The 144,179-nt window shown below is 43.5% G+C and overlaps 1 protein-coding gene across 3 annotated transcripts; it reads right to left on the bottom strand.

Moving 5' to 3' along the window:
• Window positions 1-54,319: 54,319 nt before the first annotated feature.
• On the bottom strand, window positions 54,320-143,205 carry panx1a (pannexin 1a). 3 transcript variants are annotated; one of them, XM_060826555.1, is made up of 5 exons: window positions 142,755-143,205; window positions 102,755-102,891; window positions 60,855-61,072; window positions 58,043-58,719; window positions 54,320-54,505 (listed from the first exon to the last, which is right to left on the bottom strand). In XM_060826555.1, the coding sequence occupies exons 1-5, from the start codon at window positions 142,933-142,935 to the stop codon at window positions 54,387-54,389; spliced, it is 1,332 nt and encodes a 443-aa protein (XP_060682538.1). In that variant the 5' UTR covers window positions 142,936-143,205; the 3' UTR covers window positions 54,320-54,386. The 3 variants fall into 3 exon arrangements, with proteins under 3 accessions (XP_060682538.1, XP_060682539.1, XP_060682540.1); XM_060826556.1 differs by lacking the exons at window positions 54,320-54,505; window positions 60,855-61,072 and adding an exon at window positions 70,444-70,564 and having other exon boundaries at window positions 58,580-58,719; XM_060826557.1 differs by lacking the exons at window positions 54,320-54,505; window positions 58,043-58,719; window positions 60,855-61,072 and adding exons at window positions 67,647-67,724; window positions 70,444-70,564.
• Window positions 143,206-144,179: the final 974 nt, after the last annotated feature.

The following is a 144,179-nucleotide window of genomic DNA, read 5'->3' as shown; positions in this document are numbered from 1 at the left end:
AGAAACTTGACACCATTCAGGACAAAGATGCCATGTTGCTTGGCACCACATCCACAAGCATCCACTCCCTCCATCATTGAAGCTCATTAGCAGCAGTGCTTATGATCTGCAGGATGCACTTCAGAAATTCACACAAGATCCTTAGGCAATGCTTTCGAACCCACACTCATTTCCATCTAGAAGGACAAGGACAGCAGATGCATGGAAGTACCACCACTGCAAGTTCCCCTCTAAGCCATTGGCCATCTTTCCTTTATAGGTCAGAACATTGAGTATAGGAGTTGGGAGATCATGTTGCAGCTGTACAGGACATTGGTTAGGCCACTTTTGGAATGTTGTGTACAATTCTGGTTTCCTTCCTGTCAGAAAGATGTTGTGATACTTGAAAGGTTCACAAGGTTTTCCCAAGGTTGGAGTATTTGAGCTATAGGGAGAGGCTGAATAGGCTGGGGTGTTTTCCCTAGAGTGTTGGAGGCTAAGGGGTGACCTTGTAGAGGTTTATAAAATCATGAGGTGCATGGATAGGGTAAATAGACAAGGTCTTTTTCCTGGGGTAGGGGAGTCCAGAACTAGGGGGCATAGGTTTGGGGTGAGAGGGGAAAGATATAAAAGGGACTTGAGGGGCACCATTTTCATGTGGAGGATGGTGTGTGTATGGCATGAGCTGCCAGAGGAAGTGGTGGAGGCTGGTACAATTACAACATTTAGAAGGCATTTGCATGGTTATATGAATTGGAAGGGTTTATAGGGATATGGGCCAATTGCTGGCAAATGAGACTAGGTTAGGATATGTGGCCGGCATGGATGAGTTGGACCGAAGAGTCTGTTTCCGTGCTGTACATCTCTGACTCTATAACTCTATCTTGACTTGAAAATATATTGTTATCCCTTCATCGTCGCTGGTTTAAAATCCTGGAATTCCATCCTTCGTGGTGTTGCGAATCTATCTGCAACATATGGACTGCAGCAGTTCAGGAAGGTTCACCGCCAGGTTCTTAAAGGTAAATAGGGATGGGCAATAAATACTGAGCAGCCAATGACAACTACATCCCATGACCAAATCAAAATAAAAGCTGACCTTTTACTTCAGTAGAATTCTGGTATATTTTGATAGGAGAGGAGTCGGAAGTGTCTCAGTCTTCCAAGGTCAAGTTATTTTTTATAATTTAGATGAGATCTTGCGGATTATCCCTCCAGGAATGAGAGAATCATTTGATATGTATGGTGTCTGTAGTGTGGCAGGTAACAAAAATTGATATGTTGCTCCCAGTTTTTTTTAAAAATGCTTTTAACTATTCAACCAACCACCCTGCAGTATTATAGAATTATAGAGTATAAAAGAGGCTCTAAACTCATCAAAGGAACAGGAAATTCGACGTTTCGGGCCAGAGCCCTTCATCAGGATGCTGCCTGACCTGCTGTGCTTTAACCAGCAACACATTTTCAGCTCTGATCTCCAGCATCTGCAGCCCTCACTTTTTACTCTAAACTCATCAAGTCTGCATCGATAAAATAACTACTCTAAATTTACACATGTCCCATTTCTTGCACATAGCCCATAGTTCTGAATGTCATGTCATTTCAAGTGTTCATCCAAGTACTTCTTAAGTATTGACGTTTCCTGCCTCAACTCCCCTTCCAGGTAATGCACTCTTGATTCCTACCAGATTCTGGGTCAAATTTCTTTTCCTCAAATCATCTTTTGCTTTTTACGTTAAAATTTTTCCCCTTTATTATTGACCATTCAACTAAGGGGAACAGCTGTTTTATATGCATCCTGTGGAAGTCCCTCATAATCTTATGCACCTGCATCAGATTCCCTCTCAGCCTTCTCTCTGCACCAGTCCAAACTTATCCAGCCTCTCTTCATAGCTAAATTACTCTATTCCAGGAACATCCTGGTGAATTTCCTCTGCATCCCTTTCAGTGCAATCACATCCTTCTTATAAAAAAAGGGTGAGTTTTCATTTGCAGAGGCATTTTATTTTGTTCAAAAAACACACAATCTGTACTCAGTCAGTCCATGTAACATTTTATGAAATTCTACTTTGCAAATAGAACCAGTCTGACTCAAGATTAGGATACAGACATACTCTAACCTCATACCTTTAATGCATTGTCTGAGCCAAGATGTCACCTTTCTTCTATAAAACCTTAAGCTATCTCAGGAATGTGACTTGAAAGGAGTTCTGGGATTTACATATTAATGGATCAAAACCTGCAACCTATTCTAAGTAATTAGTAACTAAACAGCAATCTAGGTTTGTTCAATACATCAGATCAGTTGTATGACACTTTGATCCTGTACTATAAATTCTGTGTCCTATGTCCTGCCCCAACAGTTACTTGACAAAGGAGCAGTGCTCTGAAAGCTTGAATAACCAGGTCATAGAGTCATAGAGTCAGGGAGATGTACAGCATGGAAACAAACCCTTTGGTCCAACTTGCCCATGACGACCAGATATCCCAACCTAATCTAGTTCCATCTACCAGCACCTGGCCCATATCCTTCCAAACCCTTCCTATCCATCCACATGCCTTTTAAATGTTGCAATTGTACCAGCATCCACCTCGTCCTCTGGCAGCTGATTCCATACATGTACCACCCTCTGCGTGAAAACGTTGGCCCTTAGGTCTCTTTTATATCTTTCCCCTCTGACCCTAAACTTATGCCCTCCAGTTTTGGACTCCCCAACGCAGGGAAAATACTTTGTCTATTTATCCTTTCCATGCCCCTCATAATTTTGTAGACCTCTATAAGGTGACCCCTCAGCCTCCAATGCTCCAGGGAAAATAACCCCAGCCTGTTCAGCCTCTCCCTATAGATCAAATCCTCCCACCCTGACAACATCCTTGTGAATCTTTTCTGAACCCTTTCAAGTTTCACAACATCTTTCCAATAGAAAGGAGACCAGAATTGCACACAACATTCCAACAGTGGCCTAACCAATGTCCTGTACAGCCGCAACATGACCTCCCAACCCCTCTACTCAATACTCTGACCAATAAAGGAAAGCATACCAAACACCTTCTTCACTATCCCATCTACCTGCGACTCCACTTTCAAGGAGCTGTGAACCTGCACTCCAAGGTTTCTTTGTTCAGCAACACTCTTTAGGACCTTACCATTAAGTGTATAAGTCCTGCTAAGATTTGCTTTCCGAAAATGCAGCATCTCACATTTATCTGAATTAAACTCCATCTGCCACTTTTCGGCCCATTGGCCCATTTGATCAAGAACCCGTTGTAATCTGAGGTAACCCTCTTCGCTCTCCACTACACCTCCAATTCTGGTGTCATCTGCAAACTTACTAACTATACCTCTTGAGCTCGCATCCAAAATCATTTGTGTAAATGACAAAAAGTAGAGGACCCAGCACTCCACTGGTTACAGACCTCCAGTCTGAAAGACAACCCTCCACCACCACCCTCTGTCTTCTATCTTTGAGCCAATTCTGTATCCAAATGGCTAGTTCTCCCTTTATTCTGTGAGATCTAACCTTACTAATCAGTTTCCCAATGGGCAGACGCCATGTTGGACGCCTTACTAAAGTCCGTATGGATCACATCTATCTATCAAATCTATCAAAAAACTCAATCAAGTTTGTGAGACATGATTTCCAATGCACAAAACCATGTTGACTTTCCCTAATCAGTCCTTGCCTTTCCAACTACGTGTATATCCTGTCCCTCAGGATTCCCTCCAACAGCTTGCTCACCACTGACATCTGGCTCACTGATCTATAATTCCCTGGCTTGTCCTTACTACCCTTCTTAAACAGTGGCACCACATTTGCCAACCTCCAGTCTTCCGGCACCTCACCTGTGAGTACCGATGAATCAAATGTTTCAGCAAGAGGCCCAGCAATCACTTCTCTAGCTTCCCACAGAGTTCTAGGGTACACCTGATCGGGTCCTGGGAATTTATTCACCTTTATGCATTTCAAGACGTCCAGCACTTCCTCCTCTGTAATATGAACATTTTGCAAGGTGTCACCATCTATTTTGCTACTTTCTATATCTTCCATATACTTTTCCACAGTAAATACTGATGCAAAACACTCGTTTAGTATCTCCTGCTGCTCCATTTTCTGCTGCTCCAACTTATGGTCCAAGAAGTTTATTTGGAAGTACAAGCTTATGGAGCACAGCTCCTTCATCAAGTGGTTGTGGAGCATAGGACACAGAATTTGTAACAAAGGTTCACAGTGTCATGCAACTGAACTGATAAATTGAACAAACTTAGATTGTTGTTAAGTCTTTTAGAATGTCTTTTATCTTTTAGAATGGGTTGCAGGTTTTGATTCATTTATATGTAAATCCTAAAACTTCTTTCAAGTCACATTCCTGAGATAACTTAAGGTTTTATAAAAAAAGTGACATCTCAACTCAGACAATGTATTAAAGGTGTGAGGCTGGAGAACGTATGTATTCCAGACTTGAGTCAGACTTATTCTATTTCCAAAGTAGAAATTTATAAACTGTTATATAGATTGACTATATACAGATCGTGTGCTTTTTGAACAAAATAGAATGTATCTGTGAATGCAAATTCACCCCATAAATATAAATGTGTGCATGCGTGCATGTGAGAGAGTGAGAGTGTCCATATGTATGCGTGTATGCGTGTGTGAGTGAGAGAGAGAGAGAGAGAGAGAGAGAGTGGGTGTAGGTGTGTTTGTGTGTAAGAGTGTGTGTCTGTGCTTGATACTATGTGTGCATAAGTGTGATGGAGTGTGTGTGTGTGTGTGTGTGTGTGTGTGTTTGAGCATTTGTGTCAGAGAGTATAGTGTAGTGGGGCCACCTGTAGTATGACATGAACCCAAGGTCCTGGTTGAAGCCATCTCCATGGGTACCAAACTTTACCCTAATATTACATATTTAATGCATTGTCTGAGCTGAGATGTCACCTTTTTTTTTATAAAACCTTGAGTTATTTCGGGAATGTGACATGAAGCAAGTTCTGGGATTTACATGTTAATGAATTGAAACCTGCAACCCATTCTAAAAGATGAAAGACTGAACAGCAATCAAGGTTTGTTCAATAATTTGCAGCAGTTGTATGATACTATGATCTTTTGTGATTTTTGAGAAGATTTGTAGCTCAGGTTGAGGTTCTGGGTGTTAGTTTGCTCACTGAGCTGGTAGGTTTGTTCTCAGATGTTTTGTCACCATGCTAGGTAACACCATCAGAGGGCTTCCAGTGAAGTATGGATGTTCTGTACCACTTTTTATTTATGTGTCTTGGTCTGTTACGGTGAGTGGTATCACTTCCGCTTCCTTTTCTGAGAGTTTGGTGAATGGGGTCTACATTGATGTGTTCATTGATGGAGTAGTGGCCCCTAGGAGGTTCCATATGTGTCTCTGTTTAGTCAGTCCTAGGATGGATAGAACATAGAACATTACAGCACAGTACAAGCGCTTCGCCCCTTGATGTTGTGGAACTAATCTGACGCCCGTCTATCCTACATTATTCCATTTTCATCCATATGTCTATCCAATAATGATTTAAATGCCCTTAAAGTTGGCGAGCCTACTAATCATTCAGGAAGTACATTCCATGCCCCTACTACTCTCTGAGTAAAGAAACAACCTCTGAAAACTGTCCTATATCTACCCCTCCACCCCTTAATTTAAAGCTATGTCCCTCATGCTAGCCAATGGCATCTGAGGAAAAAGGCTCTCACTGTCCACCCTATCTAACCGTCTGATTATCTTGTATGTCTCAATTAAGTCATTCGCCTCAACCTTCTTCTCTCTTATGAAAACAGCTTCAAGTCACTCAGCCTTTCCTCATAAAACCTTCCATCCATATCAAGCAACATCCTAGTAAATTGCTGAACCCTCTCCAAAGCTTCCAAATCTTTCCAATAACGCGGTGACCAGAACTGTATGCAATACTCCAAGTGCAGCCGCACCAGAGTTTTGTTCAGCTGCAGCTTGACCTTGTGGCTCCAAAACTTAATCCCTCCAACCATTTGCTTCATAACAACCCTACCAACCTGTGTGGCTCTCTCTACTCATCTGCACTACCAAGAATCTTACTATTATCTCAGTATTCTTTATTCCTGTTGCTCCTTCCAAAGTGAATCCCTCATACCTTTCCCCATTAAACTTTATTTGCTATCTCTCAGCCCAGCTCTGCAGCTTATCTATGTCCCTCTGTAACCTGCAACATCCTTCAGCAATATCCACAACTTCACAGACCATAGTATCATCCGCAAATTTACTAACCCATCGTTCTACACCCTCATCCAGGTCATGTATAAAAATGACAAACAGAAGTGGACCCAAAACAGATTCTTGTGGTAAACCACTAGTAACTGAACTCCAGGGTGAACATTTCCCATCAACCACCCCCTCTGTCTTCTTTCAGCTAGTCAATTTCTGACCCAAACCATTAATCACCTTCAATCCCATGCCTCTGTACTTTGTGCAATAGCGTACTATGGGAAGCCTTATCAAGCACCATACTGAAATGCATGTACACTACATCAAACACTTTGCCCTCATCCACTTGTTTGGTCACCATCTCAAAGAACTCAATAAGGTTTGTGAGGCATGACCTATCCTTCACAAAACCGTGTTGACTGTCCCTAATCAACTTATTTCTCTCTGGATGATAATAAAACCTCTCTCTTATAACCTTTTCCAACTCTTTACCCACAACCGAAGTAAGGTTCACTGGTCTATAACTACCAGGGCTGCCTCTAGATTAGATTCCCTACAGTGTGGAAACAGGCCCTTCGGCCCAACAATTTCACTTCAACCCTCCGATGAGTAACCCACCCAGACCTATTTCCCTCTGACGAGAGCACCGAACACTATGGACAATTTGGCATGGCCAATTCACCTGGCTTGCACATCTTTGGACTGTGGGAGGAAACCGGAGCACACAGGGGAAACCCACCCAGACACGGGAAGAATGTGCAAATTCCACACAGACATTCGCCCAAGTTGGAATCGAACCTGGGACCCCGGTGCTATGAGGCAGCAGTGCTAACCACTGAGCCACCATGCCACCCCATGCCCCTTCTTGAAAAAGAGAACAACATTTGCTATCCTTCAATCTTCTGGCACTCCTCCTGTAGACAATGATGACATGAAGATTAAAGCCAAAGGCTCCTCCTTGGCTTCCCAGAGAATCCTAGGATAAATCTGATCCAACTCAGCGGACTTATCTATTTTCACACTTTCCACATTTGGTAGCGTCTCTTCCTTGTGAACCTCGATCCCATCTAGTCTAGTAGCCTGTATTTCAATATTCTCCCCCACAACATTGTCTTTTTCCTGTGTAAATACTGACGAAAAATATTCATTTAATGCTTCCCCTATCTCCTCTGACTCCACTATTATCCTTGATTGACCCTAATCTTTCTCTAGTCATTCTTTTATTTCTGATATACCTATAGAAAGCTTTAAGGTTTTCCTTGATCCTACCTGCCAATGACATCTCATGTACCCTCCTGGTTCTTCTTAGCTCTCTCTTTAGGTCATTCCTGGCTAACTTGTAACTCTCAAGCACCCTAAATGACCCTTCACAACTCATCTGAACAGAAGCCTCGTAGTTCTTCTTGACAAGAGATTCAACTTCATTAGTAAGCCATGACTCCCTCACTCAACCACTTCCTACCAGCTTGACCTGTACATATTTATCAAGGCACACAGTAGATGTTCTTGAATAACCCCAAATTTAAATTACGCACATCCCCTGAAGTTTCCCTCCCCATAAATATTGTCTAGTCACATCATAATTGCCTTTCCCCCAGCAATAACGCTTGCCCTGCATTATATTGCTATTCCTTTCCATCGCTAAAGTAAACATAACCAAATTGTGGTCACTATCACCAAAGAAGGGCTCATGCCCGAAACATCGATCCTCCAGCTCCTTGGATGCTGCCTGATCTGCTGCACTTTTCCAGCAACACATTTTCTGCTCTGATCTCCAGCATCTGCAGTCCTCACTTTCTCCTAGAAGACTATCACCAAAGTGCTCATCTACCTCCAAATGCCAGGTTAATTACCCAGTACCAAATCCAATGTAGCCTCACCCCTTGTTGGCTTGACTGCATAGTGTGTCAGGAAACTATCCTGCACAGATGAAAACTGACCCATCTAAAGTACTCAAACTATAGTATTTCTAGTCAATGTTCAGAAAGTTAAAATCTCCCATAACAACTACGCTATTACTCTCGCTCCTACCCAAAATTACCTTTGCTAGCCTTTCCTGTATATCTCTGCAACAATTCAGAAGCCTACAGAAAACTCCCAATAGGATGATCTCTCATTTCCTGTTTCTAACTTCAACCTATATTACCTCAATAGATGTATTGTCTAGATGTGTCAAGATCTGTAATCAGAGACCTGAAAGGCTGATAGAATCAAATTTCACTCTTCATGGACAGTCGGAGAATTATGATATATGAAGAAAGGATAGGAAACTGGACGTGAGGAATGTCGAGCTGAAAATGTGTTACTGGAAAAGCGCAGCAGGTCAGGCAGCATCCAAGGAGCAGGAGAATCAACGTTTCGGGCATGAGCCCTTCTTCAGGAATCAGATTCCTAAATAAGGGCTCATGCTCGAAACATTGATTCTCCTGCTCCTTGGATGCTGCCTGACCTGCTGTGCTTTTCCAGCAACACATTTTCAGCTCTGATCTCCAGCATCTGCAGTCCTCACTTTCTCCGTGAGGAATGTCAAATCCATTATGAGTCTATTAAATGGCCAAGCAAGCTCAAGGGCTGACAGTCCACTCCTGTTCCTATTTCTTATAGTGTCATGGAACAGAACTAATTTCCAGGATTGAAAGCAGAAAATTGGGATGTGGGCTGAAACTGGAGATTGGATAAAGACCTCCTCTGTTCTGTATTCCATGTAAATAAGGGGTGACTTGGTGATGGGATACCAGCCTTCGTGGAGATATTTCAGTGACGATGAGAAAAAGACACAGTCCTGAAGACATTCATACGCAACAGTCATCTTTGAATTGGGATAAGCATTCTGGCATCATGCATTTATTTGTGAAATTTAACTTGCTAGATCTTGCCCTTGAAGATTGCACTTAGTGTGTGGAAAGAATGCGTGTGGAAAGAAGTCTCTCGGAAGACTTCGCGACGACTGGTGGGTAAGTTTGGTCGCTTATTTAATAGTTGTAAATTTAAAGTTTTCCTTTTTTAAAAAAGCGGTAGCAGACCCGGAAGGCGCGCTAGGTTACCTGGGTAAGGTTATTTTTTCTCTCCCCTTATTTAAAGGCGGGCTCCGAGTTTTAGGCCTCAGTCTCTCGGAAGACTTCGCGACGACTGGTGGGTAAGTTTGGTCGCTTATTTAATAGTTGTAAATTTAAAGTTTTCCTTTTTTAAAAAAGCGGTAGCAGACCCGGAAGGCGCGCTAGGTTACCTGGGTAAGGTTATTTTTTCTCTCCCCTTATTTAAAGGCGGGCTCCGAGTTTTAGGCCTCAGTCTCTCGGAAGACTTCGCGACGACTGGTGGGTAAGTTTGGTCGCTTATTTAATAGTTGTAAATTTAAAGTTTTCCTTTTTTAAAAAAGCGGTAGCAGACCCGGAAGGCGCGCTAGGTTACCTGGGTAAGGTTATTTTTTCTCTCCCCTTATTTAAAGGCGGGCTCCGAGTTTTAGGCCTCAGTCTCTCGGAAGACTTCGCGACGACTGGTGGGTAAGTTTGGTCGCTTATTTAATAGTTGTAAATTTAAAGTTTTCCTTTTTTAAAAAAGCGGTAGCAGACCCGGAAGGCGCGCTAGGTTACCTGGGTAAGGTTATTTTTTCTCTCCCCTTATTTAAAGGCGGGCTCCGAGTTTTAGGCCTCAGTCTCTCGGAAGACTTCGCGACGACTGGTGGGTAAGTTTGGTCGCTTATTTAATAGTTGTAAATTTAAAGTTTTCCTTTTTTAAAAAAGCGGTAGCAGACCCGGAAGGCGCGCTAGGTTACCTGGGTAAGGTTATTTTTTCTCTCCCCTTATTTAAAGGCGTAGGCGAGTCACCCGAGGCACTACACGAGTAGTGCCTCCCACCCTTCCACCTCCTCTAACCTAATAATAAGACCAATTGTAACTAGCGGGTAAGTGCTGCATTTTCCTTGTTTGTTTCTTTAGATTTAGTTGGTTTTTGTTGTTTTTTTAAGGAAAGCTTACTTTTAGAGGGATGGCAGTGCAGAGAGGGCAATGTTCCTCTTGCAACATGTATGAGGTGAGGGAAGCCATTAGCGTCCCTGCTGAGTACACTTGCAAGAAGTGCACCCATCTCCAGCTCCTCCAAACCCGTGTTAGGGAACTGGAGCTGGAGTTGGATGAACTGCGGATCATTCGGGAGGCAGAGGAGGTCATAGATCGGAGCTATAGGCAAGTAGTTACTCCGAAAGTTCAAGATAGATGGGTGACAGTGAGGGGGAGTGGGAGGAGGAAGCCAGTGCAGGGACCCCCTGCGGTCATTCCCCTCAAGAACAAGTATACCGTTTTGGATACTTGTGGGGGGGATGACTTACCAGGGGCAAGCAACGAGGTTCAGGCCTCTGGCACGGAGCCTGGCCCCGTTGCTCAGAAGGGTAGGGTGGAGAAAGGTAGAGCGATAGTTCTTGGGGACTCGATAGTGAGGGGTACAGACAGACGGTTTTGTGGGGGCGACAGGGACTCACGTTTGGTATGTTGCCTCCCAGGTGCAAGGGTACGTGATGTCGCTGATCGTGTTTTCCGGGTCCTTAAGGGGGAGGGGGAGCAGCCCCAGATCGTGGTCCACGTTGGCACCAACGATATAGGTAGGAAGAAGGGTGAGGATGTCAGACAGGCTTACAGGGAGCTAGGTTGGAAGCTCAGAGTTAGAACAAACAGAGTTGTAGTCTCTGGTTTGTTACCCGTGCCACGTGATAGAGTGTCGAGGAATAGGGAGAGAGAGCAGTTAAATGCGTGGCTACAGGGATGGTGCAGGAGGGAGGGATTCCGGTTTCTGGACAACTGGGGTCCTTTCTGGGGAAGGTGGGACCTCTATAAAAAGGATGGGCTACACCTGAACCTGAGGGGCACCAGTGTCCTTGGGGGGAGGTTTGCTAGTGCTCTTTGGGAGGGTTTAAACTAACTCCGCGGGGGCATGGGAACCAGGACTGTAGCTTTAGGGTACAGGACCTTGAGTGTAGGGAGGTTAGGAATAATGCAGTGATCTCTAAGGAGGGTGCCTGTAACCAGAAGGGTGGATTGAAGTGTGTATACTTCAATGCCAGAAGTATAAGGAATAAGGTAGGTGAACTTGCAGCGTGGGTTGGTACCTGGGACTTCGATGTTGTGGCCATTACAGAGACGTGGGTAGAACAGGGACAAGAATGGCTGTTGCACGTTCCAGGGTTCAAATGTTTTAGTAAGATCAGACATGGGGGTAAAAAAGGGGGAGGCGTGGCATTACTTGTCAAAGACAGTATCACAGCAGTGGAATGGACGATGGAAGAGGACTTGCTATCTGAGGTAGTTTGGGCTGAGGTTAGAAATAGGAAAGGTGAGGTCACCCTGTTAGGTGTTTTCTACAGGCCTCCTAATAGTCCTAGAGAAGTAGAGGATAATATTGCGAGGATGATTCAGGAAAAGAGTGAAGGTAGCAGGGTGGTTGTTATGGGGGACTTTAACTTCCCAGATATTGACTGGGAGAGCTATAGCTCGAGTTCATTAGATGGGTCGGTGTTTGTACAATGTGTGCAGGAGGGTTTCCTGACACAATATGTCGACAGGCCAACAAGAGGGGAGGCTATATTGGATTTGGTTCTAGGTAATGAACCAGGCCAGGTGTTAGACTTGGAGGTAGGTGAGCACTTCGGGGACAGTGACCACAACTCGGTGACTTTTACTTTAGTGATGGAGAGGGATAATCGTGCGCCGCAGGGCAAGAGCTATAGCTGGGGGCAGGGAAATTATGATGCAGTGAGGCATGACTTAGGTTGTGTGGATTGGAAAAACAGGCTTCAAGAGAAGAACACTAATGAGATGTGGGGATTGTTCAAGGAGCAGCTACTGCGTGTCCTCGATAGGTATGTACCAGTCAGGCATGGTGTAAAGGGCCTTGTGAGGCAGCCGTGGTTTAGTAAGGAATTGGAGTCCCTTGTGAAAGGGAAGAAGGCGGCATATGTAAAGATGAGGCGTGAAGGTTCAGTAGGGGCGATTGAGAGTTATAAGGTAGCCAGGAAGGAGCTAAAGAGGGAGCTAAGAAAAGCGAGAAGGGGACATGAAAAGTCTTTAGCTGGTAGGATTAGGGAAAACCCAAAGGCTTTCTATAGGTATGTCAAGAATAAAAGGATGACTAGGGTAGGTATCGGTCCAGTCAAGGATAGTAGTGGGAAGTTGTGTGTGGAGGCGGAGGAGATTGGAGAGACATTAAATCAGTACTTTTCCTCAGTATTCACTCAGGAACAGGACACTGTTGCTGATGTGAATATGGAATCACAAATAATTAGAATGGATGCCCTGGAAATATGCAGGGAAGAGGTTTTGGGAATATTGGAAAGGATGAATATAGATAAGTCTCCTGGGCCTGATGGCATTTACCCCAGGATCCTATGGGAAGCTAGGGAGGAGATAGCAGAGCCATTGGCCTGGATTTTTATGTCGTCATTGTCAACGGGAATAGTACCAGAGGACTGGAGGATAGCGAATGTGGTCCCATTGTTCAAGAAAGGGAGTAGGGATAGCCCTAGTAACTATAGGCCAGTGAGTCTGACTTCAGTGGTGGGCAAAGTCTTAGAGAGAATGGTAAGGGATAAGATTTATGAACATCTGGGTAGGAATAACGTGATCAGGGATAGCCAGCATGGTTTTGTGAAGGGCAGGTCGTGCCTCACAAACCTTATTGAGTTCTTTGAGAAGGTGACTAAGGAAGTGGATGAGGGTAAAGCAGTAGATGTTGTGTATATGGATTTTAGTAAGGCGTTCGATAAGGTTCCCCATGGTAGGCTAATGCTAAAACTTCGGAGGTATGGCATTGAGGATACATTAGAGGTTTGGATTAGGAATTGGCTGGCTGGAAGGAGACAGAGGGTAGTAGTTGATGGATTATGTTCATCTTGGAGCGCAGTTACTAGCGGTGTACCACAAGGATCTGTTTTGGGACCATTGCTTTTTGTTATCTTTATAAATGATCTAGAGGAAGGACTTGAAAGCTGGGTAAGCAAGTTTGCGGATGACACGAAAGTCGGTGGAGTTGTGGATAGTGAGGAAGGAAGTGGTAGGTTACAGCGGGATATAGATAAGTTGCAGAGCTGGGCGGAAATGTGGCAAATGGAATTCAATGTAGCTAAGTGCGAAGTCGTTCACTTTGGTAGGAATAACAAGATGATGGATTACTGGGCTAATGGTAGGCTACTTGGTAGTGTAGATGAGCAGAGGGATCTTGGTGTCTATGTACACAGATCTCTGAAAGTTGCCACCCAGGTAAATAGTGCTGTGAGGAAGGCATATGGTGTACTGGGCTTTATTGGCAGAGGAATTGAGTTCCGGAGTCCTGAGGTCATGTTGCAGTTGTATAAGACTCTGGTGAGGCCTCATCTGGAGTATTGTGTGCAGTTTTGGTCGCCATACTATAGGAAGGATGTGGAAGCTTTAGAACGAGTGCAGAGGAGGTTTACCAGGATGTTGCCTGGAATGGTAGGAAGATCGTATGAGGAAAGGCTGAGGCACTTGGGGCTGTTCTCATTGGAGAAGAGAAGGTTTAGGGGAGATCTGATAGAAGTGTATAAGATGATTAGGGGTTTAGATAGGGTCGACACTGAGAACCTTTTACCGCTAATGGAGTCAGGTGTTACTAGGGGACATAGCTTTAAATTAAGGGGTGGTAGGTATAGGACAGATGTTAGGGGTAGATTCTTCACACAGCGGGTTGTGAGTTCATGGAATGCCCTGCCCGTATCTGTGGTGAACTCTCCTTCTTTATGTTCATTTAAGCAGGCATTGGATAGGCATTTGGAAGTTATTGGGCTAGTATAGGTTAGGTAGGACTCGGTCGGCGCAACATCGAGGGCCGAAGGGCCTGTACTGCGCTGTATCCTTCTATGTTCTATGTTCTATTTTGAGTGAATGACATTGGGATAGATGAAAATTAATGAATAATTCTCCTGACAGCTTGTGGACCCACAGCTTTATCTGTTATTTGAAGCCTAACTTTCCCAGGGCACCAGATACTAAAGCCTTTCAAGAGCTGAAACATTTAACAAAAGAATATTACAAACCCAAGCTTTGTCTAATTCTGAGAAGCTATTGGTTTTACTCGACAACCAGGAAAATCCATATTGGGATTTTTGACAAAGTTAAGATGATTGGCAGAGGCACGTGATCTTGATTTATCCCTAAGTGAAATGCTGACAGACCGTTTGGTATGTGGGATTAATAATGTGAGTGTGCAAAAATACTGACTAGCTGAAGCCCAACTGGACTTGAAACAGGCACTACAACTAACTTTATCACTAGAAAATGTGGCAAGTGGAGCTAATGAGTTACAGGGTATTCCAATAGACTTGGACACCCTATCAATGTCCTCCAGTTCCACACACAGATTATCCTCTTCGTCCCTAATGAGGCTTCTATTTCCTTGGTTATCTTCCCCTTGACATAATTATAGAATATCTTGGGATTCTGCCTAATCTTACCTGTCAGTACTTTTTCATGCCCTCTTTCCTCTCCTAGTTGCTTTCTTAAATTTCACCATACTACCTGCACTTTCTATACCACTACATCTTCTGTTTATTTGCTCCTCTTGTATTTATCAAAAGCTTCTGCTCCTTTTTATCTAGTTCTGAATGTTCTTAAACATCTGGGCTTTCTGGGCTCAGTACTCCTAAATTTCAGCCTAAAGGGAACATGTTGAGCCTATACTCTCGTCAATTCCGTTTTGAATGCCTATACAGTTCTGCTGTAAATTTAACCACAAGTAGCTGTCTCCAGTCTTCTTTGGAGAGTTTATGCCTTATTTTGATAAAATTTGCCTTCATCCAAACTTAAAACCTTTTTTTGCAGACTATCTCTGCTTCTCCACAACAAACTTGAAATATATCATGTTGAGTTTGCTACCACTAAAATGCTCTCCCATTAGCACCTTGAACACGTCATTCTCTAGAATTAGGTCCAGCAGTGCAACATCCCTTTTTGGACCTTCTGTATAAAGATCTTTCCTAATATGTCTCAAAAATCTGCCCCTTCTAAATTTTACATTTAAGACTATCCCAATTAATGTTCGGGAATTGCAATCCCTGAACATAATTACCTTATTATTGTTTTCACACACCTCAGAATTGTCCACCTAACTCTCTTCTATTGCCCAATGGCTGCTTTGGGGCTATTAATATGCTCCTAACAATGTGACTGCCTCCTTTTTATTTCTAAACTCAACTGACAAAGCCTCATTTGAAGACCCTTCCAACATTTCGTCCCTCCTTACTGCAGTGACTTATTCCTTAGTTAAAAATGTAATATTACCTTTTTATACTCTCTGTCCTGCTGGAAGATCCTATTTCCCAGAATCTTTACTTGCCAGTCCTGCCGCTCCCCCACACCCCTAACCCCCAATCAAATGTCTGTGACGGCAGCATCGCAATTACACATGTTAATCCACATCCTCAACTCATCTGTTGGATTTTAAATACCCACAGTATTTGAGTCCATCCAATATTTATTCCCTTTAAACTCAGTATGGATGAATTTCCTATGCCCTGGTTCCTTTACTAAAGTATGCTGTGTCCCCTGTCCCTGCAAGCTAGTTTAAATTTCTCCCACCAACATTAGCAAACCTATCCACAAGATTATTTGTTCCATTCTGATTCAGGTGCAGGCTATCCTGCTTGTATAGGTACCACATTAGTCAGAAACAATCTAATGATCCAGGAAACTAAATCTGCCCTATTCTCCTATTTCTGTAACTTAATGCAGCATAGACAACTTCTTTATTTTAAATCCTTTCCTGCTGCCATAGTAACACCAAGACACCATAAAATGCAACTAATGTTGTTAGGATGCAAAAGGCGGAAGATACATGTGACAACATTGTCATTTCTGTTTTATGCTTTTACGATACTCCATTCCTTATTGGACTGATGTATTGTATACGTTTCATCATTAATTGTGAAAATTCTTGGTATTGACATTAAACACTGAGTAGTCAGCAACACCCTAGTAGAAGTGTACCATGCTCCTGCGGATTCTTTTTAGATCAATTTCCTTTATTACGCACAACTTTTGAAAAGAATTTTCCCTCTGTCTAGTTCCCATAGAGTATTTTGTCTATGATACTATGAAATCTTTGGAGGGAAAATCACTGTAAAATTTGAAGTAGGCACCTCGAGGAAACATGAAGTTCTGTATCGCCAGATACTTTCACAATAACAACACAAATGATTGCATAACCTTCTACTTCCTTGTAAGAAAATATCATTTTCAAAAAAGATTTCCTATACTTTCTGCTTAAGTGTTTATTAAACTACCTAATGGCTTTTCTTGTGTCTTCTTGTTACCTAAAGCAAACCTTACAAAGATTGAAAAATATATAGTAAAAACATTAGCAGGATTTGTAAACTTCAAAAACAATTTTGTTCTCAAAAACAACTGCTTATTGTTAAGCATCTGATCTATTTAAAATTCACCTACATTCTGGACATAAAGCAGATTCTGAGGTGGGGTGAGTACACTAGTTAGCAGGTGGATGCTCATAGCATGTTGTTTAAATGGTGCCTGATGTGAGGAATGATTATTAAATGCACTTCCACACTTTACTGTGAAAGATTATTTTTCATAATTTGTCTAATTTGTCCTGAACAAATAAAGGCGTAACAATCAGGCACTAAGGGCAGCACGGTGGCACAGTGGTTAGCACTGCTGCCTCACAGCGCCAGGGACCTGGGTTCAATTCCCGCCTCAGGCGACTGACTGTGTGGAGTTTGCACGTTCTCCCCGTGTCTGCGTGGGTTTCCTCCGGGTGCTCCGGTTTCCTCCCACAGTCCAAAGATGTGCGGGTCAGGTGAATTGGCCATGCTAAAATTCCCCGTAGTGTTAGGTAAGGGGTATGGGTGGGTTGCGCTTCGGCGGGTCGGTGTGGACTTGTTGGGCCGAAGGGCCTGTTTCCACACTGTAAGTCTAATCTAAGTCTAATCTAAACAGCATTAGAAAGTCCCTTGTTAAAAAGAAGAAACAAATCAGATATGATGCAAGACTGAAATAGGACTAGAAAATATTATAAACAAACAATTTCCATAGAAGGAAAAGAGTGGCTAATATTTTGGATGCTCACAATTCCTCAGAAGAGAAAGCACGCATCTTAACTATTAACCTCAGTTTTCTCTCTGAATATTATTTTTTAATAAGGTAGGGACTTACAGAACAGCCTTGCATTTCCTGCTGCTTTTTAATTTCCTAAATTGCAGGAAATGATTTTGAGATTTAAGAACAGATTTTAAAGACAAGACCTATAAGCAACAATTGAGGGTGTCTTCAAAGTAATTCATATCAGGAATAAGGAGATCAAGTCTAAATTACACAGTAATTGATTCTCCAGTTAGTTAGCAATGATGCCATACAACCAGCTACGTTTAACTATCAATACACAATTGTTAAAGTATAACAGAAGTTATAAACGTTTCTATTTAACTTGTTCAGAAATTTTATTATAGACTTCTGGAACAGGTGAGAATTGACCCCAAGTCAATTCTGGTGCCACAAGTTATACTCACATCTTTCAAATGGATTCAATTAGCACATTTGGTAGAACATAGAACATAGAACAATACAGCACAGAACAGGCCCTTCGGCCCACGATGTTGTGCCGAACACCTATCCTAGATTAAGCACCCATCCATGTACCTATCCAATTGCCGCTTAAAGGTAGTCAATGATTCTGACTCTACCACTGCCATGGGCAGCGCATTCCATGCCCCCACCACTCTCTGGGTAAAGAACCCACCCCTGACATCTCCCCTATACCTTCCACCCTTCACCTTAAATTTATGTCCCCTTGTACTCTGTTGTACCCGGGGAAAAAGTTTCTGACTGTCTACTCTATATATTCCTCTGATCATCTTATAAACCTCTATCAAGTCACCCCTCATCCTTCGCCGTTCCAACGAGAAAAGGCCGAGAACTCTCAACCTGTCCTCGTACGACCTATTCTCCATTCCAGGCAACATCCTGTTAAATCTTCTCTGCACCCTCTCCAAAGCTTCCACATCTTTCCTAAAGTGAGGCGACCAGAACTGCACACAGTACTCCAAATGTGGCCTAACCAAAGTCCTGTACAGCTGCAACATCACTTCACGACTCTTGAATTCAATCCCTCTGCTAATGAATGCTAATACACCATAGGCCTTCTTACAAGCTCTATCCACCTGAGTGGCAACTTTCAAAGATCTATGTACATAGACCCCAAGATCCCTCTGTTCCTCCACCTGACTAAGAACCCTACCGTTAACCCTGTATTCCGCATTCTTATTTGTTCTTCCAAAATGGACAACCTCACACTTGGCAGGGTTGAACTCCATCTGCCACTCCTCAGCCCAGCTCTGCATCATATCTAAGTCCCTTTGCAGCCGACAACAGCCCTCCTCACTGTCCACAACTCCACCAATCTTCGTATCATCTGCAAATTACTGACCCACCCTTCGACTCCCTCATCCAAGTCATTAATAAAAATTACAAACAGCAGAGGACCCAGAACTGATCCCTGCGGAACTCCACTTGTAACTGGGCTCCAGGCTGAATATTTACCATCTACCACCACTCTCTGACTTCGACCGGTTAGCCAGTTTTCAATCCAATTGACCAAGTTTCCCTCTATCCCATGCCTCCTGACTTTCCGCATAAGCCTACCATGGGGAACCTTATCAAATGCCTTACTAAAATCCATGTATACTACATCCACTGCTCTACCCTCATCCACATGCTTGGTCACCTCCTCAAAGAATTCAATAAGACTTGTATGGCAAGACCTACCCTTCACAAATCCGTGCTGGCTGTCCCTAATCAAGCAGTGTCTTTCCAGATACTCATAAATCCTATCCCTCAGTACCCTTTCCATTACTTTGCCTACCACAGAAGTAAGACTAACTGGCCTGTAATTCCCAGGGTTATCCCTATTCCCTTTTTTGAACGGGGCACAACATTCGCTACTCTCCAGTCCCCTGGTACCACCCCCGTTGACAGTGAAGACGAAAAGATCATTGCCAACAGTACTGCAATTTCCTCTCTTGCTTCCCACATAATTCTAGGATATATCCCGTCAGGCCCGGGGGACTTGTCTATCCTCAAGTTGTTCAAAATGTCCAACACATCTTCCTTCCTAACAAGTATCTCTTCTAGCTTACCAGTCCGTTTCACACTCTCCTCTTCAACAATACGGTCCCTCTCGTTCGTAAATACTGAAGAAAAGTACTCATTCAAGACCTCTCCTATCTCTTCCGACTCAATACACAATCTCCCACTACTGTCCTTGATCGGACCTACCCTCGTTCTCGTCATTCTCATGTTTCTCACATACGCATAAAATGCCTTGGGGTTATCCTTGATCCTATCCACCAAGGATTTTTCATGCCCTCTCTTAGCTCTCCTAATCCCTTTCTTCAGGTCCCTTCTGGCTATCCTGTATCCCTCGACTGCTCTGTCTGAACCCTGTTTCCTCAACCTTATGTAAGCCTCCTTCTTCCTCTTTACTAGATATTCAACCTCCCTCGTCAACCAAGGCTCCCTCACACGACCATTTCTTTCCTGCCTGATAGGTACGTACATATCAAGGACGCGTCGTATCTGTTCCTTGAAAAAGTTCAACGTTTCCACCACATCCTTCCCTGACAGCCTATGCTTCCAACTTATGCTCCTCAAATCCTGTCTTACAGCATCGTAATTTCCCTTCCCCCAATTGTAAAATCTACCCTGTTGTGCGCACCTATCTCTCTCCATGACCAAGGTGAAAGTCACAGAATTGTGGTCACCATCACCAAAATGTTCACCCACTAACAAGCCCATCACTTGTCCCGGCTCATTTCCGAGTACCAAATCCAATATGGCCTCCCCTCTGGTTGGACAATCTACATACTGAGTTAGAAAAGCTTCCTGGACACACTGCACAAACACCGCCCCAGAAAGGTAGTTGTTGCCTTTCTCTTCTGAAGAGATTGTTTTCTATTGGCTGATTTTTTTCACAAATGAAGGAACTGATATTAATAGGAAAGTATAGAGGAGGTGTCAGAGGTAGGTTCTTAATGCAGAGAGTTGTGAATGCATGGAATGGTGATGGTGGAAGCAGAGTCATTAGGGACATTTAAGCGATTGCTGGTCATGCACATGGACAGTGGTGAATTGAGGGGTGCGTAGGTTAGGTTATTTTATTTTAGTTAGGAATAATCCTCGCCACAACATCTTAGGCTGAACGGCCTGTTCTGTGCTATACTTTGTTATGTTCAATGTTTCTATCTTGACATGTTGCCTTGATATACCTGGGGCTGATTGGTTAAGCAAGGCAGATGAACAATTAGATAGTTCTGTTGGGTGGAAATATGGGGAAGTTTGAAGTTGTTGAAGTTAATGGGGAGAGCCATCCAGAAGGAAATACGCATATTTGGGTGTCACCAAGGACAAGAGACTAAGCTTGAGATTCACTGCAAGAAGCTTGACCATTGTTTCCGTCCACCATATTGACAATAGCAAATGGGCAACGGAGCTAAAAGAAATTTGTCACCATACCTGAAGAGAGTAGGGTAAGTGTTTCTATCTGTGAGGAAGGGTGATTCACTCTCAGGCAATGTGAGCCCTTTCAAAAGGCAATAACTTGGACAGTACTAGTGAAAGACACACAATGCTGGATATGAACTTCAGGCAGTAACATATTGTGTGGACTATAAATCTTGGATACTAGCACTCTTGACCATTTCATGCAGTATCAGGAATAATCAATTCCACTAATGACTATAATGCAAAAGGAATATGTTATATGAAACAAATCACCCTAATTCCAATGTTGTAAGTGTTGCCTCACGTACTTGCAGGAGATAAAAGCAAGATTGCATCGTGAAGGGGAGAGGTTTGTACATGTTAAAAATATATTCATAATGCCAAATGGTAGGCACCTCACAACAATCCATGGTACTCTCTGCTCTATTATATTCTATTTCTTCAGGAATGAGACAAAAGAAGGGATTGGGTCAGGTGAAAGTGTCTCATAATGCTATGAATAATATTGTGGTAGATGGGGGAAGGGTATTGAAGTGCTCTGAATGAATGAGTAGACAGTGCAGACGTTAGCATTTTGGGGGGGATTAGTTGGGTAGGAGTGAGACAGGAGGATGCTAGTGCATGCAATAATCAGACTAATAGTCATGACTATGGATTGGAGATATTTACAGGAGTAGAGCGTGAGGTGGCAGATTGATGAAGGTGGCATTTATCCTTACAGAGTGGTCATTGCCCTTCTAGTAGCATTGTAGGGTGTTTCTCCAGACTGTGGACAGCACACTAACCCTGGTGGTAACCTTGGACCAGGCTGGCCTCCACTGTTGGTCCTAGAAGAGAACAGCTCTGGTCCCCAGTAACCAGTCCACTAGGGCCTCCAGTTGTCTGCCTAGAAAAGTTGGTGATCAATTTTCCACGAAACAAAACAAAAATTGTGTGAAATCCGAAACAAAGACAGAAATTGCTTGAGAGGTTTAGCAGGTCTGGAAGCATCTGTAGAAAGAAAGCAGAGTCAATATATCAGGTCTGGTAACTGATTCTGAAGAAGGATCACGGACCCATAATGTTGACTGTATTTTCTCTCCACAGATGCTACCACACCTGCTGAGTTTTCAGCAATTTCTGTTTTTGATTTGCACCAATTTTCCTTTTTCTGATATATCCAAGTCAAATCTCAGGAACTGTTCAGGGTAGTTCTTACTGTCTGCACTTGACATAATATACAATTACTTTACAAATATGGCACAATGCCAGGTATTCTGAATGCCCCAGCAGTTGTGAATACTTCTGCCTGCAGTGAGTGGAAGAGTATATTGAGGGGACATTATAGGTCCATGGGACATAGGTATTGAGGTGGGTTTGAAAAGAAAGTGTGAGTATATCTACTTGGCTTCATGGAGAGAAACTATCCACGAAACTCACTAAAAGTCAAATCTCTGACTGATTGATCTCTGTGCAGCACCCTGACTGACTTTACACTAATACCCAAACTGGACCTACAGGTCTGAACATAGTCCACTGCCTGGACTGTAATGAAACATAATGACTGCTACAGCAGCCTACTGACCACACCCAAGCCCTTGGACTAAGATTGGAAGTTGCTAGTGACTAACTGTTGTGGCACCTTCTGATGGATGATAGTCCCATTTGACATGACTGAGGACTGTTCCCTTTAGACTTTGAGACATGGCCATTTGGTTAAAGCACATGCAGTATGTTTGCTGTGTGCAAGGTGCCACACAGGAACATGTCCACCCCCTTGACTGATCGCTGCTGGCAACTGTGACAAGTTTGTATCTATGATAAAAGGCAAGGCAAGAGAAAGATGTTGTGAGAATCCATGTAAACATAAAGTGATTGAGCAGAAAGAGAACAAACTAAGGGATTTAGATTCAACCTATTCTGATGAATAACATGGGTTGCTTTCCCTCTGCACAAAGTGATTTGGTGGAAGTATTATAAGGAAAGATGAATAGATCATATGGCACAATAGTCTCTGGGTCAGAAGGTCTGTACTCAAGTCCATCTACCCCAGGTATATGTCATGGCTTGTCTAAATGGGTTAATTAAAATAACTACAATGTAAGATATTGATGCACTTCAAAGTGAAGTACTGAACTTGTGAGCAATGTCATAAATGAGTTGGAAATGAACCATAATGTTGTGGTGAAGCTAGTGTGTGCCTGATGCCAATCTCTTTGGAAATTGGATGAAGGTGGTCAGTAGCCATGGTGTGCGCCTTAAGGTATCGTCTAAGCTGAAGCCTCAGAGGATCCGTTCAGACTTTCATGTCAAGGATTGTCACTGGTCTAATTTCTTTCCACCACCTGGGAGAATAGAAAATGGCATATTAATGAGGTGTAAGTACATATTAATAAGATGTTAACACAATTGAATAGATTTGCCACTGTTAAATCACGTGATTCTTTCCTCAGCATTAAAATGTTTGGCATAAAGTTAGACCTTTTCTTGCATCATAAATTGCATTTTTCCTATCTCACCCCCATTTTTCCCAGCTGACACTCCATAGCCTATACCATTCAGAGACATGGAAGATTCCATCAAGAGACTTACGTTTAGAAATTCAGAGAGGATGTTGTCTTCTGCTTTGAAAAGACAGTTGTGTTAGCCAAGGATAACAACAAGAATTGATTGTTCATTCACAGAGATGGGACATGTGAAGGTTTGAAGACCAAGGAAATATTAGAGTGGACTTTTCTGCTGGAAGTCAGTACAAGAATGCTCAGAAAACTGAATGATATGATTTTCAAAGGACATTGAAGGCTTCCCATGATGGGACAGAGTAGGGAAATTAGGCTGGTAATGGATCCCAAGAAAAAGAATTTATGGAATGTCTATACAATTTTTTTTAAAAGAGCAGTTTGGGGTAGAGCCCACTAGAGAACAGGACATTTTAGATTTGATAATGCAGACATGATTAGGGAACATAAGGTGAATCCATAGGAGGCAGTGACCACAATATGATAGAATTCACTATTCCGTTTGAGAGAGAGAAGTTGGAATCAGATGTAACCATAAAATAATTGAGGAAAAGTAAACTACAAAGACATGAGAAAGGAGCTGGCCAGAACTGATTAAAAGGGAACCCTAGCAGAACCTAGCAGGTACCTGAAGTAACAATAGCAGGAATTTCTGGGGCGAATCCATTCCAAGGAAAAATTAAACATAATAAGGGGAAGATGAGGCAACCATGGCTGAATGGGAGGTCAGGGACAGCATTAAAACAAAATAAAAAGCATACAATGTGGTGAAGATTACTGGGAAGCCAGAAGATTGGGATTCGTTTTAAAAAAACAGTATAGGATAACTAGAAAAGCAGTAAGGGAAGAGAACCTTACATACAGTCATAGAGTCAGAGAGATGTACAGCACGGAAACAGACCTTTCGGTCCAACTCGTCCAGGCCAACCAAATATCCTAACCTAATCTCGTCCCATTTGCCAGCACTTCACCCATATCCCTCTAAAATGCTCCTATTCCTTTACCCATCCAAATGCTTTTTAAAAGTTGTAATTGTCCCAGCCTCCACCACTTCTCCTGGCAGCTCATTCCTTACATGCATCATGCTCTACGTGAAAACGTTGCCCCTTAGGTACCTTTTAAGTCTTTCCCCTCTCACCCTAAACCTATGGCCTCTAGTTTTGGATCCCCTACCCCAGGGAAAAGATTTTATCTATTTATCCTATGCATGCCCCTTATGATTTTACAAACTTCTACCAGGTTATAAAGAATAAAAACCTGCATTGATCACTTCTAGGATAGAGATTAAGGGAGCTTCTTTCACTCAGAGCTCCATGCAATATTAATACTTTCTGCCTCAGAAGGTAGTGAAGGTAGGGTCAATAAATATTTTTTAAGCAGATGTAGAGGTATACTTGGTAGGCTAGTTAATCAAAACTTATTGGGATAGATGGAAATGGATGATTAGGAACATGAATAGATCAGTCATGATCTTATTGGTTGGCAGAGCAATCTGGCAGGGCTAAATGTCCAATTTCTGCTCTTAATTTGTATGTATTATACGATTAATATTGGGCAGTTGTCTGAGCAGCTGGATTTATGAATGAGAAGTTTTAAATCAAGGGTCAGGAAATAAATGCACGGATAAATAAATAAATATTGCGTGGGAATAAAGCAAAACAGAAGTATATAGTCCTGTAACATTGTTTTATTTAACTTAAGCCTAATTTATCCTGCTTTTTGTTATGTAATTATTTTGGGTTATGTTATTTAAAATCTCCCTTTTTGTCATGCTTAACTATTCTTCATCCTGTCATTCTTCACATTCATCGCTTTATCTAGCAATTCCATTTTTAGAATGCAAGCTTTATGTCAGTGAAAAAGACTCAAACCTCTTGATTCCTATCAAGGAACATTCCATGGAGAAAACTTAACTGGTAGACACATGTGAAACAAAAAAAAAAGAAGCAAAAATCAACTGAGAAGCATAAATGCTATACAGGCTGTGTATCCTGTATTTGGAGATGTCGGGTAAAAAGTGAGGTCTGCAGATGCTGGAGATCAGAGCTGAAAATGTGTTGCTGGTTAAAGCACAGCAGGTCAGGCAGCATCCAAGGAACAGGAAATTCGACGTTTCGGGCCAGAGCCTTTGGAGATGTCAGTGTTGGATTGGGGTGTACAAAGTTAAAAATCATACAACATCAGGTTATAGTCCAAAAGGTTTAATTGGAAGCACACTAGTTTTCGGAGCGCAGACAATAAAGTTGAGACTGACAAAAAGTCCCATTTGCAAATACTATAATGAGAAATAAAAGTAAAATAAGAAAAATAACTTGTAAAGAGAACATAAGGGAAGCTACAAAAAGATATAGATAGCGAAGTAAGAGTCAAATATCTAGTAAATGGAGTATAATGTGGGAAAATGTGAAATTGTCTATTTTGGCAGGAAGAATAATAAAAAGATCTATATGTTGAGATGTTGCATAACTCTGAGATTTGGAAGGATCTGGGTGTCCAGCTGTCCAAATCACAAAAGGTTAATATGAACATACAGTGAATAATTAGGAACGCTAATATAATGCTATTATTTATTGTGAATGGAAGTGAATACAAAAGTAGAAAGGTAATGCTTTTGTTAAAAAGGCACTGATGAGACAATATGTTTTCTAAAAGTCCATTCATGAGATGTGAGTGTAACTGGCTAGGCCAGCATTGATTGCCCAGAAGATCGTTAATAGTCAATGACATTCCTGTGGGTCTGAAGTTTCACGCAGCTAAGAAGAAGTGAAGTTGATAGATTTCCTTCTCTAAAAGACTTTCTTGAACTAGATACATTTTTACAACAACAGGAAATTGTTGACAGGCTAGACTTGTATCTACTAGGGTACCATGATTGCTCCATCTAAGATTCCTGAGAGGTCTCAATGAGTTGGATGAGAGAGGTATGTTTCCTTTCGTGGTGTATCTAGAACTAGCAGTCATTGTTTAAAAGTTAGAGATGATCCATTTTAAATAGAGGTTAGGAGTATTTTTTCTCCGAATGTCTGAATCTTTGAAACTCTCTTCCTGAAAATGTAGGGAAAACAAAGTCCTTGAATATTGTTAAGGCAGAGGTATATAGATCCTTGATAGGGGAGACGGTGAAAAATTATCACATTAGGCTGGAATGGATTTGAGATTACAATCAGTTTAGGTATAATCTAATTGAATGGCAGAGTAAATTCAAGAGCCTGAATTACCTTCTCCTGTTCCTCGACAATACGTTTATGTGTTCATATATTAAGCAACATCAGGTGCCAGACAAATCAAATATTAGAGAGTCATCTTATATTCAGGCACAAGCACCCAGCTAAACAAAATGTTTATATGTTGAGCTCAAAAATTAACAATGCCTGACAAGGATGTATTATTTATTTACATAATATTATTCATTAAAAAGATGAAAGCATTGCTGGCTGTGCCAACAGATTTGGCTATCTCTAGTTGCCCATGAGAAGGCAGTGAGCTGTTCTTTGAATTGTTGCGCTCCATTGGTGTAGGTACACCCACAGTGCTATTAGGGAAATAAATCCAGGTTTTGACCCAATGACAGTGAGGGAATGGTGACATATTTTCAAGTCAGGATGTGAGTAGCTTGGAATGGATCTTGCAAGTGGTGGTGTTCCCATGTATCTGCTGTCCTTGCCATTCAAGATGGTAGTGGTCATGGGTTTGGGAGATGCTCATGAAGGAACTTTAGTGAGCCTTCATACATGTACTTTTGCCTACAATCTTCCAAAGTACAGTACATCATACATCCTGATTAAACATGCACAACCTTTTTTACTAATATATTTTTGTCCTTCAGCTACTTCATAAAAATAGAGAAGTATAATGGATATAAGTAGATGACTACATATGTTCTACTGACTTGTGAGTATCATCATCATTGTAATTCTTGCAACATGACAGTTTGTTTCTCTTCATGAGACTCAGCTGATCAGTCCAGGAATGGGCAAAAAGTTGTGTTGACCTGAAGGAAGTGATATTCAAGTCAGGGTTCTGTTCTTTGGTCTGCTTTTATTACTTCTCTGCAGTAGTCTTGGGCAGCTAGTTAATGAGTATGTTGTAGCTTATTGAACAAGGAGCTGCCAGATGGTATGGTTAGTAGTTATTTGATTCAGTGCACCAAAGTCCAATTGTCTCATTTGCAAAGTAAAGTATATTCTCAAAATATTTGGTCTGAGATATAGTGCCAGTCTTTAGTTGTGAAAAGAGGATCTCTGTCTGATTATTATTTAGTATGCAAATATAAGTATACAAACCAGAAAAACAATTTTGCATTTATATGATCTTGATGCTAGAAGAACTGGCTTCATTGAAGATGCTGGAGTTTCTTCACCTATCTTCTTACTTGACGTTGGGTTTCCTGCTGGACGAATTTCCCCAGAGCCCAAAGACACCTTTGGTAGATGACCTACATCTCATTGCTAGAGAAAAGGATGGTGACATCAATATTGTAGGCTAAAACTTTCTTTCTCTTATAAATATCTCTGTTGTCAAAGACCCATGCACAAGTTTTGGAAAGATGCACTGGACAATGCTGCATCTCCATTTTGATGGCAACCTTTTGAGAAGTGTAACTGTCAATGTACAATAAGTGTTCCCAATCTCCCAATCTTTGGAATGCAAGGACACTGATTACTGGGTTTTGGCAAGAAATAGGGCAAGCCTCTAGACTGGAATGGAATGAGGCCCTGACTGACAATAGTCCCTATTAACCTCACTAAAGATTGCTCCCCCTTTAACTTTCACACAGTGTCATTTTATTGAAACACATGCAGCATGCTTGCCACATGATTTTCTGACATCTGTTGTAATTGTGACATTGATGAAGTCAATGGCATACAGTAACATACTAGGTGCTTCCCACAGTGACAAGCTGTTCACTTTTCTCGCTGTGCTAAAAAGCAATAAAGGCCACAGAGGCTAACAGCCTCTCACTGACTGTAAAGACACTGAGGTGCAAAGAAAGCTCTGTGACACATACAGATTCTCATAAGTCACCGCTGAAGTCAGTGATCAAGTACAAATAGAGCATCATGAAGTAGACAGAGGCTGGCAGCCTCCAAGTGCAAACTCAGTGAGTACTAAGAAAACAATAATGGCCATAAGATGCAAACAATGCAGTTGTTTAAGGTGTCTGCGTCTCTGCCAACAAAGTCAACATGCAGAAACCTGAAAACCATAGGAGTTCCTCTCCTCTGAACTCCAAAGTAAAGTACTGAATGGCTGAAGTAATGTGCAAGCCAGTCAAGAGCAATCATGACTGAGGCTGTTGGTTTGCTGATTCAACTTACATGGTTGAAGTGTTAGGCAGGATGGTGGCCGTGGGGTTCACAGGGACATTGTTGTGAAGAAGCAGTTGAATGATGGCTAGGCCTAGCATGCAGTGAGCTGCAGCCATTGTCTGATTTAGAGTTTGGGAATTGTTCCCATCTAGTTCCTCAATAAGGTGAGGAGAATTGGAAGTGACATAGACATTAGGAGAGCTAGGATTTTAATGAGATGTATAAGCTTGGAAATAGGATCGAGGTGAGAAATGTGAAATGTTTTCTCAAAATTCAGATTTATTTCATTTTATCCATTTTTTTCCACCATTCCCATCATTGTTCATGCTATACTGGTGGGAGGGAATTCCATGGTATCTTGGGGATTGCAAGTGATGTTTTTTTGTGAGCTTCTTTTAAGCTAATAACTTTATGATTTTTGATATCTGATGTTATGTATTAATCAATCATATTAAATCTATTTTATCATCTTTTCTCATGTAGTGAGACTGTGTGGGGTTTGCACAATCTTCCTATGTCTGTGTGGGTTTCCTCCCAAAATCCAAAGATATGCAGATTAGATTGCCCATAATTTCTCCTTTGAATCCTCCCACTTCCTACAGACTAGAGGGGTAGCCATGGGCACCCACGTGGGCCCCAGCTATGCCTCTCTCTTCATCAGATACGTGGAACAGTCCATCTTCCATAGCTACATCGGCATCATTCCCCACCTTTTCCTCCATAACATTGATGACTGTATTGGTGCCACCTTGTATTGCCACGAGGAGGTTGAACAGTACATCAACTTCACTAACACATTCCACGCTGACCTTAAGTTCACCTGGAATATCTTGGACATTTTCCTCCCCTTCTGGACTTCTCCATCTCCATCAACGGTGACCAACTCAACAAAAACATCTTCTACAAACCCACCGACTCCCACAGCAACCTGTACTACACCTCCTCCCACTCTGTCTCCTGTAAAAATGCTATCCCTTATTCTCAATTCCTCTGCCTTTTCTATATCTGCTCCCAAGAGGATCAATTCCACCACAGAGCATGCCAGATGGCCGCCTTCTTCAAAAACCTCAATTTCCCCTCCTACATCATTGATGATGCCCTCCAGTGCATCTCATCCACCTCCCACAGCTCCGCCCTCGAACCCCACCCCTCCAAATGCAACAAGAACAGAACTCTATGGTCCTCACTTTCAACCCAACCAACCTTTGGCTACATGGCATCTTCCTTCACTATTTCTGACACCTACAAACAGACCGCACTAGAGATATATCTCCCCTATCTGCCTTCCGTAAAGATCATTCTCTCCCTGACTCTATTGTCAGGTCCATCCCCCCTCACCAACCCACCCTCCCTTCCTGGCACCTTCCTTTGCAAGAATTGCAAAACCTGCACCCACACCACTCCCTCACCTCTGTTCAATGCCCCAAAGGAGCCTTCCACATCCGTTAGAGATTTACATGCAGTTCCACCCAATCATTTACTGTATCCATTGCTCCTGATGCAGTGTCCTCCACATTGGGGAGACAGGATGCCTACTTGTGGAATGCTTCAGAGAATATCTCCAAGGCATACACGAAGCAACCCCATCACTTTAACTCCCCCTCCCATTCCCCCAAGCACATGCAGATCCTGAACCTCCTCCATTGCCAAACCCTAATCACCCGATGTCTGGAGGAAGCATGACTCATTTTCCGCCTTGGGACACTCCAACCATATAGGAACAAGGTGGATTTCACCAGTTTCCTCATGTACCCTCCCCCTACCTTTCCCAGATCCAACTTAGCACCACCTTTTTGACCTGTCCTACCTGTCCATCTTCATTCCCACCTATCCATTCCACCTTCCTCTCCGACCTATCACATGCACCACCACTTTCGTCTACCTACTGAACTCTCAGCTACCTTCCCCCAGCCCCCTCCCCCTCCCGTTTATCCCTCAGTACCCTTGCCCACAAGCCTAATTCCTGATGAAGGGTTTATGCCCGAAACATTGATTCTCCTGCTCCTCGGATGCTGTCTGACCAGCTGTGCTTTTCCAGCACCACACTCTAGACTCTAAATTGCCCATAATGTCCAGAGATGTGCAGGTTAGGTGGATTAGCCATGGTAATTGCAGGATTATAGGTTTAAGGTTGAGGATTGGTCAGGGTGGAATGTTCCTTGAATGGGCAGTATGGACTTAATGGGCCAAAAAGCTTATTTCCACACTGTCGGAATTCTATAATGCTATGATACTCCAGAGCAGTTAGGAATTAGGGCCAGCTAGCAATGCCCTGATTTCATGTACAAAACAATAGCATGTGACATTTGAGGCAAGCCAGACTCCCTCAGGATTATTCATTAGCTTCAACGATTTCTTGCTCTGAAAACACAGTAAGATTTTTGTGTGGTGTGTGCAAGATTCCAAGGCAGCTGCGGTTCTGCTTTTCCCCTGTGGCAATTCATCTCCTAATTTCTTCACACCTCCACACTTAGCACCTGCTTGTTCTGAAACTAGAGTACTGAAAGTAAGCCTGTTGTTGCCAACGAGAAACCCCAACCACTGAGGCTAAGAAATGATATAACGTGAGCTACATGACAGCCCAAAGTATCATTAAGTGGACTGTCAAAGTAGTGCAACCGTACTTCAGATTACTGTACAGATTGAGGAGTCGCCAATGCATACCAGCCAGGATTATCATGGTGCACTGTGCTCTGCACAACATTACACAGCAGTGAGCTTTGGACCAGCAGGAGGAACAAGATGTGGATACTTTAGATGATTCAAGAAGGAAGAAGAACTGAAACATAATGTGACAAAGACTCCAGCAACAATGAACAGTTTTTTTTTCCCAGAAAGGTCCTTTTTATACTCTTTTATGGGTTAAGGGAATCATTGGCTAGCCAGCATTTGTTGACTATTTCCAATTGCCCTTGAACCAATTGACTTGCTTGGTCATTTCGAGGGCATTTAAGAGTTAGTCACATTGCTTTGGGTCTGGAATCACATCTAAACTAGGTAAGGATAACCATTGTTCTTACCTAAGGGACATTAGTAAACCAAATGGGTTTTTACAACTACTGACAATCATTGTCATGGTCACCATTACTGAGACTCACTTTCAGCCCCAGATTTTTGCTTAATTGAATTTAAATTCCATCAGCTGCAATGGTAGGAAAGCATTATCATCAAAGCATTAACTTGGTGGCAAGGTCGCTCCGTGGTTAGCACTGCTCCCTGGGACCTGGGTTTGGGTGATTGTGTGGAGCTTGTACATTCTCACCATGCCTGCATGGGTTTTCACTGGATACAACTGTTTCCTCCCAAGGTCCAAAGATATGCAGATTGAGTGGATTAGCCATGCTAAATTGCCCATAATGTCCAAGAATGTGTAAGCGAGGTGGATTAGCCATGGGAAATGCAGGGTTACCGGGATAAAGTAGTGGATGCATCTGGGTGGATTGTTCCTTGGAGGGGGCAATGTGGATTCAATGGGCCAAATGGCCTTCCTACACACTGTAGGAATTCTAGAATTCTGAATTACTAGTCCAGTGACATTGCCACTATGGCACCATCCTCTTTTATAATTGAGTTTAGTTTAGGTGCTACTAGTCAATTTAGGTGACTGGCACATTAAAAACCAATTTTCCCACTATCTTTTATTCCCTCTAACACAATCCTGTAAACAGCCAACTATCCCAATCGCAGCCCTTTAACGTTGAACCTTGTACAATATTTTATGACAAGTGAAAAGGTACTCTTGCCAAGAAATCACGAGAAAATGGGTAACAACAGAAAGTGATGGAAAGAAACATTTGTATGTAACAAAATAAAGCAGGAACTTAACAATCAACCATTTTTTTACACTTTCTCTTCACCAATTCTATATGGTACAACTTCTGTTGCATCAGCAGAGGTAGAGCCAGACTGCTCAGGTCCCCAGCCTGACTGCTGACATGCAGGCCATGAGTTTCTGGACAACAGAAGGCTCTGACAAATGTTCCACCAGTATTCGTGCAGGCATGGACTCAAAGATCAGGCGTTGCAGTCTTGAACAATGTTAATTGTCCAATCCTAATTGTTTTTGAGAAGGTGCCATTGTGCTGCCATTTTGAAATGCTACAATCTATATGTTGAAGAAACACCCACAATGCTGTGAAAAATGGAGTTCCAGAATTAATGACAGTGAAGAAACAGTCATATTGTTCCAAGTCAGAAGGGTGTGTGATTTCGACGGGAATTTGCAGATTCTCTTCTACCTGCTGCCCCTGTCCTTTGAGGTCAAAGCTTTCCAAATACTTTCCCAATGTGACCATTTTGAGTCTTGAAAATTGGTGTGAAATCTCTGTGAGAACTGTGAGAACAAGTTAGTTTTATAATTGGAAATGGGAAGACATATGAGACCAAAAGGATGGAGAATGGAAGACCTGTGAGAAGAAGCATGAACAGTGTCATGACAGTCATTATTGCCCCTCAGTTTATGACTACAAAATGTTACCTTGAAATGGATCTACTTAGCATCTCAACCACCTCTTCGGGAATCCCTGTTCTTGGTGGTAGAATTTGTGGATTTGGAAGGTGCTATCAAAGAAGCGGGGGTGATTTATTACAGTTCATCTTGTTGATGGTACAAAGTGCTGCTATTGTGCCTCAATGTTTGGAGGGACTCAATGTTTAAAGTGATGGATTGTGTGCCAATCAAGCAAGTTGCTGAATGCTGTCAAGATTCTTCAGAGGTCCTGCTCTTTTCCAGGCAAGTAGAGTATTCTGTCAGTTGTGAAATAGCTGGAAGGTCATCTGACAGAACATAGAACAGTTCAGAACAGCACAGACCCTACATCCCTTGATGTTGTGCCGGCATTTTACCCTACTCTAATATCAGACTATCCTACATACCCTTCATTGAACTAACTTCCATATGTTGATCCAAGAGTCACTTAAATTAATGTATCTAACTCTACTACCACTGCTGGCAGTGCATTCCATACACCCATCACACTGACATTTCCCCTAAGCCTTCCTCCAATTACCTTAAAATTATGCCTGCTCATAATAGACATTTCTGCCATGGGAAGAATCTCTGGTTATCCAATCTATCTATACCTCTCAACATCTTGTACACCTCTATCAAGTCACCTCTCATTCTTCTTCGCTCCAATGAGAAAAGACCTAGCTCCCTCAACCTACCTTCATAGGACATGCCATCCAGTCCAGGCAGCATCCTGGTAAATCTCCTCTGCACCCTCTCTAATGCTTGCACATCTTTCCTATAATGAGGCAACCAGAACACGAACACAATATTCCAAGTGTCGTCTAACCAGGACTCGATAGAGCTGCAACACCTTCTTAATAATCCTATCAACGTGGGTGGCAACTTTGAGGGAACTATGGACATAGACCCCAAATGCCTCTGTTCCTCCACACTGCAGAGAATCCTGCCTTTAACCCTGTATTCTGCTTCAAATTCAATCTTCCAAAGTGAATGACTTCATACTTTTCTGGGATGAACTCCATCTGCCACTTATCAGCCCAGTTCTGCAGCCTGTCAATGTGTCATTGACAGCTACAACAGCCCTCCACACTATCTACAACTCCACCAACTTTTGTGTCATCGGAAAACTTACTAACCCACCTTAAGGAGCCCTGTCTGATCCTTGCCTCCTCAATCTTCAGTAAGCTTCCTTCTTCCTCTTGATTAGATGTTCCACATCCCTTGTCAGCTTGTCTTTCAACCTACCATCACTTCCTTGCCTCAGTGGAACAATCCTATCTAGCACTATCAGCAAATGCTTCCTAAACAATCTCAACATTTCTGTTGTACATTTCCCTGAGAACATCTGTTTCCAATTTAGGTGCCCCAATAGTATTGTAATCCCGCTCCTCCAATTAAATACTTTCCCATACTGTCTGCACCTATCCTTCTCCATGAGTAGAGTAAAGTCATGGAGTTGTGATCACTAACAGCAAAAAGCTTTCCCACCGAGTGATCTGACACCGGCATGGTTCATTGCCAGGCTCCAAATCTAATATGGCCTCCCCTCTCATCGACCTATCTACATATTGTGTCAGTAAACCTTCCCAGCCACCCTGACAAAAACTGTTCCATCCAAACTATTTGAACTAATAGGTTCAAATATTAGGGTAACTAAAATCACCATGACAACTTCCTCATCCAAGTCATTTAGATTAGATTGGATTTCCTACAGCGTGGAAACAGGCCCTTCAGCCTAACCAGTCCACACCGACTCTCTGAAGAGTAACCCACCCAGACCCATTTCCCTTTGACTAATGCACCTAACACTATGGGCAATTTAACATGGCCAATTCACCTGACCTGCACATCTTTGGACTGTAGGAGGAAACCGGAATACCCAGAGGAAACCCATGCAGACATGAGGAGAATGTGCAAACTCCACACAGACAGTCACCTGAGGCTGGAATCGAACCTAGGACCCTGGTGTTGTGAGGCAGCAGTGCTAACCACTGTGCCACCATGCCACACTGAAAATCACAAAGAGCAGAGGTCCCAGAACAGATCATTGCAGAACACCACTGGTCACCAAGCTCCAGGGTGAATACTTCCAATCTATCACTGCCCTCGGTCTTCTGTGAGCCAGCCAATTCTGCATCCAGACAGGCTTCCCTATATCCCATCCTCCTTACTCTCTGAATAAGCCTACCATGGGGAACCTTATCAAGCACTTTGCTAAGATCCATGTACAACACATCCGCTACTCTACTTTCATCAACATGTTTTGTCACATCCTCAAAGAATTCAGTAAGGTTTGTGAGGCATGACCTGGCCCTCACAAAGCCATGCTGACTGTCTCTAATCAAACTATGCTTTTCCAAATAATCATAGATCCTATCTCTCAGAATCCCCTCCAATAATTTATCCACCACAGACGTGAGACTGACTGGTTTGTAATTCTCAGAATTATCCCTATTTTCTTTCTTGAACGAGGGACTAACATTTTCCACCCTCCATTTATCTGGCACAACTCCAGTGAGGATGCAAATGTAGAGCAATCTGTTCCCTCACTTCCTGTAGTAACCTAGGGTATTTTCCGTCTGGCCCAGGGGATTTATCTTTCCTTATGTTTTACAAAATTGTCAGCACATCATCCTTCCTAACATCAGCCTCTTCTACCATATCATTCTGTCTCATGCTGTCCTCAAAAATATCAAGGTCTCTCTCACTAGTGAATGCTGAAGCAAAGTATTCATTAAGGATCGGCGGCACGGTGGCACAGTGGTTAGCACTGCTGCCTCACAGCGCCAGGGACCTGGGTTCAATTCCAGCCTCAGGCGACTGACTGTGTGGAGTTTGTACGTTCTCCCCGTGTCTGCGTGGGTTTCCTCCGGGTGCTCCGGTTTCCTCCCACAGTCCAAAGATGTGCGGGTCAGGTGAATTGGCTATGCTAAATTGCCCGTAGTGTTAGATAAGGGGTATATGTAGGGGTATGGGTGGGTTGCGCTTCGGCGGGTCGGTGTGGACTTGTTGGGCCGAAGGGCCTGTTTCCATAATGTAAGTAATCTAATCTAATCTTCTCTATTTCCTCCATCTCCAGGCACAAGTTCCTTCCACTATCCCTGATTGGCCCTACTCTTACTCTAGCCATCATCTTGTTCCACACATAAGTGTAGAATGCCTTAGGGTTTTCCTTAATTCAACCTGCTAAAGCTTTTTCCCACCCCTTTCTAGCTCTCCTAAGTCCATTCTTCAGTTCCTTCCTGGCTACCTTGTAACCTTCTAAAGCCTGTCTGATCCTTGCTTCCTCAACCTTAAATAAGTTTCCTTCTTCCTCTTGACTCGATGTTCCACATCCCTTGTCAAACAAGGTTCTTTCAACCTACCATCACTTCCTTGCCTCAGTGGGACAATCCTGTCCAGCACTATCAGCAAGTGCTTCCTAAACAGCCTCTACATTTCTGTTGTGCATTTCCCCGAGGACATCTGTTCCCAATTTAGGTGCCCCCCAGTTCCAACATTGTAATAGCATTGTAATCCCCCTCCCCTAATTAATTACTTTTTCATACCATCTGCCCCTATCCCTCTCCATGGGTATGGTAAAAGTCATGGAGTTGTAATCACTATTGCTGAAATGCTCTCCCACTGAGAGATCTATCACTTGGCATGGTTCATAGCCAGGCTCCAAATCCAATATGGCCTCCCCTCTCGTCAGCCTATCTACATATTGTATCAGGAACCCTTCCTGGCCACCCTGACAAAAACTGCTCCATCCAAACTATTTGAACTAGTAGGTTCAAATATTAAAATTATCCATGACAACAACCCTGTTACATCTGCACCTTTCCAAAATCTGCCTCCAAATCTGCTCCTCCATGTCTTTGTTGCTATTGGGGTCCTGTAGAAAACTCCCAATAAAGTGACTGCTCCTTCCCTGTTTCTGACTACCAGCCATACTAACTGTAGACAAACCTTCCTCGATGATCTCCCTTTCTGCAGCTGTGATACTATCCCTGATGAGCAATGTCACTCCTCCACCTCTTTTACCTTCCTCCCTATTCCTTTTCAAACATCTAAACCCTGGAAAATTGAAGAACCAATCCTGCCCCGTGATATCCAAGTCTTTGTAATGGCCATAACATGATAGTTTCAAGTACTGATCCATGCTCTGAGTTCATTAACCTTATTCCTGACACATTTTGCAATAAAATAGACACACTTAAACCGATTACACTGACTTCACCTTTGCCCTATTAAGTGCCCATCCCTCCTCACTCTCCGCACACTGTATCTGGCTGTTCACTACCTACTCCATCATCTGATCCATAGTTCAGGTTCCCACCACCTGCCAATCTAGTGTAAACCCTTTTGAAGAGGTCCAGCAAACCTCCCACCCCTCCAGTTCAGGTGCAACCCATCCTTCTTGTACAAGTCCCACTTTCCCTAAAAGGTACCCTAATGGTCCACATATCTGAAGCCCTCCCTCCTACACCGTCTCTAGTCCTCTACCTCTTTTGTATTTTGCATGCTTCTTTCCTGCAAGGAGACCTGTAAGTGAGAGTAACAGATGTGTTGAATGTTAGATGAAAAGTATTTATTGAGGTAGTAATGAAGGAGTTGCATACACTTCATAAATGTAAATGGCAGTGGTAGATGGACAGACAAGTGTGGGAAAAAGGATGTATACACCAACAAGATTGGTTGTTGTGAAGAAATAGTGTGCTGAAGAAGGCTTGAGAAGGTAATTGAATATGCCACTGTCCTCTTCCCTGTTTATGTCATTAAACTGCTTTGGGCACTAAATCCATGATCATGATTCACACTCCTGCTGCTAACCTCATGTGAAACCTCCAGCCATATCTTTGTTTTACTAGTCAGCCTCTTCTTATCAATCGTCAAGAAGAGTATCTTCCTGGGGCCCCTTATAGAGACCAGTATCATTTGCTGTGAGGTGTCACTAAAATCGGGCAGCATTTTTGAATATTTCACTCTGTTGTGACAATTTGTTCTATCCTATGCTCAACTTCAGAATCCACCATATATCATGTTTTTAATGTTCCTTTAACTTGAGTATAAATTAGCTCCTATGGGTTATCTTTAGATCAGCTCAAGCTAATTTGTCATGAAACTAGGAAATAATATAATGTAGTGGCATTACCAAAAATGCATTACCAAATCTTTTCAACTCCCCGCACTTTATCCCTGCATATGCCAACCCTTTAAGCCTACACTAATATATCTGAGCTCCTTCCTCATAGAAACTTTTCCCATTCCTTTCATTATTTAACATGTTATTTTAATAACCATGGTAACATTTTGAATATGATCATGTAATGATTAATCAGGATTGAAATGGGGGAGAAAGCAGAGTCTTACAATGGGGTGGTAGCATGGAAGAGATTAGCTGATATTGTTGTCACTAACAGCGGTGCCAGGCTAGGGATCAGGGATGGTGAGCAGGAGGTGTACTTATCTACTCGTCTCAGGAGTGAGAAGCCACAATTAGTGGGAGGTTTCCTTGAGACGAGGGGTAAGGGATGTCTCCTGTTCCTCCTGAGCCCCAAGAAGTGCTCAAGAAATGTACCTACCTTCTATTGCCAGGTGCCCCTGTTTCTATTTCACTGCTGGTTTTCCCATGCCCTGAGAAACGCATTGTGTTGAATTTAAATCAGGCTCTGATTGTACTGTGAAAGCTAACAAAATATCCTGTCTCTCCAAGTTAAGGTACAAAAAACAGTTGAAATCTCCTGAAAAATGGCAGATGTGTTTCTATTAAATGGCAAATTCTGAAAGTCAGCAGAGAGAGCCATCTACTGGCGTCTGACCTCAAAAATATCAACAAGCATATTCTTATAGAGTTTATTATTTCTTTTGCTGAAATGGCGTAATTTAACTTTCCAGAAGTCCGATAAATTTTCTAAAATTAGAACTGCAAAACTACATAAATATCATAGTGATAGTTATCATAGACCCAGACAACCATAGGGGTGCTCTTTCATTACAGAGAGATGCCTAATAATGAGCTTAATTTGAGAGTCACCATGCATCAGACAAGGGGCAAACTTGAGAAGGTGTGACCTTTACAGTGACCTCAACCAGTACAGGAATTGAACCTGTGCAGTTGGTATTACTCTGCAATACTAAACCAGCCATCCAGCAACTGAGCGAACTGACCCTGTAAATATCATACCCACTCAATTCTATAACAACTCATTATAGAATACAAAAGACCCAGAACAGCACCAGGATGTGGCCATAGCCTAATAATTGGTAATATGGTTGATCCAATGTCACTAGTCATAGTGCAGTAGAATCTTCTGTCTTTCACAGCCCAGGTGGAGTTTTGTGGTGGGGGATATTTAATCAGGAGGGAAAGTGGAGAGCCCAGATCTGGTCACCTTCTTGATTCCACAATGAATAAGTTTGTGGTGACTTGGTCAGTGGACAGTCTTACAAGCCCTTTGCCAATTGAGACCCTTAAGAGCAAGTTAATGGCCTCATTCCAACACCACTGACATCAAATCAGCATGGGTAAGGAGCTCATTGTAAGGGGAGCATGACAAGTAACCATCCACATGTTGAATTGCTTGTCAGCTCCTTGCGGTGTGCATATGGGACTGATGGGTATTTTTCAAAGACATTCAGTAGACAATAGACAATAGGTGCAGGAGTAGGCCATTCTGCCCTTTGGGCCTGCACCACCATTCAATATGACCATGGCTGATCATCCTTAATCAGTATCCTGTTCCTGCCTTATCTCCATAACCCTTGATTCCACTATCCTTGAGAGCTCTATCCAACTCTTTCTTAAATTAATCCAGAGACAGGGCCTCCACTGCCCTCTGGGACAGAGCATTCCACACAGCCACCACTCTCTGGGTGAAGAAGTTTCTCCTCATCTCTGTCCTAAATGGTCTACCCGTATTTTTAAGCTGTGTCCTCTGGTTCAGCACTCACCCATCAGCGGAAACATGTTTCCTGCCTCCAGACTGTCCAATCCTTTAATAATCTTATGTCTCAATCAGATCCCCTCTCAGTCTTCTAAACTCAAGGGTATACAAGCCCAGTCTCTCCAGTCTTTCAGCGTAAGGTAGTCCTGCCATTCCAGGAATTGACCTCGTGAACCTACGCTGCACTCCCTCAATAGCCAGAATGTCTTTCCTCAAATTTGAAGACCAGAACTGCACACAGTATTCCAGGTGTGGTCTCACCAGGACCCTGTACAGCTGCAGAAGCACATCTTTGCTTCTATACTCAATTCCTCTTGTTATGAAGGCCAGCATGCTATTAGCCTTCTTCACTACTTGCTGTACCTGCATGCTTACCTTCTGGTGTACAAGAACACCCAGATCTCTTTGTACTGCCCCTTTATCTAAATTGATTCCATCTAGGTAGTAAATCCACCTTCCTGTTCTTGCCACCAAACCATACATTTATCTACATTAAACTGCATCTGCCATGCATCTGACCACTCACCTAACCTGTCCAGGTCACCCTGTAATCTCATAACATCCTCCTCACATTTCACCCTGCACCCAGCTTAGTATCATTAGCTAATGTTGTTACTAATACCATCTTCTATATCATTGACATATATTGTAAAAAGCTGTGGTCCCAGCACTGATCCCTGTGGTACCCCACTGTTCACTGCCTGCCATTCCAAAATGGAGCCGTTTATCACTCCTCTTTGTTTCCTATCAGCCAACCAACTTTCAATCCAAGTTAGTACTTTGCCTCCAATACATGCGCCCTAATTTTGCTCACTAACCTCCTATGTGGGACTTTATCAAAAACTTTCTAAAAGTCCAGGTACACTACATCTACTGGATCTCCCTTGTCCATCTTCAGAGTCACATCCTCAAAAAATTCTAGAAGATTAGTCAAGCATGATTTCCCCTTCATAAATCCATGCTGACTCTGTCCTATCCTGTTACTATTATCCAGATGTGTCGTAATTTCATTCTTTATAATAGACTCCAGCATCTTTCCCACCACTGAGGTCAGACTAACTGGTCTATAATTTCCTGCTTTCTCTCTCCCACCTTTCTTAAAAAGTAGTACAACATTAGCCACCCTCCAATCCTCAGGAACTGATCCCAAATCTATCGAACTCTGGAAAATAATCACCAACACATCCACAATTTCTCAAGCCACCTCCTTCAGTACCCTGGGATGTAAACCATCAGGCCCCAGGGACTTATCAACCTTCAGACCTAACAGTCTCTCCAACACCAATTCCTGGCAAATATAAATTCCCTTCAGTTCAGGTCCTTCAGCCACTGTTACCTCAGGGAGATTGCTCGTGTCTTCCCCAGTGAACACAGATCTGAAGTACCAATTCAATTCTTCTGCCATTTCTTTGTTCCCCGTAATATATTCCCCTGTTTCTGTCTTCAAGGGCCCAATTTTAGTTTTAACCATTTTTCTCCCTTTCACATATCTAAAAAAGCTTTTACTATCCTCTTTAATATTTTTGGCCAGTTTACCTTCGTACCTCATTTTTCCTCTGCGTATTTCCTTCTTAGTAATCCTCTGCTGTTCTTTAAAAGCTTCCCAGTCCTCCATTTTCCCACTTATCTGTGTTATGTTATACTTTTTCTCTTTTAACTTTATATGTTTCTTTTATATGTTTCCCTCATCAGCCATGGCCACCCATGCCTCCTCCTAGGATCTTTCTTCCTTTTTGGAATGAACTGATTCTGCATCTTCTGCATTATACACAGAAATATCCACCATTGCTCCTCCACTGTCATCCCTGCTAAGGTATTGCACCATTGAACTTTGGCCAGCTCCTCCCTCATAGCTCCATAGTTCCCTTTATTCAACAGAAATATTGTCACTTCCGATTGTATCCTCTCCCTCTCAAATTTCAGATTGAAACTTATTGTATTATGGTCACTACTTCCCAATGGCTCTTTCACTTCGAGGTCCCTGATCAATTCTGGTTCGTTGCACAATACCAGATCCAGAATTGCTTTCTCTCTAAAATCTGATTACAGCACTGATGATGTTCCCTAGCCAGGGAACGAAACATTTGCAGCAAAAACTTTCAGCTCGGCGAGCAGAACCACAACTGCCTTCTCTCTGGTCGGCTCCAGCACCTAAGAATCCAATGTCTGATCGACAGTTATGGCAGGAGGAAGAGGTAGGTCATGCTGAGAGAAACCCTTTTCCCTTGCTGCCAAAACCCCAGTCCCTCATCCATGACCACTACACTCACAAACCTACACCTGTCATCATTCACCTTTGGCTTCAAATCTAGTGACAATCCTAAATCTAAGGTCGTTGTCAAACACCACTGCAATAGCATTGCCATTCAATAGACCTGCCAGCTCTTGATGGGTGGGACAACTATTTCTGGAATTGTTGATTCCAGGGAAAAGCCAGCGCTGGTCTGTCAAATGCCTGAGTCACACATGATGAGACAGCTTTCAAGGCTCTCCAGAGGGAAGCTGAGACATTGCCATTTTTATTCTGAGTTTTTATGACACTGATATCTACAGTGCTACAAAATTTTAAACATCAAGTCAAAATCTCACAGATAAAATGTCCTATGTACGATCATGTGGAGAAGTTACAAATGGAATACCCCTTTTAAAAATTAATTAATGCGATATGGGCATTGCTGACTGGGCCAGCATTTATTGCCCATCCTTTATCACCCTTGAAAGTTGATAGTGAGCTGCCTTCTTGAATTGCTGCAGTCTTTGAGGTGTAGATGTACCCACAATGCTATTAGAGAGGATGTTCTGGATTTTGACACAGCACCAGTGAAGGAAGAACGATGCAAGTCAGAATGTGCATGGTTTGGATGGGAACTTGCAGGTGCTAGTGTTCCCATCAATCTGTTGTCCTAGTCCTTCTTAGTGGTAGATAGAGTTCGTTGATTTGAAAGGTGCCATCATAGAATGAGAGGTGATTTCCCAGTATATTATCACTGGACTGTTGATCCAGAGACCCAGGTAATGTTTTGAAGAGCTGGATTCAAAACCTGCCAGGACAGATGATGAAGTTTGAATTCAATACAAATTTGGTTTTAAGAGTCTAATAATGACCATGAATTATTGTTGATTGTCAGAAAAATCACTAATGTCCTTTAGGGAAGGAAACTGCCATCCTTACCTGGTCTCCAGACTGACAGCAATGTAATTGATTCGTAACTGCCCCTCCGGAAAAATTAGAGGTTGGCAATAAACTCATCATGGCAACGCTGTCATCGTGTGAATGAATAAAGTAGAAAAAGCTTCGGTGAGTCACAGCAGAGTAACTTGCAGATAGCCCAGGCTGCTGCTCCTGTGTATTCATTGAAGGGAGTGAATGTTAAAGGTGATAGACAGGGTATAAATCAAGTAGGCTGCTTTGGTCTGGATGGTGTTGAGCATTGTTGGAACTGTAGCAATCCATTACAGTCTTGACTTTTCCTTTCGGATAGTGAATAAGCTTTGAGGTGTTAGGAGACGAGTTACTCACTGCAGTATTCCTGGTCTGTAACCTGTTTTTATTTCTTTTTTGTCATTCAGTTCAATTTCTGACAAGGGTAATCCCCAAGATGTTGCTATTGGAAAATTCAGTGCTGATAACAGTAATGAACACCATGGGGAGATGGTTAGATTCTATCTTATCTGACCTGATCACTGCTTGACATTTTTGTATATGAATGTTACGTGCTACGGATCAGCTGTTGTCAGGTGTTGCGATTTATGAACATGAACTCTGAGGAATTGTGAATGACATTGAACATTATGCAATCACCAACAAACATTTCTGAACTTATCATGAAAGGTAGGTCATTCATTGATGAAACAGTTGAAGGTGGTTTGGTCTATAACAGTTCCTAAGAAACTAACATTCTGTGGCATAGTGATAGTGTCACTACCATGAGATCAGAATGCTTGGGTTCAAGTCCCGTCTGTTCCAACAGTGCTTGAACATTTTAAAACATATCAACACTGAGAAACTCAATCTTGGAACTGATATGATTAACAACCACAAATGTTTTCCTTTGTGTTAGTTATGATCCAATAATGGAAAATTTTTCCAATTGATTCCAGTTTTGCTCAGGCTTCATGATACAATGAGAAAGTGAGGAGTGCAGATACTTGAGATCAGAGTTGAGTGTGATGCTGGGAAAGCACAGCACATCAGCAGCATCTGAGAAGCAGGAGAGTTGATGTTTCAAGCATAAGCCCTTCATCAGGAATGAGGCTTGTGGTTTGGGCTGAGAGATAAATGAGAGGGGTTTGGGGGAAGGAAGCTGAGAAAGCGATAGTGGATGAAGGTGAGGGGGAAGGTGATAAGTCAGAGGGGGAAGTGATGGACAGGTCCGGAGGAAGCTGTTGAATAGGAGGCATGGAACTGGGATAATATGCGGGGGGAGGAGAAACGAGGAAATTGTTGAAATCCACATTTACCCAGCGCAGTTGCAGGGTCCCAAGGTGGAATATAGGTTGTTCTTCCTCCAGGTATTGGGTGGTAACGGTTTGGCGGTGGAAGAGGCACTGGGCCTGCATGTCCTTGATGGAGTAGGAGGGGGAGTTGAAGTGCTCAGCCACGGGGTAGTGGGGTTGGTGGGTGCGGGTGTTCCAGATGTTCTCAGAAATGATCCGCAAGAAGACGTCCTGTCTCCCCGATGTAGAGGACACCACACTAGGTGCAATGGATGCAGTAGATGACATTGGTAGAGGGAATCTATCTGTATCCTTTCACATCTGTCAGAAATTTACTTGTACCTCTACCAATGTCATCTACTGCATCCTCTACATCTGGGAGACAGGATACCTTCTTGTAGATCGTTTCAGAGAATATCTCTGGGACATCCGCACCCACCAACCCCACCACCCCATGGCTGAACATTTCAACTCCCCCTCCCACGCCACCAAGGACATGCAGATCCAGGGCCTCCTCCACCACCAAACCATTACCACTCAATACCCGGAAGAGAAACGACTCATATTCTTCCTTGGGACCTTGCAACCGTACGGGAGAAAGGTGGATTTCAACAGCTTTCTCATTCCCCTCCCCCCACATTATTCCAGTCCTAAGCCTCCAACTCGGCACTGCCCTCTGCACCTGTCCATCACTCCCCCCTCTGACCTATTACCTTCTCCTTCACCTTCATCCACCTATCGCTTTCTCAGCTACGTTCCCCCAAAGCCCCACCCCCTTCCCATTAATCTCTCAGCCCTGATCCATGGCCTCATTCCTGATGAAGGGCATATGCCCAAAATGTCAATTCTCCTGCCCCTTGGATGCTGCCTGACCTGCTGTGCTTTTCCAGCATTACACTCTCTTCATGATACTATACCTAACCCTGACTTGATGTCAAGGCCAGTTATTCTTAATTCATAATTTGAGTTGAAGTCCTTTGATGAGGTTGTGGTATACAATAGTACCAATGACATAGGCAGGAATACTGATGAAGTGCTGCAAGGAAAGTTCAGGAAGCTAGGCCCTAGATCTGAAAAGCAGGACCTCCAGTATTGTAATCTCAGGATTACTCTCCATGCCACTTGATAATGAGGTGAGGATTAGTAAGATAGTACAATTTAACACATGGCTGAACAGCTGTTGCAGTGGGAGGGTTTCAGAATTTTTTTTCTCATTGGGATCTCTTCCAAGGCAAATGGGACCTGTACAAAACAATGGGTTGTATCTTAACTGGAGGGGCACCAACATTCTGACAGGGTGATTTGCTAGTACAATTTGGGTGGATTTAAGCTAATAAGGCAGTGGGGTGGGAATCAAAATAGCAGGTAAGAATGTAAGCAGAAGGTAGAGGTTAGTAGGCAAAACAAGCAGGATGAGTCTAACAAACATGGTGAGGGACAAAATCATAAACCATGAAAATGTAAACTGAAAGGCTCAGAGTCACCAGAGAGTAATAAGTAAAGATGAAGAGTTTGCCAAGTGTGATGCCGAGAAAAAAATTAAAATAAAAAGGCAACTCAGTGGAATTTATTTAAAAATCTTGCACCAAAATGAATGCAGTATTTGGGATAAAGTTGATGTGCTGACAGCGTAAATACAAATTGTTATGACCTGATAGGGATCACTAAATATGGTTGCAGGAGGATCAGATCTGAGTGTTAAATGTCTAAGGGTACTTTGTATTCTGAAGAGATACACAAGAAGGAATAGGAGGCGGAGTTGCTTTCTTGATTAAGGATGACATTGAGACTGCATTGCAAAATAGAATTGGCACTAGGGATCAAAATGTTGAATTAGTTTGGGTGCAAATAAAAAGCAAGGGAAGAAACCTTTGGTAGGAATAATTTACAAACCCCTGAACAGTACTTCCAAAGTACTACATAGTATAAACCAAGAAATAACGAGGGTTTGTGAGAAGGGCACAATGATAATTATGGGTGATTTTAACATACATATTGACTGGATTAATCAACTTGGCACGGGAGACCGGAGGGAAAATTTCATAGTATGTATGAGGGATTGTTTCTTACAGCAACACTGCCATAGTGCCAACGGGCTAGTTTAGATTTGGTATTATATAACAAGGAAGGATTGATAAATAGTGTTGTAGTTAAAGATCCTCTTGGAAGGAGTGATTATAGCATGCTAGAGTTTCAAGTTCGGATTAAAAGGCTGAAGACAGAGTTGTAATTGAGAGTTTTAGTGTTGAGCAAAAGAAATTATACAGGCCTAATGAAGAAGTTAGCGCTCATGAACTGGGCAAAAATACAAAGGACGGGACAGTTGAAGGTCAGTGGCAAATGCTTAGGGAGATACTAAATACCTCTCAATCAGAATATAAACCTCAAAGGATTCTGGAATAGTACCGGTGGATTGGAAACACTAATGCGACACTGACCTCTGTGCTGGGGAAGTTTCTGAAATGAATCATAAAGGAGATAACTGAACACTTGGAAAACAAAGGTCAATTCACCAGCATCTGCATAGTTTCTTGAAGAGTCACTTCACCTGACAAAGAAGCAACACTCTTCAAATAAACGTGTTAGATTATAACCTGGTATCGTGTGACTTCTGATCTTGTCCAACCAGGCCAACACCAGCACCACAATGGTTGTGAACATGGAGATGAACTGAATCAGCAGCTGAGTTGGAGATGGGGAGGAGCATTCAACAGGTGTTATTCAGTAACAAACGTCTTTTCCCATGACACTGAGGTTGAGCCCTTCTATGGCTACTCCCTTTTGAACATACATCCCTGTGCTATTACATCTAGTAAGGCAGCCTTGCAATTAGACTAGACATACCCAGTGATTGATTGGATGAGTGTTTGATATTTGCGGAAAACCATGGATTGAAGCAATTGGCTAAATGCCGATTTTTGTAAATTTCATGGAAGGTTTCTCTCTGTGAGGTCTTGTGGTTTTTCTCATGCCATCATTCCAAACTCACCTCACTAAACATGCAAGATGCCCCTACAGTGTTCTGTTAATCTGATTCTCCCATTCCCAGCAATTGAAAGTACTCAAATATGCAGGACTTCCAAAGATTCCTGGAATCGGCACTGTGTTAAAAGGCTACTGTACATCTAGTCAAGCACTGGCAGTCTGAAACTACCCTGGATATGACAGGACATAGAATAGGTGTTTCCTTCCCTCAGGATTGGCAGAAGAGGTCATAACACTAGACCCTGCCAGCCAACAACCATCCAAAGGAATGCCTAGCAGTGTAGGAAGAAAGCCAAATAACCTTTACTGCTCCATTAGGCTTACTACCACTCTGTTATCACATCCAGTTTCCACCAAAGCTCATGCTCTACTACTATTCCAAACATTTTTGCATAGGCACTGTTATCCACCTAATTACCCTTTCTGATTAACTCCACATGGCCTGTACCTTGTATACACACTTACACGGAATGTAACAAGCTTCCCTCATCTGCACCCATACTAACAGTTGTGACAACCACGTTTATCTCACTCAAATCCCTAATATTACTCATTCCAGAAGAAGTTGTCCCATAATGGGGCCAAAAGAGCCAGAACAGGTGATAGGGTGCTTCATCATACCCTATGAGGGGAACTTGGCCTTCACTGGTGTGGACCAGGACCAGTCCTGTGGATACGCCAGAACATCCCTAACATAGAAACCAATCAAGAAGCATCATCCATTGCATTGCCACTTTCCCGTTATCCTCATTGTAAATGTCTCCTTAACATGCCAGAACTTTTACTCCTGGTCCATGCTGCATTCTCTCTTCTCCAGCAGGCATGAGTGTGGCCTCCACAAACAAGTGGGCAGCCCCACAAGACATCTCCTCTTCAACATCTAAGGAAGACAAGGCAGCTTCCTGTACCACCTATGATCACAGATACTGACACCTTGGTGGGGATGTTAGTTCGATTTGGCAGCACAGGCTGGTGAGCACATCACTCCCACATCTCCCCATGCCCCAAGTTACTGTAATGACAAAGCATTTATTCGACTGTTTTAAAAACCCACCTCTTCTGCTAATGTACTTTAGAAAAAAAAATGGTCCACGCTGACTTAATGGAATTCAGTGGACTAGAATTAGCAGTAAAGATTATGAGGCAGGAGATTGAGGATAGGGGGGCAGTGGTGCTATGTTGTGATGCAAATTATGTGCTTCTGAGGAACTGACCCATCAAAGCTGAATGCATTCTGTATGTCAGAAGATACCTTGCAGCCTCACTGAAGGGTCATAGGTGGCTGCTATCCAGCAAAGTTCTATGTGTGTTTGTGAAGATTGATTTCTTCTTCACAAGTCTGGACTATAGTCCAGCCATTTTCTCTCAGGCAGACCCAATTTAACCATTTGGCAGATTATAACACATTATACAGTATACTTGCTGACTGAAAGGAGTATTTGAGATGCATAATGTATTATCATATTTATTTATTTACATCGTAATATTGTATCTGAATGACAGAACAGGCTAGAGGGGCTGAATGACACACATCTGGTCTAACATGACATTTGGAACAAGAATTGTGTTAAAACAGTTCATGAATAAATTTGATATCTCTGCAAGCTTGCATCCCTTAACCAGAGTCTATTGCCTTAGACTGATTACCAATGAATTAAGGCTCCCTGTCTTCATGGAGTTTCAAGTACTGTTATCATTAAAGATCACTTTTTTTTCTTAGGGTATGAAGAATAAATTCAAAGCTAAAATGAAAATATTTCTAGCAGAGTTTTAAGTGACATAAACTACTTTTCATTTGGCAAGTTTTCCCAAATTCTACAGTAAACATTTGTGACATTCCACAGTAACAGCTCCTACACAAAACAAGAAGCAGCACACCTGAAATTTAAAACAAATAGAAACTCTGGCATTACACAAGTGCACTGGTACAGGACTCTTTGAAAGATGAGAACCAGATTCATTCTCTGCAAATGTTGACTGACTTGCTTTTCTTATTCAGTATTTTCTCTTTTCAGGCTTACTCGTGAGACAGGTAGTCAGTTGCTGGGTAGATCTTTGAAAGCCATTACCATTTATTCTTGTTTTTGACTCTTATAGCTAGTGCAATTACAAAACCTGAACACAGACATATCAGAAAGTTATTATTTTTCTGGCTATATTTCATGGGGAGATTCCACCTTAGTTGAATAATAGTTGGGGTTTTCCAACTCCATGCTCACCAGTTGCAACTGCCCTCCTATTCACTGAAATGGACAAACATAAGCTGGCAAATACAACAATGGAAAACTGACCAATACATAATTGTAAAATCCCGAAAAATTCAACAACTTTGAATGATAAAAATAATTGAAAGACATGAGAAAGACTTTTTATATTCCATAACTAGACGAATGTTCATTTTAATTAATGTAACATTGAAAGCATTTTCCTTCTCAAATATTGTTCACACATGTTGTAAGCTGAAAATGTGTTCTGGAAAAGCGCAGCAGGTCAGGCAGCATCCAAGGAGCAGGAGATTCGACGATTCGGGCATAAGCCCTTCATCAGGAATGAGGAAAGTGTGTCCAGCAGGCTAAGATAAAAGGTAGGGAGGAGGGACTTGGGGGAGGGGCGATGGAGATGTGATAGGTGGAAGGAGGTCAAGGTGAGGGTGATAGGCCAGAGTGGGGTGGGGGCGGAGAGGTCAGAAAGAAGATTGCAGGTTAGGAAGGTGGTGCTGAGTTTGAGGGATTCGACTGAGACAAGGTGGGGGGAGGGAAAATGAGGAAACTGGAGAAATCTGAGTTCATCCCTTATGGTTGGAGGGTTCCTAGGCGGAAGATGAGGCGCTCTTTCTCCAACCGTCGTGTTGTTATGGTCTGGCGATAGAGGAGTCCAAGGACCTGCATGTCCTTGGTGGAGTGGGAGGGGGAGTTAAAGTGTTGAGCCACGGGGTGGTTGAGTTGGTTGGTCTGGGTGTCCCAGAGGTGTTCTCTGAAACGTTCCGCAAGTAGGCGGCCTGTCTCCCCAATATAGAGGAGGCCACATCGGGTGCAGCGGATGCAACAGATGATGTTAGTGTAGGTGCAGGTGAATTTGTGGCGGATATGGAAGGATCCCTTGGGGCCTTGGAGAGAAGTAAGGGAGGAGGTGTGGGCGCAAGTTTTGCATTTCTTGCGGTTGCGGGGCAAGGTGCCGGGAGTGGAGGTTGGGTTGGTGGGGGGTGTGGACCTGACGAGGGAGTCACGGAGGGAGTGGTCTTTTTGGAATGCTGATAGGGGAGGGGAGGGAAATATATCCCTGGTGGTGGGGTCCGTTTGGAGGTGGCCGAAATGATGGCGGATGATACGCTTTATATGGAGGTTAGTGGGGTGGTAGGTGAGAACCAGTGGGGTTCTGTCCTGGTGGCGGTTGGAGGGGCGGGGCTCAAGGGCGGAGGAGCGGGAAGTGGAGGAGATACGGTGGAGGGCATCGTCGATCACGTCTGGGGGGAATCTGCGGTCCTTGAAGAAGGAGGCCATCTGGGCTGTACAGTATTGGAACTGGTCCTCCTGGGAGCAGATGCGGCGGAGACGAAGGAATTGGGAATATGGGATGGCGTTTTTACAGGGGGCAGGGTGGGAGGAGATGTAGTCTAGGTAGCTGTGGGAGTCAGTTGGTTTATAGTAGATGTCTGTGTTGATTCGGTCGCCCGAGATAGAAATGGAAAGGTCTAGGAAGGAGAGGGAGGAGTCTGAGACGGTCCAGGTGAATTTGAGGTAAGGGTGGAAGGTGTTGGTAAAGTGGATGAACTGTTCAACCTCCTCGTGGGAGCACAAGGCAGCGCCGATACAGTATCGATGTAGTGGAGGAAAAGGTGGGGGGTGGTGCCAGAGTAGTTGCGGAAGATGGACTGTTCCACATATCCAACGAAGAGACATGCATAGCTGGGGCCCATGCAGGTGCCCATGGCAACTCCTTTAGTTTGGAGGAAGTGGGAGGATTGGAATGAGAAGTTGTTCAGGGTGAGGACCAGTTCAGTCAGTCGAAGGAGGGTGTCAGTGGAATGGTACTGGTTGGTACGGCGGGAAAGGAAGAAGCGGAGGGCTTTGAGTCCTTCGTGATGGGAGATGGAGGTGTACAGGGACTGGATGTCCATCGTGAAGATAAGGCATTGGGGATCGGGGAAGCGAAAATTATGGAGGAGGTGGAGGTGGGTGGTGTCCTGAACGTAGGTGGGGAGTTCTTGGACTAAGGGGGACAGGACCGTGTCGAGGTATGCGGAGATGAGTTCGGTGGGGCAGGAGCAGGCTGAGACAATGGGTCGGCCGGGGCAGTCAGGTTTGTGGATTTTGGGCAGGAGGTAGAAACAGGCGGTGCGGGGTTGTGGGACTATGAGGTTGGAGGCGGTGGATGGGAGATCCCCTGAGGTGATGAGGTTATGGATGGTCTGGGAGATGATGGTTTGGTGGTGGGAGGTGGGGTCATGGTCAAGGGGGCAGTAGGAGGAGGTGTCCGCGAGCTGGCATTTGGCCTCAGCGGTATAAAGAGCGGTGCGTCAAACTACTACCGCGCCTCCCTTGTCTGCCGGTTTGATGGTGAGGTTGGGGTTGGAGCGGAGGGAGTGGACGGCTGCACGTTCCGAGGTTGAGAGGTTGGAGTGGGTAAGAAGGGTGGACAGGTTGAGTCGGTTAATGTCGCGAAGGCAGTTATAAAGAGATCGAGGGCGGGTAAAAGGCCAGCACGGGGCGAGCAGGTGGATGGGGTGAGTTAGATGCGGGAGAAGGGGTCGTCAGAGGGTGGGCGAGAGTCTTGGTTGAAAAAGTAGGCACGGAGGCGAAGGCGGCGGAAGAATTGTTCAATGTCTCGCCGCGTGTTGAACTCGTTAATCCGAGGGCGTAGGGGAATGAAGGTGAGGCCTCTGCTGAGGACTGATCTTTTATTCTCAGAGAGGGGGAGGTCTGGAGGGATGGTGAAAACACGGCAGGGCTGGGAGCTAGGACCTACTGTGGGACTGGAGCTGGGAGTGGGGGCGGGGTTAGGCACAGGGGCAGGAATGGAGATCAGCGTGGGGGCGGGGTTATACATGGTGACGGAGATTGGTGTGGGGGCGGGGTTAGGCGTGGTGACAGAGATCGGCGTGGGGGAGTTAGGCGTGGGGGCGGGGTTATGTGTGGTGACGGAGGTCGGCGTGGGGGCGGGGTTACTTGTGGTGACAGAGGTCGGCGTGGGGGCAGAGACACGAGGCGTCGTGGTCGTGCAGGTTAGTGATGTCACTGGGGGGCAGAAGTGGCTGCGGTGATGGCAACCAAAGGGGCGGAAATGGCTGTGGCGACGAAAGAAACGTTGTTATTCCCGATAGCCACGGGAGTCGCGAATCCGTCGGTGATCTTCCTGGCGATCGTGGAGGCGGTTTCTGGGCGGCGATCGCGGAGGCTGCGAGGTCGGTGCGGGCGGAAGTGACGTCACAGTCATCAGCGGTGCCGCGGGCGCTGTAGCGGCCGCGTGTTAATGGCGTCTGACTGATTACGGAGGCCGATGGAAGATTCCGGAACAGTTGAGGAACCCAGCGTGTGGGGGTAAGTACATGAAAGTTTTTGGTACTTACTGTCTTTAATTTCTGATATGGCTAGGAAGAACTGTTTGTTTAGTGTAAGGATTCTTCTGTAGATGAAGAACAGTAGAGGTCCTTTGCAAGTTTGTGAGAGTGTTGTCCTGAGCTGGGGCAGGGCTGATTGCAGGGAATGTAGGTAGCGACGCATGGCTGCAAGGTTGGAGCGGAGGATCCGGAGGGAGGTCTGTTGCTGGAGGCTTCGGATTTGTTGTAGGTACAGGTTGTCCTGGTTGGGTCCAAATTTTGTTGGTCGGAACGTAGTCCGGAGTCCGTGCGGGATCAGTCGGTTCCGTAGGCAGGTGCTGAGGAAGGAGATGTGGCTGTGGTAGCGAGTCTGTTTGAGAACGTGGCTGAAGAGCTTCTGTGCAGAGGAGATGACCTGGGGGGTGCAGTGAGAGAGGGACTCACTGAAATCCTTGTAGAGGGAGGAAGAGAGCTTCTTCAAAGAAGGCATCCTTGCAAGAGGATTCGCAGTAGGTTAAAATCTTCGAAGAGAATCTTTCTCCTCAAAGATGTTGTTACACAGCATCTGTATTTAATTATTCTAAAATAATTATTTTTCTGTAATTATTTTCAGCGTCAATACAATCCATCTGTTGTATTCTTACCTAGGACAAATCTTAACTCAAGTCTCACATGAGATTCTAATAAATTGGTGCTGAAAAAACACAGCAGACCAGGCTTATGCCTGAAACATCAACTCTCCTGCTCCTTGGATGCTGCCTGACCTGCTGTGCTTTTCCAGTACCACAGTTTTTGACTCTGATCTCCAGTATCTGCAGTCCTCACTTTCTCTCATGCGATTCTTGAGTCACTTATTAGGAACAGCTGGGTTGGCTTCCCATCACTGCTGTCGCAAGTCTTATCATCAGAGAATCTTCTCCGTGAATGCAACCAAGATTATGTTATGAAACATACTTGTTTTAATTTAGTGTGGCAGGGGGAAATCCAGATGTGAGCACCTTGTCAAATAAATACAGTGATGACCATATTATAGTCTCTGTTGGTCTAGGTTACCTGGAGTGACGCTTCAGTGCTACACTTCTGACTTGGTGGTGAAAATTCTACCATCAGCCCAAAGGCTCAATATGAACACAATATCCACAATCATATCTCCAAATAAGAGATAATAAAGATGACATTATTACAATCATAGTATAAATACTTTTTAAAAATTAGACATCGACTCTATTGAGTTAAGCTCAGCAATATCTGATTAATTTTAACCAGATTTGACAATCTGCATTCTATTTTAAGCTGACTCAATAGTCTTGCTAAAATACTGATATTTACTTAGAAAAATGTGAGAAATGCACATTGAAGAGCAAAGTACATATTTAAAGATAAAGAATTTTCCCAGGCAACAAATAATTAAGATTCAAGAGAAACTTGAGCAGTCTATAGTTCACTGTTCTGACAACAAATATACAGGCTAATAATCTTATAAATTAAGATCTCATATTTGTCTTTAGGAACTGATGCACATTGTTAATTCCATATTTTAACAGTTTGAACTACAAATTTGAGATTCCAGAAGTCTTTGTCGTAAAGCCATGGACTCGTCTCTTTCTTCATCGGTGGATCTGATCCCATCTTCTACAGAAGCCGATTTAGTAATTACTGTGAAAACAGTTGTGAAAAGGTCACATTTATTCATCTTGATAATGAACAAATTTCAGACTTTTTTAATAAGTTTTTTAGCTTCATTGCTTCAAGTGAACATTGGATGTAACTTCATTTTCTACACTCCAGAATATTTTTACTCGAACCAGAACCTAGGTTGATTTCTGATATACCAAGAAAACCAGCAGTGCACCCTCTTCTGTTTAGTTTATCTTTTGCTTTTGTTTTTGGGGGAATGCATTTAGAAATTATCTCAGAATCATAGAATTGATGCATCATAAAAGGTAACCATTTGACCCATTTGCCCAGCTCCCTGAATTCACAGTTCCTTTAGTGCCATTCTCTAGCCTTTTCTGGGTAACCCTGCACAGTCTTCCTCTTATTTTTTGGTGACAATAAGCATTCCTGCACAAAAGCTCACCCCAGCAATCACCACTCATCCGCCCAACCCCATCCACATCACCTACTCTGCAGGGACTTGTCTAACTAGCACTAGTATCTCCAGACCCAACGTATCTGACTAGGAGAGTCTGCTCTCTATGGCATCATTGACTTTGAGGCACATTCCCATCAGAGGTCACTGTTCCTCTTGGCACTGCCGAGTGCAACAGCTGACTGGCCAGAAGCTCCTTGGAATGTGATCCTGTCTTTCAGAGGAATGAGAGACCTGGAGGCAACTAACTAATTGCCATGTGAACGAAAGGCTCAGCCCGAGGCACCTGAACAATCCAGGTCTAGTTTTCAGTCCTCATATTTGGGCCTCGGCCACAAAGAAAATTCAACTAGCAAGGCTGTCTGCTCCAATTACAGTAATAAAACTAATCTATTTGAGGGATCTATAAGGATCTCTATGAACAGATGCAAGTTCCACAAAGATAGCAAAACTCTCAGAACCTCACATTCATGGCTGTAATTAAGACGTACAAGTTGGCTATCTCATGTATTGATTTTTAACTCTGATAGCAAATCAGCAGTAAACCTTTTAACAATTTAAAAGATGTGCTGGGTGTACATTGATACTGAAAATGGGTGGAAGCAAAAGGTGTAAAAGGAGAAAATACTCAAATCAGAGAAGTGAAAGAGTGGAAGTTGGGTTGAGACTGAAGATTGTATTCATTTGGACACAATTGTAAGACCTTGTGATAGATTTTCAACTTGCGCAAACATACAATCGAAGACCTTGCGATAGATTTTCAACTTGTTTCCCAGGCACAATACAGAGTTATCAATCAGTTTTTACAAAAAACATGCTTGATCTTTAATTGTCGTAACAGCCAACAGCAAATCTCCAATTAGGAACAAAGATTTATGCTTTGGGTCAGTGAGTTGCACTTTCGTGAAGCGGGTAACTTCTCACACATTTAGCTTTATCGAAATGCCCTGTGTAGGTTCTGGGGTCACACGTCCTTCCACTCAGCTAATTGACAAAACATACTGAATAAAAGTAGTATGATGTTTTAGAATTGCCAAAGTGTGAAACTTAACTGTCATGCAGCAAATTTGGTTCTTAGTAGTTTATAGGTCTTAACTAATATCCTCCTTGCAGTGCTACTGTGTCACATCTAAACTCGCAACTATAGTATTACCTATAGGAACAAATACCATTGCAAGTATACGGTTCAATAATTACAATACTTCCTTTCCTGTAGAATCTGACAATTTCTAAATGTATTCTAAAATTAAATATGTAAATTTACTTAGTAAATTTAATGTAGAACAGATATTGCTAATTACTTGTTTTAGTATCTCATTCAATTTGTCTGTTTTATTTACAAATAAGTTCCAGCTTCCAGTCTTTATATTTGTCAATTCATTCATTTTAGAGTAAAAATGACTGGTTTATGTGAAATAAGTTCTAGAATAAATGTAGAACTTTTGAAATAATGATCTGCCATATTCGCTTGGCTGTTAACACAGAAATAATAGCACACCCAGAGTACAATTCCATGTCCTTTTTGGAAGCAGTTTGGGAGACTGGGGCTCCCATTGAATGGGAGAATATTGCAAGATAGGTCCTTGTAGTCCATTTCTGATCGATCCAGGTGGAAAAGGGAAGTCTTTATACATTAAGCCAGAAATGCAGATGAGACACTCACTACATACAAACTGTTCAACTTTGCCTGCAGCCTACTGGAGGGTCCCTCATTGCTATAATTCATAGGTTGGAAGTAGACTAATAGTTAATCCTGACCTGACTCCTTAGCACTACCACCTCATTCACCTACCCATCATGTGATTCTCTCCTTGTAACTCTCACACCAGCCCACACTCACTCTCTTTAGACTCCCACTGACAAATCCCAACGTAAGCCGAGCATTATTCTCAGAGTGGTCTCTGCTCCTCCTGGTACTGCCCATAGTAAAGAACTGGTCACTTTTAATTGGCAAGCATCTCCTTGCAACAGGATTTCAGTTTTACTAGATTCTGGATTATCCTGACAGAGAATAAGTGTTTGATTATTGCATTTAGACTCAGAGAAATGACACAGGGGTCCAGCCAATTATCCTAACTTTGGGCAGGACACATATTACTCATATTAAATTTGACCAACAAACAGAGAATGCTGGAGGAACTCACCAGGTCTGTCAGCATATGTGGAGACAGAAACAGAGTTAACATTTTGAGTTCAGTATGACTTCTTCAGAACTGAAGAATTGCTTTAGATAATCAGCATTTGCAGTATTTTGCTTTTAAATTTTATCAGTGTGTGCTGTTGATATTGTGTCTTAAAATGACTGGAATTCATGAGCCAGGGCCTTTTACATGCCTAAATTCCAATACAGGATAGAAAAGCACTGATTCCGCAGAATTGCTTAACTATTGGCCCTATCTGAATAGCTTTGACCTGACCCAAGATTCCAGTCGATCTTTGAAAGGTAGGGAAGAGTGCCTTATACTTCCTGCACAATTGCCCAGATACTTAGTAAGGTGACAAACAGGAAAATGAGGGAAGAGGCTAGAAATATTCTCTCTTCTTCATTGTTGATTACATGTAGAATGGTCTATGTCTCCATGTTTCAATACAAACCAAGCAGTCACCATTTTCATTCAGAAAATCCTATGTCAAAGTTAAAGAGACAGAAACTAACTAATCTGGATGGTCACTTCTTTTTGTGGCCTTTGCATTTAAAGAGCAGATAGTCATGGGAACAAAGCTCAGGAAAATTCCTTTTAACCTACTTAAAATTTAAGACACTTGAAAATAATCCTGAGTGCACACTATGGAAAGATCTTTGTAGCAAATGGTGATGTAGATTTTTCTTTTTCCTAGTAATTTCAATAGGAATTTTGAGACTATTCTGGTCCATTGAAATAGGTTTCTGTTCAGAATGGCCATCAAAACAAGCCATACTGCTGGAATCAGTTGTTGCTACCCTCAGTTTGAGAAGGGTATGATGTTTATAAATTATGATATATATTTTTCTAGTGTAAAAATATATGTGTTATAGTACAAAAGAAACCAGGGCTTTTGATCCCTACATTCTTTGCAAAAAAGGTGCCTGCTTTGAAGTTTATTTCAACAAAATGTCTTACCTTTCAGTTGTGTTGCATTCTGGTCCATATTGGGGTCAGATTTTTGATCAGCTTTCTTGTGTTTGGCCAAACCATCCACTGTATCTGACTTGACTTGTCCAAGGGCTATTAAAGGCATCATTGCATCCATCATAGATGGTTCTAATAACTCCTTACCTTTTATGTGTTCTAGCACTTTAAGGCATTTATGGGATTTTATTTCACTGATATTTTCTTCCAGGAATAGAAGGTACAGATTCAAATCATTCCAATAACCTTTGGTAATGTTCATCACTTCAAACTGTGGTAAAAGTTCATATACCTTTAGAAAAGTGAAGTTTTTTCTGAAAGGAAAAATCATGCTATACACTGCAACTGGTATAAGGAGGATATATACAACAATGTTGACAATACTTAGAAGTTGAAAAATTCCAACAGAAATGAGTTTGCATTGAAAAAATTCTGGTATGCTTGTTTCATTCCCCAAAATACCAGTTTTGACTGAGCATCTGAATTCATCCGTGAGAAAGGTCAGAGAGATGTAATACCCCAAGTAGATGCAGGCAAGTATAAGAAAAGTAAGAGCGAGGCCTTTGCGGATAAGATACAATGTCAACATATTCCAGGAATCTTCTTTTGATTTCAAGTAACGCTCCACGATTGGGAATTGGAAAAAATTCTCCTTCTTCTCCTTGGCACTAAAGTTAAAGAAAGAACATTTAATTAAGAGAACCTAAAACATGATGTACTATTTTTAGGTGATCTACTTTAGTCATTTTGGTATGAATGTAAAGTTTTATAAGATTAATCCACTTTGGGACTGTCCTTTTAATTCAAGTCAAAATAGGATCATAAAATAAGATGTGATGAGCTCTGCCTGATGACAGGCCATGTAGCTTGGACACGTATTGCACCAAAAAGCCTCAGGGTGATGCCTACAGGAGAAAATTATAAAGTTCTCACACCTGGAGACCTACACTGACTGTAGACAGACTTTCAGTCTCTAAGTTTTTGGACAAAAATAAAGAGGAATATAGAGACAATGGACTGCAGCAACTGTACTCCCTTCTGTGAGCTACGAGTGGAATTGTGGGAAGACAGACAGTCTCTGGTTTAAGAGATGCAGCTGCTTCCAGTGACAATCTAAGGGATCTCAAAGGTTTGTGTTGACATAGCAAAGGGCTGACGCAATGCCTTACAGCTGGTGGATGGTTTCATATTTCCCTGGAAATGTAGAGGTGTACTTTTTAATGGTTTCCTGATCTTACTGCTAAATGAAATGAGGAAAAGCAAGCCAAAGGCTGAGGGTGACTTTATAGAGTTTTATAAAATCATGAGGGGCATGGATAGGAAAAATAGACAAGATCTTTTCCCTGGGGTGGGGAGGTCCAGAACTAGAGGGCATAGTTTTAGGGTGAGAGGGGAAAGATGTAAAAAGGACATAAGGGGCAATGTTTTCACACAGAGGGTGATGCATGTATGGAATGAGCTGCCAGAGGAAGTGGTGGAGGCTGGTACAATTACAGCATTTAAAAGGCATCTGGATGGATATATGAATAGGAAGGATTTAGATGGATATGGGCCAAGTGCTGGCAAATAGAACTAGATTAGGTTAGAATATCTAGTCAGCATGGATGAGTTGAAGTGAAGGGTCTGTTTCTGTGCTGTTTATCTCTCTGACTCTATGACTCTAATTGGAAGTTGGAAGATAAATTGGTCTTCTTTCTGTAAAAACAACAATTCTGCAGAAAAACTGCAGTGAAATGTAACTGTAGCATAGTGATTTTGGTTGTATTAAAAGTTAAAAGGGAATAATCCCTCTGTAATTTAGCAAGTTAGTTGGCTAGCCAATAATGTTTAGTCAATGTTGTTTAAATTTGTTTATTATAGAAGTAGTCTTTTGGAAACTATGCAGTATTGTCAGGGCATTAGGTGATGGACTCTCAAAAATTACAACATTAAAAAACAGAGAAATATGAACTTCTTTACCACTCTCTTTCTCATGGCAAACAACAGTGTTCAATGTATCGCACATCAACATAAATGAGACTGGAAATACTTCAAGTAAATTTTAGATTTCACCATGTGAGTAGTAATCTGAAGGAGGTGTGAACGTATCCGATTAAATTTTGCAGTATGGCAGTACCAGCAAGTGAAGCCTAATATCATGCCACCAACATTTAATTTGTCGATGTCTTACAAAAGCTATAAATGAGTTCTCCTTCAGGATTTGTCTGCCTCTTTAATTTTCTCATCTCTTCCAACAATATAACAAAACATTTTAGCAGTGAAAGACCAGTGAAAATAGGTCAGCAATGCTGCAAGGTTAGAATGGTGGGCTGAACTCCAAATGCTCCAGAAAAAAAAGAGAATTCAGTTCATAATCTTTTAGAATTTGTCAAATATTGTGTGTTTCAAGTGAAATACGTGCCTTATTTTCTTGCTGATTCTTGCTAAATAGCTAATTAGAGAGTTGAGAAATGTTTGTGCCATGATTGCCCCTTTCTTTCTGTTCTTCCATATTTTACATTTGCATTAACATAATTACATATTTCATGTCCCCATCCACTCCCACAAAAGCCTTGTTTTGTTAGAATGTTGCCAATAAAAATTCTTAAAAAGCAACAGCCAGGAAATAAGCTTATTTTCCATTAATCTACAATTCAATGTTAAATAAATGATTGTTACTGTAACCACAAAGACATTATATGACCTCATCTGTCTACCATTCTATACAATTTGTTTAATATAGAAATCAATTTGATGCAGAGGCTCGGGATAGCTGCAGTAACTTATTACCATACAAAATACAACAAATGGCTTATCTACATACCCACTCGGTTCCCCAAAGGATTGGGGCCAGCCGTTGACATCAAATCCACTAGTGCTGGCAATGTGCTGTGCTAATCTAATTCCACGATTGTAAGCCTTATCAAGCTCTTCTATTATAAAAGTTAATTCACCATAAAGCTGAGGTGCTGCAGTGAACTGCCAAAATAAGGCTGGAATATACATAAGGATTGCCCCAAGCAGAAGAACATATGGAAACACCTACATTAAAGAGAAAAGGTTTTGGATGAGAAGAATGTTTTTTCATATATATAATTGATAAATTTATAAAGAATTACATAAATAAGTCCAAAATTTAATGTTACATACAATGCAATGCATAGTGTATGAGCTATTATGCTTGCCAGTCAAATTATGAAATATACATGTACATGTTCAATATTCTCTGGCACAAACAGCCTGAAAAGGTTTCCTCTCAAGGTTCAGTTTCTCATGGTAGTGTTATTCTCTTCCCCTGCAGTGGATTTCTCAAGCACCAAACTTTTAAATCTAACAAAATCAATCTGGTCAATGACAGCTCTTTGCACTCGAAATCCATGCTATTGGTGGGCTTCAAAATGTAAAGCTCAACGTAAAAGAATTTTCCGATTAAGTTTGGCAGGCTTTGATGACATTACAAAGCTACCTTCTGCATTCAAGATGCTGATCACAGAGCTTTTCACATACCTTTAGGAAAAAGAAAAGCGTGTGTACATCTCAACTCACTTTACAGAGTACACACTGAACCACACATGACATTGGAGATCTTCACACTAAAGACAAAGTTCTAGTGACTTTCCACCACTTACAGATTCTCCTTGACATTAACTCTCTGACTGCAGCAGGGACAGATTCTGCATGCTATTCTCAGTCTGGATAGTTCTTTCAGGCTTGGTTATGGTTTCTGAACACCTTTGAGAATGCAAAACCTCGTAACGTTTGCTCTTAGGACTGAAAGAAGGTTGTAAAGATTCTCCAAGATTTGTGGTCTGATAAACGTCTTGATGTTTTCTAGTGTCAATATTTCATATTCAGTTTTCATGTGCTGCTGCCAATCTAATGATCTTCCAGTAAGTGACATCCAGCCAGTAGGAGGCAGTGGTCAGAAGAAAACAGTGAACACTGAACACAAACAGGAACTCTACTGTAGAATGAGCGAGCCCATTTAACCTTCCTGGAATACTCCATGTGTAGGGTTGCTAAAAATGGCATGCAGCTCATTTCCATCCGGAGTCTGGACATGGCAGCTAGTTTACTGCAAAAACTGCCCAATTGCCCAGATATAATGATGCTGTTGAATTCAATACCTACAGTGGCTGGCTTTGAGGTCACCAGTAGCAGTGGGAATTACTGAGGGACAGTCAACTACTGACTGGGGAGAGAAAGGTGGACTTAAAATTTCAGCTTTGCACTCCATGCAACTGAAACTTACTAAACTCAATTTGTGCCAATGAGAGCCCGTGTCACCTCTTTTAAGGAAGGCTTTCGGGCACTTAATTTGACAGTGGTCACCTCTTTCAGATCAAGATACTCCATCCACTATGAGCTATCAGCCAGAAGACAAAACTTCAGTGATTGGCAAATCCACTGAGGAGATAATAGCTGTTGCCAATACGATATTAGCCTGAGGTCAAGTATCATCACTGAGTCCCAGACCGCATATTATTGATGTAGGAAGCAGAGGAAGCACAGGCTGACTCAAGGGAGTGGGAAAGAGAGTTCAGCAGAGAGGGAGGGGATTCTATACAATGCCATGTTACCACTCTCCCTACTTTTCAATGCAATGCCCCCCCCCCCCATCTTACTTTGACACAATTTTCAAGTAGGTGTCAATTGCTGGCTTTATGATCAGGTTAAGCAATATCGTGAAACATGGTAGGAAAAGTATTTTTTCTTAACAAAAACAGTTAATGCAAATAACATCAACAGAAGAAACTGTTTTTAATGAAAATGAGAAAAGGATCCTTGAACTCCTAAGTGACTAATTTATTAAGAAATTGAAAACACCACAGTCATGGAAGAATAGAGACAAAACGTGCACATTTATTAGCTAAGAATGGAACACAGTAACAAATGGTAATTAATGATTTGAGATATTAAAATACATTAGATTATGATTTCATAATGACTTGGTTTCACACCAGAATTACAATAGTATGGGTACAGCTAAAGACATTAACAGCCATAACATTCACACATACTTCTGGTTCAAATGCAGAGATGATATCCATGCACCAAGAGACTTCCACCAGCATTGAGTGGGAGTATGACACCACTACAAATGCCAAAATCTGGGTATCACTGAGAATCAAATTCCAATTTGTTGAGTCTGTTTGTTGAAATGAAGAATTAAAGCCCAATGGCACTACTGGAAGAAAAGTTAGTGAATACACCTGCTGTTTAGCCAAGCTTCATTCCTCAGATATTATCATGATATGTTAAATACCGTCTAGCCCATTGTTGGTTGTGGGACACTGGTGATGGCCCAAATTCATGCAAATTGTAGGGGTTTGGAGATCCTTAAGTCCATTGAAGCCAGCCAGATTGGTCATGTAGCAATGGGCTCATTACCCAATTGATTATTATACATTAGCAAAAACTGATGCAAAAAACTGATACAAAATCCAGAAACTGATCTTGCATGCCATTTTTAAATGTCTCTGGAATTAAGCCTGAACATTTCTCATCAAAATTATAAATCCATGGTGGACCCATCTTATTTTCTTTTAACATCTGAAACAGACTTTTTCTTGTTGCACATGAAGCATTCACTACCATGCAAGTGAGGGAGTTGCTCAGAGTAATTTTCAAAGTTGAAGTTCAAACACATTGCCTAAATAAGCACTTCCAAATCAGAGTCCTAAAAGTGGCAACGATTGAAAGTTCAATTAGTTACCATACCCCTTCTCCTCCACACTTCACCATGCATACTGGTAAAATTGCACCTTTTCTTCAATTATTCATGGGGATGCAACTGTCTCTAACTAGGCTAGCATTTATTGCCTAACCTTTAACTGCTTTGAACTGAAAGGCTTAACAGGTCATTTCAAATGGCGTTTTAAGGGTGAATCGTATTGCCATGCATCTGGAGTCATATGTAGGCCTGAACAGGTATAGATGTCAGATTTCCTTCCCCAAAAAAGGACACAAGTGAATCAGATGAGTTTTTTTAATGAAAATTGACAGTGTTTATATGGTAAACATTTTTTACTCCAAGTTTTTATTAAAACTCAAATTTCAACATCAGCCATGGTGAGATTTAAGTTAAAAAGAATGGCGCTGGAAAAGCACAGCTAGTCAGGCAGCATCTGAGGAGCAGGAGAGTTGACATTTTGAGCATAAACTCTTCATCAGGAATTCCTGTTAAAGAGCATATGCTTGAAACGTCGACTCTACTGCTCCTCGGATACTGCCTGACTGGCTGTGCTTTTCCAGCACCACACTTTTTGTCTCTGATCTCCAGCAATGCAGTCCTTACTTTCTCCATGGTGGGAATTGAGTCTAGGTCCCCAGAATATTAACCTAAGTTTCTAGATCACTAATCCAGTGACGTTACCACTATACCACCATCTTCCATCAACATGATTAAACAAGATATTACTTTTTTTTAATCAACATCTTGAAGTTTTTTGTGGGAGGGAAGGAGGGGAGGGGGAAAGAGAGAGACACACATACAGAGAGAGAGAGACAGACAGACAGACAGACAGGCAGATAAAGACTCACAAACACACACACACACACACAAAGAAATCAGAGGATTTGGAGATTCGGGAATCAGAAGTGAACAAAAAGAATGTTATCACAAGAAAAAATGCAAGTTCATTGGTTGATAAATAATTGCTTATTTGAACAGTTGAATAAAGTGGACAAATATTTTTAGACTAAAACTAAAGACCAGTAGTAAATATAAAAATACAAATTAAAAATAATATTGAGATGCAGGCCAGACAATACTTTGTACCTGCATGATGTGGGTACTGATGGAAAATAGTAATTCATAGTGACCACATCTAGTTGGTTGCTCAAGGAACTCTGGTTCGAATTGATGAGCTGAAGTCTGAGCTTTGAAATTACAATCTATAGGAGATGGTCGAGCTCTTGGGCCCATGGGCCTTCAATTTGGTTGATGGGGGGGGGGGCGGAACCGCTCTTCCAGTCTGGCTATCCTGCTGTGAGGAGGCAACTTCACCATCTCTGAACTTAAGGAGGTAGTGGGAGGTCGTGTCCTCTTAGCCAACATTATATGCAAAAACACTTCGAGACTATTTAAAGTGTAAACCCCATCAGGAAAGAGTGAGTGTTCGGCCACCCTGCAGCAGCTTCCACTGTTGCTGGCTATGTCCAGGCTGGTCATTCTAGCAGAGACCTCAACTGTATCATAGATGCAGACAGACAATCTGGTGGTGAAGATTAGGAGAGGCGGGGAGGGACAACATGTCCGGAGTCCTGATGGAAACAGTCAAAGATGCCAAGCTGCTCAATGTCTTCAGCGACTCTGCAAATGGAGTGCAGTGTAGATACACCTGGTTGCAGACAGATGGGTCTATTCACTCAAGGATAGACTTCTTGTTTGTGTCCCAAGCATTCTCAGTCAGATCCACCGATGTCAAGCCGGTGTTCTTCTCTGTTGGCTGACTGTCACCTACAGGACTACCAGCAGGCTGGCAAAGGAATGTGGAAGCTAAATGTGAAATTGTTGACACCAGAAAACATTGAGGTGTTCAAAAGGGATAACGCAGGTTGGAGAACCGTGAATCCCTTCTTATAGCCTCCAGCCTACCGGTGGAAAACAGTCAAAAGGAACATCAGGAGGTTTTGTATCCTCAAAGGTATGCAGAAGGTGAGGTAGAGGCAGGGAAAACTGTCCAAACTCCAGAAAAGTATCCTGCTGCGGATGATGGGATCCAATGTCACAGAGATAACAGGTCATGAAGGGCTAGCAAGCCTCATTCTTTGCCTCTGAGGCCTCCAAGATAATCTTCCGGACCAGGGTCCAGTCCATGGAGCAAGACGAGATGGGTTTATATTTCTTTTTCCAGAAGGTGCACAAGGAGAGCTCCGTGCATAGCAACCTGAAAGGTGGAGATGCAGAAAATGTGTTGCTGGAAAAGCGAAGCAGGTCAGGCAGCATCCAAGGAGCAGGAGAATCAACATTTCGGGCATGAGCCCTTCTTCAGGAATCAGATTCCTGAAGAAGGGCTCATGCCCGAAACATCGATTCTCCTGCTCCCTTGGATGCTGCCTGACCTGCTGCGCTTTTCCAGCAACACATTTTCAGCTCTGATCTCCAGCATCTGCAGTCCTCACTTTCTCCTGAAAGGTGAAGATGGCTTGGTAATGTCATCTCAGTCTGACATCCTAAGGGTTAGCAAATGCTTCTATGCCAGACTGTATGACACGACACCCACCGATACTGTGGTTTCCCAAATGTTCCTGTCTTCTATCACAGAGGTTTTAAAATGACAGCACGTGGGAGTGGCTGGACCAGCCAACCAAGACCCTTGATTCCTTTGAAAAGAATAAAACTCTCAGAAATGATGGCTTACCAGTGAAGTTCTATTCTGCTCTATGGGATTTGATTGGCCAGGACCTGCTGAAGTCGTATGACAGTATGCTTCTGGCAGATACCATGAGTGAAGCTATGAGCAAAGGTATCATTACCCTCATCTACAAGTGCAAGGGGGAGGGAGAAGATCAGAAATTGGCGACCAATCTCACTGTTAAATGTGGATTACAAAATCTTACCAAAGGTCATTGCCAACCAAGTCAGCTCTGCTCTGGGATTGGTGATTCACCGCAACCAAACCTGTGCTGTGCCTGGCAGGAAGATCGCTGAGAGTCTTGTGCTCCTCAGGGATACAACCTTACATGCAGGACAGGGAGGGTGGACACCTGCCTCATCAGCCTGGACCAGGACAAAGCCTTTGACAGGATATTGCACATATACATACACTCTCCAAAATAGGCTTTGGGGAGGGAATCTGCAATTGGATCCAACTGCTGTACACCAACATCATTAGTGCAATCTCAATCAGTGGTGGGAATCAGGAAGCTTCCCCATCAGATATGGAGTCAGGCAGGACTGCCCACTCTCTCATGCTTTGTCTGTGTGCTGGGTCAAGCCATTTGCCAAGTCCATCAGGAAGGATGCGAGCCTGAGAGGGGGGGGATTACATCTAGCTGCGGGGGCCTACAAATTAAGGCCTCCCTATACATGGATGACATTGCCATTTTCTGCTTGGATCCACTGCCAGTGCACAAACTCATATGCATCTGCTAGCAGTTCGAATGGGCCTCAGGGGCCAAGGTAAATCGAGGCAAGAGCAAGGCCATGCTCTTTGGAAACTGGGCCGACCAATCTTCTATTCCCTTCATCATCAGGACAAACCACCTGAAGGTGCTAGTTGTTTGGTTGGGGCTGGGCATGTGCCAAGTCTTGGTAGGGGCGTATCACTAAGGTGAGGCAGAAATTGGGCAGAATGGAGCATCGCTTGCTCTCCACAGTGGGTAAGAGTCTGGTCATTAGGTATGAGGTGCTCTCAGTGTTGTTGTAAGTGGTTCAGATCTGAACCTGTGCCGCCGGTATCATCTGGACCATCTTTCACTTCATATGGAAATGGAAAATGGACCACATCCAAAGAGACACTATATACAAAGATCTAGACAAAGGAAAAAAAATACACACTCAATGCTAGTCTCACCTGAATGGCCACCTTTGTGTGTGGCTGCATCATTCTGTGCGTGGATTCCTGGTATGCAATCACCAAGTGTCACCACGTACTGAAGTTCTACCTGTCCCTGGTGTTGCGAAGGATGGGCCTGGCCGTGCTGCCACAGAACACTTCAAGTGGTTAGACCATTCTGTAGTACCTGTCTTTCATGGAGAAATTTGTGAAGGAAAACACCTTTGACTACAAATCCATCAGGAAGCGGTCAGCACATAACTTCCTTGAGGTCCTGCAGGAAAAGGAGACAGCCGATCCTGTCGAACGGTTTCCTGAGCAGACCGTCAAAGTCATTTGGCAGAATGCCTCATAGCCAGAACTTTCAAACAAGCACCGGGACATCACTTGGATGGTGGTGAGGAGAGCACTGCCTGTGAGATCCTGGACGCATGCCCGGACTCTCTGTGCCACCACACGCTGCCCTCGAAGTAGCTGTGGCGGGGACAAGACTATCACACACCTCCTTCTGGAATGTGTCTATGCAAAGAAAGTCTGGAGAGAAATACGCTGGTGTTTCTCGAGGTTTGGCCTGAGCAGTTCCGTGACATGGGACTCCATGCTCTACAGTCTATTCCCTGGGACACACACTGAGATGATCATCAACTGTGCTTAGAGGACCCTGGGAACATCCTCCATCCATACTCCAGCTTTGTCATCAAAGGGAGATGAGGCTACCTGAGGTACGTGGGGCAGCCTAGAGTGTGCCAAACATGTGGGAGGGCAGGGCACATGGCAGCAGACTGCAAAGTGACCCTCTACAGATACTGCAAACTGGAGGGTTGCCTGACTAAGGAATGTAAGGAATCCAAAATCTGCAACCTGTGTGGGGAAGCAGGCCACCAATTCAATGCCTGCCCAAGATGGGGGAAGGAGTGGGGGCAGGTTGGGGTGGCATCACATGTGCTCAGATGGCCAGAAGTGGCAATGCCAGCCCATAGACCCTATAGGTCAGTAAGATGCCAACTCCCAGCAGAAGGACTGAAACGAGGGACACTCAAAAGGAGAGCCAAGCTACAGAGGAGGGAAAGGTAGGTAGTGCACAGACAGAGCAACTGACCCAAACTCCACCTGAATAGGTGGAGTCAACAGAGGAGGAAGAGATGAATGAGGTGGGGGTGTGGATAATGTTGAGAAACAAATAGAAAAGGAAAACATGCCACGCCTACAGCAAAACAGAAAGAGGCAGCTGCATAATGGCTACACCAGCAGCACCTCTGATGACAAAGATGTGAACCACCATCAATAAAAAGGCAGAGTATTTTAGGGAAGGAGGAGCAGCCCCAAATCCAGAAATACTGGATTTCTTGAGTGGCCTGGAGAAACCCAACCTCCAGCCATTGGAAACCAATGGGTAGCACTATACCATAGATCCGGCAACCAGGAACAGCAACCCTCTGACAGTCCTTCTGTCAGACTCTGAACCAAAACCTGCTGAATTTGTTCTTGCCCCAACATCACCAAAGGAGGGAAATCCCCCCAGGGAGGAACGGGATGGCTACCTCAATGTGGAGACTGTCCAACAATGCCTCCACACTGCAGGGATGCAGCGAGTTCCCCAGTGACAAGACTGTGGATGAATCCACATTTGGTAATTCAATAAACTCATTTCAAGAGTGTTAAAATTACCAGTATTAACATTTGCAGCACTAAATCTACGATGTGACGTGTTTCCACATTGGCTTACCTGGCCAGTCTCAAAGTGGACCTCCTGTTTCTGCAGGAGTACGGGATACTGCACCTCAGCAGCTGCAGGAGATGGCCAGGTTTTTGGACCTATTGACCTTCAATTTGATCGGGGGAAATGATAGTTATCCCTCCAGCCTGAGTATTCTGCTGCAAGGAGGTGGTGGAGAGGCACCTCTTCGTAACAGATGTTATGTAAAGAAATACTTCCCTGAGACTAAGTAACGTGTTTGTTCCTGCGGTAAATAATGAATGGCTGTGGCGACGTCCAGGCCAGTCATTCTGGCAAAAGACTTCAACTGCATCAGCGTGGATGGACAATCTGGAAGGGCTGACAGCAAACTGGACTCCACATCCAGATTCCTGATGGAAATGGTTGAAATTGCCAAGCTACACCGCAGACGATAGTAGATACACCTGGTTGTGGCTAGACGGGTCTATCCACTTAAGAATAGATTTTCCATTTCCATCCTGCAAGGTCTTGGGTCAGATCCACCAACAACAAGCCAGTGTTCTTCTGACCACTACCTCCTGCTAGCCAACTGTCACCGACAGGATGGCCAGCAGGCTGGCAAAGGAATGTGAAAACTGAATGTGAAATTGTTGACCCCAGAAAATATTGAGGAGCTCAAAAGGGATTACACAGGTTGGAGAAACATGAAGCTCCTCTTTGTGTCTTCAGCGGGCTAGTGGGAAACAACCAAAGGGAACATCCAGAGCTTCTTTATCCTCAAAAAATGTTCAGAGGGCAAGAGAGAGGTGGGCAAAACTGTCCAAACTCCAGAAAAGCATGCAGAACTTACTACTATTGCAGACAATGGGGGTTGATGTCACGGAGGATCTCCAGGAGGTGATGAGCTAGCAAGCCTCGCTCTTTGCCTCTGAAGCCTCCATAACAAGCTTCTAGTCCAGTGCCAGGACCGTGAAGTAGGATGAGGCTTATGTTTCTTCTTCCAGAAAGTGCACAAGGAGAGATCTGTGCTCAAGCCTGAGGGAGATGATGGCTTATTAACATCATCTCAGTCAGACATCTCAGCGCAGCCTCCCAGTCGTTCCTGTCCTCTATCATAGAGGTCTTAGATGACAGCACCTGGGAGAGGTTGGACCAGTCGTTATCTTTGGATGAGCTGACCAAAGCCCTCAAGTCCTTAGAAAAGAATAAAACTCCCGGAAGCGATGACTTACCGGCCGAGTTGTATTCAGCTCTGTGGGACTTGATTGCCCAGGTACTGCTGGAGGTGGACGACAGAATACTTCTGGCAGGTACCATGAGTGAATCCATGAGGAGAAGTTTCATCACCCTCATCTACAAGTGGAAGGGGGAGAGGGAGGAAATTAGAAATTGGCAAGAAATGAGAAATCTGCCTAACGCAAACTACAAAATCCTGACTAAGGTCATCACCAAGCAGGTCAGGTCTGCTCTGGGATTGGTGTTTCACCCTGACCAAACTTGTGTTGTACCAAGCAGGATGACCTCTGAGAGCCTCATACTACTCAGGGATACGATTGCCTACGTGCAGGATGGGGAGGGTGGATGCCTGCCTCAGCCTGTACCAGAAGACCTTTGATATAATATCACACACATACATGTAGGATGTGCTCTCCAATATGGGTTTTGGGGAGGGATGCCACAATTGGGTTTGACTGCTGTGCACCAAATTATTAGTGCTGTGTGATTAACACATGGCAATCAGAAAGCTTGCTGATCAGATCGCGGGTCATGCAGGGTTGCACACTCTCTCCTGTCCTGTTTGTGTGTTGTATAGACCTCATTGCATTAGGAAGATGCAAGCCTGAGAGGGGCGACTATTGCAGGCAGCAGAGGTCAGCAGGTCAAAGCCTCCCTGTAATGGATGATGTCGCTGTTTTCTGCTCGGATCTGCTGTCAGTGCGCAGGCATATGAGCACCTATGACAAGTTCGAACTAGCCTCAGGAGGCAAGGTAAATCGAGACAAGAGTGAGACCATGATCTTCGGAAACTGGGCTGACTGATCCTTCATTCCCTCCACTGTCAGGACAGATTACCTGAAGATGCTGGGAATATGGTTTAGAGAAGCTGGGGCATATACAAAATCTTGGGAGGAGCGCATCGCCAAAGTGAAGCAGAAACTGGTCTTTTGGGAGCACCGCTTTCTCTCCATTGCAGGTAAAAACCTGATCATCAAGTGTGAGGCACTCTCTCTGTGTTGTATGTGGCGCAAGTCTGGCCCATTCCCCCAAAAGTGTGCTGTTTCACTTAAATGAGCCTAAGATAGACCTCTCTGCAGGGACTCCATGTACAAAATTCTGGATGCGGGGGGGAGGGTTGGAGGGTAAGAACATATCCAATGTTGCCCTCATCCTGATTGCTACCTTTTTTTGTTGCTGCATCAACCTGTGCCTAGACCCTCTGGTTGCAAACACCAAGTCTCACTATGTACTGAGGTTCTACCTGTGTTGTGAAAGATGTGACTGGCCTTGCTGCTGCAGAATGCTCCAAGGAGTTACACCATTCCCTATCACCCGTTCTTCGTAGAGAAATTTGTAAAGAAAAGCACCTGTGGCCACCAGTCCATCAGAAAGTGGTTAACATGTACTGTCCTTGAAACAGAGGGAAAAGGAAAGGGTGGATCCTGTCGCATGGTTCCCCGAGCAGACTGTCAAAGTCATTTGATAGAATCCCTCAATGCCAGAACTTTTCAACAAGCACCAAGCTCGGCTGGTGGTGAGAAGGGCATTACCTGCGAGATCCTTTACCCGGTCAGTCTGTCCTTGAAGTGGGGGAATGGGAGGGGTTGAGACTGTCACACATCTCCTTCTGGAAGGTGTCTTTGCAAAGGAAGTCTGGAGAAAGATGCAGTGGTTTGTGTCCAGGTTTTTACCCATGACACAGGGCTCTGTGCTACATGGTCTGTTCCCCAGGACACACACCAAGATAAGCATCAATTGCACCTGGAGGACCAGCAATTCGGTGAAAGACTCGCTGCTCTACCTGAAACTTGTTGGTCCTCCAGAGTGACAAGTTGACCCTGACCGAGTGTTACAGACTGGAACATTCCAAGGTTCAGGACTATGTGCTGAGGGATGCACTAAAGCCTGCGGCAACTGCTGCCAAGTCACAGTGTGGAAAGACCACTGTCTGACATCTTTCCGCTGAAGGTAAATGGGGGCGTTCAGTTATCAGACCTTCCTAGTGTCTCAAATATATGTCTCAAATGTCAATATTAGTATTTTATGTCTAAGAGATTTTCTTTTGTTTTTCTGTTTGTTTACTTGATATGCAACTGCACAGAACTGAACTGTATTTGTGATAATATATACAAAGACTTTTTATGAATCAGGTATATTTGGAAAGTGAAAATAAAGAGGTATAGACTGGATAGATCGAGTGAATCCTTAGAAGAGTATAAAGGAAGTAGGACTATACTGAAGAGGGAAATCAGGAACGCAAAAAGGGGACATGAGATAGTTTTGGCAAATAGAATTATGGAGAATCCAAAGGGTTTTTACAAATACATTAAGGAGAAAAGGGTAACTAGGGAGAGAATAGGGCCACTCAAAGATCAGCAAGGTGGCCTTTGTGTGGAGCCACAGAAAATGGGGGAGATACTAAATGAATATTTTGCATTAGTATTTACTGTGGAAAAGGATATGGAAGATAAAAAAGTGATTGCTGGCCTCTTGCTGAGATCTTTGTATCATCGATAATCACAGGAGAGGTGACGGACCACTGGAGGTTGGCCACAGTTTAAGAAGGGTGGTAAGAACAAGCCAGGGGACTATAGATTGGTGAGCCTGACCTCAGTGGTGGGCAAGTTGTTGGAGGGAATCCTGAGGGACAGGATGTACATGTATTTGGAAAGGCAAGGACTGATTGGGGATCGTCAACATGGTTTTGTGAGTGGGAAATCATGTCTCACAAACTTGATTCAGTTTTTTGAAGAAGTAACAAAGAGGATTGATAAGGGCAGAGCAGTAGATGTGATCTATATATTCTTCAGTAAGGTGTTCCACAAGGTTCGCCATGGGAGACTGATGAGCAAAGTTAGATCTCATGGAATAAAGGGAGAACTAGCCATCTGGGTATAGAACTGGCTCAAAGGAAGAAGACAGAGGGTGGTGGTGGAGGGTTGTTTTTCAGACTGGAGACCTGTGACCAGCAGAGTGCCACAAGGGTCGGTGCTGGGTCCTCTACTTTTTTCATTTACATAAATGATTTGGATGCGAGCATAAGAGGTATAGTTAGTATGTTTGCAGATGACACCAAAATTGGAGGTGCAGTGGACAGCGAAGAGGGTTACCTCAGATTACAACAGGATCTTGACCAGATGGGCCAATGGGCTGAGAAGCGACAGATGGAGTTTAATTCAGATAAATGCGAGTTGCTGCATTTTGGGAAAGTAAATCTTAGTAAGACTTATACACTTAATGGTAAGGTCTGAGAGAGTGTTGCTGAACAAAGAAACCTTGGAGTGCAGGTTCATAGCTCCTTGAAAGTGGAGTCGCAGGTAGATGGGATAGTGAAGGAGGTGTTTGGTATGCTTTCCTTTATTGGTCAGAGTATTGAGTAGAGGGGTTGGGAGGTCACTTTGCGGCTGTACAGGACATTGGTTAGGCCACTGTTGGAATATTGTGTGCAATTCTGGTCTCCTTCCTATCGGAAAGATGTTGTGAAACCTGAAAAGGTTCAGAAAAGATTTACAAGGATGTTGCCAGGGTTGGAGGATTTGAGCTATAGGGAGAGGCTGAACAGGTTGGGGCTGTTTTCCCTGGAGCGTCGGAGGCTGAGGGGTGGCCTTATAGAGGTTTACAAAATTATGAGGGGCATGGATAGGGTAAATAGACAAAGTCTTTTCCCTGGGGTCAGGGAGTCAGGACTAGATGACATAGGTTTAGGTTGAGAGGGGAAAGATATAAAAAGGACCTACGGGGCAACTGTTTCACGCAGAGGGTGCTGCGTGTGTGGAATGAACTGCCAGAGGATGTGGTGGAGGCTGGTACAATTACAACATTTAAGAGGCATTTGGATGGTTACATAAATAGGAAGGGTTTGGAGGGATATGGGCCAGGTGCTGGCAGGTGGGACTAGATTGGGTTGGGGTATCTGGTCTGTTTCCATGCTGTACATCTCTATGACTCTATGTGTTTTAGGAGGCAGTCACATCCTGAAAGTTAAGTAATTCAAATTTGGCTAGTGGTCAGGGACAAGGGTGTGTGACTATGAGTGTGTCCTGAATTTAACATTGGGAGATGTTAAACAATTTAACAATTTAACATATCAGATCTTGACTTTGTTGAACAGGGAGGAGGTAATTTCCCACTGTGTGGATAAGCAAAAGGACTATAAGGAGGTTGAGCAAACTGACCACTGCACTGTTTTACTGGAGGCCATTCAAATGAGGAGAGCAAAAAGAAAAGTAGTATTGAAAAGGAACTCTATAATTAGGTATAGATAACATCCTTTGTAAACCGGATCGAGTTTTTGCATGAGGTGTTGCGTGCCTGGTGCCAAGGTAAGGAAGGTCATGATCTAGCTTGAAAGGATATCAGTGCTCCATGTTGGGACCAACAACCTCAGCAAGAGGACCAGTTTTGGAAATGTTAGGAATTATGAACAAAATTGAAGAATAGGAGTTCAGGGATTATAACCTCTGGAATATTAGCTGAACCACATGGAAAAGAGAAATTGGCATAAGAAAATTATGGAAGTAAGCACATAAGGAATCATAAAAGGAAATAGGAGTTACATTTCATGAGGCACTAGCATCATTATTGGGACAGGAAGGACCTGTACCATTAGAATGGGCTCCCCTGACCCTAGCAGAAAGGATAAAAAGGGTGATCACAAACACTTTAAATTAGTAAATGGAGGGGTGACTCAGAGGAAGTCAGAGGAACTCAGCAGTGACATGACAGAGGAAAAGGAAACCATGAGGAACCCTACTTCAGGTACATCAAGGGAAAGTCATGCCTGAAAAATCTGTTCGAATTGTTTGAGGAGGTAATGAGTAAATTAGGCAAAAGAGAGCGAGTGGACATGATCTATTTGGATTTCCAGAAAGCCTCTGATAAGGTGTTACACAGCTGGCTGTTCATTCGATAAAAACTCAAGATGTTAGAGGCAAGATGGATAGAGGATTGGCTGACTGGCAGAAGGCAAAGAGGGGGGATAAATTTTTTTCTCAGGATGGCAACCAGTGACTATTAGAGTTCTGCAGGGGTTAAGGGACCCTAAAGTTATACATTAATCAAATTTGAGCAGGTTAGATGAATTGGCCATGCTAAATTGCCCATAGTTTTCAGGGATGTGTAGGTTAGAGGCATTAATCAGGGGAAATGTAAAGTATTAGGGTAGAGGAATGGGTCAGGGTGGGATACTCTTCAGAGTGTCACTGTGGACTTGTTGGGTCAAATGAACTGTTTCCACACTGTAGGGACTCTATTCTATTCCAGTCTATTCTATTAATGACTTGGAGACACTAGTGCTGGACTGGGCTGCACAAAATTAAAAATCACACAACACCAGGTTATAATCCAACAGGTTTATTTGGAAGCACTAGCTCTCGGAGCGCTGCTCCTTTATCAGGTGGTTGTCGGGAATAAGATTGTAAGACACAGAATTTATTGCAAAAGTTTACAGTGTGATGTAAGTGAAATTATGTATTGAAAATGACCTGGATTGTTTGTTAACTCTCTCATCTTTTAGAATGACCATGTTGATTCCAGTTCTTTCATATGTAAATCGGAAAACCTTTGTTTAAAAGTTACATTCTCAAGTGAACTTTAACAATTGATGTCATGTCAGCTCAGATAACGTATTGAAGGTGTGAGGGTCTCTGTGCCACAATGGTCAGACTGATTCTAATATTAAAAACAGATTTACAGACTCTTGCATGGATTCATGCTGTTTTTGAGCAAAGTAAAATGTATTTCTGCAAGTACAAATTCACCCCACGAACTTGTATGTGTATGTGTGTATGTGGGTGTGTGTATGGGGGTGGGGGGTGTGGGTTATGAGTGTCTGAGAGAGTGTGTGTATGTGACTGTAAAGGGGAATAAGTCTGTGAGAGGGTGTGTGAGTGAGTGTATGTGTGAGCATATCAGAGAGGGTCTGCGTGAGTGTGTGTGCGTGTAGGTGTGCGTGTGTGTATATATATGTGTGAATGTGTGTCTGTGTGTGTGTGTCTGTCTGTGGTGTAATGGGGTCACCTGTATGAACCCAAGGTCCCGGTTGAGGCCATCCTCATGGGTACCAAACCTGACTATCAGCCTCTGCTAGGCCACTTTTTGTTGTTGCCTGTCCCAAAGTCTGCCATGGAGGACTTGTCTACAGCGTATGAGATAGACAACATTGGCTGAGCCGCATGATTACCTGCCACGTATATAGTGGGAGGTATACCCACATGTAATGGTGGCATCTGTGTCGACATTCTGACACATCTTGCAGCATCTAATGTGACAAGCATGTATGGTATTGTCCTGAGAGCTGGGCAGTTTGCTATAAACAATGATCTGTTTGAGGTTTGGTGGTTGTTAAAAGGCGAGAATTAGAGGTGTGGGGAAGGTCTTGGTGAGGTGCTTGTCCTCACCAATAATGTGTTGCGGGCTGCGAAGACCATGGCATAGTTTTTCGGCTACTGGGAAGTACTGGACAACGAAGGGTACCCTGTTGGTTGTAGCTCGAGTCTGTCTCCTGAAGAGGTCATTACGATTCCTCGCTGTGGCACGTCGGAACTGGCGGTCGATGAGTTGAGCATCTTACCCCATTCTTACAAGGGCATCCCTAAGGACTTCCAAGTGCCCGTCACGTTCCTCCTTATCTGAACAGATTCTGTGTATGCGTAGGGCTTGTCCATAGGGGATGGCTGTTTTACTATGTTTCGGGTGGAAGCTGGAGAAGTGTAGCATTGTGAGGTTGTCTGTGGGTTTGCGGTACAGTGAGGTGCTGACGTGCCCATCCTTGCTGGAGATGCATGTGTCCAAGAATGAGACAGATAGTAGAGAGTAGTCCATGGTGAGTTTGATGGTGCGCTGAGACTTGTTGACATCACTCTGTAGTTTTTTTTCAGCGACTCCTCTCCCTGAGTCCAGAGGAAGAAAATGTTGTCAATGTACCTGGTGTATAGTGTTGGTTGGAGATCCTGCATAGAGAAGAAGTCTTATTCAAACCTATGCATGAAAATGTTGGCATATTGGGTTGCAAATTTGGTCCCCATGGCTGTTCCATGTATCTGGATGAAGAACTGGTTGTCAAAGGTGAAGACGTTATGATTGAGGATAAAGCGGATAAGTTGTAGGATGGTGTTCAGTGATTGGCAGTTATTGGTGTTGAGTACTGAGGTTGTTGCCATCATTGTGGGGACACTCCTCAGGAGACAGACACGAGCTGCAACTGTTGTCTAGTACTTCCTAGGAACCGAAAAACGATGCCATGGTCTTCGCAGCATGCAACACATTATCAATGAGGATGAGCACCCTGCCAAGACCTTCCCCATTCCTCCACTTCTCGCCTTTAAACAACTAAGAAACCTCAAATAGATCATTGTTCGTAGCAAACTGCCCAACTTTTAGGATGATACCATACAACCTTGTCACGGTAGACGCTGCAACACTTGACAGAATGTCTACACAGATACCATCATTACGCTTGGGGGCACCTCCCACTATATATGTGGCAGGTATTCATGCGACTCAGCCAACGTTGTCTATCTCATACACTGCAGGCAAGGTGCCTGAGGCATGGTACATTGGTGAAGGCTCAGAGGATGAATAGACACTGTATAACAATGAACAGACAGGAGTGTTCCCTCCCAGTCACAGAACACTTCAGCGGTCCGGGACATTCGACTTGGACCTTCGGGTGACCTTCCCCCAAAGCAGGAGGACGGACTTTGGGACAGGCAACAATGAAAAGTGGCTGAGCAGAGGTTGATAGCCAGATTCGATACCCATGAGGATGGGCTCAACTGGGATCTTGGGTTCATGTCACACTACAAGTGATCCTATTGCGCTAATGCTAACACACACAGTCGCATGTGCTCACACATGCACTCGCGCACACATCCTCTCACAGACCTATACCTCTTTATACTCTCGCACAGACACCCATAACCCACACCCCCCCCCAACACACACACACACCACACACTCACACCCACATACACATATACACTTATTAGTTTGTGGGGTGAACTTGTACTTGCAGAGTACATTTTACTTTGCTCAAAAGCTGCATGAATCCATGTAAGATTCTGTAAATCCATTTTTTTAAGATTAGAATCAGTCTGACCATTGTGGCACAGACAGCCTCACACCTTCAATACATTGTCTGGCCTGAGATGACACCAATTGTTAAAGTTCACTTGAGAATGTAACTTTTTAAAAAAAGGTTTTTCCAATTTACATATGAAAGTACTGAAAACAACATGGTCATTCTTAAAGATGAGAGAGTTAACAAACAATCCAGGTCTTTTACAATATATAATTTCATTTACATTACACCATATATGTTTGCTAAAAATTCTATATCTTACAATCTAATTCTCCACAGCCACCTAATGAAGGAGCAGTGCTCCAAAAACTAGTGCTTCCAAATAAACCTGTTGGACAATAACCTGGTATTGTGTGATTTTTAAATTTATTCTATTACTGATCTGAATGAGGAATTAGAGGGCAATGTTGCTAAGTTTGCAAATGATACAAAAATAGGTGGTGAGGATGCAGAAGGCCTTGAACAGGCGAGGGGATTGGGCAAAGAGGTTGCAGTCAGTGGAGGTAAGGTAAGTCTATTTTCTAAATGAGGAAAGGCTTTGGAGATCTGAGTCCTAGTTCAGGATTCTCTTAAGGTTAACAGGCAGGTTCTGTTGGCCATTTGGAAGGAAAATGCAATGTTGGCATTTATTTCAAGAGGGCTAGAATACAGGAGCAGATTAGTACAGCTGAGACTGTATAAGCTTCTAGTCAAATGGCATTTGGAATATTGTGAGCAGGTTTAGGCCCTGTACCTAAAGAAAGATGTGCTGCTGTTGGAGGGGGTCTAGGGGAGGTTTACAAGAATGACCCTGGGAATGATGGGTTCGTCATATGTGGTTAAGGACTCTGGGTCTATATTGAATGGAAATTTAGAAGGATAAGGGGGATCTCATTGGAACTTACAGAATACTGAAAAACCTGTATAGAGTGGACGTGGAGAAGACATTTCCACTAGTTGGAGAGATCAACACCTGAGGACAGCCTCAGAGTGAAGGGATGACCTTTAGAACTGAGATGAGGAGACATTTCTTCAGCCAGAGGGTAGTGAATCTGTGGAACTGATTGCTGCTAAAAGCTGTGGAGACTGTCATTGAGTGTAGATTGGTTCCTGATTGGCAATGCGATCAAGTATAATAAGGAGAAGGCAGGAGAATGGGGTTGAGCAACATATCAGCCATGATCAAATGGTGAAGCAGACTCAACGGGCTGAATGGCCTCATTCTACTCCTATTCATATGGTCAAATTGAATTGATTAAACTGAGAGGGAGAAAAATAACAAACAGGTGCATAAAACATCAGTGCTGAAAAAAAGGTTACTGTGTATGGCCCAAATAAAAATTCTATATCCAAATGCATGCAGTGTAAAAAATAAACTAAAGTCATCTGCAGGCACAAAATCAAACTGGATACTGTGACATAGTAGCCATTACTGAGACATCACTACAGAATGACCAGGATTGGGAATGAAATATTCCAGAGATATAAGGTTTACAAGATTGACAGGGATAGTGGCAGAGGTGAAGTAGCCTTACTGATTCAAAAGAAAATTACTTCACTATAACGTGGGGAAAGCATTCAAAGGAGTGGCACACTGGCTCAGTGGTTAGCACTGCTGCCTCCCATTTCGGGCAAGTGTCTATGTGGAGTTTGCACACTCTCCCAGTGTCTGCGTGGGTTTCCTCTGGGTGATCTGGTTTCCTCCCACAGTCCAAAGATGTGCAGGTTAGGTGAATTGGCCATGCTAAATTGTCCATAGTGTTAGGTGCATTAGTCAGGGGTAAATGTAGGGGAATGGGTCTGGGTGGGTTGCTCTTCGGAGGATCGGTGTGGAACTATCAGGCTGAAGGGCTGTAGGTAATCTAAAGAGAATATATTAGGTGGAATGGAGGAATAGTAGAACGACCTAAAACTGTAACAGGTATTTTGTACAGACCCAAAGTTAACATTTCAGGTACGGTGACCCTTCCTCAGAATTGAGGAAGTTCTGAGGAAAGATCACCAGACCCGAAAGGTTAAACCTGAATTCTCCTCACAGATGCTATAAGACCTGCTGAGCCTTTCCAGCAACTTCTGTTTTTGTTTCTGATTTACAGCGTCCAAAGTTCTTTCAGTTTTTATTTTGTGCAGACCCCCTGGTAGAAGCTCTGAAGTGCTAGATTTTGTAATCGGAAAAGTCAGGCACATGTGGTAGCATTAATAGATGATTTTGATTTAAACATAGACTGGGAGAGGCACATAAGCACCTGCTAAAAAGATAATGAATTTCTGGAATATGTCTGGATTAGTTTCCTACAGCAATGAACATAATATTGAATTTAGTAATGAGTCATGAGACAGATTTAATTATTAACTAATTGCATGTAAACATTTATCAGTGATTGTAACATGATTAGTTCAAAGTTAAAAAGCACACAACACCAGGTTATAGTCCAACAGGTATAATTGGAAGCACTAGCTTTCAGAGCACTGCTCTTTCATCAGGTGATTGTGTCAATTGTAAGACACAGAATTTATAGCAAAAGTTTACAGTGTGATGTAACTGAAATTATACATTGAAAAGTACCTTGATTGTTTGTTAAGTCTCTCATCTGTTGAATGACCATGTTACATTCTCAGGTTAACTGTAACAGTTGGTGTCAGGCCAGATAAGATGTTGAAGGCATTAACCCCCTGTGTTCAGTTGTCTGTGCCACAATGTTTAGACTGATTCTAATATAAAAATTAAGTTAACAGAGTCTTACATGGATTCATGCAGTTTTTGAGCAAAGTACAATGTAACTCTGCAAATACTTTGGTTGTGACTTTTTAAAAAAGTTTTGTGATTTACATATGAAAGAAGTGAAACTAACATAGTCATTCTAACAGATGAGAGACTTAACAATCAAATTATTTTTCATTGTATAATTTCAGTTACATCACAGTGTAAACTTTTGCTATAAATTCTGTGTCTTACAATTGTGTACTCCACAATTACCTGATGAAAGAGTAGCTCTCCGAAAGCTAGTGCTTCCAATTAAACCTGTTGGGACTATAACCTGGTGTTGTGTGATTTTTGACTTTGTACACCCCAGTCCAACAATGGCATCTCCAAATCATGATTTCGTTCAAGTTGCATTGAAAGTGAAAAATCAGTTATAACACTTCATAGAAAAACAGCTATGGACAACTAAAGAGATAACATGAAACCAAAAGGAAGAGCTTACAAAAATGCAAAAATGCAGCACACATCCTGCTGAATGGGAAATATACAAAAAAACAGCAAAGAGCTGAAAAGCAGATTATAAGAGCTACTGAAAGCAATTATGAATGGAAACTTGCCAGGGGCATCAAATTCAATAAGCAGAAATGTTACAGTTACATAAAGGGAAGTGGGTAGTCAGATGCTATGTTGGTTCACGAAAGACTGAAAATGAAAGTATTGTCAATGGCTATGGGGAAGTGGCAAACATGGTAAATAATTACTTTGTCTCAATATTTACAATAGAAAGGGAGGATAACTTGCCAGAATCCAAGGGAAGTAATAGTGGGTCAGGAACAGACACAGAATGAAATTAACGTAAGTAAAGCATCAGTAATAAGGACATTAATTGAATTAAAGAGTGACAAATCCCAGGGAACCTGATGAAGAAGCAGTGCTCTGAAAGCCAGTGCTTCCAAATAAACCTATTGGACTATAACCTGGTGGTGTGATTTTGAACTTTGTCCATCCAGTCCAACACCAGCACCTTTAAGTCATACAGTAGATGCTCTAACTATGATCTTTCAGAGTTCCCTAGAGAAAAAAATTGTCCCTGCACATGTCACTCCACTTTCTAAAGAGAGGCAAAAAAGGAAAACTAGGGAATTACAGACCACTTAGCCTAATGTTTGTGGTGGGGACATTGTTGGAGTGTATAATAATGGATGAGATAACAAAGCACCATGCAAATCCTTCTCAGAAATAAAAAAAACCTCAGAACTAGTGTGCAAAAATATTGTGGTTGACTGCCTTCAGAACAACGTCAACTCACTGATACGAAAATATGGGCATCTAAAGGTATTCTGTGTTCTCTCCAACACGTTAATATCTACAATACAATCCAAATTTTAACTGTTCTTAGAATAAAATTCCTAAAGTCCTGGTATCCTGCATGAAGCTGGACTTTGATTTAAGCAAAAATTGACCAACAAGGTCTTGCTTTCCAAGAACAGTTTGAAACATTTCATAGAACAAAACAGGTATGTTCTGTTTAAAAGAAATTGATCCTTTGACAAAATACAGAAAACAAAAAAAAGTTAGTCTCTTATGTCTTATGAAAACATTTGTTTACTTATAAAGTACAATCACCTCATCCCCCTCAAAACATTAAGTATCTGAACCTGTACAATTGTACAGATCTGTATTTGTTTTGAGCCTAATAAATTTGGACATTGGGAATTAGGGTAATCGTATTTAATGGATAATGACACCCCTACTGGACCACAGGGCAGTTGTCTCATTAAAGAGTGATGACTCCTGCTGTTTTCATCTAAGCTTCATAACGGTTCAGGTGGAAGCAGAGGATGAAAAGGAGACTCCTTCATGGTAACCTCAGCCAGAGCGGGAAGTGAACCCATAATGTTAGCAACAGTCCGCATTGCAAACCTGATTCCAACTGATGATTAACCTTCCTTTTTTTTAAAAACAATGTCTGTATGCATTTAAAGTTTAAACCTTAAACCTCAGATTGTCTATTAGACTAGCTATCTTCCCTTGTTCAAAATTTCTGTTTTGCATTTATGCCTTTTATATAAACATTAAATTGTATGCTTGTTTATTTTTAAAAAATTGATTTTAAAACATAAATGGCCTCTCTGTAACAATAACTCAAAAGTACCCAAATTTCTATTTCCGTTATGGCAGGGGATTAATTAATTGAGTTTCATTCTGATCATATCCAGGGAAATTCTAATTTGGCTAAAAATGAATTAATACAAAATACAGGAAAGACATATTCTCGACTTGATCTTTTTCTTCAGGTAGAAAATGATCAGGCATAGCAGTCTTAATTACATGGAGCTTGAGTTTTGACTCTCTTTACCTGAGATAGAAGGGGGTTTTTCAAGGGGGACATCCAATCTAGAATAGCTCTGTAGGTGGTTGAGGATTGTACTATACCACAATTGTGTGTTTCCGGGAGGGGGCGAACATTGGAGAAGGAGTTATGTTCTTTGTGGATTATTGCTAATTGCCATTCCCTTGTCAAGCATGCATGCAGTACTGTGTTGTAGCTTCAGCAGGTTTTCAACCCATTTATAGGGACACACTGTGCTGGTCTGCTGTCTTATCCTACACTAGTCATTGAACCAGGGCTAGGGGTTGATTAGAGTGAAGGATATGCCATATCATAAGACTGCATTTTGTATGGAATACAATTCAGCTACTCATTCACAACTCCTCATGTTTCAGGATTTCAGATATATCTTTGTATACCAGTTTCTAGTCCCTAGTGAACACTTAGAACAATGGTTGCTGCAATGTTTACATGAAGCAATACTGTATGCTAGTTAGCTCAGTCAGACAATTTAGATGAAATATTTTAAAAATATAAGTAGCTCTTCTATAACATGATGGTTGCATCCTTGTGCAACCCTGCATGAAAGATAAATTGCATTTTAGAAACAAAACTTAAAGTGCTGGCATTATAATCATGTTACAGCCAACCCTTTTGAAAAGTCTGCACTTTAGAAACAGTGTCCCCAATTCATCAATTGAGTTACAATAAATTTGCATTCGTGACACGTGCAAATTAGAACAATCAGTATAACCAGTTAAGTGGATGCAGAATATTAGCATAACAGGGAAATAACTGCTGAAAACAGGCAAGATTCCAAACAACTCATGAAAGCTGAAGTCAGGACAAATCAACAGTGATGATTAAAGACATTGTATGTTGCAGTTTAGTAACATAATCAAAGAATTTTATATGTTTTCTCATAAAATCATACAGTCATAGAGATATACAGCATGGAAACAGACTCTTCGGTCCAACCTGTCCATGCCAACCAGATATCCAAACCCAATCTAGTCCTACCTGCTAGCATTTACCCCATATCCCTCCAACCCTTCCTATTCATATACCCATCCAAATGCCTCTTAAATGTTGCAATTGCACCAGCCTCCACCACTTCTTCTAGCAGCTCATTCCATACACTTACCACCCTCTGCGTGAAAAAGTTGGCCCTTAGGTCTCTTTTATATCTTTCCCCTATCATCCTAAACCTATTCCCTCTAGTTCTGGACTCCCCCACCCCAAGGAAAAGACTTTGTCTATTTATCCTATCCATGCCCCTCATAATTTTGTAAACCTCTATAAGGTCACCCCTCAGCCTCCGACAATCCAGGGAAAACAGCCCCAGCCTGTTCAGTGTCCCCTGATAGCTCAAATCCTTCAACCCTGGCAATATCCTTGTAAATCTTTTCTGAACCGTTTCAAGTTCCACAACATCTTTCCGATAGGAAAGAGACCAGAATTGCACGCAATATTCCAACAGTGGCCTGACCAATGTCCTGTACAGCCACAACATCACCTCCCAACTCCTGTACTCAATACTCTGACCAATAAAGGAAAGCATACCAAATGCCTTCTTCACTATCCTGTCTACTTGCGGCTCCACTTTCAAGGAGCTATGAGCCTGCACTCCAAGGTCTCTTTGTTCAGCAACACTCCCTAGGACCTTACCATTAAGTGTATAAGTTTTGCTAAGATTTGCTTTCCCAAAATACAGCACCTCACATTTATCTGAATTAAACTCCATCTGCCACTTCTCAACCCATTAGTCCATCTGGTCAAGACTCTGTTGTAATCTGAGGTAACCCTCTTCGCTGTCCACTACACCTCCAATTTTGGTCATCAGCAAACTTACTAACTGTACCTCTGATGCTCACATTCAAATCATTTATGTAAATGACAAAAAGTAGAGGACCCAGCATATGTAAATGACAAAAAGGAAGGACCCAGAAGTATACTCCTGTTTCCTTTATACTTCCTTGTGGCTCTCCACTGGTCTCAGGCCTCCAGTCTGAAAAACAACCCTCCACTACCACTCTTTGTCTTTTACCTTTGAGCCAGTTCTGTATCCAAATGGCTAGTACTCCCTTTATTCCATGAGATCTAACCTTGCTAATCAGTCTCCCATGGGGAATCTTGTGGAACGCCTTACTGAAGTCCATATAGATCACATCTACTGCTCTGCCCTCATCAATCCTCTTTGTTACTTCTTCAAAACACTCAATCAAGTCTGTGAGACATGATTTTGCCATGCACAATCATGTTGACTATCCCTAATGAGTTCTTGCCTTTCCAAATACATGTACATCCTGTACCTCAGAATTCCCTCTGTCAACTTGCCCACCACTGAGGTCAGGCTCACCAGTCTATAGTTCCCTGGCTTGCCTTTACTGCCCTTCTTAAACAGTGGCATCATGTTTGCCAACCTCCAGTTTTCCAGCACTTCACCTGTGACTATCGATGATACAAATATCTCAGCAAGAGGCCCAGCAATCACTTCTCTAGCTTCCCACAGAGTTCTCAGGTACACCTGATCAGGTCCTGGGGATTTATCCGCCTTTAACCATTTCAAGACGTCCAGCACTTCCTCCTCTGTAATCTGGACATTTGCAAGATGTCACCATCTATTTCCCTACAGTCTATATCTTCCATATCCTTTTCCACAGTAAATACTGATGCAAAATATTCATTTAGTATCTCCCCCATTTTCTGTGGCTCCATACAAAGGCCGCCTTGCTGATCTTTGAGGGGCCCTATTCTCTACCCTTTTGTCCTTAACATATTTGTAAAAACCCTTTGGAGTCTCTTTAATTCTATTTGCCAAAGCTACCTCATGTCTCTTTTTGCCCTCCTGATTTCCCTCTTAAGTATACTCCTCCTTCCTTTATACTCTTCTAAGGATTCACTCGGTCTATCCTGTCTATACCTGACATATGCTTCCTTCTTTTTCTTAACCAAACCCTCAATTTCTTTAGTCATCCAGCATTTCCTATACCTACCAGCCTTCCCTTTCACCTTGACAGGAATATACTTTCTCTAGATTCTTGTTATCTCATTTCTGAAGGCTTCCCATTTTCCAGCTTTTAACTGCGAACATCTGCCTCCAATCAGCTTTTGAAAGTACTTGCCTAATACCATTAAAATTGGCCTTTCTCCAATTTAAAACTTCATCTTTTAGATCTGGTCTATCCTTTTCCATCACTATTTTAAATCTAATAGAATTATGGTCGCTGGCCCCAAAGTGCTCCCCCACTGACACCCCTGCCTTATTTCCCAAGAGTAGGTCAAACTTTGTACCTCCTCTAGTAGGTACATCCACATACTGAATCAGAAAATTGTCTTGTACGCACTTAAGAAATTCCTCTCCATCTAAACCTTTAACGCTATGGCAGTCCCAGTCCATGTTTGGAAAGTTAAAATCCCATTCCATAACTACGCTATTATTCTTACAGATAGCTGAGATCTCCTTATAAGTTTGTTTCTCAATTTTCCTCTTATTATTAGGGGGTCTATAATACAATCCCAATAAGGTGATCATCCCTTTCTTATTTCTCAGTTCCACCCAAATAACTTCCCTGGATGTATTCCTCCCTCAGCACAGCTATAATGCTATCCCTTATCAAAAATGCCACTCCCCCTCCTCTTTTGCCTCCCTTTCTATCCTTCCTGTAGCATTTGTATCCTGGAACATTAAGCTACCAGTCCTGCCCATCCCTGAGCCATGTTTCTGTAATTGCTATGATATCCCAGTCCCATGTTCCTAACCATGCCCTGAGTTCATCTGCCTTCCCTGTTCGGCCCCTTGCATTGAAATAAATGCAGTTTAATTTATTTGTCCTAATTTGTCCCTGCCTGCCCTGACTGTTTGACTCACTTCTGTTCTCAGCTGTACCCATCTCAGATTGATTTATTTCCTCACTATCTCCCTGGGTCCCCCCCCCCCCCCCCCCCCCCCACCTTACTAGTTTAAATCCTCCTGAGCAGTTCGAACAAATTTCCCTGCCAGTATATTAGTCCCCTTCCAATTTAGGTGCAATCCATCCTTCTTGTACAGGTCACTTCTACCCCAAAAAAGATTCCAATGATCCAAAAATGTGAATCCTTTTCCCATACACCAGCTCCTCAGCCATGCATTCATCTGCTATATCCTCCTATTCCTGCCCTCACTAGCTTGAAGCACTGGGAATAATCCAGAATAACCCTCTTTTTTAAATTTCTGCCTAACTCTCTGTAATCTCCATTCAGAATCTCAACCTTTTCCCTTCCTACATCGTTGATTCCGATGTGGACAATGACCTCTTGCTGGCCCCTCTCCCCCATGAGAACAGTCTGCACCCTCTCTGAGACATCCTTGATCCTGGCACCAGGGAAACAACACACCATTCTGCTTTTTCTTTGCTGGCCACAGAAATGTCTGTCTGTACCTCAGACTACAGAATCCCCTAACACAATTGATCTCTTGGAATCCGACATACTCCTCATTGCATTAGAGCCAGTCTCAATCCCAGAAACTTGGCTGTTCATGCTACATGAATATCATCATAATGCAGATATAATTAAGAACACCTACCTAATATTTTGTATTGTAAACTGAAAAGAGATAATTTTGCCAATCATACCGTGACACTCAGAAGTAAATATATAAAGACAAACTCAGATCAGATCCCACATTCATCTAACAAGTTATTAAAAGAATGAAATTCAAGGAGAGGTTTCAATTTTAGAACACTTTGTTTGGACACTCCGTGACACCTCAATTAAGTCAGCTGCATATGAATACTCCTATTGCAATATAAACTAAGAAATTGTGGGAGGGCAAATTACTTCAGTATTAGGCAAGAGTTAGTGAGTGTTAATTGGGAGGATTATGGAAAAGCATTGTGGAAGACCTCACACATCCCTCACTGAAACTCTTCTCCCTCCTACCATCTGGCAGAAGGTACCAGAGCACTCAGTCTCTCATGGCCAGAATGTGCAACAGTTTCTTCCCCCATGCCATCAAGCTCCTTAATTCTATATGATCAGGAACTTTTTGCATGACCTTGAATTGCTGCTGGAACAATGTTTTATTAATTATCATTTTTTTATTACACTGTAATTTGCACAACACTGTGCCAATTGTCTTGACATGTCAGGAATTAATGTTCTGTCTTGTATGTTTTGCTCTTCTTATGAACTTTATGTCATCCTGCATATGATCATGTAGTTTGTGCTGTCCATGTAGCACCTTGGCACTGGAGGAAGGCTGTGTCACTTTTACTGTATCAATTGTATATGTTAGAAATGACAAATAAAGCTTCTCTTGGCTCTTGAGGAGCTGTAATTGGGCAAATCCATATTTGACATGAGCAAGTTGTTTGAAGACCTACTCAGGAGAATTCAGAATTGGCATGTTCCAGAAAGGAGAAAGGACAAGGATGACAAGGTAAGAGGACCTTGGATAATGAGGGAAGTTGTGAATTTCATCAAAAAAAAGCAAAAAAGAAGCATACGTAAGGTTTAGGAAGCTAAAATTGGACAGGGCCTATGATGAATATAAAGAAAGCAGGAAAGAACACAAGCATGGAACTAGAAGAGCAAGGAAGGGCCATGAAATGACCTTGGCAAGTCAGGTTAAAGAGAATCCCAAGGTATTATATACATGTATTAAAAGAAAGTAGGACTAGTCAAGGATACAGGAGGGTACTTGTGCTTGGAGGCAGAGGATGTGGGTGAGAACCTAAATGAGTATTTTGTGTTGGTATTCATCCAGAAGAAGGTTATTGAGGATAGTGAGAAATGTGTGGAGCATGCTAATATGGTAGGGCATTTTGAGATCAAGAAAGAAGTGGTGATGGGTCTCTTGAAGACCATTAAGGTGAAAATTCACCAGACTCAATGATATCTACCCCAGGTTGAGACAGGCAAGAAAGGAGATTGCTGGGACCTTGACCAAGATTTTTGTATCCTTGCTAGTTCCTGGAGAGGCCCCAGTGGACTGACGAGTAGCTAATGTTGTTTCTCTCTTCATGAAGAGAAATGGGGATAATCTAGGAAATTATGGACAGTTGAGTGTCACATCATGGTTGGGAAGCTATTGGAGAAAATTCTTAGGGACAGAATTTACACTCATTCGGAAAAGCATGGCCTAATGAAGGTTGTCAAAGGAAACAGCGGGATATCAATCATTTACAGATATGGGTGGAGAAATGGCAGATGGACTTTACTCTGGGTAAGTGTGATGCACTGCATTTTGGGAGATCAAATGTTAAAAGAAAAATATGCAGTTAATGGCAGGACCCTGAACAGCACTGATGTATAGAGGGATCTTGGAGTTCAAGTCCATAGTTCCCTGAGAGTCCATACTTTCCACATAAGTAGACAGAGTAGTAAAGAAGCCGTATGGCATGCTTGCCTTGATTGGTTGGGGAACTGAGTACAAAAGTCAAGAATTATATTACAGCTTTATAAGACTTTGGTTAGGTTGTACTTGAGTATTGCATTCAATTCTGGTCACCACATTACAGGAAGGGTGGAGGCTTTAGGGAGGGTGCAGATGAGAAAATGTTTGCCAGGATGCTACCTGGATTAGAGGGAGTGAGCAATATGGAGAGGCTAAAAAAACTCAGGCTGTTTTCTCGGGTGCAGCGGAGGCTGAGGGGACACTTGATAGAAGGGCTTCATTCCTGATGAAGGGCTTTTGCCCAAAACATTGATTTTCCTGCGCCTCGGATGCTACCTGACCTGCTGTGCTTTTCCAGCACCACTCTAATCTTGACTCTAATTTCCAGCATCTGCAGTACCCGCTTTTGCACGACACTTGATAGAAATTTATAAAATTATGAGATGCATAGATACGTTGATGGTCAGAATCTTTTTCCGAGAGGTAAAATGTTTAATACTGGGGGGGCATTCATTTAAGGTGAGAGGGGAAATTTTAAAGGAGTGTGAAGTGCAAGTATTTTACACAGGGTGATGGGAGCCTAGAATGCGCTATCAGGGGTAGTGCTGGAGGTAGACAGAATATGGGAATTTAAGAGACTTTTAGATAAGTACATGAATATGCAAGGAATGGAGGGATATGGAACAAGGGCAGGCAGAAAGAATTAGCTTAATTTGGCAGTATGTTCAACACATCATATGCTAAAGGGTCTGTTCCTGTGCTATATAGCTCTATGTTCTCTGAGAGGGGAAAGTTTTTTTCTTAAACAGAGTAGTAGGAGTCTGGAGCACACTGCCTGGCATCATGTTTGACATAACATTGTGGGTCGAAAGACCCACTCCTGTGCTGTACTGTTCTATGGAAGTTCAATATTACTGTTTTGCTCTTGCACGCCATGTACCTATTAACAAGCCAAGAATATCTTACACTCCACTTACTGCTCTCTCTATTTGTCCAGCCACTATTAGTGATTTGCGCAAATTCCCAGGTCCTACTGCTTCTGCACTACCTTTAGAATTGTAGCCCTATTTTATATTATCTTTCAATGTTCTTCTGATTAAAATGTACCACTTCATGTTTCTCTGCTTTGAAATGATCTCTACCAATCTGTCCACTCCACCAAATTATCCGTTCTTTATGGTGTACTGCCCGGTCTTTAAAAATTACAATTCTTCCAGGTTTTATGTCATCTGCGAACTTTGATATTGCCTCTAGCACGTCAAGATCTGGTCACTAATGTATATCAGGAAAAGCAAGGATCCCAAAATCTTCCTCCAGCCCAAAAAATATCCATTAACCTATTACTTTCTGTTTGCCATCGTTCAGCCAGTTTTGTATCCATGTTGCTACTGATCCTTTGCCGTGACATATAAAAACTTTCCTCAAAGATTTATAATGTGGAACTGCAAGAAATGCCTTCTGAAAGTTTGTGTACACCACAATACTGAGCCTGTTACCTATTCAAAAAACTCCAAGTTAGTTAAATGTTATTTCACCTTTTGAAATCCATTGTGACTCTTCAATCCACCTTCTCCCATATAACAACTAATTCTAGTGCAAATAATTATCTCTAGAAGCTTCTCGACCCCTGAAGTTAAATTGACTTCTCTATCATTGTTGGGCTTGTCCTTAAAAGCTTTCTAGCACCAACTCAGTCTAGAGAAGACTGAGAGGTTTTAATCAATGTCCCTGCAATTTCCACTCTCACTTCCTTCTAACTATGAACAGCATAGTGACTCAGTGGTTAGCACTGTTGTCTCACAGCCCCAGGAAATTGGGTTCGATTCCAGCCTTGGGTGACTGTCTGTGTGGAGTTTGCACATTATCCCCTTATCTGTGTGGATTTCCTCAGGGTGCTCCAGTTTCCAAAAATGTGCAGATCAGATGAATTGGCCAAGCTAAATTGTCCATGGTGTTAGGTGCATTAGTCAGGGGTAAATATAGGGTAGGGGAATGGGTCTGGGTGGGTTACTCTTCAGAGGGTCAGTGTGCACTTGTTGGGCCAAAGGATCTGATATCATCTAATCTAACTCTAGAATCCCTCTCATCTGGTCCCAGTGTCTTATCAACTTTAAGTAACACCCTATTCAACCCTTCTAACGATAAAGTTGTCTCCTCTGTCATCATGGCCTGGGTAGCATCTCTGTTATTGATAAACATTGATACAACAAAATCAAAGCTGAGAACCAACTATTCAGGGTTATGTAACTTCTTAAATGTTTGACAGAAAGCAAAGAATTCTGGATAGTTTTGTTAATATAAGATGGAATAGCAAGAATTGACCTTAGACTGAAAGATGTAAAATCCATATGGCACAAGAAAGAAATCATAAGGGAAAGATGTCACTGGTAAGTCAATTGAACCCTCACAATAGCAATTCAGTGGACAGAGAATAAATCAGGAGTTGATGAAAACGTTTATTAAAGTGAAACAGTAGGATATAGAACAGTTGGAAAGTTGAACCAGAGAAATGGCAGATGAAGTTTACTTTGGACCAGTGAGGCACTGCATTTTGGGAGGTCGAATGGGGAAGATGAAACTATACAGCAAATGGCAGGACCCTTAGGAGCATTGATATATAGAAGGATCTTGGGGTCCAAGTCCATAACTACTGTGAGTGGCAACACCAGTGAATCAAGGTGGTAAAGTTGATGTATGGTATGCTTGCCTTCATTGGGCAGGGCATTGAGTAGAACAGTTGACCAGTCACATTGCAGATGCATGAGACTTAATTAGGTCATATTTTGTGTATTGCCATTACATTATAGGAAGGATGTGGAGGCCTTGAAGAGAGTATGAAAGAGGTTGACCAGAATGTTAGCTGGATTAGAGTGTATTAGCTACAAGGAGAGTTTGGACAAACTTCAATTGTTTTCAGTACAGTGTCAGGGGCTGAGGGGAGATTTGATGGAAGTATAAAAAATTATGAGAGGCATGAATAGGGTGGATAGTTAAAATCTTTTTCCCAGGGTAGAAATGTCAAATACTAGGGGGATAGGTTTAAGGCAAGAGGGGGAAAGTTTAAAGAAGATGTGTGAGGAAAGATTTCTTTTTACAAAGGGTGGTAACTGCTTGGAATGTGCTGAAAAATGTGTTGCTGGAAAAGTGCAGCAGGTCAGGCAGCATCCAAGGAGCAGGAGAATCGATATTTCGGGCATTAGCTTATGCCCGAAACGTCGATTCTCCTGCTCCTTGGATGCTGCCTGACCTGCTGCGCTTTTCCAGCAACACATTTTTCAGCTCTGATCTCCAGCATCTGCAGTCCTCACTTTTTTCCCGCTTGGAATGTGCTACCAGGGGAAGTATTAGAAGTAGATCCATTAGCAAAATTTAAGAGATATTTAGACATACACATGAACAGACAGGGAATAAAGAGATACAGACCATGTGTAGGCAGATTGAGTTAGTTTAGAATGGCATCATGGTGGACACAAATGTGGTGAGCCAAAGGGCCTGTTCCTGTGCTTTACTGTTCTATCGTTTCTTACCTCTGCTTTACTGTTCTATGATGTGGATATGTTAGAAAAGGCAATAAACTAATCACAGGTGACTTTAATCTTCAAGTAGACTGGGACAGTCAGAATAGCAGAGGTAGCCATGAGGAAGAATTCATAGGGTGTATTCTGGATAGTTTTCTAGCACAAAATATTGTATATCCAACCAGCGATCAAGCTTATTAGATCTGATAGCATGTTGTGAGGTAGGTTTAATAAATAATATCAGACTAAAAGATCCCCTAGAAAATAGTGACCATTTCATGGCAGAATTTAGCATTCAGTTTGAGAGGGAGGAAGCAGCTGTGCTAAGCTTAGATAAAGGTAGAAAGCAATGAGGCAGAGCTGGCTGGCGTGAACTGGGAAAGGAGTTTAGCAGCAATGATAGTTGAGGAACAATGGCAGGGTTAATGGCTCACATAAAGTTATGTCCCAGTAATTATGAAGGGGATAGTTCAACCAACAACAAACTGAATTAAATAAAAACATATTTTGCCAAAGATTAGTGGCAAGCCAGATGATTCACAAAATTTTAATAAGCAACAAAGGAAGACCAAAAAACATTAAAAGAGGGAAATAATAAAGTTTAAGGGTAAACATAATATTAAGATAGACAGCAAGAACTTCTTTACATATATTATTAAAGTATAAAAGAAAGTGATGTTACACTTCTACAAATGAGTTGTCAGGCCACATTTAGAGTCATAGAGATGTACAGCATGGAAAGAGACCCTTCAGTCCAACCTGTCCATGCCAACCAGATATCCCAACCCAATCTGGTCCCACCTGCCAGCATCCAACCCATATCCCTCCAAACCCTTTCTATTCATATATCCATCCAAATGCCTCTTAAATGTTGCAATTGTACCAGCCCCCACCACATCCTCTGCAGCTCATTCCACACATGTAGCTCCCTCTGGTGAAAAAGTTGCCCCTTAGATCTCTTTTATATCTTTCCCCTGTCACCCTAAACCTATGCCCTCTAGTTCAGGACTCCCCCAACCCCAGGAAAAAGACTTTGTCTATTTATCCTATCCATGCCCCTCATAATTTTGTAAACCTCTATAAGGTCACCCCTCAGCCTCCGACGCTCCAGGGAAAACAGCGCAGCCTGTTCAGCCTCTCCCAATAGCTCAAATCCTCCAATCCTGGCAACATCCTTGTAAATCTTTTCTGAACCCTTTCAAGTTTCACAACATCTTTCCGATAGGAAGGAGACCAGAACTGCAAGCAATATTCCAACAGTGGCCTAACCAATGTCCTGTACAGCCGCAACATGACCTCCCAACTCCTGTACTCAATACTCTGACCAATAAAGGAAAGCATACCAAATGCCTTCTTCACTATCCTATCTACCTGCAACTCCATTTTCAAAGAGCTATGAGCCTGCACTCCAAGGTCTCTTTGTTCAGCAACACTCCCAGGGACCTTACCATTAAGTGTATAAGTTCTGCTAAGATTTGCTTTCCCAAAATGCAGCACCTTATATTTATATGAATTAAACTCCATCTGCCACTTGTCAGCTCTTTGGCCCATCTGGTCCAGATCCTGTTGTAGTATTGCGTTGACTTTTGGGAACATTATTTAAGGAAGGATATTAAGGCCCTGGAGAAAGTGCAAAGGAGATTTCCAAGAATGATACCAGGAATTAGGGATTTTACATATGAGGAAAGATTAGAGATATTGGGCGTAATCTTTTCTGCTCCAAGGTGACCTTATTAAGGCGTTCAAAATTGTGAACAATTTTGATTGTGAACAATTTTGACAGGTTAAAAAAGCATATTTTGTTTCCACTCCTTGGTATGTCAGTAACAAGAGGTCACAATTTCAAGACTGTTAGCCAGCGAGCTAGTAATGTGCTGAGGAGAAACTTCTTTACGCAGAGTTGTTAGAATTTGGAATGAACTGACTGGGATAGTTTTGGAGGTGGAACCCATCAGAGGTTTTTAAAAAAAGAGCTGGCTGTTTACTTTAAAGTGATGAATTTAAGGGCTGTGGAGATTGGGCTGCAGAATGGGACTAGCTGGGAAAGCTCTTTTGGGAGCCAGTACAGACATGATAGGTCAAATGGCCTCCTTCTGTACTGCAGAATTCTATGATTTAAAAAAAAATTAAAGAGAGGAAGTCAAGAGCGAATACAGGCTCTTTAGAGAATGAGACTGAGGAAATAATAATGGGGAACTAGGAAATGGTAGAGGAGTTGAATTAGTTGTCACAGTAAAAAGCACTAAAAGCATTATATAATGACTTAATATTCAAGAGAGAAAAGGAGCAGGGGAAATAAATACAACAATTACCATGAGAAAAATATTTAGGAAACTAAAGGGACTAAGGATCATTAAGTCTACTGGGCTTTATGGAATGCATCCAGGATATTAAAGGAAGACGATGCTGGGTATGGAAGGTTTGAGTTATAAAAGAAAGATTGGGACATTTTTCATTAGAGCGGAGAAGATTGAGTGGTGATCTTATAGAAGTTTATAAAATCATGAGGGGTACAGATCCTTAGATCTGAAAAAAGTCCCAGAGGTTTGGAAAACTGTCAATATAACACCCTTAATTAAAAAGGGAAGGACAGAACAAAAAGCAATAACACATCCTTTAGTCTAATGCCTGTACCTAGGAAAATGTTAGAGACTATTATAAAGAATGTAATAGCAGAACATGTTGAAGTACATAATATGATCCAGCTGAATCAAAAGTAAAGCACACCTGACAAATTTACTAGAATTCTTTGAGGAAGTAACAAGATATGGGGAAAATCAATATATGAGTGGATGCAATATATTTGGATTTTCAAAAAGGGTTTGTGGAGATAACATACTTAGTCTACCTGATAATGACGTGAGCCTATGATGTTGTTTGTAGTTTTATTAGCATGGATAGGGGATCGGCTAATGAATAGAAGACAGAAAGATGGGATAAGGTGGGGAGGAGGGACTTTCAATGTGGCAACGCCTGAGTCAAACTTTCAAAAAATTGATTGTAATTGACTGTTTACAGTTAAAAGGTGACTGACAAGTGGGAACCTTTCAAGGGTATGATAACAAGAGTTCAGAGGCATTATGTTCTTGTTAGAGTGAAAGGTAAGGCTGATAAGACTGAGGAACAATGGATGAATAAAGGTATTGAGGTTCTCCTCAAAAATAAAAGAGAATCTTATTTTAGATATCTTGGTTCAATTGAATCTTCTTATAATATAAAGAGTGTAGAGGTATTCTTAAGAAATAAATCAGGAAGGCAAAAAAAGGGGATATGACATAGCACAGGCAGGTAAGGATAAGGATAATCCAAAGAGATTATTCAAATACATGAAGGGTAACTAGAGACAGAGTAGAGCCTCTTAAAGATCAAGGAGGTCGTCTTTGTATTGAATATTTTGCATCAGGTTTTACAGTGGAGAAAGAAATGGAGGCTACAAAGCTCAAAAATCTTATGGGCCAATGGGCTGAAAAATGGCAGATGGAATTCAATCGGGATAAATATGAAGTGTTGCATTTTGGTTCAATGAACAAGGGTAGGGTTTATACAATTGAGGTACAGCCCTGGATAGTGTTGAAGAACTGAGAGAACTAGGGGTTCATGTATATAATTCTTTAAAGTTTGTGTCACATATAGAGCGGGTGGTTAAAAAGATGTTTACATGCTTCCCTCATTGCTCAGACCTTTAGTAGAGAAGTTGGGAAGTCATGTTGAGGTTTTACAGAACATTGGTGAGGTCTCTTTACGAATACTGTGTCCAATTTTTGTCGTCTAGTTATAAGAAGGATATTATTGAGCTGGAGAGTGGTCAGAAGAGATTTACTAGAATGCTGCCAGGTATGGAAAGTTTGAGTTACAAAGAAAGGTTAGATAGGCTGGGACTTCTTTCACTGGAGCATAGGAGGTTGAAAGGTGACTTAATATAAGTTTATAAAATCATGAGGGTTATAGATAGAGTTAATGGGAGGCATTTTCCCTGAGAATGGGGGATATCAAGATGAGGGGGCGCATTCTTACAATGTGAGGACAGAGATTTAAAAAAAGACATAAGAGGCTTTTTTTACACAGAGGGTGGTTTGTGTATGGAATGAACTCGGAATCATAGAATCCCCACAGTGTGAAAGCAGGCCATTTGGCTCATCGAGTCTACACCGACTCTGAAGATGCAGACCCATCCCTACCCTATTTCCCATGGCTTCCTGAGGAAGCGGCGGATGTGATACAATTACATTTCAACAACATCTGGATAGGTACATGAATAGGAAAGATTTCGAGAGGTATGGGCCAAGAGCAGGCAGTAACTACCTAGTGTAGTTTCTATTTCTGTGCTGTATCACTGTATGTCACTAGTGGTGCCCTGGGATTAATGCTGGGACCACCATTCTTTACAATATACATGAATGACTTGGATGAGGAAAGTGAAAGTGCCACATCAAAATTGCAAAATGACACAAAAATAGATGGGAAGACAAGTGATGAAGACGACACAAAGATTCCGCAGAGACAATATAGTCAAGTTAAGTAAGTGGACAAAACCTTGGCCGATAGAATAGAATGTGGTAAAATGAGGCAGGAATAATAGCAGAGCTGAATGTTATTTAAATGGAAAGGGATTAACAGAGGGACTTGAGAGTCTTTGTGCATACAAGATACAAGTTACAAGATACAAGATCAGTAGGTACTGGGGAACAGCTACTAAATCACCCTCAATCTCATGCCTCCATATTTTGTGCAAGACCTTAATGTGGGGAACCTTACCAAATGCCTCACTGAAATTCATATACACCACATCAACTGCTTTACTCTCATCCACCTGTTTGGTCACCATCTCAAAGAACTCAATAAGCTTTGTGAGGCATGACCTACCCTTCACAAAACCGTGTTGACTATCCCCAATCAACTTATTCCTCTTGAGATGATTATAAATGCTACTTCTTTAAACCTTTTTCCAACATTTTACCCACAACCAAACTAAGTCTCACCAGAGTTGTGTCTACTCCCTTTCTTGAACAAGGAAGCAACATTTGCTATCCTGCAGTCTTCTGGCACTATTCCTGTAGATAATGATGACATAAAGATTAAAGTCAAAGGCTCAACATTCTCCTTCCTGGCTTCCCAGAGAATCCTAGGATAAGTCCCATCTGGTCCAGGGGATTTATCTATTTTTACAGAATTGTTAACACCTCCTCCTTGTGAACCTCAATCCCATCTTATCTAGTAGCCTGTATCTCTGTAAGCACCTCAACAACATTATCTTTTTCAACTGTGAATACTGACAAAAAATATTCATTTAGCGTTTCCCCCCATCTCCTCAGTCTCCATGCACAACTTTCCACTACTATCCTTGAATGGCCCTAATCTTACTTCAGTTATTCTTTTATTCTTGATATTCCTATAGGAAGCTTTAGGGTTTTTCTTGATCAAATCCACCAATGACTTTCCTGGCTAACTTGTAACTCTCAAGCACCCTAAATGAGCCTTCGCATCTCACCCTAACATAAGCCTTCTTCTTCCTCTTGACAAGAGAGTCAACTTCTTTAGTAAACCACGGCTCCAGCCCTTGACAACTTCCTCCCTGCCTGACAGATACAGACTTATCAAGGAAATGCAGTAGCTGTTCCTTGAATAAGCTCCACATTTCAGTTTCCTTCCCTATCCTCGCCATCCTAAATCTTGCCTAATCGCATCATAATTGCCTTTTCCCCAGCTATAACTCTTGCCCTGCAGTATATACCTATCCCTTTCTATAACACAACCGAATTGTGGTCACTATCACCAAAGTGCTCACCTACCTCCAATTCTAAACCCTGGCTGGGTTCATTACCCAGTACCAAAACCAATGTGGCCTCGCCCCTTGTTGGCCTGTCTACATACTGTGTCAGGAAACCCTCCTGCACACTTTGGACCAAAAACTGACCCATCTAAATTACTTGAACTACAGTATTTCCAGTCAATATTTGGAAAGTTAAAGGCCCCCATAACAACTACCCTATTGCCAGCCTATCCAGAACCCTATCCAGAATCATCCTTTCCTCTACATCTCTGGAACTATTCGGAGCCCAATAGAAAACTTCCAACAGGATGACCTATACTTTCCTGGTTCTAACCTCAGCTGACTATTCCTCAAGCATCCTTTCCACAACTGTAATATTGTCCTTGACTAAAAATGCTGTCACCCGCCCCAAACTTCCCTTACCATCTTCTGTGTTCTTACTAAAACATCTAAATCTTGGAACCTGCAACAACCATTACTGTCCCTGCTCTACCCATGTCTCTGAAATGGCCATAACTTCGAAATCCCAGTTACCAATCCATGCTGCAAGTTCAAGGAGGACATGTGAACATCTTTTCCACATTCACTCTGTACAGTCCCCTTTACGTTTCAATCAGATAACCCCTTATCTTTCTAAACTTTATCAAGTACAGAGCTACAGTCTTCAACCAATCCACAAATGACAAGCCCTTCAGCCCCATTCACTTGTAATTCTCCTCTGGACCCCATCCAATGCTAGCACATTCTTCCTTAAATAATAGGCCCAAAACTGCTCACAATATTCCAAATGTGGTCTGATCAGAGCCTTATCCAGCCTCAGCTGTACATCTGTGGTCTTGTATTACAGAATCCTTGAAACTAGGAGAAAGTGAAGACTGCAGATGCTGGAGATCAGAGCTTAAAAATGTGTTGCTGGAGAAGCGCAGCAGGTCAGGCAGCATCAAAGGAACAGGAGAATCGATGTTTCAGGCATAAGCCCTTCTTCAGGAATTCCTGAACACATTTTTAAGCTCAGAACCCTTGAAACAAATGTCAACAATTCATTTGCCTTCCTTACATCCAGCCAAACTTGCACGTAACTCTTAAGAGAATCCTGCAGTAGGACATCCAAGTCGCTTTGTGCTTGACTTTCAAAGCCTTTCTCCATTTAGAAAATACTCTAATGCCTCTATTCTTCCTACCAAAAGGCACAACCTTCCCACATTGTATTCCATCTGCCACACCTCCCCATTTCCTCAACACTACCTGTCCCTCCTTTGTGTCATCTACAAACCTAGCAACAATGCCTTCAGCTCCTGCATCCGGATCATGACATGCATGACATGAACAGTTAAGGTCCCAACATTGACTCCCAGCACAATTCTACTAGTCACTGACTGCCATCCTGGAAAAGACCCCTTTATCATCATTCTTGTTCTTCAGTCAGTCAGCCAATCGTCTATTCATGCAAGTGGCTTGCCCCTAAAACCATAGGCTCTTGCCTCATTTAGCAGCTTCCTGTGTAGCATCTTGTCAAAAACCTTCTGGAAATCCAAACAGATGATGTACACTGGCTTGCCTTTGTCTAAACTTGTCATCAGCTCGTCAAAACATTTTAACAGGGTCTGTCAAGCATGACCATCCCTTGCTGAAGCTGTGCTACCACTGCCATATTTACCATGCATTTTCAAGTATTCTACAATCTCAAAATAATTGAATCATACAACATGGAAACACAACTGTCAGTCCAACCAGTTCATGCCAACCATAATCCAAAATTAAACTAGTCTCACCTGGAGTCTAAAATCTTACCAACAGCTGAGGTCAGGCTAACTAGATTCCCATCTTCGGCCTTCCTCCCTTCTTAAACATGGGTATTACATGAGCTTGCAGGACTTAGATATTATTGGTTGGGCCAGCATTTATTGTCTGTCCCTAGTTACATTGAGGCGGTGGTGGTGAGCTGCCTTCTTGAACCATATCACATAGGTAGACCCTCAACACCACAAAGGTGTATCCAGGACTTTGACCCAGAGATACTAAAGTAACAGCAATATATTTCTGAGGCAGGTTGGTGAGTGGCTTGGAGTGGAGTTTGCAGGGAATGTGGCTCCCAAGTATCTGCTGCCTTTGTCCTTCTAGATAGCAATGGTCATGAGTTTGGAAGGTCTTGCAGATAATTCACTGCTATCACCTGTGGATTTGGTGCCAATCATGTTGACTGCTGTGATTTGAATGGTGTCAAACTTCTGGAGCATTTTTGGAACTGGACCATGATCAGTTCAATTTCTGTCAAAAGTGAAGTCCCAAAATGTTGATAGTGGAGCATTCATTGATAATAATGCCAAGGGGCAAGGGTTAGATAGTCTGTACTGGAGGCAGTCATTCTCTGGTATTTGTGCAGCATGATGTTACAGGACTCTTCTCAGCTCAAGCTTGGATACTGTCCACTTTTTGCTCCATTTGGGCGGCACGGTGGCACAGTGGGCGGCACGGTGGCATTGTGGGCGGCACGGTGGCACAGTGGTTAGCACTGCTGCCTCACAGCGCCTGTAGACCCGGGTTCAATTCCCGACTCAGGCGACTGACTGTGTGGAGTTTGCACGTTCTCCCCGTGTCTGCGTGGGTTTCCTCCGGGTGCTCCGGTTTCCTCCCACAGTCCAAAGATGTGCGGGTCAGGTGAATTGGCCAAGCTAAATTGCCCGTAGTGTTAGGTAAGGGGTAAATGTAGGGGTATGGGTGGGTTGCGCTTCGGCGGGTCGATGTGGACTTGTTGGGCCGAAGGGCCTGTTTCCACGCTGTAAGTCTAATCATTTTGTACATGGTCTTTTTCAGTGTCTGAAGAATTGTGAATGGTGCTGAATATTGTGTAATCATTGGCGAATGTCCCCACTTATGACGTTATGATGGTTTAGAGTCATTGCATGATCACAGTTCATTGATGAAGCAGCTAAAGATGGTTGGTCCTAGGATACAACCCTGAGAAACTCCTGTATCCATGACCTGGGACTGAGATGAACCACCTCCACCAACTACAGGTGTGCCAGGTGTGACTCCAACAGCAGAGACTATACTCCCGATAACCACTGATTCCAGTTTTGCTGGAGCTCCTTTACACTATACTTATTTAAATGTCAAAGATATCATGGTCAACTCACAGGATATATGCAGAAAGGTTGTTTCCTCTATGAGGGAGAGTCTAGGACCAGATGGTATCATCTCAAAATTAGTGGGTATCCATTTAAGACAGAGGTGAAGTGATACTTCTTCTCTCAGAGGGAAGTGAATCTGTAGAATTATTTACCACAGAGGGCCATTAAGTATATTCAAGGCTGAGACAAACAGGTTTTTAAATCAGTAAGGGAATTAAGCATCATGGGGAAAAGGCAGAAATGTTGAGTTAAGGATTATCAGTTCAATCACAATCTCATTGAATGGCCTTGCTGGCTCAATGGGCTGAAAGATCTACTTCTGCTCCTACATTTTATGGTTTCTTGTTAAAATATTTGTTACATGTAGTCATCTTGCAACTGTAATTATAAAATAGTTACATTAGAAAAGAAACCTCTGTGAAACTGTTTTACCTTATGAAGCCACAATGGGATTCTTTCTGCATCATGCTTTGGTAAAGGTCGATGCAATGAAGCCCAGCAGTAGGAATCTACATAAGCTGCTTGTCGCCAAGAGAAAGAACTTGGGGAGAAACAACTAATTTGGGCACCTGTTTCAAAAGAACAGAAAAGATTATTTAAATGTGCTGAAAATTCTAACTAAAATAAGTGGTTTGAAACAGAAAACAGCAATACTAAATGGGTAGCTGTAAGAAATAAGAAATATAATTAGAATAAACTTATCTTTAGTATTCAGCTTGGAACAGGTTGTTACTATACATGTTATCTCTCAAGAAACAATCCCGTGGAGTAAATATTCTTCATGTAATAAGCTTGGAAATGTGCTTCTGCTATAGCAGAAAAGCAACTGGATACATAGTTTGAACCATTAACTGTAGATATATTTCAAAGCTATGATCGGATTTTCAATTCATCTTATTTAATTAATTGCCCACTGTAGTCTGGGAGAGTTTGTTGGTAAGTGGAATGGGAATTACTTGAGTCATCTCATAATACAAGCTTTTAAAGAATTGTAATAATTAAGGTTGATAATGGCTATCCAGTCCATTAACATAACTTAGAAAAAAATCCTGATATTCACAACTTATGAAGGCAAGTAGGAACAATGAAAACCTTGGTAGAAAGAAAGCTTGAAGGTCAATGATGAAATATCGCAGGAGTTTAGAAACTTGCTGTGGAGAACAGGACAAAGAGAGAGAATAAAAGCAGTCCTGAAAGTTATGCTAATACAGAAAGAGTAGTAATGTCTTCTTCTTCCATATACCAATATCCTGGCCGGGAGATTTGCTCATTCAATTCAGTTAAAAATCACACAACACCTGGTTATAATCCAACAGGTTTATTTGGTACTACAAAGGAACCTCGATTATCCAAAGGATGTGGGTGGGGAGTATTTCATTTGGTTAATTGAATGCCAGATAATCATTGCTGGATGACATAGTTAGCCACGCATCAGGACTTTGCGATCTTGTTCAGCTCATCTGAAATTCGGCTAATCAAATGTCGGATAATTGAGGTTCTGCTGTACTAGCTTTCAGAATGCTGCTCCTTTGTCAGGCACTTCCTCATCATTCTACTCTGGCACACTGAATCTATACTGATAGATAAGGCAAATGGAGGAATTCGAAGTAGCAGTGTAAATGGAAGGATTGAAGGGGAACATACTGAATGCGAGGAGAGCACGTCAGTTAGAGAAGAAAGACAGAGAGGCAGAGTATGTATTAACTCTGAAGAAGTAAATTGCTGGTGAGGTGACTCATGTAGACCCTCCACCCTCCTTGCCACTCCAGAAGCCAGGTGGCTTTGTTTCCTGGGGAAGTGTGGGTTTCTTGCAGAAAGCACACCACATACTTCCCGTCCTGAAGGGCCGAAAAAATCTGGAATCTGCGTTGTGAATGCTGCCGTTGATGTTGAGGCTGGCTATGGTAGCCTCTATGTATTGTGCAACCACCACCGTGGAACTGACTGGGAGGACAGGGGAGGGTGAAAGAGGTCCCTTGCCCTCCCAGTGAGTGCATCCAGGAATGCGCTGAACTACCTCTGGTTGCTCTGGGCTAGCCCTGGTTGCGGCAAGCAGTCCAGGTGGATCAAGACCAGCCCAAAATCTGCCAAGTGGTTTAGAGCCAGCTGGCACCTATTGTGGAGACCACGAGTAGCCTTGATAAAGTCCCAGAGTCCCTCGATTGGGATGAAAGGGAACTTGGTGAGGGGCACTAGACAGTCTCAAACCTCGCTGGAGACTGACTTCACGTTGTCCCCAGCATCCACTACCGAGCCCAAAAGCCCCTCTGGGTAGTCTTCCTCGGCTACTGGGCCACACCGACCTTCCAAAGAAGATTCCACCCAAATCCATTCCCCAACCCTATTATCCTATATTTACTCCTGACTAATGCACCAAACCTATATGTCCCTGAACATTATCAGTAATTTAGCATGGTCAATTCATCTGACCTGCACATCATTTGGAGTGTGGGAGGAAACCGGAGCACCCGGAGGAAACCCACACAGACACAGGGAGAATGTGCAAACTCCACATGGACAGTTGCTCGAGGCTGGAATCGAACCTGGATCCAGGGATTCAGAGGGTTCAGAAGAGATCTAGCAGGATGTTGCTGGGTATAGAAGGTTTGAGTGGATAGGCTGCGACATTTTTTAAATGGAGTATAGAAAGTTGAGAGGCGACCTGATAGAAGTTTATAAAATAATAAGAGGTATAGGTAGAGTTGGTGGTGGTTGTCTTTTCCCTTGGATGGGAAATTTCAAGACTGGGGGCAAATTTTAAGGTGAGAGATTTATAAAAGCCAAATCTCTTACACAGACGGTGATTTGCATGTGGAATGAATTTCCTGAGGAAGTGATGGATGTGGGTTCAATTACGTTTAAAAAACATTTGGATGGAATAATGTTTGGAGGAATATGGGCCAGGAGCAGGCAGGTGGGATTTGTTAAGTTTGAGATTATGTTTGGGCCTAAGAGTCTGTTTCCGTGCTCAGTGACTCTACAGCTTTGTAGCAATTGGAACCAAAAGGACATATTAACTACAGGGTCCTTGATTGGCCCAGGTTAACAACCTCAATAAAGAGGCACTGGCTGACCAGTATTAACAGGGGAGTTAGAGACTAACTCTGAGCTGGCTGGCCATATCCAGTGTGGAGGAAGAAGAAGTTCTACATGTTAGACTGTGCTGTCAACTCAGTTCTTTTCTAGCTATATAAACCTCTACTTCTACTGTTGCTGCTGCCTGGGCCTACCTGGTTTTGCTGCTGCCATCTCCAGGCCTACCAGTTCTGCCCCCTCGGCCCTGCTTAAGAACTGTTGCTGCTACCTGGGGTTCCTTGCATGTGAATTGCCGTAGCCTATGCCCCAACAATATTTGGTGACCCCCTCACAGCAACAGATGGCACTTCTCTTCCTCATCCTTTTCTACTCTTAGCTCTAGTAACATGGCTAGCCCTAAGGTGACAGGATCTAGCCACACCTATGCCCGAGTAGCTGTGGCCTTAAGCTTGGCTGCTTCAGCCCCTTTGGAACTCCACGCCCCTTCAGGCTCCTGACCAAGGCCCTAAAGCCTACCCACATCCCAACATGAACATTGAGGCCTGCAGCAAGGCTACGGACAATGTGGGTGGCCCACTGGCCATTGTAACTGCAGCGCTGTATTTTTTCCTTTAGACCAAGAGGCAGTGCACCTGGCCATTGAAAACGGGCTCAATGTGGGTGGGACATATTTGCCTGTTGATCCTCTGGAAGTCACAGCCCAGAGACTCTGATTTCCAGCATCTTGCTCTTCACTGGCAGTGAGCTCCTCCTCCACTTACAATCAACAGTGGCAATCCCTTCAGGTGTCTCGTTGCTCCTGCTCAGACTGAAGGACCCACCCTCAAACATGTTTACTCCTTCCGGCCTCAGGTATTCATTTGCTTTGCCCAGAAAGACGTGACCATGAGCCCATGGACTTTGCTTCATGAGGTCCTAGCCTACAGCACCTTCCGGATGGCAGATAGTGTGTGGTGCCACCTCTGCCAGGAGGTGGGCACTTTCAGAAGAACTGCCCCATTCTGAAGTCTGCCTAGCATACATGGGAAGCTGCAGGTGTCACTGCCACACCTGCTCCTCCACCCTACCACCAAAGCCATGCTGGGAGCCCCGCCAAGTGGGACCCAAGCCGGGAGTTGACATCACCATGGTTTCCGGTGTGGAGTGGGTGGGAGTCTGGCTGGAAGGCATAGAGGAAAATTAAACACCGTGAGGTGTCCCCCACCACAGTTACCACGTGATCCCCATGGAATCGGACAGTGACACGCCCCTGGCGTTACCTGAACCTTGCCCCAACTCACAGACTGTGAGGTCTCTGCTGCCAGCCTTCATCCTGTGGTGGCCAAGACCAGGTTTTCTTGGCCGGAGCTGGGGCCGTGCCCTCCTCACTATCACCTGACAGTCAAGCAGTAGGGTAGGAAGTGACACAATTGGGTTTTCCTAGACTTGCCATGCCCCCTGCCTACTCCAACTAATAACGTTCATGGAGAAGTGAAGGGAGGGCCTGAAGGCCCCATAACCACTAGGACAAGCAGGAGAGTGAACACCATCACCATGATTACTGGAAAGAGGCACCGCTCCCTGCAAGGGAATGACTTTCCTGTCACTTGGGTAATGTGTAGTTCCTCCCCCGGCACTTTGCTGACCCTCCTGCCTGTACCACGTCCTGGCCAGCCCGGTGCCCTGGGGGTTGCACCAGGCCCTCCCAATGCTGCAGCTCCACCCGCCCTCAGCAACAAGCTGGAGCCTCACTCAGGCCACAGTGTGGGCACTATAATTGTAAATCCCACTGAGTCGACTGGTGAAAAGGAGGAAGGTATATTCCTCACACCTTCTTCCAGACTGTTTTCATGGTGTCCTAGCCTGGGGAAAGCCCTTTTCTCTGAGTTTCCACAATCTGATGACCGTGACCCAAAACAGGCCTTGATGGAGTGCAACAAGGTTGTTCTTATTGGTGACACAGAGGGTGGTGTCATTGGGGGTTTGGGATCAGCTGATGGTGGCACCCACTCTCACTGTGGGGGAGGGACCAGTAGCCATGGAAGACCATCTGGAGAGGGTTTTGGGCTCGGTAGTGGGTGCTGGGGAAATGCAGCATCAGTCTCCGGTGAGGTTTGAGGCTCTCTAGTGCCTCTCACCAAGTTCCTTTACATCACCATCAAGGGACTCTGGGACTTTATCAAGGCTACTCGTAGTCTCCATGATAGGGGCCAGCTGGCTCTTGACCTCTGGGCAGATTTTGGGCTAGTCTTCTGGTCTACCCGGACTGCTAGCCACACACCAGGGTCAGCCCAGGACAACCAGAGGGATTCAGGATGTTCCTTGATGCACTCACTGGGAGGGAAATGGCATCTCTTTGCCCCTCCCCTGACCAGTCGGAGTTTTTGTTTAAACAGTTCCACAAGTGGAGGTTGCACAATACTGCTGACAATGAAGACTAGCATAGCCAGCCTCAATAGCAGCAGGGAGTCACAACACATCCCAGACCTTCCCAGCCCTGCGGGATGGGAAATCTGCGGTGTGCTTCCTGCAAGAAACCCACACTACCTAGGAGATGAAGCCACCTGGCTTGTGGAGTGGCAAGGAGAGGCCTACATGAGTCACCTCACCTGCAAATCCAGTGGGCTGGCTAACTTGTTGACCCCACATTTTCAGCCAGAGATCTTGGGGGTCAAGGTGTCTGTGCCAGGCAGTTTGTTTCACTTAATAGTGTGGCTGGGGGGTATAATGCTTCACATCGTGAACATCTATGTTCCCTCGGGTCAGGCTGAGGCAAACCTGCTTCCACGGAAATGAGTCTTCTCATCTCATCTCCATCGACAAAGGCCAATGACAGCACGGTGGCTCAGTGGTTGGCACCGCAACCTCACAGCCCCAGGGAACTGGGTTGAATTACAGCCTCGGGTGACTGTCTGTGTGGAGTTTGCACATTCTTCCAGTGTCTGTGTGGGTTTCCTCTGGATGCTCCAGTTGCCTCCTACAGTCCAAAGATGTGCAAATGAGGTGAGTTGGCCAGACTAAATTGTCCATTGTGTTAAGTGCATTAGTCAGAGGGAAATGGGTCTGGGTAGGTTACTCTTTGGAGTGTCACTGCAGACTTGTTTAGCAAAATGGCCTTTTCCACACTGTAGGGAATCTAATCAATACGTTGCTCTGGTAGGAGGGTTTGGGGTGGGGTGGGGGTGGGATTGGGGGGGGGGGGGAGGGGAGATGTCCATTTCAACTGCATCTTCAAGGTACTGCCCAGTCTGGTTTGGTGTCAGGGAGGAAATTGGGGGACTTAGTCAAGTCCTTCGGCCTTGTGGACATCTAGTGGAATCTCCATCCTGACACCATCGTCCTCACCTTCGTGAGGCCTGGGGTCAGAACGTCGAATACAGCCTGTATATTTCCTCCCGTGTTCCAGTGGCCTCCACGTAGCAGGTGCTGTGCACAGATCATCACTTGGTGTGCATGGAGCTTCTTCTGTTTGGCACCCAGCTCAGCTCCATGTACTGGCACTTTAACAGCGGTTCCAGGAACTTGTTTCATCGGTTCTGGATCGGCTGAAGAGGGAAGCAGGGGCTTCCCCTCCTTGAGGCTATGATGGGACATGGGCACAGCTCAGCTCTGCATCTTCTGTCAGGAGAAGATGAGGAGCTTGATAAAGAGGCAGAAATCCAAGACTGAGGAGTTGGAGTAGGAGGTGCTCAACCTGGAGTCACGTCTGGGTCAGCCTGAAGTGGACCTGGCCTGCAGGAGAAGTATTAAGAAGAGGAGACCGTTGGCGCGTACGTGAGGTCACAGATCCAGCTCTCCAGAACCTGAACTGTGACTCTCCCTTCTTCTACTCACTGGAAAAAAAGGTGCGGTCCCCGTCAGCAGCTCCTTTTGCTGCTGGCCTACGACGGGTACCTTGCCACGGATTTAGAGGGCATCAGGAGCCAAGTAGCTGCATATTACATGGCTCTGTTCTCACCATACCCATTCAGCAAGGATGCTAGTGGAGTTCTGTGGGAGGACCTGCCGCAGAGGATGCCAGGGGTTTTCACACTCCTGTCACTTTTGAAGGGCTGACTGGCACCCTCACCTGGCTCTTGAGGGGCAAGCCCCCAGGGCTGGGTGGGTAACCGAAGTTCTTCAGAGCATTCTGGGATATCCTGGCGGGGCGACTATTTGTAGGTCCTAGGGCAATGTCTCTCGGCCAGAGAGCCACACCTTTTTGGGGCAAGGTGGTTATCATCCTGCTGCCAAAGAAAGGGGACCTTCGTTCTCTCAAGAATTAACGTCCAGTCTCCTGCCTCGGAATGGATTACGAAATTTTCACTAGGGTGTTAGCTTCTCACCTGACCCACTCTGACCAGTTGTATCCAGTCCCAGGCCAGAGGATTAACAACACTGTCTATTTGGTCCAGGACCTGATTCATTTTTGTCCTTGGACTAGTTTGTCAAGCGCCTCTTGCCTATAAGCATTCAGGTTCGGGACACAGTTAAACACATGGATCCAATTTTTGTACGCTGCCTCGGTGTGCATTCAAGTTAAGGGGTGCCTGACAGCGCCTCTTGTCTTTGGGAGATGGGAGTACATCAGGGCTTCCCTTTGTCCGGCCAGCTGTATTGCTTGTGCATGAAGCCTTTTCTGTGCCTCTTGCAGAGGAGGTTGTCAGGGCTGGTTCTGTGTGGGTAGGTACAGGCATGGTCCTCTTGGCCTACCTAACAACATGCTCCTTACTTTCACTGACCCGTTTGACCTGGGAGAAGATGCACAAGTGCCAGGTGATGTAGTTGGTTGTGTCTACTGCCAGGATCAATTGGGCCAAATGTTCCAGACCCCTGGTTGGTCCTTGGTGAGCGGACTCTCTTGCAGACAAATTACGGGGGTTCAGCTGGAGTACCACCCATCTCCTCTATTTGTATGTCTACCCCAGCCCGGCTGAGGAATCCTGGCTAGCAAATTGGTAGGAGCTGGAAGCCAAAGCCTCAGGTCATCTAGGCCGCTGGATGGAACTGCTCCGAGTCCTGTCTTGAAGGAGTTGAGTGCTGGCCATAAACCAGCTGGTGGCTGCCAAGCTGTGGTACCGGCTGGTCACATTGGTCCTTCCTCCTGGTTTTGTCGCTTACGTCCAGGGAATATTGGTTCACTTCTTGGACAAAAAATTGCACTGGGTCATGGCACAGGTTCTCCCAGCACAGGTTTGTTGCTGGTGTGTGTCCACATCCAGGTGGCGACTTTCCACCTTTAGTCTTTGCAGCGTTACTTTAAGTTGCCACTCAGGTGGATAGAGCTTGTAAGAAGGCCTATGGTGTATTAGCGTTCATGAGCAGAGGGACTGAATTCAAGAGTCATGAGGTGATGTTGCAGCTGTATAGGACCTTGGTAAGGCCACATTTGAAGTACTGTGTGGAGTTCTGGTTGCCTCATTTTAGGAGAGATGTGGAAGTTTTGGGGAGGCTGCAGAGGAGATTTACCAGGATGTTGCCCTGCAATGGTCATACAAGGATAGGTTGAGAGTGCTAGGTCTTTTCTCATTGGAACGGCGAAGGATGAGGGGTGACTTAATAGAGGATTATAAGATGATGAGGGGAATAGATCTTTTCAGAGACCTTTTCCCCGGGTACAACAGAGTGTTATAAGGGGACATAAATTTAAGGTGAAGGGTGGAAGGTATAGGGGGGAATGTCAGGGGTAGGTTCTTTACCCAGAGAGTGGTGGGGGCATGGAATGCACTGCCTGTGGAAGTGGCAGAGTCAGAATCATTGGTGACCTTTAAGCGGCAATTGGATAGGTACATGGATAGGTGCTTAAGCTAGGACAAATTTTCAGCACGACATCATGGGCCGAAGGTCGTGTTCTGTGCTGTATTGTTCTATGTTCTACATTGAGCCATCCTCATAGGTGGTGTGCTCCATCGACATATTTTTTCTGCCATTTTTGCGTAGCTACGACCTCCTCGTGGGAGCATGAGGTGGCGCCAATGCAGTCAATTCATCAACTTCACCAACATATTCCACCCTGACCTTAAATTTACCTGGACCATCTCTGACACCTCCCTCCCCTTCCTGGACCTCTCCATCTCCATTAATGATGACCAACTTGACACCGACATTTTTTACAAACCCACCGACTCCCACAGCTACCTGGATTACACCTCTTCCCATCCTACCTCTTGCAAAAATGCCACCCTATATTCCCTATTCCTCTGCCTCCGCCATATCTGCACCCGGGAGGAATAGTTCCACCACAGAACACATCAGATGGCCTCCTTCTTTAGAGACCACAATTTCCCTTCCCACATGGTTAAAGATGCCCTCCAGTGCATCTTGTCCACATCCCGCACCTCCGTCCTCAGACCCCATCTCTCCAACCGTAGCAAGGACAGAACACTCCTGGTGCTCACCTTCCACCCTACAAACCTTCGCATAAAACAAATCATCCGCCGACATTTCCGCCACCTCCAAAAAGACCCCACCACCAGGGATATATTTCTCTCCCCACCCCTTTCCGCCTTCTGCAAAGACCGTTCCCTCCGTGACTACCTGGTCAGGTCCACGCCCCCCTACAACCCACCCTCCCATCCTGGCATCTTCCCCTGTCACCACAGGAACTGCAAAACCTGTGCCCACGCCTCCTCCCTCACCTCTATCCAAGACCCTAAAGGAGCCTTCCACATCCACCAAGTTTTACCTGCACATCCACTAATATCATTTATTGCATCCGTTGCTCCCGATGCGGTCTCCTCTACACTGGGAAGACTGGACGCCTCCTAGCAGAGCGTTTTAGGGAACATCTCCGGGACACCCGCACCAATCAACCACACCACCCTGTAGCCCAACATTTCAACTCCCCCTCCCACTCTGCTGAGGACATGGAGGTCCTGGGCCTCCTTCACCGTCGCTCCCTCACCACCAGACGCCTGAAGGAAGAACGCTTCATCTTCCGCCTCAGAACACCTCAACCCCAGTGCATCAATGTGGACTTCAACAGTTACCTCATTTCCCCTTCCCCCACCTCACCCTCGTTCCAAAACTTCCAGCTCAGCACTGTCCCCATGACTTGTCCTACCTGCCTATCTTCTTTTCCACCTATCCACTCCACACTCCTCCCTGACCTATTACCTTCAACCCCTCCCCCACTCACCTATTGTACTCCATGCTACTTTCTCCCCACCCCCACCCTCCTCTAGCTTATCTCTCCACGCTTCAGGCTCTCTGCCTTTATTCCTGATGAAGGGCTTTTGCCCGAAACATCGATTTTGCTGCTCCTCAGATGCTGCCTGACTGCTGTGCTCTTCCAGCACCACTAATCCAAAATCTGGTTTCCAGCATCTGCAGTCATTGTTTTTACCTAGACACACAGACACACAGGCAGACAAAGACCCACATGCGCACACATATTTTGTGGGATGAATTTGTACTTGCAATGTTACATTGTACTTTGCTTAAAAACTGCACGTATTCATGTAAAACTCCGTTATCTCACTTTTTATATTAGAATCAATCTAAACATCATGGCATTGACAGAGAACACAGGGGGCCAACACCTTCAACATATTGTCTAGCTATCACCCATTGTTAACAGCTAACCTGAGAACGCAACTTTAAAAAAAAAGGTTTTGTGATTTACATATGAAAGAAGTGAAACTATTCAAACAGATGAAAGACTCAACAGACAATCAATTTTTAAATGTATAATTTCAGTTACATCACACTGTAATTATTTGCTATAAATTCTGTGTTAGGTTTGAGCCGTCCACTAACACCTGATGGAGCGACGATCCAAAAGCTAGTGTGCTTCCAATTAAACCTGTTGGACGATAACCTGGTGTTGTGTGATTTTTAACTTTGTACACCCAGTCCAACACCAGCATCTTCAAATCATGTCCATTACCAGGATCTGACCACTGTCTGGAGTAACAAGAAGATGGATTACTGGGCTAATGGTAGGCTACTTGGTAGTGTGGATGAGCAGAGGGATCTTGGTGTCCATGTACACAGATCTCTGAAAGTTGCCACCCAGGTAAATAGTGCTGTGAGGAAGGCATATGGTGTACTGGGCTTTATTGGCAGAGGAATTGAGTTCCGGAGTCCTGAGGTCATGTTGCAGTTGTATAAGACTCTGGTGCGGCCTCATCTGGAGTATTGTGTGCAGTTTTGGTCGCCATACTATAGGAAGGATGTGGAGGCATTGGAACGAGTGCAGAGGAGGTTTACCAGGATGTTGCCTGGTATGGTAGGAAAATCGTATGAGGAAAGACTGAGGCACTTGGGGCTGTTCTCATTGGAGAAAAGAAGGTTTAGGGGAGATTTGATAGAGGTGTACAAGATGATTAGGGGTTTAGATAGGGTAGACACTGAGAACCTTTTACCGCTAATGGAGTCAGCTGTTACAAGGGGACACAGCTTTAAATTAAGGGGTGGAAGGTATAGGACAGATGTTAGGGGTAGATTCTTTACACAGCGGGTTGTGAGTTCATGGAATGCCCTGCCAGTAGCAGTGGTGAACTCTCCCTCTTTATGGTCATTTAAGCGGGCATTGGATAGGAATTTGGAAGTTATTGGGCTAGTGTAGGTTAGGTAGGATTCGGTCGGCGCAACATTGAGGGCCGAAGGGCCTGTACTGCGCTGTATTTTTCTATGTTCTATGTCTGGAACATGGTCAACTCACATCAGGTGCAGTGGCTGTCATTAGGGAACCATTGCTCAGGAATCTGCACCTCCACAATCGCAGGTTTGAGTGGCAGGTGGAGAGGAGGGTCATGGCTGCGAGAGTGAACAGGCTTGGGAACATGCTGAGGGCCTGGGCTGGGTGCTACCGCAGGAATTAGAATTACATTACAGCATAGTACAGCCTCTTCTGCACTCGATGTTGCACCAACCTGTGGAACCAATCTGATGCCTATCTATCCTACACGATACCATTTTCATCCATGGGTGCATAGGGCACCTATAGGCATCCGGTTCATGGCCACTGCCATCCAATGGCTTAAAACGATAGTGTTCGGACCCAACCTCAGGCACCAGGTAGAGGATGTTCAGGTGTGCAGTGATATCCCATCTGTGTGTACCCATGCCCGGATGTAATTTCACATTGGCCCCAGGATTCTGCACTTCCCATGGGAGCCTGTGCCCCACAACTTGAGCCGCCTCCATAATTATTGTTACTTATCTTTTAAAGAAGGGAAACGATGGATTCTGTAAAGCCTCTTCTCCTTCCTCCAAAACAGACATACCTTGCCATGCCCACTTACCACTGGGAAATGGAGATCCTCAGTGGATGGCTCTCTACATGGGCATCCTTTCCCTTTCCCTTGAGGATCTGGGGTGGAGGGTGCTGCATGCGGTTGTCCCCTGTAATTGTAGGTTGTGATGGTTCATGGACTCTCAGCCCAGCTATTTGTTTTGTAGTGCTGTGGAACATGTATATATTAGGTGTGAGTGTCTGCACCACCTTTTCAATTACCTTAAGGAAGCTTTTGTATTTTTGGTTGCAATTCAGCCCCACACACCTGATCTTTAGGCACCCGTTGCAGAGTAGAGCAATTTATACTTGCTGGATTTCTCTTCCCTCCTCCTTCACCTCCTCCTCTCAGCCTCTTAATTACAGACGCTTGTCGGTCTTAATTTGACTGAGGGTAGCACAGACTCATTCAGGTCCTTGCAGAATTTCAAACTGGTAAGGGACAGCCCTGCAAACCCACTTGCAGACACACTTAAAATCTCCCTGATAGGAGGAGAAACCCAACCAGTTAGTCAATAAGGCCAAAGGAAATGTTACTTCCACTCTCTACTGTAAGATCTCCATAATGCTCTTCGGAGGGTCAATGTGCCAGATGGCCTGCTTCAAAATTGGAGGAATTTTAAAATACATGAAAGCTAAGAGCTTTACATGCTAACTCTATCTGTTGTAAGCATGATATAACATATTTTTGGGTGGCACAATGGCTCAGAACCAGGGAGCCAGATTCAGTTCAAGCCTTGTGTGACTGTATGTTTGGTGTTTGCATGTTCTCCTTGTGTATGTGTGGGTCTATTTTTATTATCATTGCAAGGCTCTGGGACTTTCCTGGCGACCTCATATTCCTCATCAACCACAGTCCTCAGGCATTGTGGAAAGGATGAATGGCATCCTTAAAATGGCCCTTATTAAGAAATCACAGGGTACAGGCTTTCCCTGCCTGAAGCTCTGCCCCTTGCTCGATATTCCATTCGGAATCAGGTAAACTGAACAACGGGCCTCACTGTTTTTGAGACTTTAATGGGTAGACCCATGCCTCCTGTGCTCTCCGCTGCTGTCTTAACGACTGAAGTGTAATGAGGTGTGCTGGTTCGATACATTGGCCATAATGGAATTGCCCTGTAGTGTCCAGGGAAGTGCAGGCTTGGTAGGTTAGCCATTGTGAATGCAGGTATACAGGATTAGAATTGTGGGTTGAGTCTGGGTGGGATCCCATTTAAAAGATTGGTACAGATTTGAAAATCCTGTTTCTGTAGTGTGGGGATTCTTATTCTATAAACAAAATCAAAAATTTCTGCAGAAACTCATGTCTGTGGGAAAAAAAGAAAGTTAATGTTTCAAGCCTGGGAAATCCCCTTCTGTTAGGAGAAAGTGGCATTTATGCTGAAGATGAGGTATGGAGGAGACAAGATGAGACGTGAGCAGTTAAATAATGATGGAACCAAGAGAGGGAAATGAAAAGAGGTAGGTAAACAAGGAGATTTTTGATAACAACTTGAAGAAAAGCTGAGTAAGTGATAATAAGAACTAAGAATAGGCAAAAATGGGTGAATTGTACTGGGAAATGATATGAGAAATAGTGAACACATTGGTGATCATTTTCCAGCATTCTATAGATTCTGGAACAGATTTAATGGACTGGAGGGTAGCTGATGTCACCCCACTTTTTTAAAAAGGAGGGACAGAGAAAACAGGGAATTATTGGCTGGTGAGCCTGATATTGATGGTGGGGAAAATGCTGGAGTCAACTAGTAAGGATGCAATAACTGCATTTGGAAAGCAGTGGCAGAATTAGTTCAAGTTAACATGGATTCACTAAAGGGGAATCATTACCTACAGTGTGGAAACAGGCCCTTTGGCCGAACAAGTCCACACCAACTCGCCGAAGCACAACCCACCCATACCCACTTACCCCCTTCACCTAACACTACGGGCAATTCAGCACAGCCAATTCACCTGACCTGCACATCTTTGGACTGTGGGAGGAAACCGGAGCACCCGGAGGAAACCCACGCAGACACGGGGAGAATGTGCAAACTCCACACTGTCGCCTGAGGTGGGAATTGAACCCGGGTCTCTGGCACTGTGAGGCAGCAGTGCTAACCACTGTGCCACCATGCCACCCAATCATGGTTGACAAATCTTCTGGAATTTTTGACAATGTGACCTGAAGAGTGAACGAGGGTGAATCAATAGATATTGTGTATCTAGACTTTCAAAAAGGTCCCACACAAGAAATTAGTGGCATAATTAAAGCTCATAGTTTTGGAGATAATGAATTGACTTGGCTAGAGAACTCGTTAGCAGACTGGAACCAGAGAGTTGGAAAGAAACTAGTCCTTTTCAGAGTGGCAGGCAGTGATGAGTGGGGTACCGCAGCATTCAGCTGTTTAAAATATACATTAATGATTTGGACGAAGGAATTGAATATAATATCTCCAAGTTTGCCGACAACACTAAACTGGTTGGCAGTGTGTGCTGTGAGGAGGATGCTAAGAGGCTGTAGGCCGACTTGGATAAGCTTTATGAGTGGGCAAATATTTGGGAAATGCAATATAATGGATAAATGTGAGATTACCTACTTTGGGAGCAAAAACGGTCAAGTAGATTATTAGTTGAATGGTGGCAGTTTGGGAAAAGGTGACGTGCAATGAGACCTGGATGTCATGTTGGAACAGCCGCTGAAGTTGGCATGTAGATGCTGCAAGTGGTGAGAAAAGCTAATGGTATGCTGGCCTTCCTAACAAAAAGTTTTGAGTGTAGGATTAAGGATGGATGGGCCCTTCCTGATGAAGGATTTATGCTCGAAATGTCAATTCTCCTGCTCCTCGGATGCTGCCTGATCAGCTGTGCTTTGCCAGCACCACACGTTTTGAGTCTATAGAAGTATGGATGTCTTGTTGCAGTTATACAGGGGTCTTGGTTAGACCAGACTTTGAGTATTGTGTGCAATTTTCATCTTCTAGTCTGAGGAAGGACATTGTTGCTATTGAGGGAGTCCAGCAAAGGTTCACCAAACTGATTTATGGGATGGCAGGACTGACACATGAGGAAAGACTGGATCGACTGGGCTTGTAAGCACTGGAATTTAAACAATGAGGGGAATCTCATGGAAACATAAAACCCTGATGGGACTAGATGTGGGAAAAAACATTCCTGATATTGGGAAAGTACAGAAGTAGGGGTCATGACTTATTTTTCGATATTCAGGACTGAGATGAAGAAGACTTTCTTCACTCAGTTGTGAATTTGTGGAGTTGTCATTCGATATATCCAATGAGCTGGATGTGGACCTTATGGCGAAAGGGATTGAGGTGTGTGGAGAGAAAGTGGGAGTGGGATACTGAAACTGGATTTGAGTGTGTGTTACTGGAAAAGCACAGCAGGTCAGGCAGCATCCGAGGAGCAGGAAAATCAACATTTTGGATTGGAGCCTTTCATCAGGAATAAGGCTGGGAGCCTCAGTGGGGGAGAGATAAATGAGTGGGGGGGGGGGGAGGGGGGGGGGGGCATTGCTGGGGAGAAGGTAGCTGAGACTACAATAAGTGGATAGAGACGGGAGTATATGTGATAGGTCAGAGAGGAGGGTGGAGCGGATAGGTGGGAAGGAAAATTCAACCAAAATTCAACACAGTACTCCAAGTACAGTCTCACCAATGTACTGTACAACTGCAATATAACTTCCCAACTTCTATATTCAGTGCCCTGACTGATGAAGGCCAGTGTGCCAAAGGGCTTTTTCCTTGCCCTGTCTACCTGTGATACTCTCAACTCTGATCTCCAGACCTCACTGTCTCCTACTGAAACTGGATGATCATTCATGATCACATCAAACAGTGGTGTTAGCTCGAAGTGCCAAGTGGCCTAATCATGAACCTATTTTCTATGTTTCTATGAGTGCAATCTGTGTACTGTGATTATGGGCCTAGGAATTTATGGAAGTGTGCTAACAGGACTGGGTGTTGACTTGGTTGAAAAAAAAGGAATGGAAGAATGGAAACAGGCTCTAAAGTTATTGAACTTACTTTGAGTCTGCGAGGCTGTAGGGTCTCCAAACGGAAAATGAGATGTTGTTCTTGGTGAGCTTGCACTGAGGCGTGCTGGAACACTACATCAGGCTTGTGACAGAAATGTTGGTGTGGGAACACAGTGGTATGTTGAAGTGGAGGCAACTGAAAGCTCAGGGTCATTTATATGGACAGAATGTAGATGTTCTGTAAAATGGTCACTCAGTTTGCACTTCATCTGCCCAGTGTAGAGGAGACTACCTTGTGAACAGCAAATACAGTAGACTAGATTGAATAAAGTACTGGTAAACTGCTGTCTCACCTGGAAGATGTGTGTGGAGCCTTGGATAATGAAGGTTGAGATAAAAGGGCAGGTATTAAACAATGGTAGGCTGCTCTGGAAGGTTAGACCACATGAAATCCAGGGGGAGCTGACAAATTAGATACACAATTGGTTTGTTGGTAGGAAGCAGAGGGTAATAGTGGAAGGTTGCTTGTCAGATGACTGGAGACCTGTGACTAGTGGGAGTGCCTCAGGGGTTGGTGGTGGGCCCATTGCTGTTTGTAATCTATATCAACTATTTGGATGAGAATGTACAAGGCATGATTATTAAATTTGCAAATGACACTAAAATAGGAGGTATCATTAATAGTGAAGATGGTTATCAGAAATTACAGCAGGACCTCAATCAGCTGGGGAAGTGGACCGAAAAATTGCAAATGGAGTTTAATATAGATAAGTGCGGGGTCTTGTCTGTTAGAAAGTCAAATCAAGGTACCAGTTTCATGGTGAATGATAGGGCCTTAAAGAGCATAATGGAACAAAGGGACCTTGGAGTTCAGGTACACTGTTCTCTGAAAGTGGAGTCACAGATAGAGCAATGAAAAAGCTCTTTGGCATATTGGCCTTCATCAGTCAGGGCACTGAATATAGAAGTCAAGAAGTTATATTGCAGTTGTACAGTACATTGGTGAGACCTGGAGTACTGTGTTGAACTTTGGTCACTTTGTTATAGAGTGCAAAAGAAATTTACAAGAATGTTGCCAGGAACCAACAGTTGGAGAGATTAGACAAATTAGGACTTTTTTCTTTCGAGTGTGAGACTGAGGGGGGACCTTATAAGATAATGAGAAGCATGAATAGGGTGAATGCACTCAGTCTTTTTCCCAGAGTTGGGGAATCAAGGATTAGAGGGCATCAGTTTACGATTGGAGGAGAAAGACTAAAACGGAACCGTAGGGGTAACTTTTACACAGAAGATGGTACACACATGGAATGAGCTACTTGTGGAATTAAGGTGGGTACATTAACATCATTTTAAAGGTATTTGGACAAAAACCATTTGGAAAAGGGGTTAATGTGGATGGACGTTTTGGTCGACATGGACCAATTTGAGTCAAAAGGCATGTCTCTGTACTGTAGGACTCTATAATAGGGCATTCAAAAAGGAAATGGGGAGGGTACAAGCTGAACATGTCTCTCTAGGGGATATGAAGAGTAACCAGGCAAGAGAATCATGGGTGACCAGAGATATTCAGGATCAAGTGAGAAGGGCAAAGAAAGAGGCTTTTAGCAGGTACAAGGGAAACAAGTCAGTGGAGGCATTAGTGGAGTACAGAAAGTGCAGGATGGAACTTAAGAAAACAATTAGGAAAGCAAAGAGAGAATGTAAGCTAGCTCTGGCTGGTAAAAGTAGGGAAAATCCCAAGATATTCTATAAGTAAATCAATGGGAAGAGGATAACCAGCGACCAAAGGGGCATTCTGAGAGTGGAGCTAGAGGACATTGGTATAGTATTAAATCAATACTTCATCCTCTTTCTCTTGGATGTGAAGGTATGGAACCAAGCAGGAGAAACTGAGGTGCTTGAGCAATTTGACATCAGGAAGGACAAGATATTGAAGGTGTTGGCAGACTTAAAAGTGGACATGTATCCAGGTCCAGATGGATTGTGTCCCAGTCTACATGGGAGGCAAGGGAGGAGATTGTAGCAGCACTGAAACAAATTTTAGTTCCATTTGGCCACAGAGAAGGTGCTAGAAGACTGAAAAACAGCTTAGAACATCAGAGGTTGCATGTTCAAGTTACATCAGGCTCACAATGTTCTAATGGAACGAAGCTTCTTGATTTTCAGGCAGCATGGTGTTTCAGTCCCAGGGACCTGGGTTCAAACGTAGCTTGGGGTATGGTGTTTGCACATTCTCCCTGTGTTTGTGTAGGTTTCCTCCAGGTGCTGCGGTTTCCTTCAAAGGTTTGCAAGTTAGGTGAAATGGCCATGCTAAATTGCCCCTGGTACCCAGGAATGTGCAGGTTAGGAGGATTAAACATGGGAAATGTGGGGTTAAAGGAAAAGGGGTTTGGGTATTGATGGGATGCTCCTCAGAGAGTCACTGTGGACTTTATGTGCTGCATTTTGGGAAAGCAAATCTTAGCAGGACTTATACACTTAATGGTAAGGTCCTAGGGAGTGTTGCTGAACAAAGAGACCTTGGAGTGCAGGCTCATAGCTCCTTGAAAGTGGAGTCGCAGGTAGATAGGATACTGAAGGCGGCATTTGATATGCTTTCCTTTATTGGTCAGAGTATTGAGTACAGGAGTTGGGAGGTCATGTTGCGGCTGTATAGGACATTGGTTAGACCACTATTGGAATATTGCATGCAATTTTGGTCTCCTTCCTATCGGAAAGATGTTGTGAAACCTGATAGGATTCAGAAAAGATTTACAAGGATGTTGCCAGGGTTGGAGGATTTGAGCTATAGGGAGAGGCTGAACAGGCTGGGGCTGTTTTCCCTGGAGCGTTGGAGGCCGAGGGGTGACCTTGTAGAGGTTTACAAAATTATGAGGGGCATGGATAGGATAAATAGGCAAAGTCTTTTCCCTGGGGTCGAGGAGTCCAGAACTAGAGGGCATAGGTTTAGGGTGAGAGGGGAAAGATATAAAAGAGACCTAAGGGCCAACTTTTTCACGTAGAGGGTGGTACGTGTATGGAATATGCTCCCCATTATGCCATTTTTATAAATGACATAACTATATGGGGGTTTGGATTAGTATGATTGTGGATGACACAAAGATTGGTTAGGTGATTAACAGTGAAGTTGAGTGGCTTGGGCTACAAGATATAAAGTGATCAGATGGGCAGATAAGAGGCAGATAGAATTTAACCCAGAAAAGTGTGACATGATTCATGCTGGAAGGAGTAATCTGACAAGGAAATATTCAATGAAGGACATAACACTTAGGTGTTCCATGGAACAAAAGGACCTTAGATCTCTGAAGGCAGGACAGCATGTTAATACAGTAGTGAAAAAGGCAAATGGGCTATTTGTATTCATCAATCGAGGCACAGATTACAAAAGCAGAATAGTCAATGTTTAGAACTTTGGTGAAATTCTGGTCACCACATTACGGGGGGGATAGAACAAACAACAGTACAGCACAGCACAGTACAGTACAGGCCCTTCAGCTCTCTACGTTGTGCCGGTCTTTTGTCTTACTCTAAGATTAGACTAATCTACATACCCTTCATTGTACTATTTTCCATGTGCCTACCCAAGAGTCACTTAAATGTCCCTAATATATTTGACTCTACTACCACTGCCAGCAGTGCATTCCATGCACCCACCGGTCTCTGAATAAAGGACCTATCTCCGACATCTTTTCTAAACCTTCTGCCAATTACCTTAAAATAATGCCCCCTCATGATAGACATTTATACACTAGTAAAAGGTCTCTGGCTATCAACCCTAGTTATGCCTCTCAAAGTTAAAAATCACACAACACCAGGTTATAGTCCAACCGGTTTAATTGGGAGTGCTGCTCCTTTATCAGGTGGTTGTCACTAGCTTTCAGCCTCACATCCTTTAAAAAAGTACCTGGATCAGCACTTGGCACTTTATAGCATCCAAGGCTATGGGCCAAGTGCTGATAAAGGATTACATTGAAGGTCAGGTGTTTCTCAACTGTCGGTGCAAAAGTTGATAGACCAGAGGCCCTCTTCTTTACTGTATGTTTCTAAGAACATTTTCTATTTTTATTTTAAATTGTTTCAACTGAAAAGACTTGCAAGTATTTTCACTCACCCTGTTCAGACACGTTATGACTCAACTCTCTGGTAGATGGGATTTGAACATGAACCGTCTGACCCACAGGTGGAACAATGACACTGCACCACAAGAGCTCTGAGATTATGTGAGCTGTTTACTCTGAAGCAATCATAGGTAAACTGAAACTATTGGCTTGTGAAAGACATGCACAAATTGTTTAGCAGCTGATGGAAAGTCAAAAGCGGTTAGTCCTTGATGATAGGGATAAAAGGTTGATGGGCTAGAATGTTTGGAGTGTAAAGCACTGCATGCATATTTTATGAATCTGTGCACTCCTCACACAGTATATTAAAAATGTATGAAGAGTTCAGCAAGACCAATTAAACACTCCATTCATTATGGCAATTGTGAAGCTTTTTTACTGGGTAACTTTAGAGATGGCCAGCTGACCTACGACCTTAGCAACGAGTCGCCACACTCAACCTTGAAGCACTGCCAGCTCACTAGATATGCTTCCCATGCAGAAATGCATTTACAGCCCATAAATCAACTTTAGTACAACTCAAGTGTGCACAGGAGAAGTTATGCTGATATGTTTATGGCACGCTCCTTCAAAGGTTGTGCTGAGAGTGAACAATCCGTTCTACTGCTTACATCTTGTGGAATCATTAACTAGAATGGCTTTAAAATAATTGTTCTGTAGTCCCTGATGTTTCAAGCTTTGTTTTAGGTATAATATTTAACTTGGACTTCGTGTTTCTCATGCTGGCGGCACCTGTCAGAAATGTAGGCAAGCACCTCACCCAAAGTCTGACAGAAGGAATACGGTGTGCATTCAAATCCCAAATGTTCCACAGCAAACAGGAATCATGAAAGTAAATGAAGGTACTTATTTCAGAACATGGAACATAATTAATTATAGAAGAAAATATTTAAGGAAATTAACATTAACTGATAAGTTTTTTTTGAGAGAATGACACTTTTCTATAGGATTCTATTGTGAAAGGGAAGTGGAGAAAATCTACTATAGATTAGCCTTAAAAGGTACAGCTCTAAACTGACCAATAATAGAATTGATCATAGCTCAAGAAGTACATGGATTGGGCTGGGCTTCCCCCAGCCCGACCCTACATCCCTGAACTCATGCCCCACACTTTCTGGCTCTCATGATATAAGTTTACCCTCTCTTCATAACATCTTGAATCCCATGACCACTCATACCACCTTTCCCCTCATTCTTATTATCCATATCCTTCCTTCCCCTCCCAACAATCCAACCACTACACTCATTCTCTCACAATTTAGCTGAGTAAAACAACTCCAAAGTCCATTAATAAAACAAATACAAGTTTATAACTAACAGCCATACTACTGCAAGCAGGTCTGTTTTAATAAAATTGCATCTTCTAATCTACAACTGGAAGATACAAATTACCAGAACCTCAAGTAACCAGTGAAGGTACAACTTTGCAACAAAAATATACACCAAAATACCCTATGTCAATATCATTACTTTATACAAATATTAGTTGTAGATGCAAACACTTGATCAATTGATAATGTAGACAGAATAATTCACTATTGAGGTAGAACTATGACTGTGCAAGCTACTGTAGACCTGGGGCATACCTGTATGAGGTAGTATGCAACTCTTTGGTTACTACTGGGCGGCACGGTGGCACAGTGGTTAGCACTGCTGGCTCACAGCGCCCGGAGACCCGGGTTCAATTCCCGACTCAGGCGACTGACTGTGTGGAGTTTGCACGTTCTCCCCGTGTCTGCGTGGGTTTCCTCCGGGTGCTCCGGTTTCCTCCCACAGTCCAAAGATGTGTGGGTCAGGTGAATTGGCCATGCTAAATTGTCCGTAGTGTTAGGTAAGGGGTATATGTAGGGGTATGGGTGGGTTGCGCTTCGGCAGGTCGGTGTGGACTTGTTGGGCCGAAGGGCCTGTTTCCACACTGTAAGTAATCTAATCTACCTCAGAAAAAAACAATGAGAACAATTTAAACCTCAAGTGCATTTTGCTGAGTCATATGTTTTTATGCTATTGATAACAGGTAGATACTTCAATTGCTATCAATATGAACATTGATGGCCTACTAGAATCGGTTTTGGGGGCCCAAGTTTTCCATGTATTTATTAACAGTTTTAAGTATAAACCTGAAAGCTACATATGTGACATATGACATAAAGCTCTGCAGTATTGTAAACAATGTATATGGAAGTAGACAATTACAAAACAATATTGATAAATTAATTGATAGACAAATAAATGGCAAATACATTTCAATGTAGAAAAGTGTGTGAAGTTATCTACTTTGCATCAAAAGATGTGTTTTTTTTATATTCATTCAAGTGATGATGGTGTCATTGGCTAAGCCAGCATTTATTTCCCATCCCTCGTTGCCCACAAAGCAATTGCAGCTACGAGTCAACCACATTGATGTAGGTCTGTAGTTGTGTGTAGGTAGACTAGGTAAGGATGGAAACCCTAAAGGGCATTACTGAACCAGATGGGTTTCTCTAATAATAGATAATAGTTTCATAGTCATCATTAAACTCTTAATTCGAGATTTTCATGGAAGTCAGATTCCACCATCTGCCATTATGGACTTCCAATACAAGTCCCTGGAAAATTACCTGTTGTAATGTTTCAACTTTACATGGGTCTCTGGATTATTAGTCTAGTGACATTATCGCTAAGTCATTCCTGCTGCTTGCTTTCACAAAACTGAAAAGCTAGAAACGAAGGAGATCCAAAGTGAGTTGGGGGTCCAAGTTCACAAATCATTAATATGTCATGAACAGGTCCAGAAATATCAAAGAAAAAAGCAAGGGTAATGCTCATGTAAATATTTTGAGAACTAGAATACAAGGAGCAGAAATCATGCTATAGGGCTGCAAAGCTTTGATTTATCCAAACCCAGTCTGCTGTAACCAGTTCAGAGCAACCCCCAGAGAGCGTGAAGCATAACTTCAGCAGAAACCTGGTCACACAAACTAAGGTTATAATTCCTGATCTTGAAAGCTAAACAAGCTCAGCATAATTAGTGTTTGGTTGAAAGACTGCCTGGGAATATCAAGTACAGTAGGCTTTGATGGTTTTGTGACGCAGTGGTAGTCCCCCTAACAGCTGAACCCAAATAGGTCTGGGTTCAAATTGCACCATTCCCAGTGGTGGGATTATTTGATTATTTTTATTCAAAATATTCAGGTATGCAATCAGTTTAACTCAACATAAGATTAGTGCTCAAAATTAGGGACTGAACACAATAAATATCGCAAGTGGTAGAAATCACTTTAAATTGGAGTGATAAGTTTTTTCCAAAACAAAAAGGTATTATTGCATATAGAGCAGTGGCAGGTATCTGGAGTTAGGTCACAGATCAACCATTATCCCATTGAATGGAAGAACAAATTTGAAAGGCAGAATGGCCTACATCTGGTCCACGTTTATGGATGATCACAGTTTTGCATTAAAAGACAACATGAAACTACTTTAAGCATCAACAGATCAAAATGTCTCATCATCACCAGAAGGGCCAACAGTGAAGGAAATAGAACATTAAAGACAGATTTAACCCAACCTCCAACATCAAACATTGTTTCTATAATTGGAAGGTTTGAGAGATCACAGTCATCTCAGTATGACACTGAGACGAGGAACAGTTCCAAAACCCTATGCTTACATTTTTAAGGTGAACAGATAAACATATAAACACCATGGGTGGCACGGTGCTCGCATTGCTGCCTCACAGCACCAGAGACCTGGGTTCAATTCCTGCCTCAGGCAACTTTGTGTGTGGAGTTTGCACATTCTCCCTGTGTCTGCGTGGGTTTCCTCTGGGTGCTCCGGTTTCCTAATGCAGGTTAGGTGAATTGGCCATGCTAAATTACCTGTAGTGTTAGGTGTAGGGGAATGGGTCTGGGTGGGTTGCTCTTCTGTGGGTCGGTGTGGACTTGTTGGGCCAAAGGGCCTATTTCCACACTGTTTTATAATTTATAAGGAGGCTGCATTGGATAGGATAGACCTATACAACATGGAAACAGGCCCTTTGGTCTAACCAGATATCTTAAATTAATCTCGTCTCATTTGCCAGCATTGTGTTCATATCCTCTAAACCCTTTCTATTCATATACCATCTAGATGCTTGTTAAATGTTCGATTGTACCAGCCTCCACCACTTCGTCTGGCATTCCCAACATGTACCACCCTCTGTGTGAAAAAGTTGCCGCTTAAGTACCTTTTTAAATCATTCCCCTTTCACCCTAAACCTACACCTTTGGATCCTAATACTCCCAACACTGTCCCTGGGGAAAATACCTTATCTATTTACTCTATCCATGGTCCTCATGATTTTATAAAATATCTATAAGGTCACCCCTCGGCCTCTGATGCTCCAGGGAAAACAGCTTCAGCCTCTCCCTATAGCTCAAACCCTTTATGGACACTTTCAAGTTTCCCAACATCTTTCTTATAACAAGGAGACCAGAACCACATGCAACATTCCAAAGGTGGCTGAACCAATAACTTCCTAACTCCCATACCCAGTGCACTGTCTGCACTTGATGTTTTTATCAATCCTAAGATCAAATTGGATGAGTCAATGACACTGAGGAAAATGGGAGTGGTAATTATGGAGGCACTGGCGATAAGTTTTCAGGTTTCCTTAACCTCAGGGGTGGTGCTAGAGTGGAAAATTGCAAATATTATATCCTTGTTCAGAAAAGGATGTAAAGGAAAGCCCAACAACTCTATTCAGTCAGTTTAAACTCAGTGGCAAAGAAGGTTCTTGAAATGATCATTCAGGCAAAGTTATTTGGCATTTGAGCAAATGCAAGTTAATTCAGGAAAGCCAGCACAAAGATATTTAAGCAACTTGTGTTTAATTATCTTGCTGGTGTTTGAGAAGGTCAATGAAGGTAATGCTGATGATGTAATGTATACGGACAAATGCCAGATAAAATACTAAACAGCAATCCTGCAGGCAAAACTATAGCTCATGGAACAAACATGGATAGAAAATTGGCTGAATGATAACAGGCAGTAGTGGTTAATGGATATTTTTTGGACTCAAAGATGATTTGTTGTGGAGTTCTTCAGGTGTTATTGTAGAGTGATGATAGTCTTTCCTAATATACATCCAGACTTTTGTGTGCTTTTCTTTGTGATTCTCGGTTTAAAAATTATCCTCGGCAATCATTCAGCAGACTTGGCAAAGTGCCTTGATTTTTTTCCCCCTAATAAAGTGAAACCATTGATTAAAGGAAAGCACTTACATAAATTAATTGGCAAAATAAAAGCAATGGTAGCATGATGAAAAGCTCTCTCATTTAGCTTGTAGCAATGTCTGACAGTGTGAAAAAGGCTGGCACAGTTAAGGCCTTCAAGTAGGAATTGAATTATTATCTAAAAGAGAAGAACTGTGGAGAGAAGATGGTTGAATGGTACTAGATTACATTATTCCTTAGGAAAGTCAGTACACACTACTGGCCAAATAACATCCTTCTGTGCTGTAACAATTCTGCAATCCTGTAAAACCACAACTTTTTATTAGAATTACAGTAATGGGCTGCATCACTATAATTATGTATATTAAATTTCTGACTTTCTACCATATTTCATTATCCAACCAGGTATGCAGTGAATAAAAGACAATCAAATTATTCAGTTGATTATGAAACCATGGATATTATGTTATTTAATAAATCAGTGTTGTCAATGCTCATGTTTAAAATTTAGCACCAACTTTTCTCTCCCTCAATTTTAAAACAAACCTAAAGAAAACCATGAACATTAGAGTTCAGCCTTCCTTTGTGTTGTCTCAGTACCTAACTCGAAAATAGGTTAAAGACTCAACAGCCAAGTATATCTTCCTCTACCGCTCTCCTAACAATTTGTTCTAAGAGTTAGTTTGTAACAACTCTTCTCATAGATCATGAACAGCCTGCTCCTGACTTTGCCATCTCACATTGTGCCAACCACAGATTAATGCCATTTCTGATCGCTTTCCTGTATCAGTCCACTCCATCTCCTCCTTGCCCCTGCATTTGTGTAGCTACCAAGCCATTTAAAAGCAGCGTCCTTTTCACTTATCATGATTTTTACCCCATCAAAAACATGTAATTTGCTCAGGTTGGCCATTACCTTGTAACAACGCTCAGGTGCACTTCATCATGTTCAAGAAACACTGGCTCAAATCAATATGGTTGAGAACTAGTTTAGTTACTCACTGTTCAGATCTGGCTGGACCATACAAAGCATCATTAGGACTTGCTGTCATCTGCTAAAACTGCTCATTCCTCCAAAGTCATCTTGGACAACAAAGACAGCCCCACCTTTTAAAATCTCAAAAGTTGCAGATGACAATTTGGGTGGAAGGGTGAACTGTGAGGAGATGTCACAATGTGATTTGCACAGGCCGAAAGAATGGGCAAATGCATACTACATGGAATACAAGGTGGGGAAATTTGATGATGAACAGAGGAAGGAAGTTTATTATTTGAATGGCTGTAAATTAAGAGCTCAACAATTAATGCTCTAGAAGACCTGGGTGACCTCATGCACCAGACACTGAAAGTAACCGAGCAGATGCAGTAGGCAGTAGAGAAAGCAAACTGTATGTTGGCCTTCACATCCCTGTTCCTGTACACAAATCCTCTGACTGTCTTTCTACAGTTATATTGGGCATTGGTGAGGCCACAATTGGAATATTGCATGCAGTTTTGCTCTCCTCATCTGAGGGTGGATGTTTTTGCCAAAGATGAAGTGTAGCAAAAGTTTACTAAATTAGTTCCTGGGACTACAGGTCTGATGTATGAGGAGACATTTGGTTGATAAAGATTGTACTCACTGGAATTTAGAAGAGGAGTGGGGGTAAATTGCATAAAAGCCTATAAAATTCTAACCAGACTAGACAGGTTAGATACAGAAACAATGATCCCAATGTTGGGGAGAGTTCAGAACTAGGGATCCTAGTTTAAGGATAAGGGGAAATCTTTTTGGACTGAGATCAGCAGAAATTCCTTCACCCAGAGAATGAAAAGACTTTGGAATTCACTGCCAAGAAAATGGTTTGAGGCCAAAAGCTTATGCATTTCAAGAAGGAAGTAGATATAGTTCTTGTTACTAAAGCAAACAAGGGATATGGGAGAAAGGTAGGATATTGAGCTCAATGATCAGCCATGGTCATATAGAAAAGCAAAAGGATTGAATAGCCTGCTTCTGTTCCTATTCTCTATGTTTTTATGTCTATATTTAGTTCCTCTCCACAAAATAACTTTTGCACTGCCGTCCTCATCATTGAAAAAGGGGCAGTACCTTACAGCCTCCAATTCCTCTCCAAAACTTTTATCACACTGTCACCTCGGGTAAAAAATGGGGTCTGCAGATGCTGGAGATCACAGCTGAAAATGTGTTGCTGGTTAAAGCACAGCAGGTTAGGCAGCATCCAAGGAATAGGAAATTCGACGTTTCGGGCATAAGACCTTCATCAGGAATGAGGAGAGTGTGCCAAGCAGGCTAAGATAAAAGGTAGGGAGGAGGGACTTGGGGGAGGGGCGATGGAGATGTGATAGGTGGAAGGAGGTCAAGGTAAGGGTGATAGGCCAGAGTGGGGTGGGGGCGGAGAGGTCAGGAAGAAGATTGCAGGTTAGGAGGGTGGTGCTGAGTTGAGGGAACCGACTGAGACAAGGTGGGGGGAGGGGAAATGAGGAAACTGGAGAAATCTGAGTTCATTCCTTGTGGTTGGAGGATTCCCAGGCGGAAGATGAGGCGCTCCTCCTCCAGCCGTCGTGTTGTTATATTCTGCCGGTGGAGGAGTCCAAGGACCTGCATGTCCTCAGTGGAGTGGGAGGAGAGTTAAAGTGTTGAGCCACGGGGTGGTTGGGTTGGTTGGTCCGGGCGTCCCAGAGGTGTTCTCTGAAGCGTTCCGCAAGTAAGCGGCCCGTCTCCCCAATATAGAGGAGGCCACATCGGGTGCAGCGGATGCAATAGATGATGTGTGTGGAGGTACAGGTGAACTTGTGGCGGATATGGAAGGATCCCTTGGGGCCTTGGAGGGAAGTGAGGGAGGAGGTGGGGGTGCAAGTTTTACATTTCCTGCGGTTGCAGGGGAAGGTGCCGGGAGTGGAGGTTGGGTTGGTGGGGGGTGTGGACCTGACGAGGGAGTCACGAAGGGAGTGGTCTTTGCGGAACGCTGATAGGGGAGGGGAGGGAAATATATCCCTGGTGGTGGGATCCGTTTGGAGGTGGCAGAAATGACGGCGGATGATACGTTGTATACAGAGGTTGGTGGGGTGGTAGATGAGAACCAGTGGGGTTCTGTCTTGGTGGCGGTTGAAGGAGCGGGGCTCAAGGGCGGAGGAGCGGGAAGTGGAGGAGATGCGGTGGAGGGCATCGTCGATCACGTCTGGGGGGAATCTGCGGTCCTTGAAGAAGGAGGCCATCTGGGCTGTGCGGTGTTGGAACTGGTCCTCCTGGGAGCAGATGCGGCGGAGACGAAGGAATTGGGAATATGGGATGGAGTTTTTACAGGGGGCAGGGTGGGAGGAGGTGTAGTCCAGGTAGCTGTGGGAGTCAGTCGGTTTATAGTAGATGTCTGTGTTGAGTCGGTCGCCCGAGATAGAAATGGAAAGGTCTAGGAAGGGGAGGGAGGAGTCTGAGACAGTCCAGGTGAATTTAAGGTCGGGATGGAAGGTGTTAGTAAAGTTGATGAACTGTTCAACCTCCTCGTGGGAGCACGAGGCAGCACCGATACAGTCATCGATGTAGCGGAGGAAAAGGTGGGGGGTGGTGCCAGTGTAGTTGCGGAAGATGGACTGTTCCACATATCCTACGAAGAGACAGGCATAGCTGGGGCCCATGGCAACTCCTTTAGTTTGGAGGAAGTGGGAGGATTGAAAAGAGAAGTTATTCAGGGTGAGGACCAGTTCAGTCAGTCGAAGGAGGGTGTCAGTGGAAGGGTACTGGTTGGTGCGGCGGGAAAGGAAGAAGCGGAGGGCTTTGAGTCCTTCGTGATGGGGGATGGAGGTGTACAGGGACTGGATGTCCATCGTGAAAATAAGGCGTTGGGGACCGGGGAAGCGAAAATCCTGGAGAAGGTGGAGGGCGTGGGTGGTGTCCCGAACATAGGTGGGGAGTTCTTGGACTAAAGGGGACAGAACCGTGTCGAGGTATGCGGAGATGAGTTCGGTGGGGCAGGAGCAGGCTGAGACAATGGGTCGGCCGGGGCATTCAGGTTTGTGGATTTTGGGCAGGAGGTAGAAACGGGCGGTGCGGGGTTGTAGGACTATGAGGTTGGAGGCGGTGGATGGGAGATCCCCTGAGGTGATGAGGTTATGGATGGTCTGGGAGATGATGGTTTGGTGGTGGGAGGTGGGGTCGTGGTCGAGGGGGCGATAAGAGGTGTCCGCGAGCTGGCGTTTGGCCTCAGCGGTATAAAGGTCGGTGCGCCAAACTACTACCACGCCTCCCTTGTCTGCCGGTTTGATGGTTAGGTTGGGATTGGAGCAGAGGGAGTGGAGGGCTGCACTGAGGGTGAGAGGTTGGTGTGGGTGAGAGGGGTGGACAGGTTGAGTCGGTTAATGTCGCGGCGGCAGTTGGCTATAAATAGATCGAGGGCGGGTAAGAGGCCAGCACGGGGTGTCCAGGTGGATGGGGTGCATTGGAGGCGGGAGAAGGGGTCGTCAGAGGGTGGGCGGGAGTCTTGGCTGTGAAAGTAGGCACGGAGGTGAAGGCGGCGGAAAAATTGATCAATATCTCGCCGCGTGTTGAACTCATTGATTCGAGGGCGTAGGGGAATGAAGGTGAGGCCTCTGCTGAGGACTGATCTTTCATCCTCAGAGAGGGGGAGGTCTGGAGGGATGGTGAAGATCCGGCAAGGCTGGGAGCTAGGACCTGGTGTGGGACTGGAGCTGGGGGTGGGGGCGGGGTTAGGGGCGGGGACAGAGATCGCTGTAGGGGCGGGGTTAGACGTGGTGACGTTGCTCGGTGTGGGGACGGAGTCAAGTGTGGGGGCGGGGTCATGCATCGTGACGGAAATAAGCATGGGGGCGGGGTTACGTGTGGTGGTGAAAGTCGGCGTGGGGGCGGGGTTATGCGTGGTGACGAAGGTTTGCGTGAGGGCGGGGTTACGTGTAGTGACGAAAGACGGCATGGGGGCGGAGAAACCTGAGGCGTTGTGATCCTGCAGGTTAGTGATGTCAGTGGGGGCTGAAGTGGCTGCGGCGACGGCAACCGAAGGGGCGGAAATGGTTGTGGCGACGAAAGAACCGTAGTCATTCCCGGTAGCCACAGGGGTCGCGAGTCCGTCGGCGATCTTCCTGGCGATCGTGGAAGCGGTTGTCTGTGCGGTGATCGCCGGGGCGGTTGTTTGGGCGGCGATCGCGGAGTCTCCGAGGTCGGCGGGGGCGGAAGTGACGTCACGGTCGGCAGCGGCCGTTGGTGCCGCGGGCGCTGTAGCGGCCACATGTGTAATGGCGTCCGACAGGCCGATAGAAGATTCTGGAACAGTTGAGGAACCACGAGTGTGGGGGTAAGTACATGAAAGTTTTCGGTACTTACTGTCTTTAATTTCTGATATGGCTAGGAAGAACTGTTTGTTTAGTGCGTGGATTCTTCTGTAGATGAAGAACAGCAGAGGTCCTTTGCAGGTTTGTGAAAGTGTTGTCCTGAGCTGGGGTAGGGCTGATTGCAGGGAATGTAGGTAGCGACGCATGGCTGCAAGGGTGGAGCGGAGGATCCGGAGGGAGGTCTGATGCTGGAGGCTTCGGATTTGTTGTAGGTACAGGTTGTCCTGGTTGGGTCCAAATTTTGTTGGTTGGAATGTAGTTCAGAGTCCGTGTGGGATCAGTCAGTTCCGTAGGCAGGTGCTGAGGAAGGAGATGTGGCTGTGGTAGCGAGTCTGTTTGAGAACGTGGCTGAAGAGTTTCTGTGCAGAGGAGATGACCTGGGGGGTGCAGTGAGAGAGAGACTCACTGAAATCCTTGTAGAGGGAAGAAGAGAGCTTCTTCAAGGAAGGCATCCTTGTAAGAGGATTCGCAGTAGGTTAAAATCTTCGGGTTAAAAAGTGCGGTCTGCAGATGCTGGAGATCACAGTTGAAAATGTGTTGCTGGTTAAAGCACAGCAGGTTAGGCAGCATCCAAGGAATAGGAAATTCGACGTTTCGGGCATAAGCCCTTCATCAGGAATGAGGAGAGTGTGCCAAGTAGGCTAAGATAAAAGGTAGGGAGGAGGGACTTGGGGGAGGGGCGATGGAGATGTGATATCCAGGTGAATTTGAATTTGAGGTCGGGATGGAAGGTGTTAGTAAAGTTGATGAACTGTTCAACCTCCTCGTGGGAGCACGAGGCAGCGCCGATACAGTCATCGATGTAGCGGAGGAAAAGGTGGGGGGTGGTGCCAGTGTAGTTGCGGAAGATGGACTGTTCCACATATCCTACGAAGAGACAGGCATAGCTGGGGCCCATGCGGGTGCCCATGGCAACTCCTTTAGTTTGGAGTAAGTGGGAGGATTGAAAAGAGAAGTTATTCAGGGTGAGGACCAGTTCAGTCAGTCGAAGGAGGGTGTCAGTGGAAGGGTACTGGTTGGTGCGGCGGGAAAGGAAGAAGCGGAGGGCTTTGAGTCCTTCGTGATCGGGGATGGAGGTGTACAGGGACTGGATGTCCATCGTGAAAATCCAGGTGAATTTGAGGTCGGGATGGAAGGTGTTAGTAAAGTTGATGAACTGTTCAACCTCCTCGTGGGAGCAACCAACCGGACCAACCAACCCAACCACCCCGTGGCTCAACACTTTAACTCTCCCTCCCACTCCACCGAGGACATGCAGGTCCTTGGACTCCTCCACCGGCAGAACATAACAACACGACGGCTGGAGGAGGAGTGCCTCATCTTCTGCCTGGGACCCCTCCAACCACAAGGGATGAACTCAGATTTCTCCAGTTTCCTCATTTCCCCTCCCCCCACCTTGTCTCAGTCGGTTCCCTCAACTCAGCACCGCCCTCCTAACCTGCAATCTTCTTCCTGACCTCTCCGCCCCCACCCCACTCCGGCCTATCACCCTCACCTTGACCTCCTTCCACCTATCACATCTCCATCGCTCCTACCCCAAGTCCCTCCTCCCTACCTTTTATCTTAGCCTGCTTGGCACACTCTCCTCATTCCTGATGAAGGGCTTATGCCCGAAACGTCGAATTTCCTATTCCTTGGATGCTGCCTAACCTGCTGTGCTTTCACCAGCAACACATTTTCAACTGTGATCTCCAGCATCTGCAGACCTCATTTTTTATCCATTCGTATATGTCCAATCATAGCCAGATATCCACTACAATACAAATTAACGGCAGATGTAGGCTATTTGGTCCTTCCAACCTGCTCTGTCATTCAAAATGGTGATCTGCTTGTGCAACAAATTCCACATTTTCATCTGTCCCTTAGATTCTTGTTCGGCAAAGGAATCAGAGTAATGTACCTCTGCCTTAAAATATTGAATAATCCACCTCAATTAACTGCTGCTAAATCCAAAAACATAGAACATAGAACATAGAAAGTACAGTGCAGTATTTTCGGCCCTCGATGTTGCGCCGACCGAAGCCTACCTAACCTACACTAGCCCAATAACCTCCATATGCTTATCCAATGCCCGCTTAAATGACCATAAAGAGGGAGAGTCCACCACTGCTACTGGCAGGGCATTCCATGAACTCACAACCCGCTGAGTAAAGAATCTACCCCTAACATCTGTCCTATACCAACCTCCCCTTAATTTAAAGCTGTGTCCCCTAGTAACAGCTGACCCCATTAGTGGAAAAAGGTTCTCACTGTCAACCCTATCTAAACCCCTAATCATCTTGTACACCTCTATCAAATCTCCCCTAAACCTTCTTTTCTCCAATGAGAACAGCCCCAAGTGCCTCAGCCTTTCCTCATACGATCTTCCTACCATGCCAGGCAACATCCTGGTAAACCTCCTCTGCACCCATTCCAGTGCCTCCACAACCTTCCTATAGTACGGCGACCAAAACTGCACACAATACTCCAGATGAGGCCGCACCAGAGTCTTATACAACTGCAACATGACCTCAGGACCCCGGAACTCAATTCCTCTACCAATAAAGCCCAGTACGCCACATGCCTTCTTCACAGCACTATTTACCTGGGTGGCAACTTTCAGAGATCTGTGTACATGGACACCAAGATCCCTCTGCTCATCCACACTACCAAGTAGCCTACCATTAGCCCAGTAATCCATCTTCTTGTTACTCCTACCAAAGTGAATAACTTCACACTTAGCTACATTGAACTCCATCAACCTTCTCAGAGAAAAAAAACCCTTAACTGTGTCCTGAAAGGTGATCCCTAATTTTAAAAGAGTCTCCTAGTTGTAGACTCATCCACATGAGTAAAACTCCTTTCTACATCCACCTTGTAAAGACCAGTTAGAAGTTTAACTTAAGCTTGATCAAATCAAGTTAAGTCAACCAACCCCCTCTGCTCTACTAAACCTTCATTAAATTGAGCCCAGCCTATCTAATGTTTCCTCATGAAAGAAACTGTTTATTATCAGGTATCAATCTACTAAACCACCGCTGAATTGCATGCAACTTATTTATACTCTTCCTTAAATAAAGTGAGCAACAGTCTACACAGTATATCAAATGTGATCTCACTGATGTCCTGTATAAATAAAGTTTATGCATTTACTTCCACATTCAATTTTTCTCATAATAAAGGCTAACATTCCATTAGCCTTTCTGATTCCCTGCTTCCAAGCATCCCTGATGTCTACCCATTTTGAACAAAAGATGCATTCCCCCCTTTGTCATCCAGACAGTCCTCCACCACACTTCCTCCATTCCCAGCTCCACTGCTCTCAACCACCCCGCTCCAAACACAGTAAAGGCATGATCCACCTTGTCCTCACATACCACCCCATCAGTCTCCACATCCAATGTATCATCTTTAAATAATTTTGCTAACTCCCATCGGATGCCACCACCAGTAACATCTTCCTCTCCCACCCCTCTCTGCCTTCTGCAATGACCGTTCCTTCACCAGTCCTTGGTTCCCACCAACCATCCTCAAATTCCCTGGTACATTCCCTTGTAAGTGTAAAAGGTCCAGAACTTGCTGGCACACTACAGCGCTCACCTCCAACCAGGGCCCCAAACAGTCCTTCCAGGTGAGACAGACATTCTCACCTGCCTCTCCTCCAACCTAGTTTATTGCATCCAGAGCTTCCAATGTGGTCTTCTCTACATCGGTGAGGCCAAATGTAAACTCAGGACATATTTCACCAAGCATCTCAGCTGGGCCCGCATGGGCTGACCTGACCTCCCAGTCACCGCCCATTTTAATTCCCCCCTCCCACTCCCTTTCTGACATGACCTTCCTCAGCTCCTCCACTGCCACAGTGAATCAGACTGCAAATTGGAGTAACAAAACCTCATCTTCCACCTGAGCAGCCTACAACCCAGAGGATTCAACATCAAGCTCTACAATTTCAAATAACCTCCTACCCACCCCCCTGACTCCCTTTCCACCCCCCCACCCCCTTCCATTCCATTTGTCAGATCAACCTTATTCCAACTACTAACCAGATTCATTCCTCCCATCGACCAACCAGGTTGTACTCTTTATCTGTATCCACCTATCCCTACCTTACCACTCTGCCCCTCTCCCCACCCAAAACTCTCCCCCAACCCCTCCCTTTATCTGCAATTCCTCTTACACCCATTCCAATTCTGAAAAAGGCTTACACTCAAAACATTGACTTCGCCACCTTCTAATGCTGCCTGGCTTGTTGTGTTCTTTCAGCTTCCTGCTTGTGTACATGCACATTAACCTTGTTGTGGTTCTGTTCGCCGAGCTGGGAGTTTTTCTTGCAAATGTTTCATCCCCTTTCTAGGTGACATCTTCAGTGCTTGGGAGCTTCCTGTGAAGCGCTTCTGTGCTGATTCCTCAGGCATTTATACTGGTTTGAATCTGCCGCTTCCGGTTGTCAGTTGCTGTCTGCTACAGTGGCCGGTATATAGGGTCTAGGTCGATGTGTCTGTTGATAGAATTTGTGGATGAGTGCCATGCCTCTAGGAATTCTCTGGCTGTTCTCTGTTTGGCCTGCCCTATAATAGTGGTGTTGTCCCAGTCGAATTCGTGTTGTTTGTCATCTGAGTGTATGGCTACTACGAATAGCTGGTCGTGTCGTTTCGTGGCTAGTTGGTGTTCATGGATGCGGGTTGTTAGCTGTCTTCCTGTTTGTCGTATGTAGTGTTTTGTGCAGTCCTTGCATGGGATTTTGTACACTACGTTGGTTTTTCTCATGCTGGGTATCGGGTCCTTTGTCCTGGTGAGTTGTTGTCTGAGGGTGGCTGTTGGTTTGTGTGCTGTTATGAGTCCTAGTGGTCGCAGCAGTCTGGCTGTCAGTTCAGAAATGCTCCTGATGTATGGGAGTGTGGCCAGTCCTTTGGGTTGTGGCATGTCCTCATTTTGTTGTCTTTCCCTAAGGCATCTGTTGATGCAATTGCACGGGTATCCGTTTTTGGTGAATACCTTGTATGGGTGTTCTTCTTCCTCTTTTTGTAGTTCAGGTGTGCTGCAGTGTGTTGTGGCCCTTTTGAATAATGTCCTGATGCAACTTCGTTTGTGTGTGTTGGGGTGGTTGCTTTCATAGTTCAGGACTTGGTCCGTGTGTGTGGCTTTCCTGTATACCTTCGTGGTGAATTCTCCGCTCGGTGTTCTTTGTACCATCACGTCTAGGAATGGGAACTGGTTGTCCTTTTCTTCCTCTCTCTTGTGAATCGGATTCCTGTGAGTGTGGCATTGATGATCCTGTGTGTGTTCTCTATTTCTGTGTTTTTAATGATTTACAAAGGCGTCGTCCACGTATCTGACCCAGAGTTTGGGTTGTAATTGCGTTAAAACTGTTTTTTCTAACCTTTTGCATTACTGCTTCTGCTAGGAGTCCAGAGATCGGTGAGCCCATGGGTGTTCCGTTGATTTGTTCAAATATCTGGTTGTTGAATGTGAAGTGTGTTGTGAGGCACAGGTCCAGTAGTTTATGTATGCCGTCTTTGTTAATAGGTTCAGCGTCCTGTTGTCTGTTGTGTATGTCCAGCAGGTTGGATAGTGTTTCTCTGGCTAGGGTTTTGTCAATAGAAGTGAACAGTGCCGTTACATCAAATGAGACCATGGTTTCTTCCTTGTCTATGTGTATATTCTTGGACATCATCAGAAATATACACATAGACAAGGAAGAAACCATGGTGTTACATTTCACCAAGAGATTAGCTTATGATCGCATATCGATGCAATCACTGATTTTATCTATTTCCATCTCTAAAACTTTGCCCAACTGTCTCAGTTCTTCAACTGGGATACTCATTCATACTTTTGCTACCTCTGAAAATGACTTTGAAAATATGTTTAGTTAGCCTACCATATTCCCTTACCCCACCCAAAGAAATGTGCATTCACCAAATCTGTCGGTATGTCCTAACTTTCACCAAATGCCATACACCCATTTCTCTTGTGCTTACTGGCTTTTCCTGGTTCTTACTTAAGCAACATCTCAACTTTATAACCATATCCTTGTTTTCAAATTTCCTCCTCCCCAACTCATTAACTTCTTCTAATTCCAGATCGTGAATGTATCTGTGCTCCTCTATTTCTAGCCTCTTGAGGATTCCCAATTTTTAATCACTCCATCATTTGTGCCTTCAGATTCCTCGGCCTTAAGCTTCTGCATTTCTCCCAGCACCTCTGTCTCTCTTTACCCACCTATGGCACTGTTTAAATTCTACTTTCTTGATCAAGGCTATTAGCCTCAATATCTTTCCACGGGGCCAAGTGTCAAATGTTGTTTGATAATGTTTTGATGAACCTGTACAAGAAGGACGGATTGCACCTAAATTGGAAGGGGACTAATATACTAACAGGGAGATTTGCTCGGGAGAATTTAAACTTGTAAGTTGGGTGGGGGTGGGACCCAGAGAGATGGGGAGGAAAGAGATCAATCTGAGACTGATACAGTTCAGAACAAAAGCGAGTCAAACAGTCAGGGAAGGCAGGGACAAAGCAGAGAACAAGGTAGGACTAATGAATTAAATGGCATTTATTTAAATGCAAGAGGCCTAAGAGGGAAGGCAGATGAACTCAGGGTATGGTTAGGAACATGGGACTGGGATACCATTGCAGTTACAGAAACATGGCTCAGGGATGGACAGAACTGGCAGCTTAATGTTCCAAGATACAAATGCTACAGGAAGGATAGACAGGGAGACAAGAGAGGAGGAAGAGTGGCGTTTTTGATAAGGGATAGCATTACAGCTATACTGAGGGAGGATATTCCTGGAAGTACATCCAGGGAAGTTATTTCGGCGGAACAGAGAAATAAGAAAGGGATGAACACCAATCAACTTATTGGGATTGCATTAAAGACCCCTAATAGTCAGCAAGGAATTGAGGAACAAATTTGTAAGATCTCAGTTATCTATAAGAATAATAGGGTGATTATGGTCGGTGATTTTAACTTTCCAAACATGACTGGGACTGCCATAGTTAAGGGTTTAGATGGAGAGGGATTTATTAAGTATGTACAAAAAGTTATCTGATTCAGTATGTGGGTGTACTTACTACAGGAGGCGCAAAACTTGACCTACTCTTAGGAAATAAGGCAGGGCAGGTGACTGAGGTGTCAGTGGGGGAGCACTTTGGCACCAGCAACCATAATTCTATTAGGTATAAAATAGTTATGGAAAAGGATAGACCAGATCTAAAAGTTGAAGTTCTAAATTGAAGAAAGATCAATTTTGACAGTATTAGGCAAGAACTTTTCAAAGCTGATTGGTCACAGATGTTCACAGAAAGGGACAGCTGGAAAATGGGAAGCCTTCCGAACTGAGATAGCGAGAGTCCAGAGAAAGTATATTCCTGTTAGGGTGAAAGGCAAGGCTGGTAGGTATAGGAAATGCTGGATTGGAGGTTTGGTTAAGAAAAAGAAGGAAGCATATGTCAGATATTGATAGGATAGAACAAGTGAATCCTTAGAAGAGTATAATGGCAGTAGGAGTATACTTAAGAGGGAAGTCAGGAGAGCAAAAAGGGGGCATGACATAGCTTTGGCAAATAGAGTTAAGGAGAATCCAAAGGGTTTTTACAAATACATTAAGCACAAAAGGGTTACTAGGGAGAGAATAGGGCCCCTCAAAGATCAGCAAAGCAGCCTTTGTGTGGAGCCATAGGAGATGGGAGCGATACTAAATGAGTATTTTGCATCAGTATTTACTGTGGAAAAGGACATGGAAGATATAGAATGTAGGGAAATAGATGGTGACATCTTGAAAAATGTCCATAATACAGAGGAGGAAGTGCTGGATGTCTTGAAATGCATAAAAGTGGATAAATCCACAGGACCTGATCAGGTGTACCCTAAAACTCTGTGGGAAGCTAGGGAGGTGACTGCTGGGCCTCTTACTGAGATATTTGTATCATCGATAGTCACAGGTGAGGTGCTGGAAGACTGGAGGTTGGCTAATGTGGTGCCACTATGTAAGAAAGGTGATAAAGGACAAGCCAGGGAACCACAGACCAGTGAGTCTGATGTCGATGGTGGGCAAGGGAGTCCTGAGGGACATGTTATTTGGAAAGGCGAGGACTGATTAGGGTGAATTAACATGGCTTTGTGTGTGGGAAATCATATCTCACAAACTTGATTGAGTTTTTTGAAGAAGTAACAAAGAGGATTGATGAGGGCAGAGCAGTTGATGTGATCTACATGGGACTTCAGTAGGGCGTTCGACAAGGTTCCCCATGGGAGACTGTTCAGCAAGATTACAGGGACAACTAGACATTTGGATACAGAACTGGCTTGAAGTTGGAGGACAGAGGGTGGTGGTGGTAGAGGGTTGTTTTACAGATTGGAAGCCTGTGACCAGTGGAGTGCCACAAGGATCAGTGCTGAGTCTACTACTTTTTTTCATTTATATAAGTGATTTGGATGGGAGCATAAGAGGTTGACTTAGTAAGTTTGCAGATGACACCAAAATTGGAGGTGTAGTGGACAGCGAAGGTTACCTCAGATTACAACAGGATCTTGATCAGATGGGCCAATGGGCTGAGAAGTGGCTGATGGAGTTTAATTTAGATAAATGAGAGGTGCTGCATTTTCGGAAAGTAAATCTTAGCAGGACTTATACACTTAATAGTAAGGTTCTAGGGAGTGTTGATGAACAAAAAGACCTTGGAATGCAGGTTCATAGCTCCTTGAAAGTAGAGTCACAGGTAGATAGGATAGTGAAGGAGGGGTTTGGTATGCTTTCCTTTATTGGTCAGAGTATTGAGTATAGGAGTTGGGAGGGCATGTTGCAGCTGTATAGGACGTTGGTTAGGCCACTATTAGAATATTGCGAGCAATTCTGGTCTCCTTCCTATTGGAAAGATGTTGTGAAACTTGTAAATCTTTCAAGGATGTTGCCACGGTTGGAGGATTTGAGCTATAGGGAGAGGTTGAATAGGCTTGGGCTGTTTTCTCTGGAGAGTCGGAGGCTGAGGGGAGATCTTAGAGGTTTATAAAATCATTAGGGACATGGATAGGATCTCTTTTTCCTGGGGTGGGGGAGTGGAAAACTAAAGGGCATAGATTTAGGGTGAGAGAGGAAATATATAAAAAAAAACCTATGGGGCAACTTTTTCACGCAGAGGGTGGTGCGTGTATGGAATGAGCTGCCTGAGGAAATGGTGGAGGTTAGTACAATTGCAACATTTCAAAGGCATCTGGATGGGTAAGTGAATAGGAAGGGTTTGGAGGGATATGGGCCGGGTGCTGGTAGGTGGGACTAGATTGGGTTGGGATATCTAGTTGGCATGGACAAGTTCGACTGAGGGTCTGTTTCCGTGCTGTACATCTCTATGACTCCATGACTCTTAAGTGCTTGGGAACGTTTCAGCAAATTAAGGATGCTATGTAAACGTTAAGTTGTTGTTGAAGTAGGAGAAAAGCAAAAACAAGATCGCCCCTTACGATTAAAGTTGTACAAAATTTAATTTTTAAAAAATCTGAACAAGTCGGCAGCCTGGTGCGGACAAGCGAGTGGTTTGTTGTTTATTCCACACACATACTGAAGTGTCGGTATAAAAGATACAGCGTCGCACTTACCTACTGAGATTTCTTGAGCAAAGGCCAGAGAGATGAGCAGGAGAGGCAGGCCAGCCGATACCAGTGTGACTATCTTATCCGCGGCCAGTTCCAGTCTCACTCCCCGGAGTCTGCAACCCCCCGGCTCCTTCAGAAGAAAATCCGAGAACACGTACTCAGCCGCAGCGTGAGTTATAGCCATCGCCCGTAGCCACTTATTCTAACCAAATAAGTGTCAGTTTGCCCACCTAAAGTACGGAGCTCATCCCCACAATGCAGAGTGTCCAAAAGGCGGACAGAGAGAATGAGACGATAAATCCGGGTGTGGTTCTGACTAGGGACAGAACAAACTTCAGCCCAGCGCCTTCTCCCCAGTGCTCGAGTGTTGTCAAACAAGATCTTTTTGCCTCGGATATCCCAGGCAGGCTTTCATTTTCACATGTGCCAATGTGAAGCTTGTTTCCAGAAGTGATACTTCCGGAGGTTTCACTGTTGTCGGCTCCCCCGCTTGGAGAAAGTGGAAATCCCAGCTGCACTGTCACATGCAATAACAGCGTCCAGTGTTACAGTTTAACAGTGCAGAACAAAGAAAGAGGCCATCACTATGGATGAACACTCCACGCTGAATCATGATGTAGAGAGCCCAACGCAGTACAAAACTCGAAGGGTTATACCTTACCAGAAAATTGCTAATTTACAATTTAAGGAAGATTTACCTTTGTATAACGCCATTCACGATCCCTGAATGTCTCAAATTATATTTTTTATATCCTCCAATTGCATTTACGCTGTAGAAATTAGTATACAAGAAATAAACAAGTTTTTGAAGAGGAGGTAGACATACAACATATAGGCCATAGGCCCTTGTGTCTACACTCGCTAAAATGTACTATGCAACCTAATTCTACTTTCCAGTTCTTTGTCCATTGTCTAGTTTGTATACAAATGTTTTTTAAATTTAATAAGGCTTTCTATCTCCATCAGATTTTCATTCAATGAGTTCCAGGTGTCTACCAGGTAAAAAAAGATTTACAATTCTCTCCAGCCTTTTTAAAAAGTTACTTTAAATCTATGCCAGCTAATTATTGATTTCTTTGCCAAGGAAAATTGATCCTTCCTGAACAGTCCGCTCAGGCCTCTCAAACACTCCACTAAATCTCTTTTCCCAGGGTTTCAAAAGAAAATAGTTCTAAGCAATTCAATTTTTCAAACAGCTAAAACTCTCCAATTTTTATGTTCATTCGCAGGATGAGGGCATCATCGGGTAGGCCAGCATTTATTGCTCATCTTGCCCAGTTAAAAGTCAAAAAGTGCAGAGCTGGAAAAGCGCAGGAGATCAGGCAGCATCCGAGGAGCAGGTCAGTTGACGTTTTGGGCATAAGCCCCTCATCAGCCTGCACATTCCTGATGAAGGGCTTATGCCTGAAATGTTAACTCTCCTGCACC

Source organism: Hemiscyllium ocellatum, chromosome 6 (genome assembly GCF_020745735.1).
Source record: "Hemiscyllium ocellatum isolate sHemOce1 chromosome 6, sHemOce1.pat.X.cur, whole genome shotgun sequence".
In the NCBI taxonomy this organism is placed as follows: domain Eukaryota; kingdom Metazoa; phylum Chordata; class Chondrichthyes; order Orectolobiformes; family Hemiscylliidae; genus Hemiscyllium; species Hemiscyllium ocellatum.
Note: the sequence above shows the minus strand (reverse complement) of the source record. Positions and strands in the feature narration are given on the sequence as shown.

Coding starts and splice junctions, on each gene's coding strand:
- panx1a (XM_060826555.1), bottom strand. CDS start 142,935: ATGGCTATAACTCACGCTGCGGCTGAGTACGTGTTCTCGGATTTTCTT. Junction 58,720..60,854: donor TCCTTTGGGGAACCGAGTGG/GTATGTAGATAA, acceptor CTTTAACTTTAG/TGCCAAGGAGAAGAAGGAGA. Junction 54,506..58,042: donor GAATGCAACACAACTGAAAG/GTAAGACATTTT, acceptor CTGTTTTCACAG/TAATTACTAAATCGGCTTCT.